The 144,179-nt window shown below is 42.8% G+C and overlaps 1 protein-coding gene across 1 annotated transcript; it reads left to right on the forward strand.

Moving 5' to 3' along the window:
- The first annotated feature begins 50,353 nt into the window (after nt 1-50,353).
- LOC126262407 (F-box/LRR-repeat protein 14) lies at nt 50,354-109,605 on the forward strand. Its single transcript, XM_049959032.1, has 2 exons — nt 50,354-51,410; nt 107,488-109,605. Exons 1-2 carry the CDS (start codon nt 50,454-50,456, stop codon nt 108,040-108,042), a joined length of 1,512 nt encoding a protein of 503 aa, XP_049814989.1. The 5' UTR covers nt 50,354-50,453; the 3' UTR covers nt 108,043-109,605.
- Nucleotides 109,606-144,179: the final 34,574 nt, after the last annotated feature.

Genomic DNA, 144,179 nt, shown 5'->3' on the forward strand with positions numbered 1-144,179 from the left:
GCGCTAGCTGCGCAGCATTTGTGCACCGCTGCCGTCAGTGTCAGCCAGTTTGCCGTGGCATACGGAGCTCCATCGCAGTCTTTAACACTGGTAGCATGCCGCGACAGCGTGGACGTGAACCGTATGTGCAGTTGACGGACTTTGAGCGAGGGCGTATAGTGGGCATGCGGGAGGCCGGGTGGACGTATCGCCGAATTGCTCAACACGTGGGGCGTGAGGTCTCCACAGTACATCGATGTTGTCGCCAGTGGTCGGCGGAAGGTGCACGTGCCCGTCGACCTGGGACCGGACCGCAGCGACGCACGGATGCACGCCAAGACCGTAGGATCCTACGCAGTGCCGTAGGGGACCGCACCGCCACTTCCCAGCAAATTAGGGACACTGTTGCTCCTGGGGTATCGGCGAGGACCATTCGCAACCGTCTCCATGAAGCTGGGCTACGGTCCCGCTCACCGTTAGGCCGTCTTCCGCTCACGCCCCAACATCGTGCAGCCCGCCTCCAGTGGTGTCGCGACAGGCGTGAATGGAGGGACGAATGGAGACGTGTCGTCTTCAGCGATGAGAGTCGCTTCTGCCTTGGTGCCAATGATGGTCGTATGCGTGTTTGGCGCCGTGCAGGTGAGCGCCACAATCAGGACTGCATACGACCGAGGCACACAGGGCCAACACCCGGCATCATGGTGTGGGGAGCGATCTCCTACACTGGCCGTACACCACTGGTGATCGTCGAGGGGACACTGAATAGTGCACGGTACATCCAAACCGTCATCGAACCCATCGTTCTACCATTCCTAGACCGGCAAGGGAACGTGCTGTTCCAACAGGACAATGCACGTCCGCATGTATCCCGTGCCACCCAACGTGCTCTAGAAGGTGTAAGTCAACTACCCTGACCAGCAAGATCTCCGGATCTGTCCCCCATTGAGCATGTTTGGGACTGGATGAAGCGTCGTCTCATGCAGGTCTGCACGTCCAGCACGAACGCTGGTCCAACTGAGGTGCCAGGTGGAAATGGCATGGCAAGCCGTTCCACAGGACTACATCCAGCATCTCTACGATCGTCTCCATGGGAGAATAGCAGCCTGCATTGCTGCGAAAGGTGGATATACACTGTACTAGTGCCGACATTGTGCATGCTCTGTTGCCTGTGTCTATGTGCCTGTGGTTCTGTCAGTGTGATCATGTGATGTATCTGACCCCAGGAATGTGTCAATAAAGTTTCCCCTTCCTGGGACAATGAATTCACGGTGTTCTTATTTCAATTTCCAGGAGTGTAGGATTGCGCTACATGAGTGAACAAGGGGAGATAGCACTTCTCGAGCATAAATTATGGTCATTAAGATTAAGCATAAAATATGATTATTAAGATGACAGTTATCAGATTAGGCTAAAAGCTTTCGAACACCTACGCAAACATGAATTCAAGTGTACTAATCGGTGTCCAACTTAGGTCATAAATTATGGTAGTTAAAGTGACAGTTATGGGCCATTAATTAAATAAATCTTAAATAAATAAAACAAAGAGTCCAAATGAGCAGTGTCTTTATACACTGAAGCGCCAAAGAAACTGGTATAGGCATGAGTATTCAAATACATAGACGTGTATACAGGCGCTTCGGTCGCCAATGGCTGTATAAGACAACAAGTGCCTACCGCAGCTGTTAGATCGGTTTCTGCTGCTACAGTGGCAGGTTATAAAGATTTAAGTGAGTTTGAACGTGATGTTGTAGTCGGCGCACGAGCGATGATACACAGTACCTCCGAGGTAGCGATGAAGTGGGGATTTTGCCGTACGAACGTATCACGAGTGTACCGTGAATATCAGGAATCCGGTAGAACATAAATCTCTGACATCGCTGCGGCTAGAGAAAGATCCTGCAAGTCCGGAACCAACGACGACTGAAGAGAGTGGTTCAACGTAGCAGAAGTGCAACCCATCCGAAAATTGCTGCAGATTTCAATGTTGGGCCATCAACAAGTGTCAGGGTGCGAATCACTCAACGAAACATCATCGATATGAGCTTTCGGAGCCGAAGGTCCACTCGTACGCCCTTGATGACTGCACTACACAAAGCTTCACGCCTGGCCTGGGCCCGTCAACACCAACATTGGACTGTTGATGACTGGAAACATATTTCCTGGTCGGAAGAGTCTCGTTTCAAACTGTTTCGAGCGGATGGACGTGCGTGGGTATGGAGAGATCCTCATAAAGCCATGGACCTTGCATGTCAGAAGCGGACTGTTCAAGCTGGTGGAGGCTCTGTAATGGCGTGGGGCGTGTGCAGTTGAAGTGATAGGGGACCCCTGATATGTCTAGATACGACTCTGACTGATACGCACGTAAGCATCCTGTCTTATCACCTGTATCCCTTCACGTCCATTGTACATTCCGACGGACTTCGGCAATTCCAACAGGACAGTGCGACACCTCACGCGTCCAGAATAGCTACAGAGTGGCTCCAGGAACACTGTTCTGAGTTTAAACATTTCTGCTGGCCACCTAACTACCCGGACATGAACATCATTGAGCATATCTGGGATGCAACATGCTGTTCAGAAGAGATATCCGTCTCCCCCTACTCTTATGGATTTCTGGACAACCCCGCAGGATTCATGGTGTCAGTTCCCACCAGCACAACTTCAGACGTTAGTCGACTCCATGCCACGTCATGTTGCGGCACTTCTGCGTGCTCGCGGTGGCCCTACGCGATATTGGGAAGGTGTATCAGTTTCTTTGGCTCTTCAGTGTATAAAGGGAGCTAGGGCAAAGTCTGGTTTGTTTACATAGGAAGAACAACGGGCTCATTATGGTCGAATCCGCCCAGCCCCTCTACTAACCTTCAAAATACATTATTTTTAGGAGCAGGTATCCATATTCTTCTGATATAGGTACGGGGAATCGTAGATTTCTAAGACAGTCTTGAATTAACCTCAAATATCTCAGCATGTGCACTGCAGTCACTATATGTACTGCTAGGATCCCTTTTTCTGCGTGCATGATGACACGTACTCAGTACTTAATTCTCTATATAGTGAGGCTACTTGTATCACTACTCACTAAATGTGACGAATCCAGCTATTCTCTTTAATCCTACATCTGTCGTTTTTAGTGAATATGTAATGAACTATTCCATCTTATTCATGCCATTTTTAATATTTGCTCTTAAGTTGCTATATAGTCTATATGTTATTTAGCCCACATACGTTGCTCGTGCTAAGGCAATTTTTCCATTTCGTAGTCTCAGCAATCTATCTACATCTACAAATATACTCCGCTAGCCTCCAAGCGGTGTGTGGCGGAGGACACAATTCGCGCCAAAGTCATATTTCCGTCCCTCTGTTCCACTCGCGGATCGCACGAGGGAAAAGCGACTGTCTGAACGCCTCAGTACGAGCTCTAATTTCCCTTATCTTTGAATGGTGATCATTGCGCGATTTGAAAGTTGGTGGTAATAATATATGCTCTATATCTTCGGCGAAGATCGGATTTCGGAATTTAGTAAGCAGCCTCTTGCGTTTAGCGCGTCGTCTATCTGCAAGTGTGTCCCACTTCAAACTTTCTATGAGATTTGTAACCCTCTCGCGATGGCTAAATGTACCAGTCACGAATCTTGCCGCTACTCTTTGGACCTTTTCAATCTCTTGTATGAGACCCAACTGGTAAGGGTCCCATAAGGCTAACAATACTCTAAGACTGGATGAACTAACGTACTGTAAGCAATTTCCTTTCTTGAAGGACTGCATCGCTTCAGAATTCTACCAATAAACCGCAATCTAGAGTTCGACTTGTCCGTTACTTGTGTAATATGACCATTCCATTTGAGATCATTTCGAAAAGTCACACCCAGATACTTGACGGCTGTTACCGCTTCCAAAGACTGGGCATTTATTTTGTACTCGTACATTAATGGGGATTTTCGCCTTTTTATACGCAGTAGGTTACACTTACCAATATTGAGAGATGAGTGCTAGTCATTACACCATGCATTTATTTTCTGCAAATACTCATCGATTTGTTCACAACTTTCGTGTGATAATACTTTCTTGTAGACTGCAGCATCATCGGCAAACAGTCTAATGCCGCTGTCAGTACCATCAACCAGATCGTTTATGTAAATCGTAAAAAGCAGCGGACCTATTACGCTGCCCTGGTTCACACCTGAAGTTACTCTTGTTTCTGTTGAGGTCACCCCATTCTGGACGACATACTGCTCTCTGTCTGTTAGAAAACTTTCTATCCAATCGCATATGTCATGGGATAGACCGTAACGCGCATTTTTTTGAGCAAGCGACAATGTGGAACTGATTCGAACGCCTTTCGAAAGTCCAGAAATATGGCATCAACCTGGGAGATGGTATCTAGAGCCTGTTGTATATCATGCACAAAGAGGGCCAGCTGTGTCTCGCATGACCGCTGTTTCCTAAAACCGTACTGGTTTCTGCAGATGAGCTTCTCAGAGCCTAGAAAGGTCATTATGTGTGAACACAAAATATGTTCAATGATTCTACAACAAATCGATGTCAGAGAAATTGACCGGTAATTATGCGCATCCGATTTTCCACCCATTTATAGATTGCTATGACCTGGGCCTTCTTCCAGTCCCGTGGAACTTTCCGCTATTCCAATGATCTCTGAAAGATGATGGATAAGAATGGTGCTATATTTGTAGCATAGTCAACATATAATCTTACGGGGACACCATCGGGGCCAGATGCCTTCCTGGAATCTAAGGATCTTAACTGTTTTACAATCCCAGATACACTAAACACTATGTCAACCATCCTTGCGTTTGTTCGATAATTGAAAGGGGGGAATGGTATTGTAGTCCTCTACTGTAAACGAGTTTTTGAAAGCAAGGTTTAGAATTTCGGCCTTCTGTTATTCATCATCCGTTACATTACCCGTACTATTAGCAATAGAAGGTATTGAATGATTTGTAGCGTTCATAGATTTTACGTACGACCAAAATTTTTTGGGGTAATTTCTAGAATCTGCAGATAAAAAGTTGCTTTCAAATTTGTTAAAAGAATCTCTCATTGACCTTTTGACAGCTGCTTTCATTTCGCATAATTTCTGTTTGTCAGCGGGACAGCGACTACGTTTAAAACGACTCTGCAAAAGTCTCTGCTTTCTCAGCAACTTCCTAATATGTTTGTTGTACCAAGGTGGATCCTTTCCCTCCCCTATATTTTTGCTAGGCACATGGTGGACAATACCTTTAAATTCCAACCAAAGATGCTCAATATCTTTGTGTCCCGCAGTGAATGCTTGGAGCTGACTATGAAGATATTCATTAATGACATTTTTATTTGATTTCCCAAACAAGAAAACTCTACGCTGTATTATTATTATTATTATTATTATTATTTTGCAACTTCCACTGACATAGAAGCCACAACGACATTATGGTCACTAATACCTTCTTCTAGATTAACTTCCTCAAAAAGATCAGGTCTGTTCCCATCTCGAGTTGGTTTTCTAACCAATTGCTCAAGGTTATATGTTGAGAGCTCTCCTAGAATAACTTCACACGAGTCTTTGCTTCTGCCCTCTGTGATAAACGTGTAATTTCCCCGGTCAATAGATGCCAAATTAGAGTCTCCACCTACAACTAATGGATAATTTGAATATTTATTTCCTATGTACTCAAGACTTTCCCTGAAACGTTCTGCGACGTTTGTTGCGGATGCTGGTGGTCTATAAAAACAACCTAATATAATGGTCAATCCTTGTCTGATTGACAGCTTTATCCAGACTAGTTCACAGTCCGACCCAGTATCGATCTCAACTGCGTTTAAACAGCTTTTAACTGCAATGAACACACCACCTCCATAGCGTCAGTCCGACCCTTTCTAAACATTGTCCAATCGGAGTTCAAAATTTCACTGCTATTTATGTCTGGTTTCAACCAGCTTTTGGTGCCTAATATAATATTGGCAGTGCTACTATTTATTTCGCAGAGTAACTCGGGGATCTTGCCTCAGACACCTCGATTATTTACTAACATGAGATTTAGCATATTTAAATCGTTTGGAATGACCTGTTTAGGCGAACTAACAATTTTTAAGGTTGGCACATCCACATCAGTGTTATGAACTGGTAATTTCTTAGGCCAACGATTTGTTTCCCGTGAGGAGGAACCTAATCTAAAAAACCCCCATGTGCACGCCACAAGAACTGTGCTACCCATGTAGCTGCTTCCTGTGTGTAGTGCACCCTTGATCTATCGAGTGGCGTCCTATAACCTTCAATCCCATAGCGTAGGTCGAGGAATCTACAACCATTTTCGTCACAGAGTCGACGTAGCCTCTGGTTTAGATTCTCCACTCAACTCCAAACCAGAGGACCCCGGTCCATCCTGGGTACGATGCTGCAGATCGTCAGCTTGACTTCCACTCCTAAAGCGACGGAGGCCGCCTTCGTCAATTTAACCAGCCGTCGAAAGGACCCAAGAACTTTCTCGGAAACCCGACGACTGGCATCGTTGGTGCCGACATGTGCAACAATATGCAGTTGGTTGCACCCCGCGCGCTCGATAGCCGCCAGAAGGGCCTCTTCCACATCCCGGACAAGGCCCCCTAGCAAGCACACCGAGTGAACGTTGGACTTCTTCTCCACCCTAGCCGCTATATTCCTGAGGGGCTCCATGACCCGCCTAACATTGGAGCTCCCAATAACTGACAAACTCCTATCCCCACGTGCATGTCCGGACCTTGCTGAAGGAGCAGTCACTATCCTGGCAGAAGGTACATTCTGTTCCGGCTCAGCGTCCCCCTCCCCCCCCCCCCCTACGTCCCCCATGCAGCCTTCGCTTTGAGGCTCGAGACCTCGACACAACCGCCACCCACACTGAGGTGAGAGTGGGCTGGCCAGCTCGGTCGCGCCTGAGATCGGCTCAGTGACAGAGAACTGTTACATCCCCCCCCCCCCCCCTCCCTGCACATCCAGTACAACAGAGGCTGCCACAGGCACCCCATCCCCACCGAACCTCAAGGTGGCACTCTGGAGCTCTAGTGAATATTATTAACGAATTAAACGGTAAACTACGGTAAGCTACACCTACTGATTATCCCTCGTATTTATAATGTAAACAGGCGTTTACGTACACTCGAAAATGACGTAATAAAACTATAAAAACTGCTACCTTAAATGTACCGAGTCTAAATGACACTAATAAACGTAAATACTGAGTATTGTACACTGATAGATGCAGGTACAAAACAAAACCTTTAGCTGACAATAAGAGTTCAGAATGTAAAGCACAAATACGAACTCTACTTTATAGGAACCGATGGGCTTACAGTACACGATCACTAAAGCCCACAACAAGCTAAAGAATTTAAGCAGACGGCGAGGTGAATTTTAACTTTCTGCTAACCAAACCGAATGTAAGAAGGGCTCAGAAGTTGTATTGTAACACTGATTTACTCAGGTATTGTAGTGTAACATTAATTTATCACGCATTTTACGTTTGCTTAACTGTTAACGGTCGTAGGATGCGCTAGTCAAACGTATACAAGTGGGGTTAGAATTCTCTGTCAGTATCACTTTTCCCAATAAAATGTATAAAAACTGCTACCTACAATGTATCGAATCCACATGACACTAATAAACGTGAATAATGAGTATTGTACACTAACTTAAACTGATTAACCCTCGTATTTATAACGTAAACAAACGTTTGCGTACACGCGAAAAAATACCTAATAAAACGTATAAAAACTGCTATCTTCAATGTATCGAGTCTAAATGACTCTAATAAACGTAAATACTGAGTATTGTGCACTGACTTAATTGATAATCCCGCGTATTTAACGTCAGTTACGAATGTAAACAAACGTTTGCGTACACGCTAAACTGTCCTAAACAGAAACTTCGCTTATCTTATTCAGACGCAAATAAAAACTGAAACCTTCAATTTACCACGTCTATCTGAAGCTAATGCACGTAAATACTATAGAATATACAGCAAAAACGATTAATTACTAGCTAAATAACTTATCTCGTAACACAGCAAGCGAAAAGCGCTCGTAGCCGGCGTCAGGGCTGCCAGCTCCGATCGTGCTTCCATTGCGTTAATGTATGCTTTGTAATATGAAGCAACAGCTACGTCGAGAGTTCCGAATAGTATTCTACTGATTTCATCCACGACATTTAAAATTCACCTCCTGGATCTGGAGCTATGTTTTATTAGTTGCTGAACTAAGTGTTTAGTTTATTCTAATCTGGCTATATTACTATCAGACTCATTAGTTAGAAAGTTACATTTTGTTCTACTGAAATTTAATTTGCTTCATGTTCCTCTCCATTGCTGGAAGGCCTACTTTTTTATTCGGACCGCTGTATAGAATTTCTCATCAAGTGTTCCCAGATTCATATACGTCACAATTTTCTTTGTGGTATTCGTGACCTCTACCTTTCCCTGATGATGGCAGTAAGGCATAGATGAATGTTTTATCTTTCGGATCTCCACTGAACTTTCATGGTGTCTGGCAGTCAACCATCCTGCTTACGAGGATCTGTACCAATGAAATCAGTTTCGTTTCGGCCATGACTCCTTAGTTCTGTGTAAAATTTTAGCTCATACTAATGTCTCCTCTAGGCCCTTCTTGCCGTTACTAATAAGGCTTCAACCAGTTTGCAAGTATCTTGATCTACATATTCCTAGACATCGTGATTGTTCCATTGAGTAAGTCTACCGCAGTCACTTCCTGTGGGCCTCATAATTAGGCACACACCTTCTAAGGAGACACCTTCTAGCAGTCTCATTACACGAAAGACTCTTATCTCCTGTACTGCGCATTCTTGGATTCTCCGTCTTTCCATAGTGAGTCGCACTTATTTCTTTTGCTTCCTTTATCCTTTCTCGCTCTTCTCGGTGTTCTTGTTTTATCCTAGTTCGCAACTAATATATACAGAGTGAATCACATAAAGCTTGCATCGCAAATAATGCGGAAATAAACAGTAGTACAAATGTGTGGTTTTCACGGAAAGGATATGTAGACAGGAGCTTGTACTGTTTGCCAACAGTGTAATTATACTTAGAAAGTGTATTTTATACATATTATACTTAGAAAGTATATTTTTGTGCAGACGTACACTTCTGTAAATGTAAAAGCCTATTTGCACTAACAAGCTAACAGTAGGGTAAATTAGAACGTCAGTAACGGTTGTTGCAGGTTTCCAGTGCGAGTCATTTACGAGATATCGTATTTTTAAAAGTTTCCTCACTGACACTTGTTTGTGCCATTCAACCTGTGTAGTTGCTAGGTTCGATGCTGTTAGGTTTGCTTACATGCTTGTGTGTTTGTTGAGTGCACTGCGACTTGCTAGTCGCGTAGTGGGTGACAGTCCGAGCAGTAGATCGTGAGTGGATGATGGGATTTAACGATGCAGAAAATGCTGGCATGCTCATTGTGTATAGTGCGTGTAGGAAGAATGCAGTTCGTGCTTATCGGCTGTATGTGGCAGTATATCCTAATAGCAGTCAACGATCTCGGCAGTTATTTATCAACATCTTCAACTAGTTACACGAAAGTGGTAGTATAACACCTGGACAACGTAACAGAAGGAAACAAGTGCTGATAGAACAGGGAGAAATTGATGTTCTTGCTGCTGTTGCGTTTCATTCGCACTTTAGCCCCGCGCAATTGCACGAGAAGGTGGCATGAGTCATGCAAGTGTGCTACGCATTCTCCATCGACATAGGTTCCATCCCTATCACATCCCTCTCCATCAACAGCTGCACGGCAACGACTATAAGAATAGTGTTAACTTCTGTAAATGGGCATACGACAGGATACTCCAGATGTATCATGTTTCTTGTTTAGTGATGAAGCCACATTTACCAATCATGGCCAGATAAACCGCCGAAACATGCACTATTGGTCTGCTGGCTATCCCCATTGGCTTTGTCAGGTGGAGTGTCAGCGTCCACGGGGTGTAAACTTCTGGTGTGGGATAGTGAACTATCAGCTCATAGGCCCGTTTTTCATAGAACGGAACACTGAACGCGCAGACGTATAGCAGCTTCCTAACAGATCATCTTCCATGGATAGTAGAAGACGTTCCTCTGCAGGCTAGGAGGAAACTGTGGTCCAACAAGATGGCTGTCCAGTCCAAATTGCACGAAGTACTACAGCATGTTTTCACAAAATTGTTTCCAAACCGCTGAACTGGGCACAGAGTACCTATAGCTTGGCCGGCACATTCCCCAGGTCTGACGCCTGTAGACTTTTTCTGGGGACGGAGGGGGGGGGGGGGGAGGGGGGAAGCTGAAAGACGCCGTCTACATAGACTTACCAACAACACCCGATAATATACAACGGCGTGTTACTGCGGTCTGCGCTGACATCTCCTCTGAAACGCCGGCACACGGGAAACAGTCGTTCCATACGAGGCTGGAAGCATATACTACCGCTGCCGATGGTCACTTTGAACACAACCTGTCATGGTCACTAGTCTCGTTGCTGGTCAAAAACCAAATACGTAGTGTATGCATTTGTGTTGTTCTTCAGTCCGTGCTGCCATACGTATTGTATAAGTGTCGGCGTGGGAAATTTTCAAAATACAGTTGCACCGCTGCGCCATCAATAGTTCGCGCTACGTCTCCCGGAACACAATTTTTGGTGTGAAGGGGGCGTGGCACGTTTGCCGCGAGTGCTGTGGATAGCATAGTCCAGTAGCTTCAGTGAATGAAGCAGCACGAACAGCGAGGTCTGCGGGCAACGGGTTGGCTATTTGTTCTACCACCCGTGTGGCTTCCAAGTTGGTCTGGCTGAACATCTTTCTGACACAAGGGACCTACACTGGAAACGGGACTGGACACATTATTACTATGGCCGATCAAGTCCGGAGGCGACCGGTGGGTCGTTGTCACCCACACATCTCTTGGCGGCTCCAAGTTTTTCCACTGTTCGCCATCGCACAGCGCTTTTGTATGTTCGGGGAGCGGCTTCTAGTTTGCTGCTTACGTTTCGAGGCCTCGGTACATTCGTAAAAGACTGATCTTGCTCTTCGCTGTGAGTGTGATAATCGTGACTGGTTCGCGTCCTGCAAGTGCTTCCGCCCTCTGCTTCTGTATCGGATTCGGTTCAGCTTTCTGTTGTTGCTCTCTGTTCCTGTGTCTGGCCAGGCGATTTGAGGAGCGTGTCGCTCGAATCAAAATATAATAGCTTCCATTTGGTAATTGCCAAAGGGTTGTTACACTACTGGCCACTAAAATTGCTACACCAAGGAGAAATGCAGATGATAAACGGGTATTCATTGGACAAATATATTATACTAGAATGACATGTGATTACATTTTCACGCAATTTTGATGCATAGTTCCTGAGAAATCAGTACCCAGAACAATCACAAAAAAATGGTTCAAATGGCTCTGAGCACTATGGGACTCAACTGCTGTGGTCATCAGTCCCCTAGAACTTAGAACTACTTAAACCTAACTAACCTAAGGACATCACACACACCCATGCCCGAGGCAGGATTCGAACCTGCGACCGTAGCAGCAGCGCGGCTCCGGACTGTAGCGCCTAGAACCGCACGGCCACCGCGGCCGTCCCAGAACAATCACATCTCGACGTAATAAAGGCCATCATACGCCTGGGCATTGAGTCAAACAGAGCTTGGATGGTGTGTACAGGTACAGCTGCCCATGCAGCTTCAACACGATACCACAGCTCATCAAGAGTAGTGACTGGCGTATTGTGACGAGCCAGTTGCTCGGCCACCATTGACCAGACGTTTTCAATTCGTGAGAGATCTGGGGAATGAGCTGGCCAGGGCAGCAGTCGAACATTTTCTGTATCAAGAAAGGCCCGTACAGGACCTGCGACATGCGGTCGTGCATTATGCTGCTGAAATGTAGGGTTTCGCAGGGATCGAATGAAGGGCAGAGACACGGCTCGTAACACATCTGAAATGTAACGTCCACTGTTCAAAGTGCCGTCAATGCGAACAAAGAGTTGACCGAGACGTGTAACTAATGGCACCCCATTCCATCACACTGGGTGATACGCCAGTATGGCGATGATGAATACACGCTTCCAATGTGCGTTCGCCGCGATGTCGCCAAACACGGACGCGTCCATCATGATGCTGTAAACAGAACCTGGATTCATTCGAAAAAATGACGATTTGCCATTGAAAGATTGTAACTCTAATTTGCTTTGCTGAATAGCGTAAGATTGTGACTTGAATTTGGTATGCTGAAATCGGGTGCTAATTAGACCATGAAAGCGGTTTAAAACTGTGAGCTGTCTTGTGAGGTTAACCGTGCGTTTACTGAGCCACTGTTTCACGACTGGGTAACTAGTCTAGGTTTACCACATTACCAATCAGACTATCATTGATTATAATCTTTTTACAGTCATACAACAACCGGTAATATATCTATATAAAAGGAGAATTTAAATAAAAAGAAAGAAATCAGTTTATATTTGCAAATTTATTTTAAAGATTGTTCATTGAAATTTCAGCATATTATACGTGAGTTATAACTGAGCTGGTGCCTTATTTACGATTGTGAGACTGTGAGATTGGAATATTACGGAACACATAAAATATGGAGCCAAGATTGGGAGACTGGGTACAACACTGCATTCATAAAACAACACACAAAGAACATTGAAACACATGCAACAGAAAGTTCACCACAACCAATAGATTCAAATTTTCAGTTAAAGAAATTATTTTCGTAGCACAATCCTGTCCGTCTTGTAATTACCCTTCACGTGGTCAACTTGGTTTACAGAAAGCGTATAACTCCACAATAATTTAGATAATAAAAATAAATTAGATCAAAAAGCAAATTACAAAACAAAAACCTCGAACTGGTTACTAACGTCTTACTATTAACCTGATGGGTCAAACAGTTATATAAGCACGTGGTACTGGTCTCACAAAGTACACGCCACGTGGGTTGAACATAAAGAAAAGTTGGGGTATATTCAAAATCTTTTCAAGACGATACGTTATAATCACACAAGCATTTGCCTTTAAGATTGATCTTACTTAGAGTTACTGACCAACACGTGGTTCCACTTTACTCACAAAGTAGTAACAAAGCAACTACCGCCAAATAATCTGAACTGGACACGAGAATCACACTCCGCTGCAATTAAAGATAACCTTAGCTATTTTAAAGCTAACCCGAAATAAAATGATTAAATTCTCAGTTAAGCTGAACTTAACAAATCCATTGTCCTATGGACTTAACAGACACGCGCTTAGCCGGAGATCTTACCACTTCAGACGCTCGCTACCGCCAGACTGCTACTGCTGGACTGCCCTGCGCTACTACTGGACTCCAACTGCCTACTGCTCGGCTGCAACTCTCCAACTGCCAGACTCCCACTGAACTACCCAGCGTGCTCCCGAGAGTCGCTCACAAAGACCAACGGAAGGCGCCAGAGGGGCAGCTTCCTATACCAACATGACAGGGGACGGACCGGACCATACTAAGAATGGAAACCTCTCTGCTTTTAGGAACCGTAGCTACCTGTTTCAACGTTGGTCCTACTGTTCTCTAGCAGACAGCCTTGTCTGCTACCCTCAAGCATGCAGCTACAAACACATTTGATCATTCATCCTCTCACACAGAAGGGAAGGGGGATGACAGTATCTTATCATACACAGTATATAAAAGAAAGCGGATGTAGGTTCCGTATGAGACTGTGTGACATGAATTACATATAAGAATTACATATAAACTGTGCTTTAAAGTGTAGTAGTGTGAGAGATCGTTCTTGTTTACGTGTAAAAGTAACACGTTCCACTACTCAGTCTCCTCCCAGATAGTCAGAAACGCCACAGTAAATTTAGAAGAGGAATTTATTCCTTAAAAGACAACAAATTTGAGAAATTAAACATGAAAGGAATCCAACAGAGACCTTTCATAACCCCAACGCTCCGGGAAAAGACTGTGCAGGGAATTTTCTGGCCATGCTAGGACATTCCCAAGCAGGCTTCTCACACCCTACTTAAACCAAAAGTGTAAAGAAAAAGGCAAAAGGTCACCAGCTACTTGCTAAAACACAATAATTTCAAACATCTTTACAATCTACCAATTTCAAAGAGAGAAAAATAAAAACACACAATCTGTGACACCTATTTAAAAGATGATGTAGACCTAAATCGGTCAGCAAGTAAAAACAATGGTTCCTGTGTCATTAATATGAAAACAATTTCTGGTTGTTACCCTTATGGAGTTCACCAGTATTTGCTCATTGCAAGAGCCAACTGATCACAGGCAAATTTATGACTGTTTATTAACAGGCAAAATTTATGAAAATAGCAAAGGTGCCACAGCAATTAAAAAAAGAACATCAAATAACATCAGTATCATAAAGTAGAACATTACAATGCACAATTCGCAAAAGCAAAAAATCGACAAAAAAAACATGTTTTACTAAGTGGTTATCGCAAAAAAATTCTATATCTTATAAAACTAATAATCTGTAGGATTAACGTAACTATGTGGCACTAATTTAATCACTCTACAATATTTCAGTTGGTTAGCAAACAATGAGCACTGTGTCATTATACTGAAACTACAATAATTGTGTGATTGTTACCCTTAAGGGGTTCCTCACAATAAATATGCCCCATGCAAAGGCTAATCGATCACAGTCCAATGAGAATGAATAGCTATCTGACTCATAAAGGAAGCAGTGCCACAGCAATGAATTTTCGAAACAAAATATCACAGATCCAATACCTAACACAAGAACAAACATTGATCAATAAAACAGTACAATAGTCAACATCTAAAACAAAACACCAATAAATAAAACACCTGCAAAATACAATAGTCAAAGTTTAAAAAAATATAGAACACCTGCAAAATACAAGAGTCAGAGTTTAATAAACACCAATAAATCGAGTCCCTGCAAAACACACGAGTCACAGTTTCTGTGACAGAAACACACGTATATGCATTGAACTAAGAACCGTATAATCAGTGTTCACTTATACACTCACTAGTTCCACTGTTCCGTGGCACAATATAAGGGGAGGGGGAGGGGGTTCGTCGCCGCAGCTGTCAGTAGGGATTTTTGTCCATCTGTTGCGTGCGATCCCGCCGTCTCTGCCCTCTCATGAAGTTTCTCTTGTGTCACGTACATCTCGATTTTGTTCCATGTTTGTATTGTCAAATTCGTGTGGTATCCTCTATTGACATGCCAGGTTGATATTCTTGGGCAAGGATGACACTTAATGGCTCTTCTTTGTGTCACCCTTAGCGACCAGAGAACATCGAACCATGATTCACTGTCGCTTGACAGTAGGCATCCGTCAGGAAATGTCGATAGGCGTCGTTGACGTCTGCAAGTTTCTTTGGACAGTACCTGTCAAAAGGCTCCACGCCCCTTGTTTTGTTTCACCGCGGCCGTCTCGTCACGGTCGCGTGCGTGAGGTGCGTTGCCAGGAGATGGATTTCCGCGCGGTGGACCGCTCGCCCATCTCAGGTCATTCCCTTCAGCTAGGGTCGCGCGGGCGGCCGCCCATTAGCTGCAGGTATTAGGGAAAGTGTTTGCGGCGTAGGGTCTTTTGTTGTCGGCCGCGCTCCCGAAGTGGCCTGGCTGACAGCGTGTCCCGCTGGGAAACCCGCCAGTTTACAACTAGCTGGCTGCTCCCGCTGTCTCTTAAGAGTTTTGCCGGTTCGCTTTCACGTTCTCAACTGCATTCACAGAAATTTTTTTTTTTTTTTATCCTTATGTGATTACACAATGTCATACATAATACCACTTAGTATTGTCTTTCACAATTTTTTAAGAACAAAGTTATATGAATCGACAATATAAAACTAAAAGTTAAATGACTTGACAATATAAAAAAAATAAAAGTGAAATGACTCGACAATGTAAAAAAAATAAAAATTAAATGAACTGACAACATAATATTTAAATCCACATCACTAATGTGGTTCACTTGTGTTTTAATAAATCAAATGCCACTTATTAATTCACTAAAATGAATAGGGTTATGCCTTGCGCAAGTGTAGGTCAGGAGAGCATGGGGTTCACATTTTATTTACACACACACATGCACACCTGTTGTCTATTCTACAAACTAACTACCCATAAACATGCATTACTCAAAATTCTACTTCTATCCACTACTAATTAATCCAACAAGCTACTTCAATGCTACTTCCAACACCGTGTATACACCACTACAGCAATGTTCTAATTTGTCCTCTTCTTTACGCTCGCTGCCTACGTCTTGTCACATGATAAATGGAGAACTTTCCTTAAACATACACAGTAAAAAGAACAATGGTTATTTACACGCAAAAACATTTATACCAGTTCACACACCTGAAAAGAGACTCGCAATTATACATTTATCACACTCATAGATTCACACATAAAACAGTAAGAAAATTTCATCTAAAATTATGTTATTACAAGAATTAATCACACAGATGGCTCTGAGTAGGTAAAATATTTTAATTATACAGGTTATATTACATTTTCTTACCCATTTTGCTTCGATTTCGTTCCTTCTTTACGTTACCTTTCGCCTTCAAATCAGTTATTTCGCCTGTGGTGGTTATTCTGGATTCATTTCTCATGAATGGCAAAATTGTGGTCACCTCTATTCTGTAAAACAGTTTCATCTTTTACATATTTGAACTTACAACAGACACAAAAGATCCGAATCCTCCTGTGGTTTAAATGACAAATGTTTTGCTTCATCCTTATTACCTTAAACCAAGCTTTCCTTCGTTCCCATAATCAAAATTATTTAATCATCCTCTACCTTCAGGAGGGAAACTTCCTCAGTACAAACCATATAAGCTGCAGTGCATCCCGCACCAGCGAAAACAGTAAGCTGTAATGCTCACAGCATCAGCAAAACACATAAACGTCGCTTTTCTAGGACAAGTATTAACGCAGAATAATTTTTTTTCGGGCTTTGGCTCAACATCAATCAAGACTACAAAAAGGATCCATATTTCCGTTCCATTCTCCATTTGCTGAAAAACTGCTCGTATTTGACTACCACAATAATATTTCAGAGCCACGTAAATTACTCAAACCACAATTCTTCTTTCACCTTGAGGGGAATCAATCTACTTACGAAATCCACAGACAGCACTTTACGAACTCAGCTATAAAGAACAAAAAAAAAACATATATCATCAATACTAACATATCATCGCATATTGGGAAGCCAATGGTTAAACAATCGTATTATTGCATCCTGTTTTCAAGATTCCAAACTTCCTCATTCCTTTCTCAGAGTTCTCCTATCTTAAAATATTCATACAGCACGCATACTATAGTAAGAGATCCTCATTTATACTGACAGATATAGAATAGTAATAGATAGATAGTAGCACTGAAAACAGAAAATCGGAAACACGGCTACTAACAGCTGGGGACCTGGGTTTGCCAGACCCATAATATCCACAGATCGGATATTCCCCTGAGTTCTTGCAATTTCAGCAACGATCTTGCTTCTCTCAGGAGCAACTCTTTTCAATTGACACAAAAAAAAGCATTTCACTTGTTCACAAGGAAACCTTTTATCTTTACGTTTGAATCAAACTAAATCCTAATTGCACAAGGAAAGAAAACAAATTAACAACATCACTTCAATCAATCACATAAAAATATCTTTATCACTATATTTACCATCATATTATTCAAAATGCATCCGTCACAAATTTAAACTAATCAATTCATTCTCTTCACCATCCTGTCTACTTCTCATTGTCCTTTCTACTCAATGTATGGTTTTACGTTTGACACATGGTGTAGCCCTTTTGATTTCTTCGATCGAAGAGTTTCCACTTCTATGGCGTTTTCATGGGGAATCCTCCTTATCCGATACGGGCCGCTAAAGAGATTAAAAAATTTCTTGCAGACACCTGACCGTTTGTTAGACAGCTTGTGTGATCTGATAAGAACTTTTTGTCCTACATGAAACACTGTTTTTCTCACGTGTTTCTTATACGCCTTGACTCTGGCTTCTGCTGCACGCTTGATGTTGCGTAAAGCTAAGTCAACAATTGCGTTCCGGCGTAGTCTCGGCTCTAGTGGCCAAGGCACCACCTCTTTGATTTTGCTTGGGGGCTCCTTGTTTTTTAGCACAGTGATTGGCGGAAGCTTTGTTGATGTATTAGGCAACTCATTAATTATATTCTGAAACCCTTTTAGGTGTATGTCCCACGATCGGTGATCACGACTGCAGTATAACCTACATAATTTTCCTAATTCACGCATAATACGCTCACTGGGGTTCGAGCTGGGGTGAAAGAGAGATATATATATAGGTTTAATTCTTCTTCTTCGAAGCATCCGCTGCCAGTATTGCGATCTAAATTGTGGTCCATTATCCGAGATAACCCTTTTCACGCTCCCAACTTCATGCAGAAACTGCTTTGCAAATGCAGTTGCCACTGCCCTTCCTGTGGCTCGCTTCAACGGAGTCAGACACACAAACTTGGAGGTTAGCTCTACCGCTACGAAAACATATGCAAAACCTGCTTTAGATCGTATTAGTGGCCCAAATAGATCCACGGCCGCGAGGTCACAAAGTTTGCTTGGTATTATCGGGTGCAATGATGCAGCATAAGTCACTGTGGCCGCCTTTGCTCGCTGACAAGGTCCGCACACTCTAAGTACACCACGAATACGCCGTAGCATGTTATTAAAATAGCACGTCTCTTTCAGTTTTTCACAACATTTCTGTGCTCCGAAGTGACCATAACTCAAGTGTATGTACCATATAATTTTGTTTACGAGTTCCTCCGGAATCACCAACACCCATCTGGAGTCGTCCGGGGCTCGTTTCTTGAATAATATTCTGTTGCGGACTAAGTAGTACTGGCGTATTCCTACATTCTCCTTGTCCTCCCACTTCTTCTTTATATCTTTCAATACTGCGTCCTTATCCTGTTCGTCGGCTATACTCCCTAAAGAGGTGGTAACAAAATTCTCGAACGCTACATTCTGTAAGTATAGGATGCTAAAATTATTTTCACCGAGTTCCCTTTCTTCTGTGTGAACCAAACCTATAGGAATGCGCGATAAAGCGTCAGCAATTACATTTTTCTGTCCAGGAATGTATTCTACAGTGAAGTTATATTCCTGTAGGTATAGTGCCCAGCGTCCTAGTCTCCCATGCGTGATTTTTGTGCTCATCAGAAATTGGAGTGCACGATGGTCAGTGTATACCTTGGTGGTCCTTCCAAATAAAAAATACCTAAATTTTGAGAATGCCCAAACTATCGCGAGTGCTTCGAGTTCCGTCACGGAATAATTTTTTTCACATCGTGAGAGTACCCTGCTCGCAAACGAGATTGTTTTCCAAGTTGTAATATCATCATTTCCTTCCGTTTGAAACAGTACCGCACCTAATCCTGACAAGGAACTGTCCGTCATTAAGCAGAATTCTTGTGTCAGGTCGGGATGCACGAGGATGGGAGCCTCTACCAATGCCTTTTTTAATTTATAAAATTCATCCTGTGCCTCTTGATCCCAGACCCACAAAGCGTTCTTCCCTGTTAGTCCACATAGACGGGGTGTACCAAGTACACTAAAATTTATAAATCGCTTATAAAAATTACACAGGCCTAAGAATGCTCGCAACTGTTTTTTATTTGTCGGCATTGCACACTCCGCTATCGCCGCAATTTTCTCCGGGTCAGGTTGTATTCCATTTGCTGAGACAATATGGCCTAAGAATTTTATGTTCTCTCGTCCGAACTGTGACTTATCTAAGTTGACTGTTACACCTGCCTTCTCAAAAACATCCAGTAGTCTGTTCAGAACGTCATTATGGTCCTCCCACGACTTTTCCGCAATTAATATGTCATCCACGTAAATTGTCACTCGCTGTTTCAAATCATCAGGTAAAATGCTATTTAATCCCCTTATAAAAGCAGCTGATGAGACGTTTAGTCCGAACGGGAGACGCCGGAATTGGAAACAATTTCCGTAACACAGGAACGCTGTATATAATCTGCAAGATGGGTGTAGCACGATTTGCCAAAAACTCGAACGGAGGTCGACAGATGATAGTACCTTTACCCCGTGGAAACGTTGTAAGAGTTCCTCAAGGCTCTCAGGCCTGTCCGTTTCCGACATGATAATTGTGTTTATCTGTCTCGAGTCTAGCACCAAACGAACTGAGTTGTCGCGTTTTGGCACGACAAGCAAAGGTGAGTTGTACGAGCTTACTGCCCGCTCAATTATTCCTTGTTCTAACATCTTGTTTATTTCCTCCTCCACCTGTGCTTTATACGCCACGGGAATAGGGTATGGTCTAACAGAAAACTTCTGATGGTCACGTACTCTGAATTGGTACATAAAACCCTTAATGGCCCCCGGAGTCTCAGAAAATACCCGTTCATGATTCCTAAGTAGGCAATACAATTTCTCCTTTTCCCTGTCCGTGGTTCTGACACCCGCGATGCTCTTTCTCAGTGCATCAGCAAAAGCAACATCTTTCCCCTGCTCACCAGACATAGAGCACGACTCACTTACATAGTTCACGAGTAGCTCCAGTTTGGGTTGCGACTCGGTTTGAGCTTGAAATTTTAGGCAACTAATTTCTGATTCGGCACGTAATATGCATTCATCAAATACTAAATTAATTTGCTGATCCCCAACTTGAACTGTCATTACTCCTCCACCCATGTCAATTACCGCATGGTGGGTATTCATGAAGTCATTGCCTAAAATCATTGCCACATTCAGCATTGGGAGCACATAGAAATTGTACTCAAACTCTCTTCCCTGGCAGGTAAAATTAAGCCGAGTCTGCCTTCGGATTTCTACGCTCTTACCGTAGATTGCGCCCTTCACCTTTATTCCTCGCACTTGAAAAACGGGCCAAGTCCCAGTCCCTTCGCATTTTTGAAATGCTGCCTCGCTCACTATCGAGAAAGGGCTTCCAGTGTCAATGATACACTTAAAACATATTTCGTTTACTGCAACTGTCACGACTGGATTTATTCCCGAAATTTTAGCACTCGTAGTTTCTTGCAACAGATCCTCTCTAATATCTTCCCTCTCTATATACCGTATGCACTCCTTTGCCATGTCGTTCATTGGTTCCGATTGGGCGCCTTCTGCGCTGATCGTTTGTCATTGCCGGTTTTGTTCATTTCCATTTGCTGGATTATGTCTAGGGTTAGCTGGCCGAATTTCAACATCATGAGGTGCTCCGCCTATAGTCCTATTCCCACCGTGTTCACCGTAGTATCGATTCTGGTTGCCGTAACTGTTCCGTTCACGATTCTGTCCACGTCCTCGATCGTTTCTGTTGTTCCACCTGTGTTCGCGACTGTTACCCCAGTTTCTATACGGCCTGTCTCGATTATTGTTTCGTTCGCGTCGCGACGACCAGTCACGCCGTTGATTAGTAATACGGCCACGACTGCGATCGCGCTGCTGAGCCCCGTAATAACTTTGTGCCTGATTAGGCGGGCATTCTGGTGTATTGTATTCCAACTCTTGGAGAAGCGTTTTAAACGTTTCCACGTCCTCTTTGCATCGTCCCGCAAGAATGACGTGCCGCAAGTGCATCGGCAATTTGGTGATGCATATCCTAATTAGTTCCGCAGGTCCGTATGGGTCGTATAAAAATTGATTTGCCTGCAGCATGTGGTCGAATAGGCGTGCAGGGCTGCCGAAACCAGACTGGTTCAAATTTGGCAGCATAATTATGCCATGTTTGACCCTATCTTGTGCCGCTTCCGACCAATAGGCGGAGAGAAAGGCTTGTCGAAACTCCCGAGTGGAGTTGCAGTGACGCGCTGCCGACCTCATACGACTCGCCGGTTCGCCTTCCAAATAGCCACACATATACTCTATTTTATGTGAACTTGCCCAGTCGGGAGGAAGACAGAACTCAAATTGCTCGAGCCCTGCTCGTGGATGTATGCCTTTTTGAGAATTACGGAATATCTCAAATTTTCTTACCGTAAGGAAATGTTTGAAATCAAATCCCCGCATTTCCTCCTGGCGAGGCCCTTGAATGTTTCTATTTGTCTCATGTCTGCCCCTTAAATTACATTCTTCCCTGTCGTCACAATCTCCCTCGTGGCCGGAGTCCCTCTCTGCACTGTTCACACGGCTATTTTTATTGCTATTGGCGAGTTCGGAATCACACGCCATGCGGTTTTCCAGATGCGCCACGCGTTCTTGTAAATCGCCTGTTACAGCTTTGTGCTGTCTGTTTACTTCAAACTGTCCCTTCTGGAATTTAAGAAGCGAACGCACTTCTTCGGTCTCTGCGGCCGCTACCTGTGTGATATTGTTCTCGCTTTCCGTCAGCTTCATTGTGCCTACAATGTCCGCTAATGCCGCGATCTTCTCATCTATTTGTCTCTTGTCCTCCGCCCCAGTCTGCTTCAATTGTTCGACCTGCAGTTCCAACGCGTGGATCGCTAAACTGTTGTCCGCTATTGTGTTGCTAACGGCCGTGGGACAATGCGTTTCAGCCACTTGGACCCTCGAGAGTACCTGCTGACGATCTCTTTGGCATTGTTCTCTCAGCTCTTGGAAATTCCTAAGTAGCCGTTCTTCGCTTTCTTTAGATTCGGCCTCGCCACTGCGCTTGCTCTGTTCTAACGCTTGCAGACGGTCATCGATCTGTTCAAATGTTCGGCCTAATTCTTTCATAATATCGCTTTTTATTTCACTTGCCAGATTGTTTATTCTTTGTGAGATATCATCGGACACTCTCTGCATCGACTTGTCGACTTTATTTGTCTGCTGGATTAGTTTTTTGTCTATTTGTTCGCCTAGCTCTCGGATCGATTTCTCAGATTTTTCTGATTTCTGTGTCATTTGTTCGCCTAGCTCGCGGATCGACTTTTCGGATGATTCTTTTTGTTCTCGGAACAATTCTTTATTTTGTTGCAATAAGGCTTTCATGAGTTCCGCCAAATCAATTTGGTTAGTTGGAGGCGAATTAATTTCTGGCTCTGATGTGAGCCCGTTCGTGCTGTTTTGCATTCCGTCTGAAGTATTCCTCATTGAATTTTCGGAACCGCCCGACGCGTTAATATTGGAAATCAAATTATCCCCTTGGTCCATGTTGCTTAAGTTGTCGGAGCGCTTACTTTTAGCTTGGTTACGTGTCAGCATTAGTGCAATTTACACCCAGTACGCAACACACTAATCACAATAAATGTGTCCCCCAAAAATTACGACAGTCACACGAAAGATACCCAACCTAGTACGCACTTTTTCATACGCAAAACAAATTTTTATCTTTGTTCGAAACAGTGGAATTTACAAGCAAAAAAAAAAAAAAACACACACATATAGAACAAACAAATATAGAAAACAAAACAAGACAAACAACACAACGCCGCTCAACAACGCCGTGAATCTTTTGAACGTCTGCTCAGAAACAACGCAAAAGTTGTTTGAGCGCTGTAGGGAAAAAAAATTAAGATTATACAACGCTTGCAATCTAACGTCTCAGAGATTCCAGAGTCTAGCGGAATCACAGAACAGGGTCGCCATGTGAAAGATTGTAACTCTAATTTGCTTTGCTGAATAGCGTAAGATTGTGACTTGAATTTGGTATGCTGAAATCGGGTGCTAATTAGACCATGAAAGCGGTTTAAAACTGTGAGCTGTCTTGTGAGGTTAACCGTGCGTTTACTGAGCCACTGTTTCACGACTGGGTAACTAGTCTAGGTTTACCACATTACCAATCAGACTATCATTGATTATAATCTTTTTACAGTCATACAACAACCGGTAATATATCTATATAAAAGGAGAATTTAAATAAAAAGAAAGAAATCAGTTTATATTTGCAAATTTATTTTAAAGATTGTTCATTGAAATTTCAGCATATTATACGTGAGTTATAACTGAGCTGGTGCCTTATTTACGATTGTGAGACTGTGAGATTGGAATATTACGGAACACATAAAATATGGAGCCAAGATTGGGAGACTGGGTACAACACTGCATTCATAAAACAACACACAAAGAACATTGAAACACATGCAACAGAAAGTTCACCACAACCAATAGATTCAAATTTTCAGTTAAAGAAATTATTTTCGTAGCACAATCCTGTCCGTCTTGTAATTACCCTTCACGTGGTCAACTTGGTTTACAGAAAGCGTATAACTCCACAATAATTTAGATAATAAAAATAAATTAGATCAAAAAGCAAATTACAAAACAAAAACCTCGAACTGGTTACTAACGTCTTACTATTAACCTGATGGGTCAAACAGTTATATAAGCACGTGGTACTGGTCTCACAAAGTACACGCCACGTGGGTTGAACATAAAGAAAAGTTGGGGTATATTCAAAATCTTTTCAAGACGATACGTTATAATCACACAAGCATTTGCCTTTAAGATTGATCTTACTTAGAGTTACTGACCAACACGTGGTTCCACTTTACTCACAAAGTAGTAACAAAGCAACTACCGCCAAATAATCTGAACTGGACACGAGAATCACACTCCGCTGCAATTAAAGATAACCTTAGCTATTTTAAAGCTAACCCGAAATAAAATGATTAAATTCTCAGTTAAGCTGAACTTAACAAATCCATTGTCCTATGGACTTAACAGACACGCGCTTAGCCGGAGATCTTACCACTTCAGACGCTCGCTACCGCCAGACTGCTACTGCTGGACTGCCCTGCGCTACTACTGGACTCCAACTGCCTACTGCTCGGCTGCAACTCTCCAACTGCCAGACTCCCACTGAACTACCCAGCGTGCTCCCGAGAGTCGCTCACAAAGACCAACGGAAGGCGCCAGAGGGGCAGCTTCCTATACCAACATGACAGGGGACGGACCGGACCATACTAAGAATGGAAACCTCTCTGCTTTTAGGAACCGTAGCTACCTGTTTCAACGTTGGTCCTACTGTTCTCTAGCAGACAGCCTTGTCTGCTACCCTCAAGCATGCAGCTACAAACACATTTGATCATTCATCCTCTCACACAGAAGGGAAGGGGGATGACAGTATCTTATCATACACAGTATATAAAAGAAAGCGGATGTAGGTTCCGTATGAGACTGTGTGACATGAATTACATATAAGAATTACATATAAACTGTGCTTTAAAGTGTAGTAGTGTGAGAGATCGTTCTTGTTTACGTGTAAAAGTAACACGTTCCACTACTCAGTCTCCTCCCAGATAGTCAGAAACGCCACAGTAAATTTAGAAGAGGAATTTATTCCTTAAAAGACAACAAATTTGAGAAATTAAACATGAAAGGAATCCAACAGAGACCTTTCACCATTCGTGCACACAGGTTCGTCGTTGAGTACACCATCGCAGGAGCGCCTGTCTGTGATGCACCGTCAAGGGTAACCGCAGCCATGGTCTCCGAGCTGATAGCCCATGCTGCTGCAAACGTCGTCGAACTGTTGGTGCAGATGGTTGTTGTCTTGCAAACGTCCCCATCTCTTGACTCATGGATCGAGACGTGGCTGCACGATCCGTTACAGCCATGCGGATAAGATGGCTGTCATCTCGACTGTTAGTGTACGAGGCCGTTGGGATCCAGAACGGCGTTCCGTATTACCCTCCTGAACCCACCGATTCCATATTCTGCTAACAGTCATTGGATCTCGACCAACGTGAGCAGCAATGTCGCGATACGATAAACCGCAATCGCGATAGGCTACAATCCGACCTTTATCAAAGTCGAAAACGTGATGGTTCGCAATTCTCCTCCTCATACGAGGCATCACAACAACGTTCCACCAGGCAACGGCCGTCAACTGCTGTTTGTGTATGAGAAATCGGTTGGAAATTTTCCTCATGTCAGCACGTTGTAGGTGTCGCCACCGGCGTCAACCTTGTGTGAATGCTCAGTAAAGCTAATCGTATGCATATCACAGCATCTTCTTCCTGTCGGTTAAATTTCTCGTCTGTAGCACGTCATCTTCATGATGTAGCAATTTTAATGGCCAGTAGTGTATTTGATAGTGTGCTTTGTGTTATTCAGGTTTTTTGAATTGCTTTAATGTTGAATGTGTCATTATTTACAACGTTCAGAGCATTTTTTGTCTGGTACGTTCTGCACTAAATCGTCAAGTCGCATTCTTTAGTTGTTTGGAGACCGCTAGCTTATCCGCCTTAACGGGGCAAATCTTGTTGCATGTATTTTGGTGGGTTACACTTCCCGGCCAAGCTTGTCTTGATACAGATGAGATTCATCAGCCAGCTATTTTCGTCTTCCTTCAACCTATGTTTTCCGTCCCGCGTGACGGTTAAGTATTTACTGTTCCCGCCTCGTGGTGTAATTTGAAGCTGAATGTCGGTTGGCAGCTGAACGTCTTCACCCAGGTGTAAGTGGGGGTGGTTACCTTGGCCAGTTACCTTACTATCTGCTTTCTTCGCAATGCCACAACGTAATCTGATAACTTATGTTTTTACTTGGTCTACCTAAAAATCGCTTCTCTGCTCATCAGGCTACCATTGTATGTTTGTGCAGGGGGGGGGGGGGTGTTCCTATTGCTATTGGTTGCTCAGGAAAGGAAGAGCATGCTGAGAAGCTTTTCGGACCTGCCCTAAGTAATTTCAGGTCCGTTCGTCCGGACCACATTGCTCGACGTATGGTGGTTTCGTATTGAACAGCTTTAATTGTTCTTTTGTTTCCTTTTAATGATCTCCTTTTTAGGTAAACCTCAATTAATTGTTGTGTTTCAGGCAAACTATTGGATTAAGTATTTGTAAACTGTTTTCTCAGAACCTTTTAAGAGATCGTTATGTACCTCCAGTTGGTTAAATATTATTTTGCTTCTCTTATTAAAATTTGCTGATTCTACAATAGCAACCACTGTCATGCAATATTTGTTTATCTTTGGGAAGAGAATAACATTTGTTTCAAATTTAAATTTTCATACTTCATGTTCCCGCGAATTGCTTTTGGCGAGTTGAGAGCAAGTATTTGAATTAACACAATAACCTTTTGTTATTTGATCTTGTTGTGGCGTAACGATAACCAGAAAGGGCTGTGAAGAGGACGTCAGCCAATTGCACACTGACCAACCCCTCTTCAGGACGACAACGCGACAGCAGCGGCCTCCACGCGAAGAGAACGTAAGCGCCGCCCCCGACTGGTCGCAGCCCAGTTTTACAGTAGCTTCAAGACTAAATTGTATATACTGAACAACATTGATTATTTTTTCTGTCGCCGTTTGCTTGCGACACATCTGTTCAAGACAGAGTTAAGTATTGCATTTTTTCCTTTTGTAATGGAAATGAAGTCCCATGCTTCTTGACAGAACGTAGGGGAACGATGCGGGAGACCCGCACCGCCGTACTAGGCAAGGTCCTAATGGAGGTGGTTTGCCGTTGCCTTCCTCCGACTGTAATTGGGATGAATGACGATGATGAAGACGACACAACAACACCCAGTCATCTCGGGGCAGGTGAAAATCCCTGACCTCGCCGGGAATCGAACACGGGACCCCGTGCTCGGGAAGCGACAACGCTACCGCGAGACCACGTGCGGTGGACCCTTTTGTAATAAAGCTCATTAATATGATTTACGTGAATTGTTGTCTAGCGATCCGAGAAAACAGGTTTCCTAGACACCCCATTTCGACGACTAGGCAGGATTCGAAAGATCTCACCTAAATACTTGATAAATTGTTGATCGATTATCAGTAATTGTTCTGATCTAATTTTATTCAACAGTTTGGTATTAACCCAGATAGTCCTGAATTATTTGTTTTTCAAAATTGATTTATATCTTATCTACATTCATTCACAAGTTTATAAGGAAGAAAGTAAAAACAATTTTGTGTATTTATTTTTATTTAGTATTTCCAAAAATGGGCGTCCTTCCAGAAGGACGTCAGGACAATAAGGGAACATATTTTTAAAGTATATGACATTGCACAATTAACTTGTTTCTGTTCTTATACTTTCAAATAAACATAAATAAATTAGAATTATGGGCTAAAACAGCTAATAAATTCAAAAAAGAAAGAAAATAACCTGTACACATATTTTATGCACTAGTATGATAAGACAGAAAGCAACAAACATTAAGTGGTTCGTCACCATTTTCGCACATAGTAGTAGTTTTTTTGTGGCAACTTCGACATTTCAGCTGCTTCTTCTTTTTTGTTATCTCGTCCGTTGGTAATTCAGCAACATAATGTTCTCTTCCATCAAATCTAGAATCTAGTTTTGCCCTCTTACTAGGACATCCTCTGCTGGTAGTGACTCTTTTGTTACTTTCAAGAATTGCAGTGACAATTCGACGACGAAATGTCAGATGACCTATGGGTTATTCGTTGTGCTTGTAAAGACCCCAGGCATTTTGCTCTGCAATGTCTACAAAATGTGCAATGATCGGGAAATACCCTTTTTCCCTCTTATAGAGCATCTATATAGGGATTCATTTTGGTCAGTTCGATCTATGCCTCCCATATTAGTATTGTAGGAGTGTAATAACTTAGGTTGAAGCACGCTAATTCTTTTCTTTTGTTCCCTGGAAAATCTTGCTACAGAGCGTAGTGGTTGCACTCTGTCAAAGTACAGTAATAACATTGTTGTCATTCCAACGTACAATGGAAATCCCGGATGCTGAGTCAGAACAAATTTCATATGATCCTCCATTTTCTTTTATCATTTTATCTACAAATGATAGAGTACAATTCTTAACGCTGTTTCCTCTTATTGTTCCTGTTACTTCCACACCCCTCTTTTTTAGGTCATGTAGCGCAGGTACATTGAGCTGACTTGCTGGTAATTTATCTACACTTGGATTTTCTTCAGCATCCGAATCTTCATCTGTTACGTCATCAGTTGAATTTAGAGGAGGGTTTAATGTTACATTCACACCAGTATTAGGTATTTCCTCATCTTTTGATTCTAACATGTCCAAAAGTTCCATAAGTGTACATCGTTTTCTGTGAATACAAAATGACAACACAATACCCTGACGTCTTTCTGGAAGGACGGTTGAAAACATTATTGAATTACAGCTGACGAAAATTTTCAATCGTAATATGAGCCCATAAATAATATAGGTTAATTCTTTAAGATATTATATGACAAGATTCAGAATTATTGACGCAATATGAAAGAAAATATACATACCCATCGATGACAAGGTCAGTCAGTTCGTCCATGGTAAAATCGGCCCTATTTTCATGACACAGTTTCTCACTCACTATGAACGACAGCGTCAAACTGACTGTCGCAGTGCGCAACTGACTCTGCCTCTAATTAAAACTCTTTCTTATTATTGTTTTGTGATGTTTTGAATCGTGATGAAAGTCTTTGTGTGTTGAATGCAGCTTGCCACTAACTTGGTGTAGTGTTTGTCTGTACAGAAGTGTAACTGTCGTCTTTATCGCTCCTTCACTCTCACGCCTGAATCAGTACAGTAAAGTCAGGGCTTCGTGGATTATGATTGGCTGATCCGTAAAAGGACAGACAAACAATTATACTACTGGAGGATTGTAAGTAATTTCTAGAATTACATTCACTCTCTCTCTCTCTCTCTCTATAATTTATCTGTGTACAATGAAAATATATTACTTGAGATCAGCCTCGTCGAATCTCTGGTAGAGCCCCTCGTCTTAATATTCAGCGGCAGTTTTGCTAGAAAAGATCTTTACGTTTGTTATTATTATTAAGCGCTGCATTCAGTTGGGAAAATCGATCGTTTGAACAATCCGTTCAATTTACGACAGATCTAATATTTCAGATGTGGACGAAGCCTTTTTGGACGATTTGTAAAACTCATAGATTGCAGGTTCTCTTCGTCACAGCTGAAACTTCCCAATTAATTACAGGCCCAGACAATCATCAATGATTCATACAGAGAACTCATTCTTCATTCACTCTGTAATAAAATGTTCACAAACCTGATTTCAGATGAACGGTTTATATTAAATCCTTTGTTGCACAGATTCCGTTTTCTGGTATTTTAAATCTCAAGAGATTTATTTTCACAGGTTTTTTATTTCTTTATGTCTCCCACTAGCGGCACAAATTTCCCTTGTTCGCTTTAATGCGAAGAAGAGTACCCAAAAACTTCTTTAACAATCCGATTTTGGAAAAAGTTCCGTTCTCTCCCTCTCTCTATCCCAACTATAATAACCATGGAGCATACATATCTCTACCTCTGTTGTTCCAGAGAATAAACGTACTAGAAAATTACCTTGGCGTCGACGAGCTGTCGGCGCATATCTTACTAGAAAATCTGATCCAATACTTTTCAAACGTAAATAAATGTGAATGATTTGATGGATCACTATTAATTAGTGCGTGGTAGAGGGTAATTTTCCGTGGGGATATTACATGCCTACTTCATATAACAATGCGTCACAGTCCGTTGCAACAATGCGTTATTCGCAAAAATTAATAATTTCAACAGTGAGTTACGTCGTCCTTCCAGAAGGACGTCAGGGTTATCTGGGTTAATATGTAAAGCTCCAGTTCATCTAGTTGATAATGTCATTTCTCTGGCAAGTGTTAATAAAAATCCCACGAACCTACTATGCTGTCATAGTAAGAGGAGAGGTGATACTCCTTCGTGGCGCGTCCCAGGTGGCGGATAGGGAAGTCCTCACCGGTTTACCGGCGGACTTGAGTGAAATAAAATAGCTCTCGGTGACCAAACACACCCTCTGCGGTTAACAACCGTAGTTGTGAATCGGAGCTTGCTCCAACTAAGGTTGACAACCTCCGAAAGTCAAAAATGGAAAGGTCTTTTAGGAAAAAAATTCCACCGTCCTGCTCAAAAAGGCAGGAAAAGGCTACATCGGTTTCGGTGGGTAGTCAACTAGAAGACAGCGACGAATCGGAGCGTTTGCGACCATCCAAATGCACACTAAAACACAAAAAGAAGATTAAACATGAGCAAATAAATTATATAGCAACACACAACATAAACTCACTAGTTCAGACCGGAAAACTCAAGGAGCTCACAGATGAACTAAATAAACAAAAAATTTAATAACAGGGATCCAAGAAATGAGAAACACCGCAGAGAACCCATTCGAATCGCAAGGATACAGAATTTATAATGGGAAACCAGGACCGAGGGCCATGAAACAATGTCCCCAGTTTGGAACAGGGTTTATAGTAAACATAAAAATAATAAGTTCAGTAACGGATTTCCAAGAAGTATCACCATGAATTGCGCCTCTGAGCTTTAAAACAATGAATAAAACCTATACAATAATAAATGCTCATCCCTAAACAAATAAAAAAAATTGTCTAGCAAAAACAAAGGAAGAGGTAGATAAATTTTGGGACCTTCTAGAACAAACTGTGAACAGAGTAAATAAAAAGAATGTAAAAATCTTATTGGGAGATTTCAATGCTCAGTTGGGAAAATAAAGGAGATATAAAGATATAATTGGAAAATGGTGTCCACATAAATTTACGAACAAAAACGGTCAAAGACTTGTAGAACTCTGCAGAGAACACAACCTTATATCTAAATCAACATACTTTAAGAGGAAGCCAAGTAAACTTAAAACATGGAAACATCCAGACTGGAGGAAGGGCGAGTGGCAGCTAGACCATGTCTGTATGGACAAAAATTTTCATAAGGAGATTCACAATGTTAAAGTACTGAGAGGAGTAAACACAGGCTCAGACCATTACATAGTTAAAACTAAAATCAAATTCACTCCGTTAAAGAAGAGGACCGTAAAAACTAATAAAATAAAAAGGAGGTTTGACCCACATCATCTAATTAAAAATAATAAATACCAACAAATAACACAAACCATCAAATTAACAGATGATCTAGAACAACTAGTGCCTAATCTTAAAAAAGAAGCAGAGAATCTAGCTCCCTTGAACCCACGAAGGAAACATGCATTGTGGACATCAGAATGTGACAAATTCCATGAAGATAGACACCAAGCATGGTTAATGTTTCAAACACATAAAACTGAAGAAAATGCCATCAACCTAAAAAATGAAAGAAAACATTTCACACAAAATATTAGAAGAATCAAGAGAGAATTCCATAAAGATATTATAAACTCTACAGAAGGTAATTATCATAAAACCAACTCCAGGAACTACTACAAAATCTTTGGGAAACAACTACAACAGTATGAGGCCCCCACTCTAATACTGAAAGATGAAGATGGAGGAATGACACACAGTAACAAGGAAAATGCAGAAGTCATGGCAAAAACATTTAACAAACTTCTGAATTGCGAGGAACCCAAAGAACCCTTACAAATCAACATAAATACCCCAATAATAACCAAACCTAACAAACTAGACCCTTCAACTTTCCAAGAAGTAGGAAAAATTCTTAAAGAACAAAATAATTATAAGGCATGTGGAGAAGATCAGGTTTTTGTTGAAATGTGGAAATATTCAAGTGACACAGTCAACACCTCCTTACACATGGTTCTAAGAAAAATTTGGGTAACAGAACGATTCCCCAAACATTGGACCACAGCTATCATCCACCCACTACCCAAAAAGGGAGATAAGAGCAACCCAGACAACTACAGAGGAATCTCTCTCCTAGATTGCACATACAAAATTCTATCCAAGATCCTATATGAAACAATCAAGGAGCAATTAGAACATGAGCTAGGGGCATATCAGGGAGGTTTCAGACCATTGAGAAACTGTGCAGAGCAGATAAGTAGTATAAAATTTATTATGGCATACAAGAAACGGAACAAACCTCTGGCAATAACATTTGTAGATTTTAAGAATGCATATGGCTGTCTCCACAGACCTTCAGTATTAAAAATTTTAAGAAATCTAGGACTCCATCCAAAACTAATTAACATTATACAACTCACTCTAACCAACACCAAATCAAAAGTGAAGGTTAGAGGAGAAATTTCGGAACCATTCCTCATAAAAACAGGCTTAAGACAAGGTGACTGCCTATCACCATTACTGTTCAACTGTGCACTGGAATACATAAAGAGAGAATGGTACAAGGACAATCCAAAGATGACAAGAATTGGAAGTGCAAAAGAAGATATTACCTTAAACTGCTTGGGATTCGCTGATGATCTTTCTCTCCTAGCCAACACCGTTCAAGAAACCAGGCAACAAGTGAAATCACTAAAAGAAATAGCAGAGAAAGTAGGCCTTAGAATATCATTTGAAAAAACGGAAATTATCCTAACTGATCCACCACTTGCAAACAAAATTACAATAGGAGAACATGAAATCAAAATTGTTGATAAATTTAAATATTTAGGCGAAATAATAACATAAAATCTAAATGAGAAGCAATCATGGCAGAATAGAATAAAAAAAAACTGAACTATGCAAATTAAATTACCAAAACTACATACAACAAAAAAAGCCTATCTATAGATGAAGAATAATAATTATGACATGTATAAATAAACAGTATAACATAAATGGACATTGGAGAATATCATAAAATGAAACAGTATATAAGAAAATAGAACCAACCATGAGCACGATCAGGAAGAAACGCATCTCATTCTTTGGACATCTCATGAGGACTCCAGAAAACAGAATTAGTAAAAAAACAATACAAAAATTGTGGAATAGCAAGAGCGACATTAAATGGATCACAGAAATTAAGGAAGATATAAAAGAACTCCAAATTAAAGTAGATGACCTAAAAAACAAGACAGAGAAAACCAGAATACTGCAAGACCCGCAAACCAGACTACAAATGAAAATCAATAAAAGGAGTACAGGAAGAGTGATCTCAGATGAAGAAAGAAAGAAAATATCTGAAGGAATGAAGAAATATTGGGCAGACAGAAGAGCAAAACACCTTTCATATAAGAATAGACACGCACGGCACAGCGCACACACCAGGAACCGCGGTGTTGGCCGTCGAATGGCGCTAGCTGCGCAGCATTTGTGCACCGCCGCCGTCAGTGTCAGCCAGTTTGCCGTGGCATACGGAGCTCCATCGCAGTCTTTAACACTGGTAGCATGCCGCGACAGCGTGGACGTGAACCGTATGTGCAGTTGACGGACTTTGAGCGAGGGCGTATAGTAGGCATGCGGGAGGCCGGGTGGACGTACCGCCGAATTGCTCAACACGTGGGGCGTGAGGTCTCCACAGTACATCGATGTTGTCGCCAGTGGTCGGCGGAAGGTGCACGTGCCCGTCGACCTGGGACCGGACCGCAGCGACGCACGGATGCACGCCAAGACCGTAGGATCCTACGCAGTGCCGTAGGGGACCGCACCGCCACTTCCCAGCAAATTAGGGACACTGTTGCTCCTGGGGTATCGGCGAGGACCATTCGCAACCGTCTCCATGAAGCTGGGCTACGGTCCCGCACACCGTTAGGCCGTCTTCCGCTCACGCCCCAACATCGTGCAGCCCGCCTCCAGTGGTGTCGCGACAGGCGTGAATGGAGGGACGAATGGAGACGTGTCGTCTTCAGCGATGAGAGTCGCTTCTGCCTTGGTGCCAATGATGGTCGTATGCGTGTTTGGCGCCGTGCAGGTGAGTGCCACAATCAGGACTGCATACGACCGAGGCACACAGGGCCAACACCCGGCATCATGGTGTGGGGAGCGATCTGCTACACTGGCCGTACACTACTGGTGATCGTCGAGGGGACACTGAATAGTGCACGGTACATCCAAACCGTCATCGAACCCATCGTTCTACCATTCCTAGACCGGCAAGGGAACTTGCTGTTCCAACACGACAATGCACGTCCGCATGTATCCCGTGCCACCCAACGTGCTCTAGAAGGTGTAAGTCAACTACCCTGGCCAGCAAGATCTCCGGATCTGTCCCCCATTGAGAATATTTGGGACTGGATGAAGCGTCGTCTCACGCGGTCTGCACGTCCAGCACGAACGCTGGTCCAACTGAGGCGCCAGGTGGAAATGGCATGGCAAGCCGTTCCACAGGACTACATCCAGCATCTCTACGATCGTCTCCATGGGAGAATAGCAGCCTGCATTGCTGCGAAAGGTGGATATACACTGTACTAGTGCCGACATTGTGCATGCTCTGTTGCCTGTGTCTATGTGCCTGTGGTTCTGTCAGTGTGATCATGTGATGTATCTGACCCTAGGAATGTGTCAATAAAGTTTCCCCTTCCTGGGACAATGAATTCACGGTGTTCTTATTTCAATTTCCAGGAGTGTAGTTCCTTTCAAAGCTGACTTGACTTTAGGGAAAAGAAAAAAGTCACAGGGAGCCAAATCAGGTGAGTAGGGTGGATGATCTAAGATGGGAATGTTGTGTTTTGCCAAAAACGTCTTCACTGACAACGCACTGTGAGCTGGGGCATTGTCTTGATGAAGGATCCATGACTTTTTTCTCCACAAATCGTTCCGTTTTCTCCGTACTCGCTCACGTAGGGTAGCCAGGACGCTAATGTAGTAATGCTGATTCACTGTTTGTCCCTCTGGTACCCAATCAATGTGCACAATCCCTTTGATGTCAAAAAAAAAAACAATCATCATTGCCTTGAATTTCGATTTTGACATTCGTGCTTTTTTTTGTCGTAGAGAACCAGGAGTTTTCCAATGCATCGATTGGCGTTTAGTTTCGGGATCGTAAGTGAAAAACCACGATTAATCGCAAGTAACAACATTTTGTAAGAAGGTGGGATCACTTTCAATGTTTTCCAGGATGTCAGAACAAATCATTCTTCGGCGTTCCTTCTGTTCAATTGTGAGACACTTTGGAACCATTTTTGAACACACTTTGTTCATGTTGAAACTTTCATGAAGAATCTGCCTAACACTTTCCTTGTCAACTCCTGTTAACTCAGACACTGCTCTGATTGTTAAACGGCGATCTTGTCGAACAAGTTTACCGATTTTTTCAATGTTTGCATCAGTTTTTGCTGACAATGGTCTGCCAGTGCGAGTGTCATCACTGGTGTCTTCGCGGCCATCTTTAAATCGTTTAAAGCACTCAAACACTTGTGTTCGCGATAAACAATCATCGCCGTACACTTGTTGTAACATTACAAACGTTTCACTTGCAGATTTTCCTAGTTTGAAACAAAATTTGATGTTAACACGCTGTTCTTTCTGTACACTCAACATTTTCCGACGCACAGACAAAACGTCAACTACTTAAAACAGACGCCACGGGCAGACTGAGTGCAGGGGGCAGATGAAACTCGAGCAGTAGGCGGAGCGAGAGTCACGTGACAGGCCACGCGACTTTCAGCCTTATTGCATTCGTTTTATTGTTTCACCAGTACTAGTCCGGTTTTTTTCTAGCCACACCTCGTACGAGCCCTTGACTACCCAATCATTCAGTGAAACTCGCACGTCAGTACGACTTTTCATTTCCGCACTATTTGTGGTGCAGGTTTTATGCGGTTCACCTTGTATAATAATAATAATTATATCGAAGAGCTCTCTTTGCTTTCTCCAGGTCTACTGATATGTTTACTTCTCTCCCAAACGTTAACATAAACATTGTGTAGCCAGCGCTGCTATGAGGTGTTGTATGAAGTACAAAAATATTATATGGTGCACATATGTCCCAATTACTACGGTCCTCTACCATGAAGTGTCGCAAATATTCGACCAGCGTCTTCTGCGTCCTGTCAAGTGCCTCATTTGTCTGTGGGTGAAACGTAGTGGTCTGGATCTTCCAGATTCTTAATAATTTACATACCCTTTAGAAAACTTTGCTTAAAACATTCGACCACTTGTCGGTCAACAGCACTGATGGAATTCTGTACTCCAACACAATTTTTTCGACAAATTTCTGCTCCATTGTCTCGGCCTCCTGTCTCTCAGTTGGCACTGCAGCTGTGAACTCAGTCAGGCCATCTTGGAATGTCAAGATGCATTGATTGCCCCTCCAGTTCTTGTTGTATCTAGAAGACCTACAATGTCCGTGCTACATTTCTCGAATACTGTCGTCACCGTAATTACTAGAGGCAACTTTGTCTTGCTCTTCATGAACTTATTCCTATGGCATTGTCACATCTCTCTATATCTCTTTTCTTGTTTTCCGATTGCTTGTAATATTGTATTCAGTCTACGGTTCTGTACAGACCCTGATGTTTGTGTAACGGATTATCATTAATTTACTTGTGATTTCAGCCTTTTCCTCTGTGCTAAACGCCTCTCTTTCTTCTTCCTGTTCCTCATTTTCCCTAACAATCAGGCTTTCTATGGTCTTGTGAATCTGTGTTTCACTATTCCATTACGTCTCGTTTTTCCTGTACTAGCAATACAAGTGCATTCCATGGAATCTAACTTTCCACGATTATATTCTCATTAACTATTTTCTCAATTTGCTCCTGTAATACCGCCTTCTGTGCTTCAGGTATTCTAGACGGATGTGCATTCACAACCTTTCCTTTGTGATGTAGCAAAACTGGGAGAGCATAGTTTTCCTTGTCTGTGTCTGCCAATAGCTCATCATTTCGATAAAATATATTGCAACACGTACGACAAAGTTTCTACAAATCGTGCTGCTCTTCTTTATTCAAACGATTGTTTCAGACTGCTCCTCTAACCAGCCCGATGCGATTTCTGTGTGTCCCCATACCCATTGAAACATGTACGTTTGAAATACGATTGAAACATGTGCGTTTGAAATATAATTGAAATTACGTAACTGACAGTAGTCTGAAGCACAACTGTTAGAAAAGGAATGGTTTTTAAACAGGCATTTATATCGTCGCTTATGCGCTTTGCCCTGTGCTGACCTTTTCTGACTGCGAGAATGTAAACTGTCAATAACTTTAAACCAAACCAAAGCTGCACCAATTTAGATAACAGGAAAACTGAATCTGATGCAACACTATTGATCTGATTAGGACTTGGTAATAATACAAAGCTTGACCAATTTGAAAATAATGGTTCCTGTGCTTAATGAATGCTATCCCTGAAATAATAAAATTTCTTACCTTTATCTGCACAATGGTAACGCTCTCTGCACTGCTCTCTGTTATTACTGTCAATTGTACAGTTAGCAAACAGTTATTGTGCAAGGCTGTTGCTTAGCATACATTTTGATTAAATCGAATATGACTGAGACAATAACTTCCTGAGAAAAATAGTCAATGAAAATGACATGGATCTGTAACTAGTATTGACTTGGGGTAAGTGACAATATGGTACTAATTTTAAAACTTGTATTTTGACTCTTTGAAAATTAATGATGCTCACAATTAATATGCGCAATAAACAGATTATTCATTAACAATTACCTTTACAAAATTATTGTACGTGAGTGCTATACATTGTCTCAATGATGACTTACGAATACGCGCATTGCATTAGTAACAAAACAACTTTCTTTACCTTAATTGTGTAAACTTCTATTGAGATTCCTTTTACAGTTAGCAAACTTCATAGTATCTTGCAAATAAAAAAATCATTACTGCCTGTAGCGAGTAAGTATATATCCAGCACACACACAATATAGTATTTTCTTAGAAAACTTAAATTGATTTACCCTATGTATATATCTTTCAGTGTACTGTTTGTATTGGTGTCACTTTCTCTGTTGGTTGGCCTAATACTTTCACTGTGGTCAGATCACACTCAGGCTCAGTCATATTCAATACACTGTAAATACATTTCCCTTGCTCTGTTCATACCATAGATCTGGTGATATACAACACACTCCTGGCATCACATCCTGTTTGGCAATATACACTTCTTTTTCTTTATTGGGATTCGACCCGGTTTCTACACTTATCTTTAAGATTTTTTCTTCCCTAATACCTATTCTCGTGTAACTTCCGGGTGTCATGCTACTTCGCCTTGAAGGTAACCCATCACTTTTCATCTCATGACTTGCCTGTGATTTGCATATCTTACTTTGTCCTTCGTTAAGCTGTGATGTATACTGTCTCATCTTTGTTTCATGGGGGGCTTACCCCCTTATTAGAAGATCCTCTTTACATGCACTGTTTCCATTCATTTCCAGTTTCTCAAAACATGCCTTCTTTCATTACGTATCGCTTTTTCGGATCGTCTATAAATTCGTTATTGATTAATCGTTGTTGCTACCCGACCCATATGTTTTCTAAAAGCATGTGGTGTTGCTTCAGTCTCAGGAACTGTCAGGAGCGGAATATTTCGAACCTGTTTTCAGATAACCTTCTCATCATAATTAATCACTACCTTTTACTTCCTCAGGATGTCTCTTCTTCTTCTACATGCCGCTTCCTATTAGACCCTCATAAGGAATATCCGATCCTCTGCCTACGACATTTAACTCGTGCTTTGACTGGAACCTTTCTGTTACTAGTAATTAGATGTGGTTCCCAATGTATCTTAAGTACCTTGAGTCATACCCTTTAATCTATGGACATCTTTCATGCTAATTACTGCTTGTTTCGTGGCCTTCTCTTCCTTTATGAGACTTATATCTGACCCAGTATCTATTAATGGCTCACTAATCCGTAGCAGTTATAATTTCGTTCTTTGCTTCGCAGTCTATGATTCTAACGTTTGGTGAGTTCGTCGTGGTAACACGAGACTGCTTCATGGACCACATTCTTAGTTTCACGTTTTACTTGTGGATACGGTCCCTAATTTCTCATTGCATTGGGGTGTAATGTGTCCATACCGACTGCACCTCTAACATCTAGGTGTTTTACAATCCAGTGCTAGATGCATGTGCCTTTGGAACCTTTAACAAATGATTACTCTTTTACATACGGCATCTGAGTACCTTTCACATTCAAGCTACCCGAAGATAAACACATGTCAAAATTTCATTCAAGCTACCCGAAGATAAACACATGTCAAAATTTCGTTTTGAGATATAGCGTCACCCCAACAGCTTCAGTAACAAAATTCGCCGTAATTCACTATTGAACCTATGACTGTGAAGGAAGGAACATTTGATGGCGTCCTTAAATGTTTCTCACGGCCGTGATAGTTATGGGCACAACTGTCTCAGACGTGAAGCCCGTATTTAAAAACAGGAAGATGCGACCTTCATGCGGCTTCTGTCACTGTTACTTTAATCTTTGAAATTTAAAAAAAGATGCAATGAAGTGTTACCCTAACGGAAAAAGCGTATCTGAACACAACATTGCAGAGCGGCCTTTGACATCCCAAATGATTGTCAACGATAAAATGTTGAAACTGCAATCGCAATAAGTATTTTTAACGGCCTTTTGCGGAATGTCTCCTTTCAATAATTACACTAAGGCTGAGGACACTGTCCTCAACAACAGTAACAGTTGTGACGTTTACTTTCAAAAACTCAGTATTCGACAACACTTTCCTATGACTGGTTTTTTGTGGGAACTACACCAACCGAGAAACTTCAGAATTATCGGTCGAAAAATTTCTACACGAGATTACCTTATTAAATGTAGTGTGTCTTGGGTCTCCCGTCAGGTAGATCGGCCGGCCGCAGTGGTCTAGCGGTTCTGGCGCTGCAGTCCGGAACCGCGGGACCGCTACGGTCGCAGGTTCGAATCCTGCCTCGGGCATGGGTGTGTGTGATGTCCTTAGGTTAGTTAGGTTTAAGTAGTTCTAAATTCTAGGGGACTGATGACCACAGATGTTAAGTCCCATAGTGTTTCGAGCCATTTGAATCATTTGAACCAGATAGATCGGTCGCCCGGTGCAAGTCTTTTGAGTTGACACCACTTCGGCGACTTGCGTGTCGATGGATGACACGATGATGATGAAGACTACACAAGATGCACTCCCTGAGCGGAGAAAATCTCCAGCCCAGCAGGGAATCGAACCCGGGCCTCGTTACATGGCATTCCGTCGCACTGACCACTCAGCTATCAAGGAGAGATTACCTTACGAAATCGTGGTCTTTGCAAAAAGTCACACAGAATTTCTGTTGGACAACTTTTCTGAGCATAGTAACGAAGTAGGACTTTTTGATCGATGAAATTAAGCCCGATACCATGGTCTGTAACCTCATAGAAGACAAATCAGCTAACAATGTTATAAACTACCCCTCTTCAAGGCAGATAATTTCTTTCCAAAATAAATAATTCTTTGCACGCAACCAATATGGAATACTCCATAGCACTCTGGAAAACCATTGTCCCCCTAGAGTTTAGTGATCTCTCAGAAATCGCCTTCGTAAGAAATGTATACGGAAAATGTTGAAAGGAAGAGCTTGCAGAAAGCAATGGCTTCCACGGTTGGCCTGGACATTTTGAATAAGTCGGGCTTGGTAATAAGAATGGACCGTAGAGAATGATTAGGGTTGTGACTGACACGTGAGGCAAGTTATGAATCACACGCGTGCTTGAAAATACGGCGCCACGCCTCTTTCGTAGAGGGGTTACTCAAGACTTTCAAATGCAAAATCTGACTGAAAATAGTCCCACACTTGGAGAATGAGCGTAACGGGTGGTGGCGACGGGGAGGGGGTGTGTGTCCAGATACAGGAGTGCTGCGATGCTGCGTCGCCGTTTTCTACGCAAGGTCCTAGTGGAGGTGATTTGCCATTGCCTTCCTCCGATCTGTTACGAAGTGTCAAGTGTGTATCTGTGCCAAGAGGGTGACTTATGTGTGCTTTTAGAGTGTAACGGTGGTTTTGTATCGTCAGGCCGGGTTTTCCTAACAGCAGGACTTTTCGTCGTGCAAACAGAACGAGGCATTTTGCGTTGGCAGGGACGCAAAACTTAAATAGGTTGCGTCTTTGTGTTTTCCCATAAAATGAAACCACAAGTGCGTTAACTATTCAGTCTACACATTCTGTCTGGGATGAGCGTTCAAAGAAAGTACTGTTACTTCAGCCAAAGTGCTAATTACTGTACAGCACTGATGAACCGCATGGGAGGGAAGAAAAAGACACTCCTAGGTTTGTTGATAGCTGAGCAGATACCCGACGATAAATAAGAGGATTGTTTGTTCCAGACTTAAGCGACGCGCAGAAAAACAGTCTGTAATGTGTTTTTGAGAGTACGTCAATTAACAGTTTATCTTCCACTGCACTGAAACGGACTTGTAGCTTTTAGCACTCTTTGTAGCAGACGGACTATGCCTGAGGTGCAGCAGTTGCTTCGTTAGTACGCAGCGTACAACACATTACACTTGTCTGGAACCAGTTGCTATGACTCACTGGAAATAAAGGGTTTGCGGTCTGTGCACTGCCCTGTGTCGGAAAACACCTTCACTATCTCTGACGCTGGTTCGTTGGTTGATTTGGGGAGGGAACCATGAGGCAAGGTCATCGGTCCCATCGGATTAGGGACGGATGGGGAAGGAAGTCGGCCGTGCCCTTTCAGAGGAACCATCCCGACATTCGTCTGAAGCGATTTAGGGAAATTACGGTAAACCTAAATCAGGAACGCGAGTGCAATGTGCTAACCACTGGGCCACCTTTCCCGGTTTCTGTCACTGACGAGGGGACGACGCACTATGACGGGCGCATTACTTACACCACGTGATCAAAAGTATCCGGACATCCCCAAAAACATACGTTTTTCATATTAGGTGAATTTTGCTGTCACCTACTGCCAGGTACTCCATATCACCGACCTCAGTAGTCATCAGACATCGTGAGAGAACAGAATGTGGCGCTCCGCGGAACTTAAGCACTTCGAACGTGGTAAGATGATTGGGTATCACTTGTGTGATTAGCCTGTACGCAAGATTTCCACACTTTTAAACGTCCCTAGGTCCATTGTTTCCGATGTGATAGTGAAGTGGAAACGTGAAGGGACACGTACAGCACAAAAGCGTACAGCCCGACCTTGTCTGTTGACTGACAGAGACGGCAGACAATTGAAGACGGTGTAATGTGTAATAGGCAGACAATTATCCAGGCAACACACAGGAATTCTAAACTGCAGCAGGATCCACTGCAACTACTACGACAGTTAGGCAGGAGGTGAGAAAAGTTGGATTTCATGGTCGAGCGGCTGCTCATGAGCCACACATCACGCCGGTAAATGCCAAATGACGCCTCACTTGGTGTAAGGACCGTAAACATTGGGCGATTGAACAGTGGAAAAACGTTCTGTGGAGTGACGAATCACGGTACACAATTTGGCGATGCGATGGCAGCGTGTGGGTATGGCGAATGCCCGGTGAATGTCATCTGCCAGCCTGTGTAGTGCCAGCAATAAAATTCGGAGGCGGTGGTTTTATGGTGTGGTCGTGTTTTTCATGAAGAGGGCTTGCACCCCTCGTTGTGTTGCGTGGCACTATCACAGCACAGGCCTACACAGATGTTTTAAGCACCTTCTTGCTTCCCACTGTTGAAGAGCAATTCGGGAATGGCGATTGCATCTTTCAGAACGATCGAGCACCTGTTCATAACGCACGGCCTGTGGCGGAGTGGTTACACGACAATTACATCGCTGTAATGGATTGGCCTGCACAGAGTCCTGACCTGAGTCCTACAGAACACCTTTGGGATGTTTTGGAACGCCGACTTCGTGCCAGGCCTCACCGACCGACATCGATACCTCTCCTCAGTGCAGCACTCCGTGAAGAATGGGCTGCCATTCCCCATGAAACCGTCCAGCACCTGACTGAACGTATTCTTGCGAGAGTGGAAGCTGTTATCAAGGCATATTGAATTCCAGCATTACCGATGGAGGGCGCCACGAAGTTGTAAGTCATTTTCGTCCAGGTGCCCGGATATTTTTGATCACATAGTGTACTATGTAGCACAGAATTCCTGCTGCTAGGAAACGCGGCTTTATGAATGAAGGAAGAGAAAGGATGAAACCCGGTGTCCGAACGTAGCCAACTCCCCTCGAATAGCACCAAAAGAACAGCTGAGCTAAACGTCCCCACAAACCATCATCAATAGTATCATTTGCTCTATCTTCATAAGACGCTGCGGAGAAGTTTGAAATTTAATCGAGGACATTGGTACGAGTCGTGTTTTTTAAGTAAATATCGTTTTGAAATCAAAAGAAGACGTGCTAAGATATCTCAATAATTTTATTTTTACATGAAAGCCTGTACCTTAATGTACGCACTGACGCCATTACAGTCTGATTCTTTCTTGTTTACGTTGTGTACTGAGTGTTTAAGATGCCTCTGATAATCGTGAGTCACGCAGACTGTGAAGTACGGGCTGTTATAAGATTTCTTAGTGCTAAAGGCCTAAAAGCGATCGATATACATCGTGCAGTTTACGGAGAAAACATTATGAGTGATGGAATGGTAAGAAAGTGGGTGAGAGCATTTAAAGATGGCCGCACAAATGTGCATGATGAACAACGGAGTGGGCGTCCTTTGGTCGTTAATGAAAGTTTGGTGCAGCAAGTGGACAATAAGGTGAGAGAAAACAGATGATTTACGATATCCTCCCTGTGGGATGACTTTCCTAATGTTTCTCGAATTTTTTTGTATGTCATTGTGACCGAACACTTGAATTACCGAAAATTGTGCGCACGTTGGATATCGAAAATGTTGACGGATGTGCACAAAACCAAACGTTTAGACAGTGCATTGACTTTTCTTGAGCGGTACCACAACGACGGTAATGATTTCTTAAGCCAAATTGTTACGGGCGATCAAACATGGGTGGCCTACGTCACACCAGAATCAAAGCAACAGTCCATGAAAGTTGAGCAAGGGCATCGTTTTTATGCAAGACAATGCCCGTCCGCATGTGGCGAATCAGACCAAAGATCTCATCACATCTTTTCGATGGGAAACTCTAGATCATCCTCCGTACAGCCCCGATCTTGCGCCCAGTGACTACCATCTGTTCCTGCACTTGAAGAAACACCTGGGCGGTCAGCGTCTTCAAGACGATGACGAAGTCAAAACAGTGATGATGCAGTGAAAGTCAGGCGACAGATTCTATGAGGAGGGTATTCAAAACCTGGTACAACGTTATGACAAGTGCCTCAATATTGACGGAAATTACGTAGAAAAGTAGATTAAGGTAGAGGCTTTAATGTAAAAATAAAATTATTGAGATATCTTAGCACATCTTTTTTTAATTTCAAAACGGTACTTAAATAAAAAAACACGCCTCGTACAATGACATGATCTGGGAGGAAATACATGATCTAGGACTCAACGCCGCCACCTCTCCTCCCCTTGCCAGCCAAATGGTAGCAGTGAAACTTTCATCCACACAGGACTCTAGCCGGCTTACCTCCGATTATTGCTCCACCACCGGAAGTGCGTTAGCGACGTCGGCTACGGAGACGGGTTCAAATATAAAATAATAAATATGAAATAAATTCCAGTGTTTTCAAAAAAAAACAAGTCTATTTTGTCTTCCTGTTTTAATGAAGTTCTCGTGCTGGTCAACCGGGTAGAGCGCTAGTTACCGGCGCTGGAAGTCCCAGTTCAATCCCAGAAAGAGGTGAGGGACTCTAATCCTTCCAGGATGGCTCTATGTCCAATCAACCTGCTGTCAAAATAAGTACAGAGGACCTTTCCCGTGGTTTAGAGGTGGGCAGGGTGAGGGACCTGCCCCTCTTACCCCTCCCAGTGTAGTGGCGAACAGAAAGGCTGTACTCTTGGTGCAGCAAGGCCAATGATCCGGTCCGGTCACGATCTTGCGCAACATGAAACTGCGACACATGGAAAAAAGTAAGTAAACTGCTTATTATTTCAAAAGTAATCGCCATAACTGTTAGTAAACTGATGAGCCAAAATACACTACTGGCCATTAGAATTGCTACACCACGAAGATAATGTGCTTCAGGCGTGAAATTTAACCGACAGGAAGAAGATGCTGTGATATGCATATGAGTAGCTTTTCAGAGCATTCACACAAGGGTGGCGACACCTACAACGTGCTGACATGAGGAAAGTTTCCAACCGATTTCTCATACACAAACAGCAGTTGACCGGCGTTGCCTGGTGAAACGTGATTGTGATGCCTCGTGTAAGGAGGAGAAATGCGAACCATCACGTTTTCGACTTTGATAAAGGTCGGATTGTAGCCTATCGCGATTGCGGTTTATCGTATCACGACATTGCTGCTCGCGTTGGTCGAGATCCAATGACTGTTAGCAGAATATGGAATCGGTAGGTTCAGGTGGGTAATACGGAACGCCGTTCTGGATCCCAACGGCCTCGCATCACTAGCAGTCGAGATGACAGGCATCTTATCCGCATGGCTGTAACGGATCGTGCAGCCACGTCTCGATCCCTGAGTCAACAGATGGGGACGTTTGAAAGACAACAACCATCTGCACGTACAGTTCGACTACTTTTGCAGCAGCCTGGATTATCAACTCGTAGACCATGGCTGCGGTTACTCTTGACGCTGCATCACAGACAGGGGCGCCAGCGATGGTGTACTCAACGGCGAACCTGGGTGCACGAATGGCAAGAATTCATTTTTTCGGATGAATCCAGGTTCTCTTTACGGCATCATGATGGTTGCATCCGCGTTTGGCGACATCGCGGCGAACGCACATTGGAAGCTTGTATTCGTCGTCGCCGTACTGGCGTATCCCCCGGCGTGAAGGTATGGGGTGCCATTGGTTACACGTCTCGGTCACGTCTTGTTCGCCTTGACTGCACTTTGAACAGTGGACATTTCAGATGTGTTACGACCCGTGTCTCTACCCTTCATTCGATCCCTGCGAATCCCTACATTTGAGCAGGATAATGCACGACCGCATGTTGCAGGACCTGTACGTCCCTTTCTGGATACAGAAAATGTTCGACTGCTGTCCTGGCCAGCACATTCTCCAGATCTCTCGCGAATTGAAAACGTCTGGTCAATGGTGGCCGAGCAACTGGCTCGTCACAATACGCCAGTCACTACTCTTTATTAACTGTTGTATCGTGTTGAAACTGCATGGGCAGCTGTACCTGTACACGCCATCCAAGCTCTGTTTGACTCAATGCCCAGGCGTATCAAGGCCGTTATTACGACCAGAGGTGGTTGTTCTGGGTGCTGATTTCTCAGGATCTATGCACCCAAATTGCGTGAAAATGTAATCACATGTCTGTTCTAGTATAATATATTTGTCCAATGAATACCCGTTTATCATCTGCATTTCTTCTTGGTGTAACAATTTTAATGGCCAGTAGTGTATTATGACCACTGCCCACCGCGAGGGTAAATATTTGCCTGCTGGTGGTGTTGTGGGCAGGTGACGCAGTAAGGAAAGCATGTAAGCCGAAGAGAGACGAATGGGCAGTTACAGAGAAGATACGGGCTGCAAATTTCGGAAATCCAGTGATATAAGCGGTTTTCACATAGGGCACGTCGTTGTGGGGCTGTGGGTGGAAACGAGGATCTCTGAAGGAAAAGAGGATCTCTGAAAGAAACGAGGATCTCTGAAACGACAAAGCTGATCATTTGTTGGAATACTACCGTCGTGAGCACCTACGTAAAGTAGTCGAAGGATGGTGAAATAAGGAGTAGGCCTTATGGTATCGAACGACCATGTCTCACCACAAAACGTAGAGGTCGCAGTATCTCCCACTGTGGAACCAGGACAGTCAGTGATTTGTGGCAGATCTGACGATAGAGTACAGTGCTGGTGTTTCGGTGCAAGCCGTTCAAAAGGCATTGTTGAAAATGGAGCTCCACATCACACGACCCTTACGTGTTTCTGTGTCGACCCAAAGACGTCGTCAGTTATGACTGCAATGGGCACACTACCACTTAGTTTTCATCGTGGATCAATAGAAACGCGTCGCCTGTCGATTGAATCGCATTTCTTGTCACACCAGGTCGTCATCCAGGCTGCACGAAATATGCACCCAGAAACAGATGCAGGCTGGTGAAGGCAGAATTATGCTGTGGGGTACATTGAGTACGGCTTCCATGGGACCTGTGGTGGTAATCGGTGGTGTAATGACAACAGTGAACCACATGGACGTTACTGCGGGCCGCCTGCATCGCTCCATGCTTGAAGTCTCCCCCTACGGCGGTGACGTCTTCCAGGATGATAATTTTCCGTGCTGCAAGGCCAGAATCGTGCTACAGTGGTTTGACGGGCATTATAGTGAACTCACGTCGATGTCTTTGTCAGCAAACGTGCCTGATCTGTACCCACTGGAAAACATATACCCACTGAAAAACATATACCCACTGAACAAAAAGCCACTGAAAAACATATACTGCGTGCCCGCAAACCGCCGTCCTGTAACTAACGGAAATTGCTTGACTTGACCGTAGGCAACACGCTGTTAAACAGGTGGTCGTAATGTTTTTCCTCATCGGTGTACATTTATTCCACTGTGAGATAAGATTGGCAATGCCTTCAAGGAAAAATGTTTGCGTTTTCCTGTAGATTCATGATTCTACCCAGGCCTTCACCTCTTCGTGCGAAGCGAATCGACAGCCACTGTCTTTCTTCAGATTTCCAAAAATACGGGATTCGCACGAGGACATACGGGACTACAGGGAGGAAGCGTAAGGGGTTCACAGCGAAGCTTCTGCAGCGTAGTAGAAGTCATGATGACATTTCCTTTGACTGCTCATTTGCCGCGCGGGATTAGCCGAGCGGTCTCGGGCGCTGCAGTCATAGACTGTCCGGCTGGTCTCGGCGGAGATTCGAGTCCTCCCTCGGGCATGGGTGTATGTGTTTGTCCTTAGGATAATTTAGGTTAAGTAGTATGTAAGCTTAGGGACTGATGACCTTAGCAGTTAAGTCCCATAAGATTTCACACACATTTGAACATTTTTGACTGCTCATTTATACTCTGGAAAAAGGTGTTACAATTAATACACAGCGGTATGTGGGCACATTACAAAAATTGAAGAGCGTTGTCAAGTCCAAACCCACAAGAATCTCGAAGGACGGCATCATTCTGTTGCGGGATGATGCCCGCCCACACGTTGCTAAGGTTGTTTCGGCAATGCTGCAGATGTTTCCTTGGGAAACCCTTACACATACTCCATACAGTCCCGATCCCTCCCCATGCGATTTCCATATTTTTGGAGCCCAGAAGAAAGACATGTTTGGCCGCCACTATGCTTCGGAGGAACAGGTGCACTCCCTGGTACAGAATGGATCCGTAGGCAACCGCAAACATTTTTCCATGAAGGCATTAACAGTCTTATCTCACCGAGACACAAATGTGTTAACAATTACGGCGATTACTTCTGAAATAATAAATAGTTTACTTTTTTCCATGTGTCTCGTTTTAATCTGATTTTAATTTGACTGCCCCTTACACTATGTTAAACTTCTTTTATACTCATTCCGTAAGACGAAGTTTAAAATTTAATCAACCAAGAAATCTATGGATCTGGTGCCCTCAGCACTTACACTTTGTCATTCTGTTGCTTACTTTTCGCCATTTTAGTAATTTCTCTAAATGTCAGTAATAAATTCGACACGATGCAGAAGAAAACTTCCGCATATCCATAATCAGGGACTGCAAAATAAATTTGTTTATACTATTTAGTTTTCAGTTGGTGAAAGCAGTGTCCAGTAGATCATTAACTCTACCTGCAACGTTTACTGCTCGCCGAGGTACGCTGATGTATTTATCGGATGCTCCTGCCCTCGGTATCCGCCGAAAGAGTAAGTTATCATCGAAGTCGGCGGTTGGCGCGGGAGATTTAGGGCAGCGTCCCGGCGAATGTAAATTTTATAAGCGCCAGTCGGCCGCTGCTGTTTATTCAGAGCGCGCCGAATAAATTTAAACCGCTGCTAGGGAAAAAGAGTAGTGGACAGCCGGGACGGGGCGGGGAGGAAGCGAAAAAAGAACGCAGACCTGTGTACTGCAATCGGAGCTCTCCTTTAAATTCAAAAGGGATGGATTTATCAGCGTATCTGTCGCTTGTTGCGTCCTTACGTCGCGGGCTGTTCAAAAAAACGGAACTGTTCCGCGGTATTAATTGTTATGCAACCAGTATTCTTGTATTCATGGTAGTAAAAAAAAAAATTCAGTCGTTGTGTAACAGAATGGAATTAAACATAGCGCTGTTGCGGCTGTAACGAGTTGGGCGCTTTTTGGCTAGCAGGTGTTTTGTCGTTTTTTTCTGCGCCGCTGGCGATGATACTGGAGCGTTTTTTGGCGACGGTTAAGGCGATCGACTCTGGCTTGTCACTTTCAGTTTCAACTGCAGCTGACGTTTTCCGGCGTCGCCATAAAATATATAACGTACGCCGAATCCTCGAAAATTTTTGAGAAAAAAGGTGCACTCGATATTATCGCCGGCGGCGTGCGAGATATCGGTTGGTCGATACCCCTGCCAGTCAGCTGATAGTCCCGCCCACCGGCGCTGCCCGTGGTGGGGACGGGGGACGCCCGCCAACGCGATCGTTCGCTTGCCGAGCCTGCGAGGGGAAAACGGCCAAACTTAAAAATGCCGCCCGCAGTGAGCCTCCGAATCGATACAGCGGCGTCACGTCACATGACTGCCTCCAGCCAATGGCGTGCAATGTTTGCCGCTCGGACGCAGTCCCGAGTGGGGAGCGCGAAAAAATGTTTGGCCGGGCGACGTCGTGGTGGGGAGGAGCGGCGACGCGAGCGCCGCGCGGCGGCGGGCCCAGCAACCGCGGCCAGTGTCGCGCGCGACGGCAGAGCGCCGTCAGTGCGAGCTATGCCGTGTGGCAGTGCGGTAGGAGGTCGGTGTAGTAGTGCGGTCCAGTCGACTCGCGCGTCGTAGCTAGTGGGGCCGCCCGGGAGCACGACCGCCGCGCAGCCATGATGACCGACGAGGGCCACCTGTTCCTGACGGAGCTGCCGCCGCAGCTGGTGGTGCACCGAAGCGCGCGGCACCACCTGCAGTTCCACCCGTATTCGGCGGCCGCTTTCCTGCACCAGCCGCACCTCGAGAGCGTGACGTCCGCCGCGCACCACGCGCTGTCGGCCGAGGTGTCGGCGCACCTGGGCAAGCACTCCAAGGCGGCGCCGCCGTCGTCGTCGTCCTCGTCGTCGCACCACGGCCACCACCACCACCATCACCACCACCACCAGCAGTCGCAGCAGCAGCAGCACGCGCAGCAGGAGGTGGCGGGCGCGCCGGACGGCAGTCAGACGCACGTGTCTTGCCTGTACCCCGAGATCCTGGCGCTGATCTTCGGCTACCTGGACGTGCGCGACAAGGGCCGCGCGGCGCAGGTGTGCACGTCGTGGCGCGACGCGGCCTACCACAAGTCGGTGTGGCGCGGCGTCGAGGCGAAGCTGCACCTGCGGCGCGCCAACCCGTCGCTGTTCGCCAGCCTGGTGCGCCGCGGCATCCGGCGCGTGCAGGTGCTGTCGCTGCGGCGCAGCTTGCGCGACGTGGTGCAGGGCGTGCCCAACATCGAGTCGCTCAACCTGTCCGGCTGCTACAACGTCACCGACATCGGCCTGTCGCACGCGTTCGTGGCCGAGGTGCCGTCGCTGACGCACCTCGACCTGTCGCTGTGCAAGCAGGTGACGGACACCAGCCTGGGCCGCATCGCGCAGTACCTCAAGAACCTCGAGTCGCTGGAGCTGGGCGGCTGCTGCAACGTCACCAACACCGGCCTGCTGCTGATCGCGTGGGGCCTCCGCCGCCTGCGCAGGCTGAACCTGCGCTCGTGCTGGCACATCTCCGACCAGGGCATCTCCTACCTCGCCGGCCTCAACCGCGACAACGCCGACGGCAACCTCGCCCTCGAGTACCTCGGACTGCAGGTAATAACCCACCACCGGCGACGCCTCCTCTTCGATTCCCCAACTGCAGTTCTCGATGTGCGCTACCGTTAGTAGTGATGTACCTAACGACCTTCCGTACCGTGGCAGAAGCTATTTTTTATTGCTCTATAGTCCAGTGCTTGATTTGTGATGGCACGTACCGGTACCTCTGACGATAAAACAGCGCTAAAACAACGTTTTAAGACGTTTAAATTCCGAAAAAACGCCCCCCGGAAGTTCACGGTTCGGTAACCTCTTTTTTTATATTTTTAATATTACAAGAAAAAGTTACTGCTCTATCATATTCTCTCCAGTCCTGTTCACGAAGGCTCCGCGCCTGTATGTATGGCGAAGAAACTCAACAAAAGCCACGATTTTATAGAATTTATTTATTGGGCCCACTTACACTGGAATAAATCCTTGTCGAAGTTCTAATAAAAAACTTTTTACGAAACCTGTGACTGCTCAGAGGTACTTTTATTAATAAGGAAAATGATGCGTGGTCGTAAATTCTGTAAAAGGTTCATCGAAGCTTTTGACAATGTAATGCAGGTCATATGCAAGCTGTAACTGGTTTTGGGCAGAAGCACCATATTCAGATGACTATATTTTTTCATATATGGTTTACAGTTTACAACCCGACTATATTCAGTGCAGGAAAAAGTCACCTACGAATGTTAATTCTTTATCGTGTTATTTTATACAACGAATCATACGTAACAGGCCCAAAATACTCACTGAATGCATATATATGGCTTATTGATCCCATTACTTTTGTTTGGAAGTGTTGTCAGGGTCCGACGTGTGCTTGACATTACCTTAAAACGTGTGGATAAAAGCCGTACGTCAAGGTCGCATATTTTCTTTATTGGTTAACGGTTTCGTCTCAGTGGCGAGCCATCTCAGTTATAAACTCCAAAAAATGGAGATTAAAAAGGGAACAATGAAAAATACGTTCAGTATTTGGATTTCCGTTGTGCAATACATACCAATCTAAAATGTAATTCAGCGTGCGAGAATCATTACACTGCGACCTTGTTAAAGAAAACAATCATGTAGACATATCAGGAAAAATATTAAAAAGCAAGACAAAAATAAGCAAAAATATATTCAATTTTTATTTGTAATTTACTGTAATTTAGTTCTGCGGATGGCTTGTCAGTGAGCCGAAACCGTTAATCAATAATGAAAATTTGCGATGTTGAAGGATTTTTGTCCATAAATGTTTTAAAAGCAACAGGTCGCGTTTTCTTACATAGTGTCAAAGAAAAAAAATTTACATTACCTACTGTGAGGCACACAGGCACACGTTCTATGCTGTGAATAACATGTAAGAAATACTGAAGTGTATACTCGCCGGGCGCTGATAACCTCGCTGTTGTGCGCCCTAAAACACTAATCATCATCAATACTGAAGTGTATACTCGCGAGATGCGAAAACAGTATCCGTAGCAAGCTGTACACTTCGTATTAAACTTGATTGAATCCATTTGAAGGTAGGTGCAAGTCGCTTAAATCTGAAATCGCTTGAATAAAATGATGCATTGCTAACGAAGCCACCGAAGTTCAACACGATGAAAGTGATTGACTTGTCACAAGCCCATGTTGCGAGTTTTTAAACTCTTAACGAGAGTGATATTCTCGTATATTTCACCCCGGAAATTATGTCTAGGATTATGTAAAAGCTGTCAGGTATTTCCCTTCGAGTGTGTGTGAGATCAGTTTTTGCAGTATACCTGTTAACACTGAACAGCGCGTCAGATAATCCTGCGGTACCCCGTTATACCTTTCTCTGCAAATGCTCAATTTCCATGAGAAACCGTCCTCATATGGGTATCAACATAAGAGCAGTTATTTAGCGGTGAATCGACGCTTGCCATTTGCATTAATCATCTAGTCCCTGATGGAGTGCTTATCGCATTTCTTCCTTACAGCTTTCGTCATTATTTTCCAAGTGCCTTCTTCCTTACAGCTTTCGTCATTATTTTCCAAGTGCCTCTGAGTGAACAAAAAAGAAGAAAGACCACCACTGTGCTTCATATTACGTCTTCTACTTTCAACGAGAACTCCACATAACATGAGGTGTTTATTCGTGGATAAATTGCGTAAAAGGCCTGTGGAACTGATTCGATGCAGATATTGTTAAGCTTCTAAATACCCTAGACGTTCTAATGCAATACATACAAACATCGTTTAATGACTGACTCTTTTATCTTGGCTGTTAAAAATGTCAAGTACGCATTTAGTGCTGCAGCGCCAAAGACACTTTGGTAGGACTCAAGAGTAGCGGGTATGAAATCTCCGTTGGTCACTCAAAATTCTGTTTGTTTTCTCAAGACAGAAGACGATGATTTCTACAGTAAATCCAGCGACGTGTTCGTACTAATATTGGTCTAGTTGATGTAGTACTTGGTCTCTAATTTTCTTAGTGTCATCGGGTGACAACAGTTCTTATAATCGATCTTTTCATTGTTGTGGCAGCTACTGAAATGCTCAGATATCACACAGAGCAATATTGTATAATGTGGGTGAGAGCCAATCAAAAGTATATTTTCGTCTTTCGGAACGTTTCATGTTTAATAATTCACGTGGTTTATGTAGTGCGCACGGAAGGAAAAGTATTTTTTTTTTTTTAAATTCTTCAGCTGAGGAGTGTACTCGCGCGAATTACTGGGTGGTGCAGAGGACGGCGGTGTAGCTTTAGAGTGACTCATGTAGGGAGACAGTAGTAAGTATTGGAGTTTTTCTCGGTAATTTATTGTATCCCACACATCACACCAAATTGAGCAGCATACAGGCCATGCATTCTACAGAGAGCAACGCCTATATTATTATATGTTATTTTAAATTAAGCTTTCCGCCCACAAAATAATTTTGTCTCTAGATCGTTACGCTACACGTCTTTCGTGTTTCTCCCATTTCACATGTTTCCACAAAACGATTACATTCCATAGTTATTTTTTGTAGTTTGTTCTACACAAAGCTATGTGGCTTCTTTAGATTCAAAAGGATCTCTTGCAATAAGCTGCAAATACGTAAATAATGCTTTTTTGTTGTGCTGCCGGTATGACAAAATTCGAGTTTCTATCCATAGGCGGCTTAATATTTCTTTCGAAATTTCTGTGGTATTAGCAGCGTATTGGTTCACGGCTACCGCATTATTCCCGCGCCAGAAAAACACTTGAAAATGTTCAGTTAAGTGCCAGTTTTCTGCTATGTACCAAGACACTTCCTGCCAGGGAGAATAAGCTAGTGCCCACCTCTTAACTTCCTTTACGTTAAATTCTTTCTTTAGTGAAGATCTACGACAGTTTTGTGAAGTACCGCTAAGCTGTTTTCTATCGACCCAGCGAAAGTCAGAAATCGCCTAGGGAGCAGTGTGGCCTCATGGCAAACATGCGCAGCAATTGTAGAAGAGCATACCGGAAAGCTGATGTGCACAGGGGTAGTTGTGTACGAGGCTGATGCACAAGAATTTATGCTCCTAAACTTAAGGTTTGCAAACCACCTCCAGAGGATCCTGTTTTTCCACGAGAAAGCCATTCTTCTCGGAAAAGTCAGTTTGTCACCGTACCCACTCTATAGTTATTTCTATGTGTTTAGAAACCTTGTTCCTCCGAGGGGTTCCTTTGCTATTACTTCAGGAATAAATGTTGATTGATCATCACTTCTCAGTCCGATTTCCTAATGGAATTACCAATATACCTTCCTGATATCCCACGCCATTATTTCCTGTATGAACCGTGCCGCCAAACGGCAAGAATGACTACATTGTTATGTCTTATTGTTAGTCATTGTTAGTAGCATGGGCATCGTTGAAAATTTCCTTTAAAAATGTTATTGCAGGCATTACGAACAGCTTTATACCACCTGCTCTTCAGCAAATTTCTAGCCTCTGCGTATCCGACGAATACGACTGACCGCAGAGGTCAAAGAAATTCAGAGACGTGCGACAACCAAACCGGACGGTTCAGAGCACGGAAGAATGAGTAATAAAATCGCATATGAATCACTGGAAGAAGGATCTTGAAATAAAGTGAAGAGTGGAAGGATAAGGACAATTAGAGCGCGAGCTAAGCCGTGCTCACTTTTCTTTCGCCCTTATCGATGAATGGGACAATAAAGGGAGCAAGTACGTACATTCCGTAATGAACGTCTCCGCAGATATTTTTGAGTTAGTGCAAAGATACTTTTTCGAATACTGCTGTAATTTAGCAATAAAAATGATTTGGTTTAGTTGAGGTTTACGGCCTGCGTAATGTGAAAGCCCGTATACAAAAAATGCCTCCGAGATGTTAATTGCTCGTACCGGGCCCGAACAATAATTCATATTGTCGAACATGTAATGGTTACTTCCGAAACAGCGTGTATGCAACAGAATCCTTGCAGCGCCTAGAGCCTCAGGAACAAAAATGCAGTAGCAGCAGTACTTACCAAATGCGACAGAAAATCACATGAGACATTGCGTGCAATTGCAAGTCACATAATTGCGTAAAGAAATGGAGGTGAGAAACTGGGAGTAACGTCCTTGTAACCACCTGGATATTTCTCAGGAGAGGACCGCGAATGCAAGATCTTGCTGGTATCGCCACGTGGGCAGACATTCGGCTGTCGTGCCTGTACGCCACATTCTAGGGAAAGCAATTTAAAAACAAAATATTCAGCATTCTGCGAAACTGATGTTGATAATAAGTATAACACAGTGAAGTAAAAGAGCATCATAAGATTTAGAGAGAGAATATGTTTCTCTAAATGGGAATGAGCGTACGGGGAAGTTCGGCCGCTAAGTGCAAGTCTTACGCGCCCGTGGTGAGGATGTCATTTCTTCACACGTGCAATGCCTTGGCCAATTATCTACTTTAAAATGTGATTCAGCACAGTGACCCAGCTATCAAATTAGCACGGTAACAGTACTTTCCTTAGGTACTGAAGAGAACTTACTTTTTAAGAAAAACATAGGCTAACCAGACAATCGAAGTCGGCCGCATTTCTGTTTTCTTCATATAAATAAACTAAATAACTGTATATGTGAATGTAAACGATGCCAGCGTATACTCCAGATAAAAAGCCCTTGGCTGGAACCCCGACAGCATTTCTCAAATAACAGCAGCTTGGTCCGGCTTGATTTTTGCAGTCACAGTCTTAACTTAGCGATGTTTCTTTTGCTCACTTACCCACATACTAAGTAATAGGTTCTTGTGGTATCACTCTGTTACTCAAACAAATGCCTTTTTCACAATGTAGCGCAATTGAATGTTATAGGTGTGATACTGTGCATAAACGAATGCAATCTATAACAAAACTCTGCGCCAGCCTATAAGGTAAAAAATATCGATTGATTTCCTGTTCCTGTCACATGTCCTTGTATCGTAACCTCACGTGAAAGAAACATCGAAACTGTTTACAATGCACTGAATTAATATTTCGAGAGCCACACGTAGGAAAAATAAGATGATCATGCGAGTGTTGAAGTATCAGGATGGATATTCGTTTCATGTGACATAACTAAATGTGCATCTTTCCACGTGAGATTGGAAACAAGTGAAACTGATGCAAGTTAATGAAATAAACTTGGTAACCTAAATAGTGACTGTTTACTGTAGGTCCTTTCTTAGTTTAGCCTGAATTTATTCGAACAGCGAAAGAGTATTTCTCAGTCAATAGATCGATATTTAGGTCTGAAGAAATAAAAGGAATTGCGTATAACGAAACTCCATCCATGTTTCAAATGTATAACAACTTACCTGCAACCAGCTGCTTTAGCGCTGACATATTTAATACTCCCAGTTTTGGTTGCCATAAAATTATAATTTTCTGTGGATTTTCAAAATGGTTCAAATGGCTCTAAGCTCTATGGGACTTAACATCTGAGGTCATCAGTGCCCTAGACTTAGAACTACTTTAACCTAAGGACATCACACACATCCATGACCGAGGCAGGATTCGAACCTGCGACCGTAGCAGCAGCGCGGTTCCGGACTGAAGCGCCTAGAACCTCTCGTTCACCGCCCGGTTGTCTGGATGTGGTTCTTTTTTTGTCGTATTAGTGGCCAGAGTTGGGGTACCAACACTCAACAGTACGGTGCTGAGGATGTAATTAAGTCGTCGCTTTTATCCCTTATGAAAAACTTCGAGCCCTTCGATCGTAAAGCATCCACTAGTCCACCATCATCATTTACAATACTTTAGAATTGCCAGTTCTATTTTGTTTCATTTTTTTGAAGGAAGGTGATCGAATCATTTGTTTCCAATGATATTTTCTCTGACAGAATCTACAAGGAACTGGATAAAGAGAGAGAAACTGACTAGTAAATTATCACAATGAAGAATCAGTTGAAAAGTTGTAACCTTCTCTGTAGAAATACGGGGTGTTCTCAAACTATTCGTTTAGATTAATACAGGAGATTGAGAACATGAAAACAAATACATTTCGATAACAACATACGGTCTCTGAAGTCAGTTTTTAATGTTAGGGAACATTTTGTTCGTGGTGCTAACATAAACTGCTCCGGTGGCACTGACTACAAATGTGTGCTGGCATTCAAAACTGCTCTGTGTACACATGTACAGATGGATGGCTCTGAGATCCGCTTGGAGACACACAGACTCATTCGCAAGCATCGCCATCTTGTGACAACAAGGGCGCCAGCCCACTTCAGCACTGCTGTGAGGAATCGTGTGAGAGTCGCCTTCGGGAATCGATGGATCGGCATAGGTGGCCCTGTGGCCTTACCACCCAGTTCAGCTGACCTCATGTGTCTGGGTTTCTTTCTCTGGAATCACATGAAGCAGCTGGTGTACGAAACCGTTGTGGGATCAGAAAACGACGCTAAACTGCCGTCACTGCTGGTACCGTTGCGGACATGTCAGGAATCTAGGATAGGACATGAAAATCAGTGGTGCGACGATGTCCTGCGTCCACACAGGGCAGTGGTCGCGCATTGGAGTAGTCCATGTGAACGTCACTACGGTAATTAGCATGCTAAACTACCTTCTGTATCAATCGTCCATAGTATCAGATGTTGCCTTCACGTACCGTATTTACCATAACTAAATATATTTGTTTGATGGACTAGCAACTCCATGGAGTGCTGTGTGCGCAACGACCATGTATGTTAAATTAAAAGGAAGGTCAGCGTTGGTCGTAATATTGATGTTTTATTAATAGCAGAATCGATTTTCGATCACATAGTGATCATCTTCGGTGCTGTACACATTAAACTCGGACACTGGTATCAAGTTATTGATAACTTGAGTTTAATGTGCACAGCACCGAAGATGATCTCTATGTGATCGAAAATCGATTCTGCTATTAATAAAACATCAATATTACGACAAACGCTGACCTTCCTTTTAATTTAATATTTGTTTGATGTTCTCTGCCTCCAGTATTAATTATGAACGAATAATTTCGGGACATTCTATGCACGTCATAAGCACGGACAATGGCAGCAAGTACAGGGTGTTTCAAAAATGACCGGTATATTTGAAACGGCAATAAAAACTAAACGAGCAGCGATAGAAATACACCGTTTGTTGCAATATGCTTGGGAAAACAGTACATTTTCAGGCGGACGAACTTTCGAAATTACAGTAGTTACAATTTTCAACAACAGATGGCGCTGCAAGTGATGTGAAAGATATAGAAGACAACGCAGTCTGTGGGTGCGCCATTCTGTACGTCGTCTTTCTGCTGTAAGCGTGTGCTGTTCACAACGTGCAAGTGTGCTGTAGACAACATGGTGTATTCCTTAGAACAGAGGATTTTTCTGGTGTACGAATTCCACCGCCTAGAACACAGTGTTGTTGCAACAAGACGAAGTTTTCAACGGAGGTTTAATGTAACCAAAGGACCGAAAAGCGATACAATAAAGGATCTGTTTGAAAAATTTCAACGGACTGGGAACGTGACGGATGAACGTGCTGGAAAGTTAGGGCGACCGCGTACGGCAACCACAGAGGGCAACGCGCAGCTAGTGGAGCAGGTGATCCAACAGCGGCCTCGGGTTTCCGTTCGCCGTGTTGCAGCTGCGGTCCAAATGACGCCAACGTCCACGTATCGTCTCATGCGCCAGAGTTTACACCTCTATCCATACAAAATTCAAACGCGGCAACCCTCAGCGCCGCTACCATTGCTGCACGAGAGACATTCGCTAACGATATACTGCATAGGATTGATGACGGCGGTATGCATGTGGGCAGCATTTGGTTTACTGACGAAGCTTATTTTTACCTGGACGGCTTCGTCAATAAACAGAACTGGCGCATATGGGGAACCGAAAAGCCCCATGTTGCAGTCCCATCGTCCCTGCATCCTAAAAAAGTACTGGTCTGGGCCGCCATTTCTTCCAAAGGAATCATTGGCCCATTTTTCAGATCCGAAACGATTACTGCATCACGCTATCTGGACATTCTTCGTGAATTTGTGGCGGTACAAACTGCCTTAGACGACACTGCGAATACCTCGTGGTTTATGCAAGATGGTGCCCGGCCACATCGCACGGCCGACGTCTTTAATTTCCTGAATGAATATTTCGATGATCGTGTGATTGCTTTGGGCTATCCGAAACATACAGGAGGCGGCGTGGATTGACCTCCCTATTCGCCAGACATGAACCCCTGTGACTTCTTTCTGTGGGGACACTTGAAAGACCAGGTGTACCGCCAGAATCCAGAAACAATTGAACAGCTGAAGCAGTACATCTCATCTGCATGTGAAGCCATTCCGCCAGACACGTTGTCAAAGGTTTCGGGTAATTTCATTCAGAGACTACGCCATATTATTGCTACGCATGGTGGATATGTGGAAAATATCGTACTATAGAGTTTCCCAGACCGCAGCGCCATCTGTTGTTGAAAATTGTAACTACTGTAATTTCTAAAGTTCGTCTGCCTGAAAATGTACTGTTGTCCCAAGCATATTGCAACAAACGGTGTATTTCTATCGCTGCTCGTTTAGTTTTTATTGCCGTTTCAAATATACCGGTCATTTTTGAAACACCCTGTATTAACAAGTGATAACACACTTTTATAATCGCTAGAAAGCATTTAGAGTATCTCCTCACGGAGCAATGAACTAAAGAGTGCGTACTATTTCTATGACATCATTTGGTTTTTGAGAAGTCTTTCATTTCAGGAATCCGTCAGTGTATAACTTACACCTCCCCCCCCCCCCCCATCTCGCCTCCCCCTTCGCCCCCTCGCCGGAGATACTGGTGTGGGACTGAATCGAGGACATTTCTGAATGCAAGAAATTGATAATCAAATAGATTACGTTGCCCTCTACAGGCCCACGCGGTCACCGTTTGCTACTTTTTCGTTTGTCAAAGGGATCAGCTATTGGAGATGAGTGCAGTTAGCAATGTATCTCACGAGCAGCACAGTTAACGGACAGTAGGATTTCTTATCAGAAGGCAGATGGTAGCGGCAGCCGCCCGGCTAACCGTGTGACTTAACGAGAAAGCTCTTGCGACACTGCTTCATGGATCACGTAACGCGTCTTCTCTCGGATCTAAATCGTCAGTCAGCGAAGATTGATGTTTACAGTCTCCACGAAATACGACGGAGCACAAATCAGTCGGCACGTATGATACGGTACGATTTTTGCACGTTGCAGGATATTCTGTTAGATGGAATTTGCAAAAACAGATTGTTGATGGGTATGAACTTAACAGCAATTGCTGACACACAGTTTGAGAATTTGCAGGAAGCTGTTATTATTATTATTATTATTATTGTTATTATTATTTTTTTTTCGTTCGAGTGAAACTTGACTGACATTTGTTAGACTTTTTCTGCAACCGTCTTGCCCGTTATCTTTTTTTTTAGACCGCCAAAGACTTATATGCACCGTACACTACATAGTCCGACCAAAGATGTTCGTATTTTAAGTAGTTAAGCCCTTTCACAGCTGATATGTCCACAGTTCGTGGACTACTGGTTTTCGCCTCGGGTTCGATCCACGACCGGGTCTCAGATTTTCTTCGCCAGGGGATTGGATCTTCATTCGAACGATGTGCCAGCAATTGCTGCTAAATTCGTACCCATCGATAATCTGTTTTCGCACTTTCTATTCAACAGAAAATCCTGCAATGTGTAAAAATTGTACCCTATCATGCGTGTCGACTAATTTTTGTGTTCCGCAGAGAACTATAAAAATCAACCTTTAATTAATGACGGAGGCTTCGGGGATTTAGGTTGCAGAGAAAACACCTTTCATCACAGACGTTCCAGTCGCCGAACTGGCTCAAATGGAAGACTTGAGCAGGCCGAAGCACAGCCCAGGTGTGGTCTTCCCGCATAATGCGATACGATAATTTCATTTCACAACGTGTACGGAAGAAGTAGTGAAACCTGTAGTGACCTCATTTTTTAATGATTTATTGAACACTAGCCATTTTACTTCCCTCGCTGGCAAATTCATTTTTACAATTGTCTACTATACTGATCATTGAATTTCACCCGCGACAAGGAAAGAATAGTCTTCAGAAATTTCTGTACAAAGAAAACGTAGATCTCACTGAAGTAACAGATGAGCTTAGAAGCGTTCTTCGACGTCAAGTGTGCGGCACTAAAGCTAGGCAGTGAGCAGCGCTTGGAACTAGTACAGAAACTTCAATGAGTCGCATTTTGTGTTTATGCAGAAAAATCCATTCTTATCCCGGAGTATGAGAAATTCAGAGATGATTATGCTGGAACTAAAATCAAAACGTTAGCAAAAAATGTGCCATGGTCTCCGAAACGTAAATGTACCCGAATGAACTTTTATGCAGGAGGGATCGTGTTTGGTTTAAAGTTCGCTAATTTCTGGTGAAATTCACTAAGAGGACTGTAGGATAACACCGAGCCTCAAGCACCAAAGTGAACTGCGTATATATTTGTACATCTTGGTGAAAGGTATGTAAATACTGGAAAATTTCATGAGGATATCCATACACAAGGGAAAAAATGAAATTGCGTTAAAATGTCTCTGGGACACATCATGTAGATGAGTTTTTTCGTTTAAAAACTGCTGGTCTAGCCCACTGCGTTTACTGCCGGTCAGGTTTCAGAATATAACACAGTGTTCATCAGCAGTTTCAGACTATATTAAAATAAACACTGAATGCCACTACTACATACTGAAGCAAAAGCGTTTTCAGCTGTCCCTTAAGACGCATATTTGATAAAATGAGACAAGTGGCAGTAGCCCAGAATCATTTAGGTGTGAATAATATTTGTGGCGAAAATCAATTTTTCACATCGGTTTATAGTTGATCCATATAATGAAATTCGCCGGTTATCCTGTTACCCAGCTCAAAATTTGTGGGTACGATAGAATCCGGTAAGTAATGCGTATTCTTCAGTTTGTATTTCACGTTAAAATGAAATTAGTTGGAATTAACTGAAAATGGTCAGCCTCCCAGATTCACGTACTAAGTGGGATGTCGTCGCAACGTACGCTTTGATGGAACGAAAGAACACACTTTTTCATTATTTGCTTAATATGGTTTTCGTGTGATCTCTTTCAACTACATTCATATACCATATAATAGATCTTTTACATAGCTTTAATTAGCATTGTACAAATATCTCTAATACGATGACATTCCATCATTAAAGAGAATGTTTTCTTGTAATGTCTCGTGATGCTCATACTGCAAATAGTGCCATCAGTGACTGATCATTCTCCAGTCCGACGAAGGCTATTGTCCTTCTCCTTTCGCTACACACTACGAGAGAAAATGTGGCTTATGTCTTCCTTGTCAAGAAACCGTTCTCATCCTCTATGTGGGAGCCATGGTGGTGGTGTGCGTGTTACCTGTGTTACAGGCGCTAACCATACGAAGCCCACGCGCACACAGTTTCGATTTCATGTGAGGATTTATGTATCTACAGGGTGGTCAGGAACAGTCGGAAGAGCTTGTAAGGGTGTTTCAGAGAGACTGTGCTGAGAAATAATTGTTTAGAGAAAAATTCGATAACGTTGCGCCGTTTCATTGTTCTGAGGATTTCATTGTTACTGAGGATTGAAGTCAGCCAAGAATGCTGTAGCGCACAAACATCTATGGGTCCGTGAATTACCACTTGATTAAATGCTCATTACTAGTTAAAATAAGCGTTTTTCGGAAGTGATAAATTTAAGGTACATGAGTAAAAACTGCGTTTGTTCTGATTGAGAAAACCAGCCGAAGAACACGTTAGGCGACACTGTCTCCGGCAGGCTGCTTGAATTTGCGCGAGCGCGACGACTGGCTAACTAAAACGGTAAATTACTCGGAAACGGCGGAACGTATCGAATTTTTGTAACAATAATTCCTCAGCACCACCTCCCCTGCAACACCCTAATACGCTTTTCAGACTTGTTTCTGACCCTGAATAAGCAGAAACGTAAGGGCTGCCTGTGTGGATAAACCTTCAATTTCTTAAACGATAATAAACAGGAAAAGTAACGTCAAAGCGCTCCTTTACATTGACCGTCACCCCGCAACGGATTCCTCACCCTAGCATCCGCATTTCACAAGCTGACGTACGCTGCGTGGCACCTTGTATGTAGGTATTTCCCTCTTTTCTACAGCACCCACGGATGCTGATTAGGCGGCATTGGATAGATGCCCCTCTGCGTCTCTCCCTTGTGTTATCATTCCAATCTGAGCGCGATATCTGCAAACATGACTCTGAGACGGTACGTTCACGTTTTCTGGTAACTAGTCTTCACGACTACATATCTTGCTACCATCCACCAGACTAGAAAAGATACTGTTGCAAATATCGAAACACTTCTATGAACCTTCTAAACTTTTTTCAGGTCTGTCGACTCGGCCATAAAAGTGGTAAAGAGAAGGCGTGTTATGTTTCTGTCTTCGACAGTGTACACTGCATCAGGATCATCTCAGAGAATCATTGCCTAGTTTTCACGTTCCGGACTACGAGTCTGACGCAGTTGTTTCACTTAATTGTAAATAAGGGCGACAAATTTTCCTCTTGTGCTATAATGAAACTGTGCAGGAGCGATTTGTATACTTATGATCTTTTGGTTATATTTGTATATTTAAGATAAAGTGAAAGATACATTTCACGTTCGAAAAGAGCAGGGTTTGAACCCCAGTCGAGCGAACTAGACTCAGGTTTTAGTTCGGATTAAGGCGCAATGTGAGATGATTTCTTTGAAGAGGACGCGATTCAAAATGGTTCAAATGGCTCTGAGCACTATGGGACTCAACATCTTAGGTCATAAGTCCCCTAGAACTTAGAACTACTTAAACCTAACTAACCTAAGGACATCACACACACCCATGCCCGAGGCAGGATTCGAACCTGCGACCGTAGCAGTCCCGCGGTTCCGGACTGCAGCGCCAGAACCGCTAGACCACCGCGGCCGGCGAGGACGCGATTAATTTCCATCCGATGTCTTGTCCATTCTGAGGTTGTGTTGCGCCTCTTATGACCTCGTTGTCGACAAGACGCCATATTCTAATCGTACGTTTCGTTCAAACATCAATGTTCAACATATCTATCGTATGTTCGTTTCTAGTTATGACTCGTCATCCGTCTAGCCTAGACATACAGGGGCGCTACCGCACAAGAACACTCCCATCTAGTATACAGTAGTTAAAAAAAAAAGTGGAACTAAATACCAAAATGGAGATCAAAAGCGACAAAGAACTGGCTCCAGAATAATTCCAGATATGCTATTGGCAGTCTTAAATTTTCTGAAAGAACGTCGCCTTGAGAAAAAGTTGGTTTAATTACGTGCAAATACTACAAACCGCGTGCCTAACCAAGTAGAAAGTGATTACGTGCGTCAGGCAATAAAAGTTACTTGTTGGAAACAATAGCTTCTCTATGGTTTACGGTACGATTCTGGCACTGCGGACTAGTTGCCCTTTTTTTTGTACGTCTTGTCGATTGCGGGATTAGATATTGTGCCAAGCACAGAGCTCTGTAGAATTTCTGTCCTGTAGAACGTAACACTGAGCATCGTTACTCGGAATATGTAAGAACAATGTTCTGAACATCGCTGTCATAACGGTCAGTTGAAAGACTGGTATTACGTACTTTGATATGTGTTAATTAAGTACACATGATAATTTTTTTTATTTTTCTTTTTGTTTTTGCCGTTTCACACTCAATTTAAAATAAAGTGTTTCAAATATAGAGCAGACTGTATGTAGTTAACCTTATTCGTTCATTCAGAAATGAAAAATGAAATGGCAGTACATTTTCCACTGCAGAAAAGTTGCGTTATATATTTAGTCACTGCTTTATTGTAATGTAATCCTAAGGACAAAAAATTGTTTTAGATGTAGTAATAATAGATCTCCAGAATCCTTTTAAGTATTTACGCCGTAGCATCGCCTATGAGCGCGATTTTGATTAATAATCTGTGATATGATGATCGTAATGAAGAAGATTGTTTTCAGTGTTGTATTTCTTGTTCGGTGTTAGAGTAGGGTTTTCGCGTTCATCGATTGTCAGAAATTTATCATTTTATTGCTATGAGTTCCATCCCAAGTTATATTAAATAATGCCGAATCTAGCGTTTCAAACTACATGCTCTGGTCATTTGTCGCATCGGATTCCGAGTTATTAGAAGCAAGAAACCGAAGAAACATTAGATCAGAAAGCTTTTCGGGCATTGACATTGTTGTAGTCGGAGAAGGATTGTCGTTAACTGATCAGACCAAAAAAAAAAAAATGAGAGAAAAAATAGATTTCATTCGCGTTATGTCGGTAATTAGTTTTGAAAATATTGAACTTGAGAAGCGTCTTTGCGTCGTCACTGAAGAATATAGTTCAGTGAAGCACAACAAGGCACTGTTTAGCTGTTGACGATACTTCGTAAACTGTCCGTGTAACGGTGCAAGTATAAACGAACATTCACTTACTGTATCAACCAGATGTTACAGATGAAAATATACTGTACGCGGAGCTGGGGAAAACGCCATTCTGATGAATGCTTGAGTCTTTTCTTGTGATGATTCCGGGTGCCTCTCCCTCCCCATCTATAGTGTACCCAAACGAAAGCTCATCAGAGAATTAAATAAAAAGGACTCTCTTTAGCGACTCAGTATCGGACACTTGACGCTTAATACAAAATGTACGATAGTAGCGGAATCTCTGAATGGTGTGCAAACAGTTTTGTCTTATATGATCATATTTCAGTTATGTTGTTTTATTTTTATTAGTATCTTAAACGAAAAAAATACAGCAGAGACTTGGAGTCTTGTTTTTACCAAAGAAAGTAGGACTAACAAGAAATGTACAGAAAGCCGGTGTATTGCACAGTGCGGTTCAGTGGCGTACCAGTGTTCCTAAATGGAACTACAATTTCTACATATCAGACTACAACCTCTTTTCCGTCGGAATATGGGGCAGAAAACTGCTCGTGAGCATGTGATAGGCTATAACGTTCGTTGGTGTAAGACAAATCAATAGTTTCCATAAAATTGTTTTACCACTCATTCCGACTGTCTGTAGGCGACACAATGGCGCTTCAGCATATTTGTTCATATTTTGGCTGTACACGCTTTTACTGTACGTAGTCTTTCTTGAGTTGATAATTTTGAGAGTACTTGTGTAACTTAGTGTGATCCAAGTACATTGCTCCTCGGCAAATGAATAGGCATGGCATTTCTTTGTTTTAGAACTACCGTTTGTTACAGAAACAGCAGAATGCTCACCCATCTGTATTAAAAAAAGGCACATAACTATTTTGAAAGTATGTCACCATTTTAAATTCCCGTCAGTGTTAATGACTTAACGCTGCTGAAACTGAATAATCTTAGAAAAGCTAACCGTTGCAAGTCACTTGTAGCAGGAAGCGACTCAAATTAGCAAGCATTCTTTCTAATGTTACACGACCTACTGTATGTCACTGGCCATTAAAGATCACTTGTGGAACGAGCAGTCAAATTATTTGTGACATAATGTACGCTCTGACAGACGTTTTATAGAAAGTAATGAAATGTTTAACGGAATTATGGGTCAGGAAATGGGGCTGCTGAGCAAATGCAGGTTTTCTGATATTTGTAAATATTTCTGGAGATGATTTTCTACGAAATCATAAAGCAGGAGAAAATGAAATGGAGTATGTCCACAATCCGGTATCAACATTAGCCAGAAACCAAAAATGAAAGGTCCCCATTATATTCCACGTAAGACAGTTCGGAAGCTGCCGGAAGTATAACAAATTCGCATTTGCTTCCAAGTCTAATCTTGCCATTGTTTGAGAACTGAGTCTGAAACATTGCAAAAAAAGGCTTTGAGCGCTATGGGACTTAACATATGAGGTCATCAGTCCCCTAGAACTACTTAAACCTAACCAACCTAAGGACATCACACACATCCATGCCCGAGGCGTGATTCGAACCTGCGTCCGTAGCGGTCGAGCTGTTCCAGACTGAAGCGCCTAGAACTGAAACATTGCACAAATTACAGAAAATACAAAAGTGGCGATTACTCAATCAGTTTTGATGAAATATTAGTAATAATTTCTCAGATTGCATGTACTCAAATATGCCATTCTCGCCTGGGAAATAAGTTTAGCAGGTGAACTCTGGAACTATTGCTTCATGTAACTGTGAATACTAGAAGAATATTTGCAGGTATTTATGAAGGCTAGTAGCATCGGAACGCCTGCTGCATTGTACATTCGGGATGCGGATCATTTTTGTTAGTTGAAATACGGGAACTAACATTGGCGTCCCAAGGGATGAAGCCTATTTATTTGTGGCAACATCATCTTCTGTGTCGGGAATAAATTTTCATAGTGTTTGACGTTGCCTCTTTAGTTTTCAGCCCCAGTCGACAAATTCTTTCTTCCTTACTCGACTACCAAGGAAATTCCACGTGTCGTACTTATTTCTTGATGTTAGAACACGCATTTACAATACACTCGAAGCACACTGTAGCATCATATCAGTTGCAGAGCTGCTTAGCTTGCGAGGCCCCTTCGCTTCTGCGACCTCCATTCGTTGGAACAGAGCCGCCGGTTACTAACGCAAAATGAGCAAATGCAGGTTTTGTCACTGGTTTAGTGTCGTTTTGAATGAAATCCACTAATGACATAGGAAGCGTCTCATTCCCTTTTCTTTCTATGTACGTATAGTGCCGTTGCAGACCAGGCCAAACATATATTCATTATCAGGTTACCCTCCATTCAGAGGCTGTTGCACGCAGCTACCATTAGTTTGATTTGTAAATAATAGATTTCAGCAATCAGTCGTCGTTTGGAATTTTTATTGACAGATCTAGATTTCAGCTAGCAACTAGCCATTTTCAATGCATTATCCTTCTTTGGTCACTGCATGTAATGCCTGTTGGTCTGGCTTTGTACACAGTTCAATGAATAGTTGCTAGCTGAAATCTAGATCTGCCAATAAAAATTCCAAAGGATGCCTGATAGCTGAAATATATTATTTACAAATATATTCATTAATTATGTGAAACCTTCTTTACCTTCCACAACATCGGCTTTCTTTTTCTGGGTGACTGGTTTTTTCCTTTGTCCGGGCGCTCTTTTGCATTTCTTCTTCGTAAAAGCCTTTGGAGGTTACGATAAGGTATCTACACTGTGTTGGTTTGAAACGCCCCCTCGTTATAACACGGCTTTGCCGAAGTCTTTTCTAGTCCGTAACTACTGTGTAGAATTTAATTAAAAATAGTGTTTTTAGTGTCTTATCGCCATGTAAATTTCAGTTGATATTTTATAACATTGCATGAACGTCTCTGAATCTTTTAGGTTCCCCTTAGCCCTGCCTTTCCCGTCATCCAGAAGATCCAACTTGAATAGAAACACTGTTTTAACTACTGTATTGCAATATCAGAATTTTGCTCGTCTTACGATGCACCATGTAGTCACGTATTGTGCTCTTAGTTTCTGTAACACTGTCCCGGATTACTTGTAATGTACAGTTTAGACGTGTTTACATTCTATCGCCCGGACTGGCTCCTGTTGTGACTTAAATTCTTCCGATACTTACTGCACAAATTTTTCCTTGGGGCGAGAACACCCCAAGATTTGCTTAATTATTTCTTTTTATGTGTGTTCCAAATTCTGTGAAAGTTGAGAAACTAAACCGTATACTTCTTTTTTTAAAAAAAGTTCGGCAATATAACTGGAAACTACTTTGAGCTATGTTTCTCAAATACACATCCCTGGCGTCTGTGCAAGTCTTTCCTATCCTGAACCCCGTTAGATATTCAACAGATTGTTGATCTCTCTCACTAATCACGTCCGAATGGGGATAGAAAATGATACTTCGTACGTATGTTTCTTACCAGTTGTGTGTGTCTGTAGTACAGCGTAGCAACCAGGATATCTCTGCGGTGCAGCACGAAGAGCGCCTAAATGCGTAGTTTGCTGAGCAGAGCACGGTCAAACCTTTTATTTGCAGATTACACGAAAACTCAACCCAGTGTCGTTCAGTTGCTACGATCGCCGGCCAGCGATGGTTTTAAATTATTTTCCAGGAAGAAGTTTTCCACTTTCGTCCGGAGAATTCCTTCGACGACATTATGGATTCACTCGGGCTAGGCGGAGAGGTTGGCTGTAGTAAGAGCAAGAACAATGAAGAAGAGGAGGGGGCAAATTAATTTTGGCGTAACGTGCGTAGTACAGGTCGGTGTGAGCCTATACGAGGCTGGTGGACGGGATGCCTGGACAGCGGCCGCCCCCCCCCCCCCCCGCCCCCACCCCTCCAGCTTGAGTGGAGCGCCGCAGGAAATATTTAAATGAAAGGGCTGCGCCGCTTCGCCTACCCTAGGGGGCCTGTCATTCGATCGCGGCGTTGCCACGACTCCGCTGCCGGTGCAAGGGAGCACAGCTGGACAAAAGGACGGCGCACTGCACCAACTACCCGTAGCTGTCTCTCGTCCCTTGTCGTGATAGCTCCCATCACACGTAGAAGGCATATGCGCAACTCAGTGTGTAATGGATAAAATGGCAACACGCTAATCGGAGAAACGATATCGCAAAAGACTTCCCTAAAGAGCCCACTTGCGAAGGAGAATTCCTTGGAAATGCCTTCAACATCCCAGCTACAGATTCCATTCTTGGTTTCAGAGTCGCAGCACGGAAGGAATGTCAGAGGTAAACAGAAGTAGGAACCGCCGATCTTCGACGATTTTGAAGACTACTGCCGCTTATGTAGTTCATTAGAGAAACATCTGCACTGGATCGTTCACAAATCATTTTAGCTGTGTTCGTTTAGTAAAGAACAAAGCACGGTCATATTTTCTTCGGCAGTATGAATGGAAGTGTGGTACAAATAATCTGTAGTGCCGTCTACTGAGCCTGAACTTTTCGTCTACAGGCAGACCTTTTTGATTCTTTTACAATAGGAGAAATACCACAAATGGCACAGTGCCACGGACTGGAACCGGGCCTCACTACGTGGATGTTGGCTTTAAGTGTGTGGTCTCTGTGTTGTACATTTGACGAAGCCGAAAATATGTGTGACGGTTGCAGTTCAAATCACGAGTGAGGCGCATTGAAATACACTCCTGGAAATTGAAATAAGAACACCGTGAATTCATTGTCCCAGGAAGGGGAAACTTTATTGACACATTCCTGGGGTCAGATACATCACATTATCACACTGATAGAACCACAGGCACATAGACACAGGCAACAGAGCATGCTGGCCAGGGTAGTTGACTTACACCTTCTAGAGCACGTTGGGTGGCACGGGATACATGCGGACGTGCATTGTCCTATTGGAACAGCAAGTTCCCTTGCCGGTCTAGGAATGGTAGAACGATGGGTTCGATGACGGTTTGGATGTACCGTGCACTATTCAGTGTCCCCTCGACGATCACCAGTGGTGTACGGCCAGTGTAGGAGATCGCTCCCCGGACCATGATGCCGGGTGTTGGCCCTGTGTGCCTCGGTCGTATGCAGTCCTGATTGTGGCGCTCACCTGCACGGCGCCAAACACGCATATGACCATCATTGGCACCAAGGCAGAAGCGACTCTCATCGCTGAAGACGACACGTCTCCATTCGTCCCTCCATTCACGCCTGTCGCGACACCACTGGAGGCGGGCTGCACGATGTTGGGGCGTGAGCGGAAGACGGCCTAACGGTGTGCGGGACCGTAGCCCAGCTTCATGGAGACGGTTGCGAATGGTCCTCGCCGATACCCCAGGAGCAACAGTGTCCCTAATTTGCTGGGAAGTGGCGGTGCGGCCCCCTACGGCACTGCGTAGGATCCTACGGTCTTGGCGTGCATCCGTGCGTCGCTGCTGTCCGGTCCCAGGTCGACGGGCACGTGCACCTTCCGCCGACCACTGGCGACAACATCGATGTACTGTGGAGACCTCACGCCCCACGTGTTGAGCAATTCGGCGGTACGTCCACCCGGCCTCCCGCATGCCCACTATACGCCCTCGCTCAAAGTCCGTCAACTGCACATACGGTTCACGTCAACGCTGTCGCGGCATGCTACCAGTGTTAAAGACTGCGATGGAGCTCCGTATGCCACGGCAAACTGGCTGACACTGACGGCGGCGGTGCACAAATGCTGCGCAGCTAGCGCCATTCGACGGCCAACACCGCGGTTCCTGGTGTGTCCGCTGTGCCGTGCGTGTGATCATTGCTTGTACAGCCCTCTCGCAGTGTCCGGAGCAAGTATGGTGGGTCTGACACACCGGTGTCAATGTGTTCTTTTTTCCATTTCCAGGAGTGTAGTTACAAGTATAAGCCCGTGGAGTGTGACCATGTAGCAAATTGCAATTTTTAAACAGTTAAATAAAATAAAACATATTCAACGGCATCATCTTTTTTTTCTTCTTTTATTTGAGATTTGGCATTTAATGCATCATGCAACCAACCTTGCTACATAACACACCATAAATCAAAATGAAAGGGTAGACGGTCTATGGCCAGAATCGGGTAAATGCGGTTTTTTGTGTGTGTGTGTGTGTGTGCGTGTGCGCGCGCGGCAGAGCATAACTGTTAATGTAACACGTTTATATTATTATTATTATTATTATTATTATTATTATTATTATGTATTCACATGATATGCAGCTGACGGATGATTTTTCACGGGTTCTAATAAGACCTAACCAAAAAAAATTACTCGATGGAAGAAACAATCCGGCCTACTAGTGACAAGATTCGTCAATGACACAGGCTTTCTGGCAAGTAGTGGACTTTCTGGAACTGTAGTAAGGCCTAAAGGAGTGCACCTCCCTACTTAAAGTACTGTAGTTTAACCACAAACAAAACAAATATCGTGAAGAGGAATAAAAGCGGGACCAAGAACTCGAACTCGCTAAAAATCATTAAGGGAACACAAAACATAGGACAAGTTCACCAGCTCCGTAGAGGGTGTCCTGAACTAGTTCGTTCATACCTCGGGCATGGATGTGTGTAATGTCCTTAAGTTAGTTAGGTTTAAGTAGTTCTAAGTTCTAGGGGACTGATGACCACAGATGTTAAGTCCCATAGTGGTCAGAGCCATTTGAACCATTTTTTGTTGCTGACTAGAAGTTTGTGTGTACCGATATTCAAAACTGCTCAGAGTAGGCTACAAGTGGCTGGCTGTACTGGTTGAATGTATCTCTTATTGTTAGACGACGGGGCGCTAGTCCATTTTAGCACCGATGTGAGGAATCATCGGAGAATCACCTTCGGGAATCGATGGATCGGTCAAGGTGGCCCTATGGTCTGGCCACCTGAGTCAGCTGACCTCACGTGCCTGGATTTCTTCCTCTGGTGTCAATGTGAAGCAGCTTTTGTATGAAACCCGTAGGGGAACAGAAGAATACCTCATCGACAGAATTGACGTCACTGCTGGTACAATTTCGGCCATGTCAGGATTCTTCGAAAGGACACAACAGTCAATACTCCAACGGTGTACTGCGTGCATACAGGCCAGTAGTCGCACATCTGAGCAATTACTGTGAATGCCACTGCTACCGTCTGTGTAAATCGTGCTTAGCATCAGAAATTGCCGTCAGGGACCTCAACTAAATATATTTGTTTGATGTTCTTTACCTCCTGTATTAATTAGAAACGAATAATTTCGGAACAACCTGTATATCTGAAACAGAGTGGTGCAGAAGAAAAGAACTGCTGTCAAAAACTGTTCTGCTGATGGTGAATGTTAACATGAAATCGGCGGATGGAAAAAAAAAAAAAAATGGAAAGATATAAGGAGGAACAAGAGAGGAAAGACGGTCTGTGGAATAGTCTTATTGGAATAAAGGACAAGTCAAAGGGGCCTTTTTTTCGAAGGCATTACAATTTTACTAAGGCATCAAATGTCAAAATAACGTATCGAGTGTGTTGCGCCTAAGTGATGATCAGAGATGGAAATTAGTAGTGCGTCGGAAGGGATGGAAAAGACAATTGCGTGAAAACCTGTCGACTAAGTAAATGAATAGCCGTAAACGGCTGGGTAACTATACCATGTGTCAAGGGATTTTCTCACTCCATTGACAGACAGGGCATGGTATTAATGACTGCTTAATACATACATGTCTACAGGCTTGCTGTAACTAATCTAGTCTTAAATTCGCTGTCCTTACTGTAGTAGCATGAAGCCTGCAGGGTCATCATGAATGTATCAATGAATGCCATTTGACGAAAAATTATATAACAGTTTTCAAGGTATAATCTTTCTTGAAAAGTCCAGCTCCAGTTTGGCTCTCGAATTACTCAAACTGCTTGTTACTTTCTTTAGCTTTGAATTCGCTCAGTAGTCACAGTTAGTTTCGTTTGGCTTAGTGTGGACTCCAAGTGCTCGAATGTTAAGTGGTTCGGTGGCTCAGAAAGTAAATGCCTGAATATAATTCCTAACGTCCATGGTTTGATCCCCAGCCAGTATGGGGCATTATTGTTTCTTTAACCTCGGGCAATGATTCTTCAGTGCACAATATACAAAGTCACACTCTCGTTTGGAATCCACATAAAACTTATGTACACTTGTAAGTGGCTGGGTAATGACTGAAATATTTGAACTGAAAAATGAGTATGAGGCAGACACAGCACTCCGATAGGAACAGGCGTGATCAAGTACTGCTAACCACCAGTCGAACTGAGGTCAGCTTTAGTCTGCGTTATATGACCAACATATTTGTAGACGAACTGTATTTTCCCAGTTTCTTTACTACTGACCACATACCATATGACGGCGAGAGAAATTATTTTGTCGCTCTGTTGTCGGCCCTGTTTTTCTGTGATATGGCTCGGTCTAAATGTGTCTCACAAATCATGTAAACCCAAAGCACTCAAAGTGTGTAGGGCACTCCCCAGCGCGGGAAGGGCGAGGTATTCATATATTCTGAATCCCAATTATTGTTTATGAGTTCACAAAATGTACTTTGAGATACTGGAACACTCAAAACTGTTGTATGTATCAAACGCAAATCATCCTAAAAATGTGATGGCACGCGTTTGTTTTCTAAAAATAGCTGCTGTATAAGAAATGGTTACTTTACCCTTTTTCACTGCGTATAATCTTTGGCTGTAATTTAAATGTTACTGATTTCATAAATTAACCTAAACTTATTTGATATGGTGCTGTTATATACACGCGAAGAATTTTCGCCTATGAGCCAAAACACTTTGAAATATGTGTGAGCTGAAAATGTTAGAATATCGATTTAAAGTAAAATCGTATAGGGATGTGTCCTCTCAACTCTGTGTGGAATGGAATGGTGCAATTCCATCTCTTTAAAAACATTTATACAAAATTTCAACTTAATAGTAACAAAAACGACTTGAAGCTATCGAGAGTTAATAAAAACTTGTAAAAAGACGCCAGAAAAGAAAAACCTTGTAAAAAGACGCCAGAAAATGCGAGTCGAGCCTTTATTGATTCAATAGCTATAGGCAATTTTATACTTATTAAATTCCATAGTTTAACGCTTTTGGGTTTAGATCATCGCTATCGTAACTGAATCTCGTCAAAAGGGGAAAAGTGAAGCCCTTTTCTTGTGGGGGATAGTTCTAATTTCTTACCGAAGATCATGAGTTACGATTTCCGTTGTTTCTTCAAGACGAGTGCTGAGATGGTTTGAAGTCCAACGAAACTTTTACTCCATCTGTAGCGATACAGGTATCGACGAAGCGTTAAACTCTACTTCTCTCTGTCAGTAACTGGCTAGATTCTTGCTGTTTTCTTTGGACAGCTCGTACCATTTCGTGCCATGTTTGTACTCTTCGCATTACAGTCCTGCGGTATCTCAGTGTGTTTTTGTGATACCCATGTCTGATGAAGCGTTAAATTTCTCCCAAAGATGTTGGACACCTTGTCGTTAGGTAGAAAAACGACATTCTGAATTTCTCTAGTTATAGAACAGCAGTTTCCCTAAATTAGAGCTACGGCAGTCTGCAAAAGAAGACACCTGGTTACCTTTTATGAAACAACGTTCTCAGCTCTCTACACAAGGTCTCAGAAGCTGAGGACGACTCTTACAGGTCAAGGGCAAAAGTACGTCAGATACATCTCTCCACTATCTATCTGTATTTAAGATTCAGGTTTGAACGTCGGAATGAAAGCTCCATTGTCATTGTCGAGCAATCGCACGTGAGGAATGGAGTTTCATAAATGTAAAAGCAAATGTACGTATATCCTCAACAATCTAGAATATTAAAATAACCTATGTGACCAAAGATATTAGCCTGAAATAGTTCCACTCTATAAAGATACATTACATTGCAGTAGTAAGGAAACTGTAGTGTTTGACAACGATCTTGCTTCGCCACATTATTAAAGAAAGCCTTGGAAACAACGACGAAGGATCTTTCGCCTCGAAATACATACAGAAAATAAATACGTAGTAAAGTGAATAAGACAATCATCAACCCAACGTTGGTTTCAACGCCAAATTGCTTTACTAGACGGCTCCTAACCGTTGCCTTCCCCGACGTCCTAACTGAGCTACTCAGCCAGTTGCAGGAGGACGTATAGTTAAGCGTGGACTCCAACGATAGTGCATCTCGGCATGTTTCACATTAACAACCACTGCCGGATGTGACAGATAAAAATTCTAAGATTGACCTGGGTCGAACCCGAGACTTCTGCATCCATAGTCTGGCACTGCAGCATCGAGCCCGTACTTAACCGTCTGTGTTGTGTACCGTAACAAATCAAAGGAGACTGGAATTAACGTCACGTGGGCAACCGAGGTCATATGAGAGGGACAACGCCTCGAAATGGACAGGACTGGGTGCAGAAATCGACCGTGTGTTTCTCAAATGGGTCAGCCCGACATTTGCGATTAGGGAACGAAGGGAAATGTAGGTACGTATGGCAAGGAGGAGGTTGAACTCTGTCTTAAAAACAAAAAAAAGGTAGTGAAGTAAAAATGTTTTATTCCTTCACTTATACGTAACAAGAGAATAAATTCGAAAGCACCTGTCGTTGGTGTTAATACAGGAAGCCGATGTCTGGAGTGAATGGAGTCCATTTATCGCAGCATGTTCTATAAGTGCCAGCTGCAAGCTCATTAAAAAAATGGGTTGCTGGAATTCAAGGAATTGGACAGAAAAAGAAGTAAAGAGGAAGTAGCATTCTCCCATAATAGGAAGGAGTAAAGAACGCGAAAACCCTATTAAATCTAAAGTATGCCATCAGACAAAGTAAACCTTACATATCTTTCAGTTAACCGGCACAAACTAAGAATCCAGGCTGTTGAGTGTGTCGAAGCTAACATTGTAGATTTCGTGAGAAAAACATAAAAACTTAAATGCTAAAATAAAAATACAAAAATTTTATAAGCGGAAGTCTTTTAAAGCTAAAGACACGGTTTAGTCATGCATCTATGTAAATAGTATTGCGAAGCACTTTTAGAAAAAAGGTCGAAAGTTGACAAATTTAAGCTTATTTCTAACGGACGGGCGTTCGTCGCTCTTATGTTGATGGTACAGTGATTGCAAGTCTCACTTCGGCTTCTTACGAGAGCAGACTTTAAGAATTATGCAGAAAATGCGTTCATAGTGTAGTCCAGTTACATAGGTTTTGCATCTTCAAAATTCTTGAGGATTTCTTAGTCGACCGTCATTTGATATCCCTGATACGTAATAGAGGTTTCAGTAGTGAAAACAGACACTACAATATTTTGAGTTGAAGGGCAAATACACTATCTTCGTGCTGAAAGAAGCCATATTCGTTACTCCAGAAGGGGTATCAGTGAGAGTACTATTTTGTCCTACGTCACGAGTAACAATTGATACTCCTAAGTTTAAAAACGCACAACATACTCAAACAGCAGTTGCTTCACAAAGTTGTCGTAACAGTAGATTCTGAAAATAATATTTAGTCCAATTTGTCATTAAACGTACAAAACACGCACTGCGAAGCGAACAAAACAACGCAATGTTGCAGTACAAGATCAAAAATAGTTATTTTTCTACAGCATAGTTAAGGAGCCCCATTACTCAGCTACAATGACATATTTCACTGACATTTTTCCACGTAAGTTGAAGTTTAACAGTTTCGGGAAAACAGAAAAGTAGATGCACAGGTGATAAACGTAGTAATTTATGTTACGCATTCTGTACGTCAATTTATTGGCTTGGCTAGATTGACATCCTCAGGGAATTACGGTTTACCTGCAAAAATCAGGTGAATCTATAAAATCTCAGGGAATATTGTATTTTTGACCAAGCATTGCAATTTAATTTAATTGGTCTTTATAGACCACAACTTTTAAAGTGTTTAATGTTTCAAAATATGTTACTTACATGAATATTATTCTGCTTATTGACTAGTATGTATGGGTGTGTAGAGATTGAGAATGGGAATGTATTGCCCCATGTGATTATCTATTCCCCAAGGTCAAATCTGCATTAAAAGGAACAAGGTTTCAGTCCTTGGCAGCAGTGAAAGAAAAAATGGTACGCGCCATTAAGGAACTCGCAGAATAAGATTTCCAGTGCTGTTTCAATCAACGGAAAACGCGCATGGAGCGTGTAGAGATTGAGAATGGGAATGTATTGCCGGTCGCAATAATTAAATTTGTAAGTTTCTGAAATAATGTCTTTTACAGCAATAGCTCCGTTATTGGGCAAGAATATTGAATTCCGGGTTTGTTCGTATGACGACTAGTAAATTCGCGAATGAAATTTATCTTATTCACGAGTGATATTTGACAGTTAGGAAATTTCTCACTTCAGATTTCTCTCAAGATGTTCGCACGGAAATAGCGTATAATTCCCATCAGCAACTTTGTATCTCTAGTTATATGTTTATTTCAGTGATTGCACGAGAAGTGTTCCGGAAAGCACTGAAATATAGAACAGCTAGCGCAACAAGAAAATGGCAGATCGGGCATAACTTTACAAGCTGCAATACTCGTAGAAGCTTTGCGACAGATGCTTGTCTTCAAAATGCGAGAGGAAAAAGATGTTGCTAAGTTCTTTTCCGCATATGTTCATCATACAAGAAATGTTCACAGAATAGCAGATCATTCCACAAATAATTGTATTAGATTAGCTTAGTGCATAATTGAAAACCATTTTGCCCTTTGTTTTTGTCGGTACTTTACTTTCGTATTTTCGTGTAGGTATTTTATTTGTATCACAATGATTTGCGCAGATATTGGACACGTATTTTAAGTTGATGTCTGTTTGCGTCAACGATACCGCCCGTGTTCCTGATAAATGTTTTCGTAAGAACTCAGTTTTAATGGTTTGCCGTAGCGCTATCGCCGTCACTTTGTTTGAAATTAACTGCAGAAATGTAACGATGTCAAGTATTACACCCGATGTTCCATTCTTTTAGTTTGCTACGTAATTTTTCATTTCTATATGGTCGTTTAGAAAATGTCCGTAGGCTAGCAGCACTGCAGTGTTTGTTATTGTTTCGAAAGAATTTCCTCGTCATTCAGCTAATTTCCTCCACTTTCCATTTTATTAATTCACCTCGGTATGGCAACACTGTCCCGTAAATTCATTGCATTCCGTATTTCACAAGAATACACGGTCGAATACGGAACGGTTGCGTTAGCGCAAGCTGCGACAGAGCTGCAGCGCAACGCGAATCGCTGCTTGCTTTTCATTCTTCTTTTTCTCTCTTTTTTTTCCCGTGGCTGCGCGTTTACGCAACGTGGGCAGCTGAGACGAGACGGCAGCCGTGATGCAACTGCTCTGTCTCCGCCCGTGACGAGTCCCCGTAATTCTGTGTAATCGCGCGCGAGGGAGACGGCCCGCGCTTTCGCTAGTAGCTCGCTCCGCTCCGGCGACCGTCTTTTTTTTTTATGCGAAATTAAATTTCGATCGATGCCGGCGCTGGTGCCGGCGCCACTCCCCCCCCTTACTCCGCCCCCTCCCCATCTGTGCTGACGCGACGGCGCCGAGGCGATGGGAGGGGTAGGCGCCGACGGTGCGTCTGGGCGCCGTGTTCATGTTTCATAAGCATAGCCGCCTGCAAGGGTCTTAGCGCCGAGTCCCAAAGACATTCCGCCGCATACAGCAACAATACGCGCGCGGCCCACCTACGAGAAATGTGCCATAGGTTTCGACTAAATTACTGTACTCTTTCTCCAATACAATCGATCGTTTCAAATTTGAGAGGTGACTGCATTTTCCTCTTGACATACAAGGCGATTCAGAAAGAACAGATTTGAGTTGCTTGTTACGAACTATGAAAGATAGTAGCTGTGCACAGGTCACATCAATCTTCAAGAAAGTCCATTGGTGTAACCCGCTAAATTACAAGCCCATATCATTAACGTCGGAAAGCAGCAGGATTCTGGAACATATACTGTGTTCGAACATTATGAATTATCTCGAAGAGAACGATCTATTGACAAATAGTCAACGGCAGATATAGAAAACATCGCTGTTGTGAAACACAACTAACTCTTCACTCGCACGAAGTGTTGAGTGCTATCGACAAAGGACTTCAAATCGATTCCGTATTTCTAGATTTCTGGAAGGCGTTTAACACAGTACCTCACAAGCGGTTTGTAACCAAATTGTGTGCTTATGGAATATCGTCACGTTTTACGACTGGATTCGTGATTTCCTGTCAGAGAGGTCACAGTTCGTAGTAGTAGTAGTAGTAATAGTAGTAGTAGTAGTTGTTGTTGTTGTTGTTTTTGTTGTTGTTGTGGCCTTCAGTCCTGAGACTGGTTTGATGCAGCTCTACATGCTACTCTATCCCGTGCAAGCTTCTTCATCTCCCAATACCTACCGCAACCTACATCCTTCTGAATCTGCCTAGTGTATTCATCTCTTGTTCTCCCTCTCTGATTTTTACCCTCCACGCTGCCTGCCCTCCAATACTAAATTGGTGATCCCTTGATGCCTCAGAACATGTCCTACCAACCGATCCCTTCTTCTAGTCAAGTTGTGCCACAAACTTCTCTTCTCCCCAATCCTATTCAATACTTCCTCATTAGTTATGTGATCTACCCATCTAATCTTCAGCATTCTTCTGTAGCACCACATTTCAAGAGCTTCTATTCTCTTCTTGTCCGAACTATTTATCGTCCATGTTTCACTTCCATACATGGCTATACTCCATACAAATACTTTCAAAAATGACTTCCTGACACTTAAATCTATACTCGATGTTAACAGTCTACATTTTATATCCTCTCTACTTCGGCCATCATCAGTTATTTTGCTCCCCAAATAGCAAAACTCCTTTACTACTTCAAGTGTCTCATTTCCTAATGTAATTCTCTCAGCATCACCCGACTTAATTCGACTACATTCCATTATCCTCGTGATTTCCTGTCAGAGAGGTCACATTTCGTAGTAATTGACGGAAAGTCATTATGTAAAACTGATTTCTGGTGTTCCCCAAGGAAGTGTGATAGGTGCTCTGTTGTTCCTTACCTATATAAACGATTTAGAAGATAATCTGAGCAGCCGTCTTAGGTTGTTTGCAGATGATGCTGTCGTTTATCGTCTAGTAAAGTCATTAGGAGATCAAAACAAATTGCAAAACGATTTAGATAAGATATCTGTATGGTTCGAAAATTGACAATAGTCTCTAAATAATGAGAGATCATCCACATGGGTGCTAAAAGGAATCCGTTAAAACTCCAATACACGATATATCAATCTAAAAGCAGTAAATTCAACTAAATCCTTAGGAATTACAATGACGAACAACTTAATTTGGAAAGATGACGTGGAAAATTTTGTGGGGAAGCCGGACCAAGAACTTCGTTTTGTTGGCGGAACACTTAGAAGATACAACAGATGTACTAAAGGAACTGCTTACAGTGCGCTTGTCTGTCCTCTTTTGGGGTACTGCTTCGCGGTGTGGGATTAATGGATTACGAAAGTTCAGAGAAGGGCAGCATGTTGTGCACTATCGAGAAATAGGGGAAGAATGTCACGGACATGATACAGGATTTGGGTTGACATCATTAAAAAAAAAAGAAAGAAAAGAAAAGAAAAAAGGTGTTTCTCATTGCGGTGGGATCTTCTCACCAAATTTCACTCATAAACTTTCTTCTCAGAATGCGGAAATATTTTGTTGACGCCGACCTACATAGCGAGAAACTATCATCATAATAAAATAAGGGAAATCAGAGCTCGTACAGTTTTCCGCGCACTGTTCGAGAGTGGAACAATGGAGAATTATTGTGAAGGTGGTTCGATGCGCCCTCTGTTACGAGGAAATTAAATGTGATTTTCAGGATAGCCACGTGGATGCAGATGTTAAGTAGAAACGCATTGCGCATGTCACTGGATAAAGGAATGTTCGAAGTTTTATGTTCGCACGTAATCTATGCCACACACTCAACACCAGCACAATGCGCTGCTTGAGGAACGTCGAAACCGAAGCCCACTTCATTCCACACACGTTTCAACAGGTCCCTGGTTACTGGATCGACAGCTACAACAGTTCGATTTGTCAGCAGTTGAATGGCTCCTTAGGGGGGAGAGATACTCCGTCTTTTATCAACCACCACAGAAAAAAATAGCAAGATGTTAGGGCTGGTGACGTGAGAGGCCAAAAGCTATGAACAAGACCTTGTTGTCCACTTATTCCAATCCAACGTTGTGGGATAGTCTGTTAAGATAACGCCGCACCTTAAGGTGTAAGTGAGGCTCCGTCATTGGAATCTTGGTGAGGTTGAGGAAACAACCAGTTTTTCAGCATTTACAGGTATGAAATTTCTGCCACAGTTTCCTCCCCAAAAAAGAAAGGTCCGTAAACTTAGTGGACAGAAACAGCACAAAATACTCGTACATTCAGTTTCGGTGAGTTTCTTTCATGCCCGACGACGACGCCAGGATTTTGTGACCCCGCAGATTCTTGCACTATGGCGGTTTACTTTACCCGATACGTGAAACGTCGATTCGTCCGAGAAGAAGAATCGTTCGGAAGAAAGTGTCCTCTGACATATCCTGGAGGATTGAAACTCAAAATTCGTACCTTCTGTTATGGTCGCCGCGACGCAATTGCTGCAGTAACTGCAATTTGTAAGGCACCATATGCAGTCTTCGTTTCAGAACTCGCCACACAATTGTTTGAGGAAGTGGAAAGTTTTTGGCCTGGCCATCTCGTGGACTCCAGAGGGCTCCGAGTGAACTCATGTCGGATACGTTCGACATTTTCGTCAGATGTTCGTGGACGATCGGTGCTCTTCCCTTTTGCACACTCAACCATCTTACATGAATTTTTTATGGCAGTCATACATCTGCTTCAGAAGAGGCTGCTTCTTTCCTGAATTGACGGGGGACTGCACGTTGCACTTTAAGGATGGACTGACTTCGCACAATTTCCAACACGAAAAATAATTTCTTTTGTGGTATAGTCGCCTTGTTGCTACGAAGAACAGAGCAGCTATGTCAGAACTTTGAATCTTCCTCTATCCAGTGCCGTGCGCAACGTGTTATTGTTGTTTATAGTTTGTGTGTAACAAACAATGAAAATCCGTTGTTTCTTTTTGAATCATTCGGTACTATTCCAGGAACTATCACTATCCCTCCAGCTACGTCACGTTTACTGACGTACGTAAAGCTTTATGTGCCAGTTTTGATACGATATTTCTATAACCTCTAATTTTTACAGCTAGCTACGATACGAGTAAAACCAGAGCTGTTCTCAGCCTGGAGTTTGCTTTAAACATTGCAGCGCTTCATTGCGCACATTGCTACGATGGTACGCTGTTGTTTTCCGCCGGCTAGTGTGGCCGAGCGGTTCTAGGTGCTTCAGTCTGGAACTGCGCGACCCCTACGGTCGCAGGTTCGAATCCTGCCTCGGGCATGGATGTGTGTGATGTCCTTAGGTTAGTTAGGTTTAAGTAGTTCTAAGTTCTAGGGGACTGATGACCTCAGATGTTAACTCCCATAGTGCTCAGAGCCATTTGACCCATTTTTGTTGTTGTTTTCCTCTGTCGTTTGAGCTGACTTACGTAGCCACTTACGGGAACCTGCAGGTTAACGTGGATTCCTACCCATGAATTTATTGCATATTCCAAACATTTCCGGAAGTGAAAGAAGCGTCAGAAGCATGTCCTAGGGGCAACAGTGACGCTACAAGAGGCTTCTCTCCTGTAAAGATAGTAGCTGACGAGAAAACGATGTCGTAAGTGAAAAACAGAAATTTACATCTGGATCTACAGTTATAGATAAAACAATGATTCTGACTGATGTGACAGATTAGTCCAGTTCAGTGACAGCTACTGTACACCCACATGTCTTTGTAGCCTAGATCCTGTCAATAGCAGGAGGAAAAGTTAATTGTAGCGCGGAACAAAATACTCAGCTTTAACTAAAAGAGTGAAAGCATGCGATACTATACTTGAATCCTACAAAAGATTGTATAGTTGCGCTAGCAGTCATTTTTTATCGTCGCCGTAGCAATATTGAACTTAATTTTAGTTTCAGCCTCAGCTCAATCAGCAAAAATTATATATCCCGTCAGGCTAAAAAAAAATGTCGAGGCTTGGTTAATAATAAAAACAGAGAAACGTTAAGATGATGGTTTTAATGGTTCAGTTGTTTTGCACAGTCGTTGACACCCCCCCCCCCTCTTACCCCCACCCCGGCCTCTTGAGTACGATGCACGGAACGTTCATACAACCTTGTTAACTGTCACAAAGTCCTCGCGCGTCACATTGGCTTGAATATCAGATATGTGTCCAAAACGTTGGCCCTTCATGTGAATTTCTGCGCTCTGTCGTTTTGTGTTAGATTCAGATTGGTAACAGCGAGTCTCTGCTTCGGCAGGCGTCCACACATCGTTGTTTTTGTTGGGGAGTCAAGGTGTGCCGGACAGCTTTGCAATCACTTTTCTCATTTTCACAACATTCTGCAGGATGTCTTGAACACTTGGTGTGTTGTTTCTCGACTGCGTTTTGTGAGACAGTGACGCTGACACGCTACGGTCGCATTTCCACTGCTTAAAACTGCCTGCCCACTACCGACAGGTCGAGTGCACGTCTGTTGTTTACAGTCGTTAGTTAAGTCCGCCACAGCGCTGACGTCTCTTTTACGCACAGGAGTAAAATCAGTCTGGACGGACGGTGTGCCTTGCAACTGACTCGATTTCTTAGTTTTTACTTCGTTTCTTCTCATATAGACATAGCTCTGTATGGACGACCTCTCATCCTTGCCTGGTATCGGGACAGAGCACTTGCCTGTCAAGTATTCAGGACAATAGAAAACCATAGGTTAAATGGGGATTAACCAGGAGTCGCAAGCGTTGCCGACATGATCCGCGTTTGTTAGTGAACATATGAAGCTCTGCGCTTCTAGTCTGTTCTTTGGTATCACTTTTATTGAGCCTTTATCCTGACATACTTTACAGTCCGCTAAACAATACATGGCAGAGTTTACAGCTTGAGAATTTAAAACAATCTGGAGTTACAGCACTTCTAAAATAACAGCTTGCATGGAATGTAAAAAATGGCTCTGAGCACTATGGGACTCAACATCTGTGGTCATCAGTTAGAACTACTTAAACCTAATCAACCTAAAGACATCACACACATCCATGCCCGAGGGAGGATTCGAACCTGCGACCGTAGCGGTCACGCGGTTCCAGACTGAAGCGCCTAGAACCGCACGGCCAAATCGGCCGGCTGCAGGAATGTATTTATTAACGAATGACGCATTTCGCCTGATTCAGGCATTTTCACACTGATAGAACATTAGATGGGGATGGGTATACAGGATACCGAACACACAGAGCGTCCCAGCAGATAACTGCCCGGGTCAGATACCTGGAAACATTGCGCGGTGCCCTTGTTGAGACATGAGATGTGGTCAAGCGACTGCAAAACAGGATCAGGCCTACATAGATCTGTCATCATGCAAACTTGTCGGAGCAACTACTCCCCCGACATGTCGGCATAGTGACAGATCTATGTAGGCCTCATCCGGTTTTGCATTCACTGGGCCACGTTGCATGCCTCAAAAAGGACATCGTGCATTGTTTTCAAATATTTGACGATGGCAGCTATTTGCTGGAACGTTCTGTATGCTCGGTATCCCATGTACCTAATATTCAATCAATGTAAAATGCTTGAATCAGGTGGAACGCGTAATTGGTAAATAAATAATAAATACATCTCTAGAACCAAGAGTGACTATTTATCATATATCAATGGTTGCACGTTTTAAGAGCGTGCGTGTTGGGTTCTGCAATGAACCTATTGAAATGAAACTAAAATGCCATTCGTGATATTTTTACAGCAGGAGGAACAAAACTCATGGATCTCCACTCTTTTTGGCGTACGTGAAAGCTTCCTGCTTTTCTTGAAACTGGAGATACAAAAAGCAAGGAAGCAAAGCTCCGCGTTCTGGTCCTAATGGAACAATTGGGACGTGCAAACCGCTGTGTCATTCTCTACCAATGGCGTCATGGCATGGTGTCTGGATGGACACGGAATCGGCACGTCATTCTCCCGGCCGTTGACGGCTTTCTCGACGCTGGCGCCGCTAAATCCTGACTCAGGTAGTTCCTCAACTCGTCTCACGAGGCTGAGTGCAACCTTCTCCAGTCCTCCCACGAAGGAAAAAATGCTTGGCAGTACCGATAATCGAGCCCTGGTTCCCCCCGGCGGAGCCGCCATACACGCTGACTACTGACGGAGGCGGGCGAAATGGAGGTACAGCCTGTCTTTGCTGCCGACGACAGTAATCCTATTGTTATTCCATATATAGACTTACCACTAGAGGAAGTTTAGATGCTGTTTAGTCTTCAATTATTTCGCTAATGGGGTGTCCTAAAACGACGCGCAAAATATCGTTGGACCAGTCGGTATCCATTCAGCACACCAAACTCTTCAAACTAAGTTTCTCGCGTCATGAAACAGTTCCAAGCAGCAGAGATGCTTACCATTCATACGACTTTTCCAGGAAACAATAAAATAGTCATTCCACAGATATTCTAATATGTAGTGAGATGATCTGAGACGGGCATTTTTCAGAGGCCGGTAGCGAAACGCACATCAATGTGTGGATGGGAAAAACCGACCAGTTAAAACCGATACCGGTATTTTAGTTATGAATAACCGGTATTTTTCGTTATATGTTTGGTCTCATGTATAACAAGCTTTTTCATTCTCTATTAATAACCAGGTAAAACGTCCGATGTATCAATTTGCCGTAACTGCGGAGCTCACATGAACTGTACACCATCGTCACAGTGGCCCTCAATTACTTCTGGAGGAATTGCCTGAATATAGAAAATTTTATAATGAAATTGGACTCTCATAAACTGTAGTTTATATTGAAATTGGACTCTCATAAACTAAACGCAATTTATTTCACCTCCGTTATGTACTTTTTCAATCATTATTGACATTAATGAATCCAAAATCGGAGACGAATTAAAAACTGCCTTGTAAGCTTTTCAGTGACGAAACTTGGAAGTGACCCGGATCTAAAGACTTAATTTGCAGTTGAATTAGATGACGATGCCACTCATTGAATGAAATGCACATATTACACACATATTTTGAGGTGTTCTTAATTATTCGTAAACCATTCCGTCATTATTTCCACACTCTTGGGATATAGTCTAAAAGTTATCGGTAGCTGCCAGGCCTCTTCTATTAGAGACAAATGTGTTCCAAGAATGACCATTGCCTACTGTAGGCGACTGTATTTTCTTCATCGCTGAGATTCGGCAGACTGATAAATTTCACCGTTGTCCGTAACTGCTGCAGGGGCATCAGCTTTAAAATCGCGTTCACCACGAAAGCCATTACATCACGTTCACGACTGAGTTCTGCTAAAAATGCATTCCGTATAACATCTTCCATTGGTAATAATATCATTCCTACGTGCTGTTTTCACTCAAATGTACTTCACATTCGGCGACAGTATAGTTACATGATGCGTACTCCAGCGTCACAGTGACCCTTCAAAAAAGGTTTTTGTCAAATTAATTAAACAACGTCTCACAACTTCGAACGTCCATCCCCTACTGGGTCTCACTCAATTCTGAATTTATATTGGTGGCAGTGGGCTGTATATGTGCAGTGGCGCGTAAGCTCCATCGTCAAGAGCGACCCTGGTGTACATTTGTAGTGTTAAATAAAACTTTTTTAACAAGTAATTTTTAATTGCAAAATTTACATTGCTTTGAAATATTGGATTATTATAGAAATTGGCAAAGCGATCAGCACAATTTTTAATAACAACGCCTACAGTAGCGAACATATGACATAAGAATCGGTACAGCAGTGTAGAGACAATAATATACCTGTTGCCGTGTGGGGTGATCTATAAAACGGTACGACTGCACGTGCATTGCCTAAGACTTGCCCCCACCTGGTCAGTACAATAGTTTCTGGCTGTCTTCCTTGTATATCGTTCGGACTACAGAATGGCACCATCCATAGTTTGGAAATATTTTACGAAGTGCAGTAGCACTGAAGTAAAATGCTACATTTGCTTTAAAATATTGAAAACGGAAGGAGGCACAAACTTGCGACTTCATATAAGCTCGTTATATCAAAATCACGTCTACAATTTTCCTTGAAACAGCAGATAAATTTGATTGACAGAGTTTTATTGACGTGCCATAAACCTGGGACAATAACTGAACCCTTAGTTTTGTGGGTGCTTCAGCGTGGAAAACTGATGCCATGCCAAAGCGACGTTGCAGGGAAGTCATCAGTTCGTCAACTTCGTAATCTTTGCATGAGATGGTGCGACCGATCTCTGTCGTATCCTCAATCCCATATCGGTCGTGATGATCGACTCCTTCACTTTCAGTAGAATTCTTGAATCTTTGTTCTAAGTCTACTATTAATACCAATAAAAACGAAAATATTTATTTCGGCAACCAGTTATTTTGAGCAGTTTTAACTGTCAGGTTAAACTGGAGACGACAAGAACCGGTATTTCAGCTCTAACCGCCATCCCTACAATGATGATACCAATACTTCTTACGCTACAATCGGGAGAATTTGCAGTCACGAATGTAAAACCGAAATATTCTTAGATTTCGTACGTACTTCAGCGTTTTCATATTATAAATCCACTAAAGATGGGCCCTACCTACCAGATACGGCCAAATAGTATTGACGTAATTAAAAAGACAAAAATTTTAGTTCCAAAAGATAAATGTCTATTACATGTATCCAGAGATACGGAAATAAAGATTTTTATGTTACAAGTGAGGAAAGATACTTGCATATCAGGAAATTTCCCCCCCCCCCTCCCCCCTGTTTGTTGGTACCGTCATGTTCGATGAAGCCAATGATGGGCAGCCTATTTGTAACTACTAATAATTGTTGTTGTTGTGGTCTTCAGTCCTGAGACTGGTTTGATGCAGCTCTCCATGCTACTCTATCCTGTGCAAGCTTCTTCATCTCCCAGTACCTACTGCAACCTACATCATTCTGAATCTGCTTAGTGTATTCATCTCTTGGTCTCCCTCTACGATTTTTACCCTCCACGCTGCCCTCCAATACTAAATTGGTGATCCCTTGATGCCTCAGAACATCCCTTCTTCTGGTAAAGTTGTGCCACAAACTTCTCTTCTCCCCAATCCTATTCAATACCTCCTCATTAGTTACGTGATCTACCCACCAAATCTTCAACATTCTTCTGTAGCACCACATTTCGAAAGCTTCTATTCTCTTCTTGTCCAAACTATTTACCGTCCATGTTTCACTTCCATACATGGCTACACTCCATACAAATACTTTCAGAAATGACTTCCTGACACTTAAATCTATACTTGATGTTAACAAATTTCTCTTCTTCAGAAACGCTTTCCTTGCCATTGCCAGTCTACATTTTATATCCTCTCTACTTCGACCATCATCAGTTATTTTGCTCCCCAAATAGCAAAACTCCTTTACTACTTTAAGTGTCTCATTTCCTAATCTAATACCCTCAACATCACCCGACTTAATTCGACTACATTCCATTATCCTCGTTTTGCTTTTGTTGATGTTCATCTTATATCCTCGCTTCAAGACACCATCCATTCCGTTCAACTGCTCTTCCAAGTCCTTTGCTGTCTCTGACAGAATTACAATGTCATCGGCAAACCTCAAAGTTTTTACTTCTTCTCCATGGATTTTAATACCTACTCCGAATTTTTCTTTTGTTTCCTTTACTGCTTGCTTAATATACAGATTGAATAACATCGGGGAGAGGCTACAATCCTGTGCTACTCCCTTCCCAACCACTGCTTCCCTTTCATGTCCCTCGACTCTTATAACTGCCATCTGGTTTCTGTACAAATTGTAAATAGCCTTTCGCTCCCTGTATTTTACCCCTGCCACCTTTAGAATTTGAAAGAGAGTATTCCAGTTAACATTGTCAAAAGCTTTCTCTAAGTCTACAAATGCTAGAAATGTAGGTTTGCCTTACCTTAATCTTTCTTCTAAGATAAGTCGTAAGGTCAGTATTGCCTCACGTGTTCCAGTATTTCTACGGAATCCAAACTGACCTTCCCCGAGGTCGGCTTCTACTAGTTTTTCCATTCGTCTGTAAAGAATTCGCGTTAGTATTTTGCAGCCGTGGCTTATTAAACTGATAGTTCGGTAATTTTCACATCTGTCAACACCTGCTTTCTTTGGGATTGGAATTATTATATTCTTCTTGAAGTCTGCGGGTATTTCGCCTGTTTCATACATCTTGCTCACCAGATGGTAGAGTTTTGTCATGACTGGCTCTCCCAAGGCCGCCAGTAGTTCCAATGGAATGTTGTCTACTCCGGGGGCCTTGTTTCGACTCAGGTCTTTCAGTGCTCTGTCAAACTCTTCACTTACGGGGTGAAATACCCGCCATGTCAACCAAGTGCGTTGCTAGCAGTGCCATCTTTCTGTCGGTGTGCTAGTTGCCAGCATGAAACGACATTATGAGTATTATGGTGTACATTCGGCCGTTTTCGGACTTTTATCCGGACATATACGAAACGAGACATTTTTACGATTCGTCTGCACCTACATTAGTTTCACTGCAAACAAGATATTTATTGAATTTTATGCTCTGGTAAACGTCAATTCGAACCAGAGCAGTCACCTGGGTTAGGCCATCTGAACCTGCATGCAGGATCAAATCATATTTTGTCACTAATATTTACTTCCCTCTAGTTACTTCCCCACATTGCAACCAAATATGTAAATAGAAGAGGAACATGAGTAATGTTGGAAATTAGAGTCAGCCCTAAATAGCCAAAGTTATTGCTCGCGGTTAGCAGTTCAGGGTTCGAATCCCAGTGTAGCACTTATTTTCATCTATCATGACGTATTCATTACACTGCAGATTAGATATTTCTGAGCGAATAGCACAGATATCACTTCATTCATTGCATTCATAATGATGCTGTGGATATAATTCTGAATGTGTGAAGAGATTTCAGGACTGTAGCCGGTTGTATCTTCAGGTGGACCATCGAAGACTGAAGATGACTGACAGGTGTCCAGCTGAAATATCGGGGAGTGACGTTTCCGACTGCCGGCTGCAGTCCCGAAATCTCTTCCAAAATTTAATTCGCCGGGGAAATTTTAAATTTCATGTAACTCTGAATATTTAGTACTGCTATCCAGTTTTGAAGGTCTGCTGGGTGTACGCCAACACTGCCTAGCGGCCGTTCTCAGTTAAAAGTGATATAGCCGTAACAATGAAAAGTATAGCATTGTCAGCCCGAAGATCGAAGGTTACTTGACTCTTAAAATATCCCTGGAATTACGGTAGATACGATAGTACAGAAACTGCTGAACATGAAGACTAACTTCATTACCACAGTACTTTATCAGACATAATACTATTAGGGGTTGCATGTCAGTATTACAGTCTAACATGGAAGGTACATGCCTTACCGATTTTACTGTAGCGCAGGGATAGAACTTGCGTAAACTGACAGTAAAATCTTGCACCAGACGCGAAATGACACTCAAGTCCTTTGGAATACTGCCCTGACATGCGAACCACTAGCTTAAAGTCAGATGTTAAAGCGATAAAAGACTTATTTATTGATCCCGCATGATAAGCGGTTTCTTTATCCATTGCGACCTGTAGTTAGAGTAACATATGTTTGCTGACTGCTAGAATATTGCTTTACTTACAGAGTATTAAATGTCCTTGCGATGAGGGTGTTTTCATATGCGCACCATCCTTAACAACAGATGAATACCGCAGAAACAAATGCACATGTAAGGACCGTGACGAACGCTATGACCAGAGATTAATTTTACATGGTTTTTGCCACCATCTATGCTTAAATACAACTGAGGTGTACAAATCTTATATCGAAGCTGAATTCTATAAAAAAAAAACAATAGAAAATGTAGCAATACAATAAAAGTAATAGTTCATCAACGAGGAATAGTATAAAATTTTTATTAAACTAAAGTGGGGAATTCTGCGACCAGAACTACTGAAGATCACGTAGTAATTTATTGTATGTGTATTCTGTTCAGCATACAGTTGTAAATGAATTTTACCATATCAGTGAATTATATTCTCTGAAGAAGAAAAAAGTTGGTAGACCATGGTATTGCTTAATCTCAGGATAATGGGTTTGAGCACCAGGGTACCTTTTTTCCTCAACATCAACGTCGAATACTCTTTTCTAGACGTTAACCACCAAAAAATAGGTACCTTATTTTTATTGGGAAAGAGCTGTGAAAAACGAAACACAAATCAAATATTTTGTTAAAAAAATAGAAAATCATATCCGTACAATGTACAGGAAAGACGAAAGACGATGCTAAAGTATTAAGCAAATAAGAAAGACATAAGTGAAAATTGTATTTTGAGGAGATTTCTGAATTTGTTTCGTCACCACGGGGGAACTTATGAAAAACCATAGAATGATTAATTAGGACCTGGATAGTCATGAAGAGGACCCGCAGGATGCGCAAGAACCAAATGGAGATACAGAAATTTCATCACTTCAGTTTGTCAGTGAAGTTACTTCCCAAGCCCCATTTTATGAACGCTGCAATTGCCAACTGTAATTCGAAATTTACTTACAGAGGCTTTCTCACTACAAGCAACGCCTTGTATGTTACTGTATTATGTGAAGAACGTATTGTTATTCTTAATTTTTATATTGTTTAAACCGGTACACGTATAAATGCTAATGTGTTAAAAATGAGATTCTTGTACCAGAACAACTGATAAAAAGTAAGGTAGAAAAAAATTGTGTCAGACCACCAATCTAAAGGTCCATGGATTTTTTACTTCCTTTATCGCTTCGTTCACCTCTGGCAGTGGTATGTGTACGTGAAAAATGGCGAGTTATACAGAGAATCGGAGTCCGCGTTTAACTGGAGTTTCCTCCATAACTGTGTAATTCAGTTCGAAGGTTGGAGGAAGGCAGGTGGAACATTGCTAATAAAGTAGTGTGGTGTTCAAGCCAATCTTCCCGTTAAGGACAGCTTTAGTTTTATCCATAGAGCAATCTCGCTTCCATAGGTCTAACAATTGCATTATTTGATGAAATGCATCCAGACGTTGCTATGTAATGCCTAATTGGGCACTAGATGTTACGAGACGCAGACCCGCCAGCATAAAAGGTGACGGGGAGTATTAGAGTAGGGATGCAGTAACAGGAGAATAGGTCGGCCAGGACAGATGAGTGGCTTCGAAGGTGGGCTAGTCTCAACGGATCAAATGAAACTGTGCTAGGGTGGCTTAGCGGTTAGCGCATCTGCCTACTGAGCAAGAGATACGGTTTCGAATCCCAGCCTTGGTCCTAATTTTGATTTGTCGCTTTAGTCTGCATATGTACGTCATACATGTTTGAGACTGGGAAACGTTTCTGGAACCGTATAGTTTCATTTCATTAAACCACCAATTCCTGGGTTTCAGGCACGATCCCCGGTTTCGTTCGCTGCTGGATGCTATTCCAATACGGTTAGAGAGCCTTTGTAATGCTGTTCGTGTGTAGTGGGAATGCTGAATGGACTGACGTGCGGATGAGAATTTGAACTGAGGAGGGAGGTGTACTAGGATAGTCGGTGCAGTTATGCAAAGCCACAGTGCCAGGATGGCGTAACGGTTAGTGCAACTGCGTAGTGGACAGGAGACGCGAGTTCGAATCCTAGTAGCCTTGGTACAGATTTTCATTCGTCGCTTCAGTCTGCAAATATACATAATAGTAGATGTCTCCTGAGCAGCAGATCCATTGGGGACATTTCGACCCTTCTAAAGGTGCGCAAGTCGGTTGACGATGTGATAGTCAAAATGGTTCAAATGGCTCTGAGCACTGTGGGACTTAACATCTGAGGTCATCAGTCCCCTAAAACTTAGAACTACTTAAACCTAACTAACCTAAGGACATCACACATATCCATGCCCACGGCAGGATTCCGTAGCAGTCGCGTGGTTCCTGGCTGAAGCGCCGTTCCGAGTTCTAGGCGATGGTAGTCTGTACCAGCATGACTATGCATCCTGTCATAAATCAGCATTGTGGACAGTAACATTCCTGAAATGGACTGTCCTGTGCAGGGTCCTGACTTGAACCCAGATGTGTCAGAACGCCGACTTCGTTCCAGACTCCACAGAGTCCAGCAACACTACCTTCTCTGGTTTCCAGTCACCTCAATGAAAGTGTCCCCGTCAAATTTCAAGTCGTCTTTAAAGTGAAGGATAGACACACCCCACATTAATGTTCACTAACAGGTGTCCTTATACTTCTGATCAGGAAGTGTTCGAAGACCATTGGAATTCAATCGTCGCATCTGTTGCGAAATTCATGTGACTTAAATATGTTTTTAAATCTCGTAGAAGAGAACTACTGTCAAAACTCTTCGTGTCCAGTATAAAAAGTATAATAAATGTGATTAGTAATAATAAATACGAAGCAAGTAATTGAAGGAAGTTAACGCTAATAAATATAATATGAAATAAGCGTCGTTGTGACGTGTTTGTCTTTCTCAATTGCACACTTTGAATTTCAGAATAAGCGTTTCCTTATTCACATTGATTTCGTTCCAATTCTGCAACAGTAAGGAATACCACTGTTCCACTTACAGTCAGATGGAGGGAACTCAATGAAGACTGTAGAATCCGGAATGCATGCAGAGCGGCTTCTGATCTTACAGCGTGAAAATTGTTTTTCCGCAACAATCCACAGAAACTATCCCCCCCCCCCTCTCCCTCCCTCCAGCATTATGTTTACCAAGAAAACGTATTTTCGTCTGCTTGTTGTTGCTCTTTGACATTCTCGGCGTTTGCTCTGTACAGTAGCTGCATAGGTAGGTTCTGACGTCGAAGATACGTTTCTCGTAAGGTGCATACATTCTGCAGGTGACCATTTGGATTCAGAAAAACTCGTTTAAAATTCCTTTATGAATATGAGCTAGTTAGAAATCGATTTGTCAGACTATCAGTCTATTGCTGCTTTGTCTAACACAGTAATGTCACAACTTACAAAATACTTTCCAATTTTGCATGCTCTTGAGTCTGTTACATCTGATATTCCAGAATTCTGAGAAAGAACAAATTAAATTGTTTACGGCTATTGACATGCTGATCAGAAAATTCATCCCAATTTGTTTAACATACACTGTACTCATATATTTCGTTAGATTTCAAAATAACTCCATGTGATGTTATATAAATGCGTAAATTAGATCGTTATTAGCTACACTGTCAAGACTGTAGTTGTAAAACTAAGTGCCGTAAACAACGCAGTCAGTGAACAAAGTCGACAAATTGCTTGTTCAGACATGCCAATACTGATTATAATTTACGTATTACATAAGCAAAAACTCATTAAGTATAAACTGATAAAAATGTGCAAAGGACACTACGTCTCGGCCTACATCGAAGTAACTAACATTTTTACAAAAATGGAACCGAAGTGGAGCATTGCGCTCCAGCATTTATTAAGTGTGCTGTGAACGCAACAGTGTATTTCTCACGAGACATTAAGTATCGAGTTTTCAGGAAGATTTTCTGCAGCCCTGCGTATTTCGGCTGGTCTGTTGACAGCAGAGAGACATATACAAGATGACATAGAAGAGATTTGGGGAATAATTTTGCAAATTCTTTGCTACCTTTGCAAGAACAGAAGCACAAGAAATATTGTAAAATCCGCAGCGAATGTGAAGGGTGGAATTATTCTGAATATGCGCTCGTCTTCTTATGATGTATTGCAAACTTATGCTATTTCAGACATTACTGCAGTCTTTTTCCCTTTTTTTGTGCCTAGTCCCGCATCTATGGCGTGTGGCCATGGTTTACTGTTAGATTTGGAATGGTTAATTTAAGAGGTGGTAGCATGCCCCCTTCCCCCTCACCCCGGTGATGCAGTATGTGTATCCCAACTGCCTGCTTCTACTGTTATCCATTTAAAAGAACTTGAACAATTTTCTAACTGCTTGCGAATCGCGTAACTGAGGCGGGACGTGGGTGCCGGCCCAGTATTCACCCAGTCGAGTGTGGGAAACCCTCTAAAAACAACATACAGGCTGGCCGGCACTCTGGCCTCTTCCTTAATACGCCGGATGAATTTGATCCGGGGCCGGCGCAGGTCCATTGTGTAAAGTCTATAACCAGTAATTAGTAAGCAATCTATAATCAAGTAAATACAGATGGAAAGTTTTTGTCTAACTGTAACCTGCTAGACGATGTAGATGCGCGGATTCTATGCTCCCGTATCAAAGTTCTTCGACCGGGTAATACAGAGATTCCTGGGACAGACGTTATCAGTTATACGTACTGCGTTATGAAAAGTTTCGTCCATTACATTACTGCCTGCCCATAATTACTTATTGAGCTAAAGTCATTTTTTGGTGTTACTTTCTTTCTGAATCGGAGTGTCTCTGGTGGGCTTTGAAGATATAGTCAATTAGAACTACGCAGGACATTAGAAGAAAAACGAATTGTTTTCACGGAGCGAAGTCAATATTGGAACTAACCGAACGCAGTCTTATGAAAATGATGAAACTAAAGAAGACTGTTTGCTTCTAGGACTCATTTACGTTAACGGTACGTTGGCCATGCAGTAGGTATATGGAGTGAACAGGATTTTTGTCGTTAGTATACATTGTTTCACAGGTCGTGTGGCCGTTTTTAAAATTTATTTTTAGGGTTTTAGGTCTCTACCGATGCAGCTATCTACATACAATTTTTAATCTTTAGCACTTACTTCTTACAATTTCTAGGCATGTTTTTTAGCTGTTGTAAATAGGTCGGATGGAACACTTTTGTTTAACGCATCGGGATCTAGCTAGTTACAACGAATAATTAGGAATAGACTGTACGTGATCTTGTTTTAGGTCAACTAAAAAAAAAAAGCAGGTAGGGTAAAATAATCACATGACCTCAGAAAGGAATAAGGCTTGGCTGCAAGTGTTACTCCTACGGCGTATTTCAGTTTACATCTTTAGTTGCAACCATTATACCTCAGCGAAGTTAATAAAAAAATTTGTAAAAAACAGGGCAAATACGCGTGATATAGTTTAGAGCAAAATGTCAGCAACAGTATTTTACCAGCAATACGTTGTGATCATTCCATCTATATTTCTGTATGCTATGGTCAGTCCATAGATATTAATTCTCAATTGTTAAGTTTGTTTGCCTTTTGGTACTTGTCTCGGAATGTAACCCAGCAGGTCCGCTTGTTACAACGTGCGAAATTTGTGTCTAAGCTGTTCCGATGTGCAAAAGTTCCTGATCGACGTATGTAACTAACAGATGTACAGTATTGGTACAGCATCTTTGGATCCTAGACTTCGTCTGAATGTTGACAGTAGGACGCTGTCTGTGTACTCCCAACTCGGGAATTTCATGGCCGGACGAAGATACGAGTCCTGGGAGTCGAGTGTCTGAGACATTCCGGCACCTCACACTGTTTCATGACGGTGATGGTGTTATTTATTTGGTGAAACATTTTCCTGTTGATAGATGACTCGAGTTTCGTGTTAGACAGGAATTTCCGATAACTGGGTGACAGATGGAAAGAGATCGATTCCGTACTAACCCCAGTGAGACAAATACTAGGATGTTCAAAACCACACTGGGGTTCAGTTAATCGAAAATGTGTCATTTTTAAAATATAGCTGAGATTGTTTCTTTAGAATTCTACGTATGCTTTCTTCGGAATTCTACATATGCACAGAACAATATTTGCTTAAAAATGATCAAAATTAAGTTTTTTGCTGACATTCTGCAATGCAGACAGCGTCGCGCGTAAACTTATTAGAGGCTGTAGTCATCACTTTCAGGACTTAACATTGCATCGACGGGAACACCGCTTACGTAACGTCTCTGAAACATTAAAAAATATTTATCGTCACAATTACGTAACAAATTCGTCATCTGTCACGACATAAAGGCGCTCAGTGCAGTGATCCCCAGAACACTTTGATTACATAACAGAGCCTACTACTGTTTCCAATATTCCGAATTACGACACTTTTCTTTTGTGTGGATAAAGAAATGGAAAGTGATAATTTATGAGTAGTGTCAAATTTGTACAGGCCAATATTGTACTCATTTTTTCTGCGAGAGAAAGTGTGGAGTGTGCGCGCCGCACGTCCTGTGTGTGTGTGTGTGTGTGTGTGTGTGGTGTGTGTGTGTGTGTGTGTGTGTCTTCAATGGAATATTCTTTGTCGCCTGAGTTGCCGCAGCTTTTTCTCCTTAGTCGAAGCAAGAAAATTAACTGATTTATATAGAACTAGCTTCCCAACACTATCTTCCATGCGAACAATAGATCTGTACGTCGAACATTACTTCAAATCCAATGGCGCCAGACCCTTAAAGGTTAAATCTTACAGTATGTATTTAATTAATAATTTAAGCTCTTGTGATGCCGTTAAAGAGAAAAATTATGAAATTCATCTGCAGTCGAACTCGCCCAGAAAATGCACACGCAGTGGTTCTTTTTACAGGTTCCTGGCGGTATCCACTAGGCATGGCGGTTATAGCTGAAACAACGGTTTTTTTTCCCGGGTGTTAAAACCGCTCACAATAACCGGTTTCTGAAGTAACAATTTTCGTTTTTTATTTCTATTATTTCCTGTAATAAACGTAGAAATCGAAAAAAAATATTGAATAATTTTGACTCCCTCAATTTCAAGACACACAGAATCAAAATATTAAATTAAATAGGCAGATTAAAAAAACTTACTCCATCAACCGTTCGCTGCTTTTCTCGAAATGGATAAGTGGTTGAATACTACAAAAAATCGCCAGTAGTCTATTGAGTATCATTTTTCGAAACTGCTCGAAAATCACGTTGTAATACCACTATTTGGGCATTACGAATAGTGGTAAAGGGCGAAAACTGAGGCAGAAGAACTCCATTGTTCATGTTAGTCTTATCTTCAAAAGCTACAAGCAGATGAAGGTAAATTATGAAGACACAGGCACCAGATCAGCTATTTTTATTGTAAACTATGAATGAATTGTTAAGTTTTCTCCTTGCATGATGTCACCAGTTTATCGTGGGTCCTCCCATTGTAATTCTTTTAAAGCAAATCAGGCATTATACTTCCTTAATACTGCGCTACGGAAAATTCGAGTACTTCCAAACTAGGGACTGTGCCACACTGTAGTAGAACTGAAGTCCGACAACAAATGCGAGAAAGTACCAGATAGTGCAAGTAACGCACACTGCTTATACACACGTACCATCCAATGGGCCACGCCACATAGGTACAGGTACATTATTATCTCAACCATGCGGTGCCTATTCTTATGCCATGTGCTTGTTGCTCGTTTCTGTCGGCATTGTTATTAAAACAGCACTGATCGCTTTCCCCATTTTTTATTTATAATAACGCAATGTTTGAAAGCAATTGAAATTTTACAGATAAACTTGTTTTCTATAAAAGATTTAGTTAAAAATAAAAAATTTTGAGACTGCTGCTATGGCTAATTGGCATTTAGGTTTTTTTCCCCGGTTATTAATAAAAAAACTATTATAACCGAGGCCAAACTAATATCGAAAAATTCCGGTTATCCAGAATTAAAATACGGGTATCGATTGTAACTTGTCGGTTTTTCCATCATTAGCATCCACCTATTCTCGTCCAGTTCATAGCAAGCTCCTGTCTTTTGCATATTGTCACGAACAGAATGATGCATGTCGTATTACAAATTACCGATCATTAATAAGGTTTGTCGGTCTACAGTTCATCTCGTTTGTTACCATTTACTTACTTCTGCTGTTAATTACACCTTCGTTGAGTAATATTTCACTTGATACGTGATTCACACATTTTGCAACTTCCAGTCAAGAAGACGGGTGTATGCTAAGTACTTTTAGGATTATTGTTGCGTATTTGTTTTCAAGATTTGTCGTGCCGCCATTCAGTTTGTACAGTGAAACAATACAAATGTCTAGAAGGCAAACCACGCTGAAATTGAGCTTTTGTGCCATAGTCCGGCTAGAAGGTCTCACTGCTTTACAAAATGTGGTCATGTGATGTATTGCATTTCCTTTGCGTTATTTCAGTTTGAGAATCAGTTTACGAATGAGTTTTCAAGGAAGAGACAGTTTAAAGTAGTTTTAGTTGATCTGCATTGACAGTATTAACAGAGATTATAATGCCACTGAATACTAGATAAAATAATTGTACACATCAAACTTTTAAGCTTTGGTTTATTATCCTGACACATTACCTGTTGATTTATGTAATCTTAACAAATATGAATGACATGCATGTAGAATACATTTAGGGACGTTTTTAGCATTGTAAATTTCAGTTTTGATTCTATTGCCAGCCGTGATTAGCGGGTTTCGTCATGAACTGTTATTGGTGCGTGCTTATGAATTAAATGTGCTCAACTGCGTGGCATGGTTGCTTGCAGCCTTGCTGAAATAATCTCGGGAAAATATGGTTAAAAATAAAAGCAAACCAGCAAAAATTGCGGTAGTATATTCTACGGCCTCTCATCTCAATATTACTAACATTCACCCACCACATAGTCCACAACATGGGCAGAAAATAAAACTGTTAAAATTGTGCTAAAATTTGAAGTTAACATTCTTCACTGATTTATACACGGTAGGTTAAACTAAGGCGGTCTTGTAAACTGACATACGTCCGGCAGAGCGGCGTGCTGACCACATGCCCCTCCATACCCGCATACAGTGTCGCCTGTGAACTGAGGACGACACGGCGGCCGGTCGGTACCATTGGATCTTCATGGCGTGTTCGGGCGGAGTTTAGTGTAGTTTAGTTTCGGGTTAAACGAAGGGCTCGAATAAGGGAGGATGTCTTATGCCTAACAAAAATAGTGGATAAGGTGACCAACCTCATAAAACTTAAAAACAATCTGCTCTCTAACAATTTAGGAGCAAACGAAACACTAAATTTTAGAATTGCTAACACTCTTTTCTCTTTATATGCTAAAATAGAGGGGAAATCAGATGGAAAAATTAACCTTTGTCTTTTTCTGTAAATATAAGATATTAATTTTAAATGCAGTGTGGTGTAATCTATGTGGCAGGCACTGTACGTTCGAGGGCCCTCTAATAGAAGCAAGAACGTTGGGTGACTGATCAGACGTGGCTCATTGCGCGTCACTTTCAGCCACTTTTTCTTTCAAAATGGCTCTGAGCACTATGGGACTCAACTGCTGTGGTCATAAGTCCCCTAGAACTTAGAACTACTTAAACCTAACTAACCTAAGGACAGCACACAACACCCAGCCATCACGAGGCAGAGAAAATCCCTGACCCCGCCGGGAATCGAACCCGGGAACCCGGGCGTGGGAAGCGAGAACGCTACCGCACGACCACGAGATGCGGGCCTTTTTCTTTCCAACCTACGGTCGCAGATTCGAATCCTACCTCGGGTGTGGATGTTTGTGAAGTCTTAGGTTAGTTAGGTTTAAGTAGTTCCAAGTTCTAGGGGACTGATGACCTCAGAAGTTAAGTTCCATGGTGCTCAGAGCCATTTGAACCTTTTTTCCTGTCGCAGTAGGGGACATATCCGATAATTGCGGAAGTTCTGCTGTCGCAATAGGGAACATATCCGATAACTGCAGATATTAAAAATTTCCTTTGATTGCATGTTGTGAGTGGAACATGTAATCTTGTGATTGTGTTACTTGCCAAATAGTTGGACTGTTGAGGGCTATACATAAAATGATAGTAATGTCATAATTAGTTTCGTAGAATTTCCATGTGCCCTGTAAAAGTCGACAGTTGAACACTGCTCAAAGTGTTGAGAAGCATACTATATGTATGTTATGGACTTTTCAAAATTTATCTTCTGCGCCAGAGCGGGGACGAAATTGACACTCATCAATGTCCTTGGCGAATTACCTTTAATGAGCATCAGCGGCGTTCTGAGGTATTTTTTAGTATGTATCGTTTCGTCTCCTAATGATGAAACATAATGCGAGGCTGTGAAGGCGTTGTTACTTACGCTTGAACAAGCACGGAAAGTCGAATTGTTGTACGAAACTCCTCAGATGGTGTTACGAAACCACAAGAGTTGTACTGTTTGCGTTAGGTTGCACCAAGGCCCACAACATGTGCAGTTTAAGTCGTTATTATGAGAGCGATCATGACCGTGGCCATAGGCAACGATCGCATGACGTCATTCCTAGGCAACGATCGCATGATGTCACTACCCGACATTTGCGCGGTTGAATATGCACTTTCAGCTTTGCCGAGCTTGCGTAATCAGGAAAAATCGACTACGATCACTGTGCCGTGAGAAGTCCGCTTGTCTGAGGGGCTAGGGCTGCGCAAAGAGGAGAGCGCCCTGTGCGTTGCGCAACACGAGTAGCCAAGTCCTAGCGGCAAACATCGGCAGCGTCATTGTTTGTGTCGGAAGTGAACCAGTGATGACAGTTTAGATCGTGTCATCCGACATTCCTAGCATCGGCCGCGACGTCTGGTGGCCTGGGGATAGTACCCCTGTGTAGCTTCTGTGGATGTTTCTAGCATTAGCAGAGATAACGTGACGCAGTGAAAAATGCATTGGATCACGGCCTCATCACCTTGTCATCCTTCCAGCAGGCTGGGTTGGATGTTTATGGACAATTCGCCTCTATCTTGGTGTACTCCTTCTCTTGGTATTGTTCCGAGGTATCGCCTCTAACCTGATCCAACCACCTATTTGGGTCGTCCTATTGCTCTTTCTCCCCGCACATTTTTATTGAAGAATTATTTCGACAAGCGGTTATTTCATCGTCTTCACATGCCCAAAACTTTTCAACTGCTCAGTCCACAGTCTCTCGGTCATTGACAGATCTACTTGCGTCTCGCCTCTAATGTCTTCAGTCCTTATTTGAACTCTTCTAGTCTTCTAAAAGGCTAACAGCAGTAAATGCATTTCTTATGCTTGTAACTTGCTCAAATACGCCTTCTTAAACACAGCACTCCGAGCTGTAGGTCGAAATCGGCACTGGATACCTTTTAAACATGGCAACGTGGCCTGTTAGGCTCTCACAGGAACTCCCTTCCAGAATGAGATTTTCACTCTGCAGCGGAGTGTGCGCTGATATGAAACTTCCTGGCAGATTAGAACTGTGTGCCGGACCGAGACTCGAACTCGGGACCTTTGCCTTTCGCGGGCAATGCTCTGCCATCTGAGCTACCCAAGCACGACACACGCCCCGTCCTCACAGCTTTACTTCTGCCAGTACATCGTCTCCTACCTTCCAAACTTTGCAGAAGGTTCACAGGAGAGCTTCTGTAAAGTTTTTGCCGGTCGCGGTGGTCTAGCTGTTCTAGGCGCTGAGTCCGGAACCGCGCGACTGCTACGGTCGCAGGTTCGAATCCTGCCTCGGGCATGGATGTTTGTGATGTCCTTATGTTGGTTAGGTGTAAGTAGTTCTAAGTTCTAGGGGACTGATGACCACAGATGTTAAGTCCCATAGTGCTCAGAGCCATTTGAACCATTTGACTGTATTGTATGATCGTATTATTCAGTGGTAGTACTGCCGACAAGTGTATTGAAATGACTCGGCCTTGATCACTGCACAGTCTAGGATTTTTATGTCCTTTATCATTTCATTGAAGGCTACCGCAGTGGATACACCGGTTCCCGCCAGATCACCGATGTTAAGCGCTGTCGGGCGTGGTCCGCACTTGGATGGGTGACCATCCGGGCCGCCATGCGCTGTTGCCATTTTTCGGGGTGCACTCAGTCTCGTGATGTCAATTGAGGAGCTACTCGACCGAATAGTAGCGGCTTCGGTCAAGAATACCATCATAACGACCGGGAGAGCGGTGTGCTGACCCCACGCCCCTCCTATCCTCATCCTCCACTGAGGATGACACGGCGGTCGGATGGTTCCGGTAGGCCGCTCATAGCCTGATGACGGAGTGCTTTTTATCATTTCAGTGGCAGCAGCCTTGCCACAGTGGGCAGTGGTGACACCTGTGCCCATCAGATCACCGGCGTTAAACACGGTCTGGCTTGGATGGGTCTGCCGAGCGCTCTTTCAAGTCGGGTGCACTGAGCGCTTATGAGGCCACTTGAGGAACTACTTGACCGAAAAGTAGCGACTCCAGTCACTAAAACAGACCGGTCAGGGCAGCGGTGTGCTGACCATATGCCCCCTCCTTATCTGCATCCAGCGGCGCCCATCAGCAGTGGATGACACACTGTTGGGTTAGTACTGTTGGGCCTTCCGAAGCGTCTTTGGATGGAGAGAGTATCACTTCTTAAATCTCCGACAGTTTGCTTATCTGAAAAATGGCCGTGGTTCTGTGTTCCCATTAGGCCGTGTTCTACGTGAGTGACAGAAGCGAGCGACTTCTGGATACGCGACACTCCAGCGACAGTCAGCAGCATCGGGCGAAAAGCTTGGGTGTCCTGTGTGTGAGCGACCATGTAGCGCTACAAGATGGCTGCCTTGAACCAACCAGCTATTCCTATAAAACGGCGTCCCTAACCTGTAGAATACCGTAGCTGGAGAGTAAGGCTACAGAATTAAGTTTACTTAAGAAAATAACGCGAAAACGAATGCATGAAATTTACAAAGGGAGGAATGTCGATGCAGAATTTCATAAATATCATCAACTACGAAGGTCACCAGACCAGTTCTTCGAATAAACATAAATGAGCAGAGGAGCATTCGACTACCTCATCAATAAATTAAATACAATAGTTTTTTTACATGATCAAGAACTTTTAACAGCCAATAAATGCAGAGGAATGAGTACTACATGACTGACAACGCTAAATACAAATATAAGCACACAGATTGACACTATTGAGCAGAGGCTAGGTGTGGCGTAGGGGTAAGGTATACAGTTCCTGATGACGTGTATGCATCTGGTCCTGGGTTCGTTTCCAAGTTATTCTTCAGTTTTTACTGACTCAGTTACAATTCTGTATACTAAATTTCATGTATACTGTTTACACTGCATCGCTAAGTATATTTTTAAGGTCTTGCCAAAGAACTTGGTCTTCGCACCTATCCCAGTATATCACACACATTTAATTCCTAATAAATTACAATGAACCATGACATTTTACAGATATTTGATGTTGCAATCGTAATTCATCAGCAGTCAGTGTTAAGGCCAAGCGTTTCAATTACTCTAAATAGTCTTTAAAGGAAAGCTTAGTAAATTTTTGAAAAGATAGTCAAACGTTTTGTGTAATGATTTGTCTAAAAGTAGGACATAAAAAATATTATGGAAACGTTTGGTGCACCTCATTTTCTGTTCATCATCTCGAGCATCATTCAAAGTCGTGTAGAAATATTTCAATTTTACCTCAGCTTATTAATTAGGGTTTCGTTAATTACCCTGATTACTTACAGTTAAAGATTTTCATTCCAAACTAGACCTCATGCTGGTAACTTTGATACACCGTTTACCTGTTTCTCTCCCTTTCTTTGGCTATGAAAATTTGGACTAAACGTAATGGTGTAAGTTATAGGGAGTCTTGTTTTCGCTGTGCTCACGCGTTTACAAAAGCGTATCGAGTGTTAATCATATGATAAAATAGTTCTTTCTGCGTGCTGTCATTTCCAAAATTCGTTGTTTCGGTATCTTGAACCTTTTATGAGATACGATTTATACGTCCACTTGATTCCCGAAGCGCAGGGAAGATTCGGATGCGCTGCGAGCGACCCGTCTGCGGATATAACAAATGAAAAATATATCATTCAAGTCTAAACTTTAAATACAATTTAGATATATTGGTTACATTTCATACGCTATAATGTATGGCCTTAAATGAACTATACGGAAAGTCTACACAATGTGATTTTACCTCTGCAAATTCTTAAAAATTTCGTGTAGCCATGTACTCGATTTCGTGCAGCACAGTACCTATGATGAATAACGAAAATAAATTCAGACCTTTATCGTTTAAAGATATCAACCTATAGGTTGCGGAAGAATCAAATTTTTTCACTGAATAGTTTTCTTAAAATCGGATGTCAAGTAATTCTTAGCTGTTGTCGCGTGCGCTCCACTGCTTTGCTGAGAGGACACGTGGCTGTCGCTCTCTGTCGCGTGTGCTGCAGCGACGAGATTCAAACACGTTTGAATTCAAACGTCGCCAGGTGCGGCGGGAGACAGGCAGCGACACAGATGTCGCTCACTTAGGACACTTCCGTAACTTCACCTGCAGTTGTGGTTGGTCGCCTGAAGCTGTCGCGCACTGTCGCTCGCTTCTGTCGCTCACGTAGGACACGGCCTTAGACTGCAAGTCCCAAATAATGAGTGGTTAAGTTGGAAGAGCAGTTGAACGGAATGGATAGTGTCTTGAAAGGAGTATATAAGATAAACATCAACAAAAGCAAAACAAGAATAATGAAATATAGTCGAATTAAGTCGGGTGATGCTGAGGTAATTAGATTAGGAAATGAGACACTTAAAGTAGTAAAAGAGATTTGCTATTTGGGGAGCAAAATAACTGATGATTGTCGAAGTAGAGAGGATATAAAATGTAGACTGGCAATGGCAAGGAAAGCATTTCCGAAGAAGAGAAATTTGTTAACATCGAGTATAGGTTTAAGTGTCAGGAAGTCGTTTCTGAAAGTATTTGTATGGAGTGTAGCCATGTACGGAAGTGAAACATGGACGATAAATAGTTTGGACAAGAAGAGAATAGAAGCTTTCGAAATGTGGTGGTATAGAAGAATGCTGAAGATTAGATGGGTAGATCACATAACTAATGAGGAAGTATTGAATAGGATTGGGGAGAAGAGAAGTTTGTGGCACAACTTGACTAGAAGAAGGGATCGGCTGGTAGAACATATTCTGAGGCATCACGGGATCACCAATTTAGTATTGGAGGGCAGCGTGGAGGGTAAAAATCATAGAGGGAGACCAAGAGATGAATACACTAAGCAGATTCAGAAGGATGTAGGTTGTAGTAGGTACTGGGAGATGAAGAATGTTGCACAGGATAGAGTAGCATGAGCCGGCCGATGTGGCCGAGCGGTTCTAGGCGCTTCAGTCTGGAACCGCGCGACCGCTGCGGTCGCAGGTTCGAATCCTGCCTCAGGCATGGATGTGTGTGATGTCCTTAGGTTAGTTAGGTGTAAGTAGTTCTATGTTCTAGGGGACTGATGACCTGAGATGTTAGGTCCCATAGTGCTCAGAACCATTTGAACCATTTTTAGAGTAGCATGGAGAGCTGCATCAAACCAGTCTCAGGACTGACGACCACAACAACAAGAACAAGAAGTTGGTTCCAAGGTCAATAGGGCCGCACTAGTAAAGCAGTAGCAGTGCTGTAACCGACTTTCATGTCAATGAGGGCTTTGCCTTCAGCTTACTGACGGATGTGTTTTTTTTTGTTCTTTGTGCAGGACTGCCAGCGGCTGTCGGACGAGGCGCTCAAGCACGTGTCGACGGGCCTGACGACGCTCAAGAGCATCAACCTGAGCTTCTGCATCTCCATCACGGACAGCGGGCTCAAGCACCTGGCCAAGATGGCGTCGCTGCGCGAGCTCAACCTGCGCGCGTGCGACAACATCTCGGACGTGGGCATGGCCTACCTGGCGGAGGGCGGGTCGCGCGTCTCGCACCTCGACGTCAGCTTCTGCGACAAGATCGGCGACCAGGCGCTGGCGCACGTGTCGCAGGGGCTGTTCCACCTGCGCTCGCTGTCGCTGTCCGCGTGCCAGATCTCGGACGAGGGCGTGTGCCGCGTCGCCGAGACGCTGCACGACCTCGAGACGCTCAACATCGGCCAGTGCAACCGCATCACCGACAAGGGGCTCACCACCATCGCCGAGTCGCTGCGCCACCTGCGCTGCATCGACCTGTACGGCTGCACGCGCATCACCACGCAGGGCCTGGAGCGCATCATGCGGCTGCCGCAGCTGAGCACGCTCAACCTGGGCCTGTGGCACGTCAGGTGAGCCGCCGGCCCCGGTCACTGAGTCGACGCTCGACCAGACGACGCCCGCCCTCCTCCTACTCGTCGCCGTGCTGTTCGCTCGCTAGTCCTGTGCCGTGACGCCCACTGGACACCGACGACAGCCCCGTGCCGAGCGTCAACGTCCTGCCGCGTCGGTTGTCGAGGCTGCTGCTGCTCTGGTCAGTTACGAGTTGAAGCAGCAGGGCCGAGGACCATAAGGACATTGCCTCGGCTGACAATAGCACTTTTCTCCACGCTTGCTCGTATCTCGTCAAGTTATCAGCTCCCCACATTGTTGCAGGTGCAATAGACTGAGATTAGGATATATATATCTATAAATACATGGTGCTGTTCAAGGACTCAGTGCGGTTCTCTGTCGAATCACCAGCTCTAAATGTCATCAGTGTCGCACACTGTCGATATACAATAGTATATTAATACACTGCGACGCACCGTTTACTCTCTACTAGCAAGCTTTCAGGTGACAGTCATCTACAGATTAGGCCACCCTGCTGGGGCAGCTATTCCACAAGTATCAGACAGATATATTGTGTTTTGTGCACCAGCAGTTAAGGTGGTCGTACTGTGTCAGTTCTCCACCTTGCAACCCGAGTCTCCTCCACTGTAATTCCTCAACAAGTGGACGTCGACAGACTAGTGTACGGGTCTGACATCTACACCTACACAATGAATGGGCTACTGCGCCCCGTGCTGGTTCCGCGTAACTGACTTGCCATTACACGGAGCTCCACTTGTTGGTGGTCAGCCACGCAGATGATTAATCGGCGCCTTACTGGATGCAGCATTTCCATGTTTGAACACCGACAATAAATTATTTCATCTTCGGTAGTTGCCGTCCTAGGGTTCAGCAATGGACGTTGCAGTCGTCCTCGAGCTGAGAGGCAGAATGAAAGCGCTAGTGAAGTTGTGAGAGGCATTTGCTGCCGGCCAGCATGCCGTAGTGTCGCAGAACTGGAGAGTTGCAGTGCACAGCGGGACTACTACAAAAACTGGAGAGGCTGACAGCGTACTGTCAACTCTTGTGTATTGATTTTCAGCTTTCGTAAAGTTGAGTGGTTACTGTTATACACCGCCTTCTGGACACATCTCTGCCCAACAGCTCTTGCTCAAGTATTTTACTACTGCTGCAATTATCTGCTACGCGTGTATTTCGTTCTTGGGCACTTGTACTTTACATCTCACAAGGTTCATGCTGCAGTATGGTAAATAGTATGGACGACTGCTAGTTTCATTCAAATGAGGGCAGAATACGTAAATCATTTGGTGATACTAAGCTGATAATCTTCTTCAATGCCACCTGTGGATCACCAGAGATGTCGACTGTTGGAGATCCGTTCATCAGCAACACTGCAACGAAAGTAGTTCGCGGTAGTTGTTCGCTGTACTTTGTTCCGTGGTGGGAGACGACACTCATAACTTAGGCTGCTGACGGCACAAGCAGGGCCCGTCGCGCCGGCTCAGAAATTACACGTGTGGAGCTTCCCACTTTGAAATGTAACCATATTGCCTTTTAATCAAAATTAAAATTATTGTATAAATTTTACCTCGTGAGTACGTTTGCATTTATTTGACTCCTAGTGTGTCATTTCTGTTCTCAACCACATGTTCTACCTTCCAATTTCGTCAGTTCCTTTCTCTGCGTACAGTACAGCCACGCTTAAAGAAAGAGTCTTCTCAGTTGCATATGAATCAGGTGTTACGTACATATAAAATTCATCCTTCCACTTATTTATGAAAAACATGGGTTCTTCTCAAATTTTGTCGACTTTTCCACGACACCTGACGATACCCACGGTGTTCGTAGTCTATCCTTTTCAGTGAAAGCAGTGTGTTTGTTAGCATTGTTTAACTTGCCCATCTCTCCATATTCAACGAATTGGTTTCGACTTTCAATCCAGACTTCAGGAACGTTCCGATAGCCGTTGAAATTTTACCGCCACCAGTATTATTTGTCGCCAGCGACTGGCTCCTTTGGCATACGGAAGGCGGTTACCTGCGCAGCTACTGAAATTCGTGTTCTATCTGATAGCTGGAGCAACCTCTTACTCCTTCCTCGGAGTAGTACCTTAATCTAGATGTTAGTACAACCACTGGTTCTGTCCCAACGAACGGGCATTGTGCAACTGATCCACTTGCAAGCTCATGCAGTGAAGCACTGAGTTCGTCCTTGGATTCAGTTGTCCTCACACGAGCTGCAGTTGCCTCAAACAGTCCGTCATTCAGTGCAAACCCTGGAAAGTGAACATAACTCGTGCAGTATGCCTACAGTCTGGTGGGTCTGTCATTGTTTGGTACATAGTCACAGTTGGTGCCCAGCCTAGTAGATTCAACAGTTGGGTTTGATGCCGTTGGCTACTGCATGTTGATCGGGTTGGTAGTCCACTTCTCCTTCGTCAGGATGACCATCAACATTGTCATGTGGTGGTTCTCGCGAAAAGTTCCACTGGTCTCAGTTGCTGTGGCAGATTCCACATGTTGCCCACATCTGGTCTGATTGTATAATGAAGACTGCAACTGGTAATCCGTCATAGAATTTGTGATACCATTCCGAAGAAACCTGTCGCTCCTTCAAACTCATCAGAAGACAGGTGACGCATCGGACGGAACTTGTGATGTGTCCCGTCTGGGTCTTGGGAAGTTTCTGATGCCTCTCAGACAGCTGAGTGATGTGGGTATTCTCTGCTACTGATGTAACACACCAGGTTCCTCTCTTATTCTTGCGCACGCCCATCGTGCTCGCGCATCGCGGCAATCCGACACCCCAGAGGTGTATCATGTTGTAGTAGAAGTACATTCCTTTAGAGACAGGCCGGCTGAACTCCTTATCTGTGGCACAGAAACCGTCGCACATCACGGTGAACTCCTTCTCCCCAGCGTCTTCCATAAATCCCTCATCTCCTTCGATAACGAAAGGCTCTTGCCATAACGGGTTGTTAGGTAATGGTGAAGCTGTCTTGGAGAGATGTTGGCGTTTTGGTACGACGGGCGGCACCTGAGCAGTCGCCCCTCCAATCCTTGGTGTAGGTCTTGGTGGCCTCGGCTGCTGGAGGTTCTTCTCGTGGGGACTTCCCCTTGTCTGCCTCCTCCTTGCACGCGTCCGCGCCCTCTACGTTCGCCTCGTCCTCCCTGACTTTGGCTGCTCCATCCTCCTCCATTCTCCATGGCTCTCCAGTCTTGCTCCCTGCACTTATTGCCGCTTCCGCGTAGCGGTATGTCCTCTGTGAGCGCAAACACTGTCAAGGGCTCTCTGAGAAATGTTCTGATCACTTGCTCTTTGTTAAAAAGTTTAGAAAACTTGTAACAGAATTAAAGTATTGTCAGTATTTGTTATTCTGACAAACACTAAAGGATTTTGTATTGGTGCAGAACAGTATTCAGAACATATTAAATAAATTGTGCAATGTTTCTAAGCATGTAATTACGCCCTCTCGTTCTTGCTTTCACATGGAGTTACTTAGAGAAGTTGTGCGAATCTAAAGTGGAAAGTATCGGTCAGGAAAAGGGTTCCGGGACATGCAAAAAATTGATTGTTAAAGAGCTATCACATCGGAACAAGCATCTTACCTTAGATAGCGTCACTGGACTTAAGAATATAGATGAAACGATTGAAATTATACTGCTGGGAAATCATTAAGCTCTTTTTTTGCTGTCCTTTTCATGATTTCATTTAAACAGTTCTTTTATCCCTATTGTACAATAATATTTTGTAGCTCATACAACCGATAGCTAACTTCCTCATTTGTGACCTCAGAAATGCAATCACACAATTCTCATTGCTTTAGTTTTTGTCCTTTGTGGAGTAAATATGTTCGAGTAAAAATAAATGTTATAATTCCCTCGCTTTCTTTGGCAACTCAAAATTAACTGCCATAGTTCTGACTGATCTCTTTTTTGCAGTCTCAGAAAAGAACCTTTTTGCATGAACGCTCCTCTTCCCTTCCAGAGTGCTTCAGTCACTTTTGCACCATTTCTGATTCACATTTTTCTGAAGGTATTCATCATTCACTACAGTCATATACTTTGTAATATATTCAGCAACGCATATCACTGAATCGGTACTGAAGATACTGAATATTGGGATTGTCTGCAGCTCGTTTTAGGGAACAGTCCCATAATTCATTTGACGTTCTATAGTAGCTGCTGTTTTTTCTACTTTTAGATAAGTTGTCCAGAATGAAGTGATACTGGAGTTCGTATTTTCAGCATATAAAAATATTTAAACTTTAAGTGACTGCAACGAATACCATTTTCATTCTAAGACAACAGCTTTATTTAATTCGACCTAATGTAAGTCCATCTATGACGTTCACATTGGTTTGCAGTAAAACTGTTGGAGTTTTGATGAAGCCAAATGAGGGGGAAAAAAAGAACCAGCAAAGAATTGGGCACAGCCTTGATTAGGCAACTGCCCAATAGCAGTGGCACCCCTTATGAAAGAAAAAATTGATTCTCAGCTATCTTTAATGATCCTAACCTCGACACCTGGTTTCGTATTCGACAGCAGTGGGTTCCTAGCCCTATTTGGCCATTCGGAATTAAGTTGTCTGTGGCTTCCTTAAAATTGAGTGACTGTTCGGATGGTTTCTTCATCAAAGCTGTGCCAAATTCCAAATGAAATAATATCCCTGACTAATGATCGAAACATGTACAGCATGTCAGGCCTGGAATTTCCTACCTTCAAAGACTTGGGGCACTGAAGTCCGTAACTTTTTTTCACTTCAGAGGCGGAATGGATTCAGTCGGTCTACATGGTCATGCCACTGCGTCCTGGAATGTGGCACAACGCTATTTGATTAACGGCTACAAGTCGTTTGGGTTGTTGTTGTTAATTTATTCATTTAACTATCGATGTGTTTCGAAAATCATAACTTCAATTTTCAGCTGTTTTGTCATGTAAGATATTTTAGACGTTTCGCATTTGACTTATTTCCTTCTTATAACTACAAATTGAAGCTCTTAGTGCTGCAACGGAAGTAGTATCAAATGGTATTTAATACCATTAATTTTGTGTAGTTTTCATGTGTAAAAGAGCCTGCAGTGTATCTAAATCCTGAAACGCATCGCGAAATAGAATAGTAAAAAAACTACTTGCTATTAACAAAAAGCGTGTAACAGAGTTACTTTATGCATTAACAGAGTTACTTTATGTATTGGTAGGTCCGTAGGTGGTGTAACTGGACAATGAGGAGACGTAGGCCTGTGCGAGAAAATACAGGGGAAAATGAATTCCGTTATGCTTCGCGCCATTTAGCCTCGCAGTTACGTAGGTGGAATTGTGCGCCCAAGTTTTCTCCTTAATAGTCACGGACGAACCGTGCGTGGCGTCCGAGTACTCGGTTAAACATCGTTATCTCCGGTAGGGGAGCTGCGGCCACACCGCCGCGCACCGGCTTTCCAAAGCCGTGAGCCTGGCTGGCTGGCTGTTGGGTCGGCCGTGGATGGCGCCGGCGCGTCACGCCGCTACTGCGCATGCGCAGGCCGCGCCACAGGGTTGCCGCTCCCGAGTTCTTTCGGGGCCGCGTCGGCCGATTTCGATCGCAGCTATATAGCGCCACGAAACCTCTTGCAGGCTCGCTCGCACGATCCTTTCCCGTACAAACACAACGCACAGGGTCCCATTTGGTCGGGAGTCCAAAAATACCCAAAAAAGAAAAGTTTTTGTATCTTAATTTCACTGTAGAATTTACGCTTTGCTATCGTCATTTGTTTGTCACAGATTCTTGAGCAGCAACATTGAAGTAAAAAAAAAGCAAAAGAAAAAAAGCAAGCTCGTAGTATCCATCTGGTATGTAATGCTTCCTTTATGTAAAAATATTCGAGTAACTATCCGTTTTTAAAATGAAACTATGTCGCCAGTCATTAAAATCATATTGTTATGACATGTTTCGCAGACGTAGTTGAGTCTTCTAATAACAACGTTGGATTTTAGTTCGTCAATACTTTACGCTTTTCAGTTTTGCATTTATCATTGAAAGCTGCGTTGCGTTCCCGAGAGCTCTGCTGATGGGCTAAATTACAAGATTGACACTCAAAAAAAGGGAGTCACGCGTGCGAATTACGATGTTAACGATAATATATTTTTAGTGACTGGCCACTGACTCGTTAAACGCACAGTCATGGACAATATCATCAATCATCAGAATCTGTAATGATATCGGTTTTTAAATACACCACATTGAATAGAGTAATAAAAGAGCGCTACTGAAAATTTGTGTTAAATTTGACAATGAGGCGCTTCGCAAAAGCAACTGTGAAATCTGTTTTTACAGTTGAGCACGAAATCTGCCGCCTCAGAACAGTGATTTTTACCCTGCATTGGGGATAAAACGGGCCGAGAGACTGCGGCATACTTCGTGGTTAATTTGTGAAACATTTCACAGCGGACATTTCGACTTGCTGCCCGTTGCACTAAAAACGACAGCTCCTTGTATTTGTCAGTGATTAGAAAACCTACGCCAGTTTGTTGGGACAGAAAACAGCGGAAAAGTTTTCGATGGACAGGTATTGGTATTTAAAGGGCATTAAAGATTGCAATAAGTTTTGAGGTTCAAGTTAATGAACGTAGAACTATTTGCATGGATCTTATCCAAACAGTTGCACCTCAGGCAAAAGTTAGGAGAACCTGTTGTTTAAAGCAAAGTGGTATACAACATTTGAGTCAATTTAAACAATTCAGCGGGTCTTGGTGTTCTGTATTTCTTCATGTAAATATAGTAACTGATGCATTGTCATTCAGTTCTGGAATGAAGTGCGGTATGTCAGTTTTAATAAGGAATGGAGAAGAAAATCGTACGGTAATTTTTTGTCTGTGAAGAGTAGGGGTGGCGAAGAGATTTTTAAACTGCTTAAACTCAGGCCTGTCATGAATCCCCCAGCCCAGTTTGGAACACGTCACTGGCCTTTGACCATTTCGACCTGTTGCATTTGCCCATGCGTCGTGCCCTCATTTCTACCTTAACCTCTCAAATTCCATAATCTTTTCTGCCGTTCGCAACATCTTTGACCGGAGCAATTGCGACGTTGTTTCTACAGACAATGCTGCACCGTGCTTTGCAGGTGGCATTACAGTGCCTCCTTGCACAATTGGCGATATTTTACTAAAATTATTAACTTTCTCAATCGCTCAATTTCTTTCGCATTTTGTTATAATTGCTTATACAGGGAACAGAAAAATCTGACCACAGTTCGTCATCCTGAAGTACAAAAGCCTATTCTCACAGCCATGCTTCCAGCCAATAGAAAGCCGTAATAAGTTCAAAGTTTGTTAAAGATAGACATTAAATACTTCCATACTTACTTCAGTACAAAAAACTACAATCTGTTCGTTTAGAACTGTCGGAAATAGGCCTTAGGAGGTAGAACGATGGACAAAGGAGGCAAAAAGATTCGGGATCGATGCTCACTCAACAACTCACTACGCAGATTCGATCACTGAAACTATTTACTATGTACGTTTAGTCATCATTTGTTTCCCTGCCCGCCCATTAAAGGAACATCATGTGTAGCAAGGGCGTCCACGGTAATTTGTCGTGGGGGGGGGGGGGGAAGGTGGAATATTTTTAATATTTTGGGAGAGAAATTAAGACTTTTAAGTAGCAAGGAAAAAGTTCCAATTCCGACCCTGTTAAAAGCATATGTAATACTGAAACTTCCTGGCAGATTAAAACTGTGTGCCGGACCGAGTCTCGAACTCGGGACTTCTGCCTTTCGCGGGCAACTGCTCTACGTCTGAGCTACCCAAGCACGACTCGCAAGAGAGCTTCTGTAAAGTTTGGAAGGTAGGAGGCGAGGTACTGGCAGAAGTAAAGCTGTGAGGACGGGGCGTGAGTCGTGCTTGGGTAGCTCAGATGTAGAGCACTTGCCCTCGAAAGGCAAAGGTCCCGAGTTCGAGTCTCGGTCCGGCACACAGTTTTAATCTGCCAGGAAGTTCCATATCAGCGAACACTCCGCTGCAGAGTGAAAATCTCATTCTGGAAATATGTAATACTGACTCTTAAATCATTTTCTTGAAACAAAAACACCTGACTACATTATTTTTTCCTTTCCCTGAGAGGCTGGCAGGAGGCTGTCCCCCCTTGCACCAGTTATGGATGCCCTTGATGTACAGTGCTGGCGAGGTGACCAACCAAAGGTTTAGATGATCAAAATCGTAGTGCAGTGGTATCATTCATGTATAAGCGAACTTGTGCTCCAGATAAGAGTATGCACCAGGCCGAGAACTACACTTAAAAAGTCTTTATTATTGGTAGGAAGTGCCTGAGAAAGTGCACTGAAGCCTCCAGCGCTCAGCTTTTGTCTGGCACTTTCATGAGTTGCAGGGACGTAGTGCCAGATTGAAGCCGAATTCGTCAGTCCTGGGGGCCCTGTAGTTTGTTTGTAGATCACCATTTCACTCCATACGCTGTGTGGCGGAGTTTGCCATCTGCACAGACTATAGCGGGAAATTCGCCCGAGCTATCACGATGAGCGGGTAACGGCTATGAGCTTTCCGCAAGCTTATCAATTTGTATGTGGAATCGAACATCTGTCTCTGCGCCACCATTGTTATAATCTGTAGCAAAACTTCAAGCAATATGTACATAATTAAATTTAAAGAAAGACACTTTTTGCACACGGAGCAGACATATATGCGTATAACTTACAGATGCTAACAGCTAAGATCTGCGATTTGGTCATGATTTACGTCGTCAACATGAGTACTGTACTGCTGATCAGCGGGAATAACGAGGAGCGTAATTTGTTAGTGGAAATATTGACCAGGAGTCAAACCTGAAGCTTTGATGTAGAAGGAATGTGTGATAGACTGTGAAATCCGCCTGTTAGCAGTTTTTTAAATTACGTAGGTAGAGATTGTTGTAATAGAGGTGGTGATGAATGAATGGGACAAGTTGATTGTTCCCTTTTGGGCATGAAAGATTAACGCTTTTAAAATAGGTCTTACTGTACAAAAGGGCGCTGTAATGGAAGTGATATGGCATAAAGGTAAGAATGGCGCCAGTCGAGAAAGAAATGGAAGTATTGTTAGTGATTTATAGGAGTTCACAATGGCATCAGAAGCTGCGAAATAAAAACACAGTTGATGATGTCGAGGGACGGATGATCGTTGTGGTTATACTTGATTAGAATTTATCGTGGTGTTGACCATCACACGAAAAGGAACGGTGTGTAGTAGAAAAGGCTGCGAAGAAGGCATGTTTGAGTTTGTAGAGCAAATGCTACGATTTAAGGGCGTATATAACTTTGCTGAAATCAATAGGCTATAACGAATGTTGGGTGACAGGAAGTGGAAATTTCTATTAAGATTTATTTCAAAATTCATTCTGATGTGGAATGGACTTCTTTTGTAGCGAGATATGATGATCAGTCCCGGTAGTTAAACTGCGCCTCATGGCTAACTTAGTTTGAAGATTTGTTTTTTAGCTATAGTGACAAATATTTTTCCGGTGTTCGCTGGTGAGAGTGATTCCGCACTCTGGTTTGTTCTCGTCAACTATAGATAGTCCCCCACGATGCGGTACTTCGTGCGGCCAGGGCATCTGCGACGCAAATGCTGGCCTCAGATTCCCGAGAACATACCGACGCAACCTAGGACAATGCGGTGTCTTACATAAACGTGGAATTGCTAATGCTGTACTAGGCGGTTCTCAATCGGTAGCAAGTGGTTCTGCAATATCGCGGCCTCCTGAAACGACGGATTGTTGTCGGGGCCCGGTGTGTGTACGCCGTCCGGGCTGCTTGGTTTGCGGCGGACTGGGGCACAGGACGCGAACGACAGCCTCGACTGATGGCCGCGTGTTCTCCCCGCGTTTATGTATGCGCGTGCGCGGCAGCGCCTGGGTAATTTCAAATGCTGATGCAGTCGGCTGTACAAGCAACTCACGCATGAGAAACCGCCTTGTCCGTCGCAGACTTGTTAGCTAGTGCGCGCACGCGGGATGCTCCTCCAGACATCGGCCAAACTTCCTGCGCAGGGCGCGCGCCCGGTTCCTGGTGAGGAATGGCTTCCAGCGGAGACACACGCCAGTTGCCGTCTATTTCCTGTCAGCTGCGTAGCCGAGGCTGCCCCGATAGATGCTATCAGCGGCCTTCCGATAAGACGTCCAATTACTCCTCTGTTTAATCGGGTCGTGCTTGCAGGAGCGGTAGAATCTAGTGATAACGCAGAGACGCGAGACTGCTGCTTATCCAACTCACAGAACGATATAGCAAAGTAGTTGAACGCCGGAGTGAACTTTCAGAGAAGCTGAGACCAAATAATGGTCAAGCTCGTGACAGAAGCCATTGCTCTGCTGAGCTGAAGACCTCTTTCCGCGATCTCGGACAATGACTTTTATTTGCCGAGCGCATCGCTGGATTTGTAATTAACTCGGACCCGTGGTACCGTTTCTGCGAGATGGAACCGACACGAGCGTCCTGGGTGTTTTGGTGACGTCACCATCGTCATGTGCGAGGACATCTCAGTAGCACCTGGCGAGCGCTAAGGAGTTACATCATCGAAATGTTTTGCCAGCAAGACACTCGCGCTCGATTGCATGCCCAGCAACTTGTCTCGCAGCTACAATGCCACAACAACTTGATTTAAAAGTAAGATCTGAACGATTTTTCGGTTTTCATAGTCAGTGCTACTTTATTCGCCGTTACCCAGTCACTTCCCTACTAATACTTGAAACCTACCCTACTAATACTGGAAACCTACCGTAAAGAGGAGGCGGCAGGAGAAATAAAAACTTTGTATTTTCTACTAAACATTTATTTACTGTCTATCTGAAATTTGAGTTCTGCTCCCTTCTGCTGGCTGCGTACAAGATACGAATGTTTTCAGACTTTTTTTTTTAAAAAAAGAAAGAATTCGCAAATATCCGTCACAAGAGAGACATTTGCAAAGAACTGCAACACGGATTGGCATACATACCTTTCGAAGTCAGAGGTCACCCAACGAGAAATTCGAACACAGTTTATGGACAGACGCAGAGTTGTAGTCTAATTCTCAGTGTTACGTTTTTGCCGTCGCTTGTCGTCGCATTACAACTGTCTATTATTTATTTGTGTACATCTGAAATGACTGATGTGTCCGAATGAAAATAAGCAGGAACAAAGTGGATACCAGTTCAAAAGCAAATAAATATATCCTATAAAATCGATAATTCGGAAGCGATTAATACAGAGACGGTATTGAAACGAAAAGGAGTGTTAGAATTTATAGGATTCGGTTATAGTGTTTGTCGTTTTGCTGCCTATTGGATCAATGATTCAAGAAACTATTATCCTTGTACAGCAATCTGCTTTGTACATTCTATTGGAGATTTACCATTCCGGACTGTATAGGCTAAAAAATAGAGCTCAGTGCTTGCGAAAGTGCGGCGAATTCATAGAGGCATTGTATACAAAGTGAAGAACATTACAACCAGTTGTTAAGGTGAAATTATTTGCATCCAGCTAACGCGGCTGTCACGATACGTCTAAATGTAGGTCTTGAAAATTGCTGGTGTAATTGTGTATTTGACCAATGGCATGACTCGATGGACGTAGGTACAAAGTTTTTGAGTTAATGCTAATTTAGTCACATTGGTATCACGCTGTACAAATACGTTGAAAAGCTATGTGATTTTATTTCGGTGATTAGGAAACGAAATTGACAGTGCGAGCACATTGATGTTCCTTTGTATGTAGGATGTTTCGTCCCATAACCTGAAAAATATTTCAGACATTTTGCAACCGTCTGTCTTTTAATTTCGTGGTGACTTGGCGAATCCTCGATTTACGTCCTTTGTTGGCTGTATTTCGTACACGAGGTCTTCCCCTACTTCGTTTCGGCTGGTAGTTGAAGTACTCGCTGATGCAAGAATTTTGATGATGTCGCGGCAGGAAGACAACGTCGACCTTCAGCAGAGTGCCCGTGCCGGCATCCGGCCGCCCTCGTAACAGGAAACGTAGGGAGGGGTACCAGGAATAGAATAGCCGCGGCCGTCTCTTATCGCGAGTCGAGGCGGCTGGCGATGCAAGGGTGTGGACTTTCTCTGCTGGCACGCAGCGGACGCTTCAAAATAAGCGTGACGTCACAGCCGGCTGGCAGCTACTGCTGGTAGAGCGGGGGGGGGGGGGGGGGTTGTCGCTATGAGCAGCGGAGCGTGGGCGGCGGGTCGGTCGTGCTACTACCGCTGTTGCTGCCACCTGCGGTGCCCCCAATATACTTCGTCCCCTTCTCGTTTCTGTGTTCCCCTGACACTGTCGCGCTCTGTACGCTCTTCATCGCAGTTGCCTTCCAAGTCACATACTTTCCCCGAAACATCTGAAGACATGCGCGGAAAAACGGTCTAACCCTTAAACGTAAAAACTTAGAAATAAGCGTCGCAATCTACGAGGGTCGGAGCTTTAAAAGTGGCAACTATTTACTTACAGCTGCTACAAAATACACGTGTTTCAAAGTTTTGTGGCCGAGCGGTTCCAGGCGCTTCAGTCCTGAACCGCGCTGCTGCTACGGTCGCAGGTTCGAATCCTGCCTCGGGCATGGATGTGTGTGATGTCCTTAGATTGTTCTAAGTCTAGGGGACTGATGAGCTCAGATGTTAAGTGCCATAGTGCTCAGAGACATTTGAACCATTTTCTTCAAAATTTTACTGACCTTCAAAGTAGTCACCAGTAAGTAGTATATAGCCCATTGCCAGCGATGTTGGAAGTCGTAGGATACTCTTAGCAGTGCCACTTGTGTTGGTAGATCGAGCGGCGCGGTCTATTGCCCGACGAATTTGTAGCAGTTCTGAAGCGAATGCCGTGAAGTGTTTCCTTCAGTTTAGAAATCGACTTGAACTCACGAGGGCTTACGTCAGGGGAGTGCAGTAGGTGGTATAGCACTTAGCAGACCCATCAGTCAAACACATCAGTAATAGCTTGCACTGTACGTGATTGAGCATTGTCATGCAAAATGAAGGTCAGGTCCTGCAGCAAATGTCATTTTTGGAACACAACGTACGACCAGCTTAGAGATGACACTTTCTGCAGGACCTGACCATCATTTTACAGGACTGTGCTCAAGCACGTACAGTCTAAGCTGACCGATGGGGCTGCTAAGTGTTATACCACCTACTGCACTCCCCTGACTTAAGCCCTCGTGAGATCAACTCGATTTCTAAACTGAAGGGAGCACTTCACGGCATTTATTTCGGAACTGCCACAAATTCGTCGGGGCAATAGACCGCGCCGCTCGAACTGTCAACACAACTGGCACTGCCAAGAGTATCCTAAGACATCCACATTTTGTGATGGCTAAAAAGTTTGTATGCTAGAAGCCAATAAAAAGGAGAAAAACACTTCCACATCGATGGCGACGGGTTATACACAATGCTGGTGGTATATTTTTTTTTCTTTATTGTAATTTGACTCCCCAGAATGGGGTGGGCTCGCAGCGGCACAATACGCCACTCTACAGCCATGCTGATGGTACTTTGAAGGTCACTAAAACTTTGAAACACGCATCTATTTTGTACGAGGTGTAAATAAATAGTTGCCACTACTAAAATTCCAACCCTCGATATCTGGGTACGGGAACTATCAAAATAGAAGAGATTAGCATTGCCATCTGCTGCTGGGTATGTGAACTACCACAACTGACATTGGTCTCACCCCTAAATACCACGTACGGGTGAGACCAATCTCAGTTTTGATAGTTCCCGTACCCACCAACAGATGGCCACACATATCTGCAATTGAGGGTTAGCCCGCATTCCCGCGTATGTCTTCATTTGCTCACTACTCCCCTATTGTTGATGCGTACGTATTTCTCGATTTTCTGAGGAGAAATAAACCACTGTTGTACAGCATTTATTCCCGAACTGACAGCACATTACCATCAGTTGTAACCTTTAATTGTAATGATCAGCATTGTGTGAATGTAGAGATACGCCATATGTTGGTTTGGGGGATTAAAGTGACCAGACTGCTACGGTCATCGGTCCCACGCCATATGTGATAGCCGATAAAAGCGTTGCGTCAGAACGCATGATTTCGGTTTAATTTGGACTAGAAATGTGAGTTGGATTCTGTTCATTAATAAACAAGTCGAGAAAGTTAAAAATTCCTATCCCTTGTAAGATAAGACAAATATCTCCCCTACAGTCAATTTCCAGTACTATATTACTGTTCTTGTGACAGTCAGCTGACACGCTTGATGTCATTTTACATTCTTGTTACTTTCATTCCTTTTTGCCGAATGATTATATCAGTACTACTAAATTTTCCGGACTATGTTTTACAACGACTATTCAGATTTCTTTTCTCAGCGAAGTCCGTGGAAGCATGAACAAACTGAAAGAATCTCTTTGTTACAGTCCGATTTCGTCCGGTGCCGACGCACTGGCCTTGTATTTCGTTAAGAATGAGTTTTGTTCCCCATCAGTTCGCATTCCCTAGCTTCTTCAAATAGAACTGGCCACAACGGAATGGCGTATTCGCTCCATGGCACGTGCTAGTTGCACTCGGTCAACCCTAACCCACCTCGCCGTCCTGATAGCAGTCTGTGAGGCTGACACGAGAACCCCTGTGAAGAAGCAGGCAACCAGTGACAGAGAAGCCGTGGAAGCCCTGTAGTAGGATTGCACGTGAGGCAGGCTAAGGAAGCTCCACGTTCACTGCGGAAGGCTGAGGCCCAGTTCCGTGTAGCTATGTGGGCTATGTGGGGTGAGTCACGTGTTCGTTTCTCTGCGATTCACACTCTCTCACTCCAGGTTTCTGCTCATTATGCTTCAGAAATTAGGTAGTTATTTCTTTATTAAGTTTGTTGCTGAGGGAAGCAGTGTACATATGCGTTCTTGTTGATCTCTGAATAGTGCAAATATTTTACATAAAATCGGAACAGTGTCACAAGCATTACCTAAAAAGACTCCAGCTGTTTCATCAGTGTTAAGTTTTTTCTTTTTATTTTCTTCTGATAGTTGTTCAGTACTCACTTTCCTTTTATTTCCTTTAGATTCTTGCCCTTGTTCTTGTACTGCTTCTTGTTCCTCTTGTTGCTACTCACCTGAATTTAAACAGTCGGATAGAGTGTTCAACAGCAGTTGAAAATAATCTGCAGAGAGTCATTCATGAGTCTGAACATTTGTATCTCTGAAGAATTTGTTTTTGTGAGCTCCTTGCAGTCTCTCACCAAAACAACCTTTCAGGCATAAACGACAAAATAGTAATGAAGCCATATTCGTAACAGTACTTAAATAATTCTGGAGATTAAAAGATTTAATTTCACTTGCTTTAAATGCGTAGTGTTCTTGAATTGGTTGACTGCAAACAAATGTCCATCTTCTATTCGGTTTATCATGAAAGTAGTTACTTTCCTTTCTAGATCAGATTATACTACTGGCGTCATCTATTCACATTCTGTATACCAATAACAGTTGTCACAAATAACACAAAAAATAAAGGTTGACGTATTTCATCAATTTGTTCGAGACAAAATGTATGTTTAAGATTAGTTCTAATTAAATTATGTCAACATGTTATGATAACAATTTCCCAATTACGCTTATAAAGTTTACGCATGTATCTTGGCCAGAAGAAACTTTCTGATTTACTACCGCATATCATTAAACGCATGAAGTAATCAAAGTCTACATTTAGTATTTGATCAGTTAAACTACGTAACACAATCAGTAAATCTTGGAGCATAGTATCAGGTGGAATTAAAGAAGCTTTACAATACAGATAGCCATTATTACAAGCAGATAGATGTAAAAATGTGTTAAGCTCTTGTAAATATTGTAAGTTGTAATAATTACTGGTTCTTTAAAACGTGATAAGATCTCATCAAACTGATCTGGTGGAATAAGTCCTTCTTCACACGGATTATCTTCATTGGAAGTGTTGTGAGTTTCCCTTGCTGGTTTTTCACCCTTGTTTGTGCATTCTGTAATTGGCCAATAATATTGTTTCTTCCTTGTGCTTAGCGTAGCTGTAAGTTTGTGGTATATCTTTTGAGAAAAAGTTTAGTAAACAAAAGTTTTTCATTTTTTCGAGACAAATCATTTGATTTTTCGGTGTGGCAAGATTAGTGATCATCACATCCCGTGTCTTTTTTTTTTTTAAAGTAAACTGCTTGCTTGTCGTTGGCCACAGCTGTACTACTCTGGCTCTACTGCGCTGACTCTACATCTGAACTTGTGCGTACCCACGCGTTTCTCTTTCGCTGTCACATCAGTGCTACGTTTTCATACGCCAATTCCATCTGCAGCACTTCACAATGTTCATTTTGTGAACCACGGAAAGCAAAGAAATTTCATCAATAATTCATGTTCTACACAGCTACTTTTTGCCTTTATAGACTTTCATTTGAGCGCATGGAACTGTTGCCAATATTTGTGTCTACACTGTTTTCTTCACCAGTTTGCCATCTATCTCGTGTCGGTACACACTTCATTCTCGCTATTATTTCTGACACGTTTTCTTTCCCAGTTTCAATGTACACTGTTATACATTTCTCAGATGGTGATGACCACACTCAACATTGCTTAAACTCGACCGTTATATCTATACAAGTTAATATTCACATACTTGCACTAACACATAACAAAAGTATATTCAGTTGTAGATGACAGACTGGTGATGAAAACAGGGCTATCCCAACCATTAATTGTTTGGTCACTCATTCATTCGTAAAGCACAGTGATGGTAAGACCAATTTTATTTCTCGTACGGATAGTGTGTGCTAAAAGCAAACGTTTTGTAGAATATCTACAGGAACATTGTAGAGATTGTATCCGTCGATACTTCTTTTCATGTTGCAATCGTGTCGTAAAAGCAAAGATAAGCGAAGTAGTGGTTTTGCTTCGAATGCTCTTGCGAAGGACCATACCAACACAATATTTTCCGACAATTTAATAGCAAATAATACCTGTGGAGAACAGGCATGACATTTTAGAACCGCCCAGAGCACGCTACTAAGTGCTTATGTTCATATCTATAAAATTGTTTTTGGTAACATTTTGACATGACAGTCAACTGATTTCCATTTTCAATCAATGAGTAGTGGGTTCATGCAGTCTAACTAACTCCATGTGAACGGCATTTGCTCCTACCTCAGTATATCTCTTTCCTGATAAATCTGCCACAACATCCCGCTTTCTAAAAAGGAAATTAATAACTCGTTTGTCCCAGGTACTGAATGCTATGTTGCACTCCACAGCTGCCTGCATATCTTTAAGAAATAGTTCAGTTGGTCATGTTGTATCTGTCTGTTGTCGCTCTCAAGTTTTAATCGCGCTTTTATTCGTCTAATACTGCGCTTTTTACTTTCCCCTCGTTTTTCCTCGTTTCATCTTTAATCCATGCAGTCCTCCGAGAAACTGTGTCACAGCTACATAAAACTCTTTGGGGAAAATAAGTACATCTAGTAATCTATGAAGCTATTCATTGCAAGACTTCCGAGCTTTGTCTCTGATACAGAATTATTTCCAGAAGCGAGTTTTCTTGAGAGACGCAGTGAGCATTGACATTCAGCCTCGTAGAGGACATTTCTCTCTCTCTAGCTATCCAACTCTTTGCAGAAAGCGACGTTCCGAAGCAGACCGCCTGCGGTGGGAATCAAGAGCCCACCAGCGTAAATATTCACGCCAGTTGCCAAATAATATCGGTATACGAAATTTATCGCTTCGCGCTCGCCGCGCAGGCAACTGACAATATGTCAAGAGCGAAATCCGGGCCTGTAATTCTTCATATGCAACAAGTGGTCATAATCGACGCCGAACAATACGTCCCCCTTTAAAAAGAAAGAAAAAAAGGTCCACGCGCTTGTGTAGATAGACGATAACTGCAGAGAGATAAAACAAAAAAAAAAATAGCTGCCGAAAGAACTGGCTGTGTACTGTACTGCGTGTGCGCTTTTTGTGTGTATGTGTGTGGAAAGTCCCCACCGGTTGAGTCTTTCTTTTCGTTTGACCGACAGCTCCACGGTGCCTATCTGAGCCGGCGCCACACCTGTTTGTTCAGTTGAGTTTTCTCGTTTTTTCTGTTGTGTTTTGTTCTTTACTCTGAAGTGTTTGTTTCCGTTACTATATTCGGGCGTGCCTCAACGTGTTTTTTTATGTACACGCCAATGTTTTTACAGTTTATTCGCTCGTTGTGTTACGTGTTGTTTGGAAAGGAAAGTGGTTGTATTGTCCATTCCTTTGCTGCCACGGACCCGAAGTGTGAGGTCAGTGTTTTTCTCCTGTTTGTTGAGAAAGGAAAGCCCAAGTCTTACATCGAATTGTGAAGTCTCTTGTGTACAGAGAATAATAGTATATTGTTGACTTGTTGGAAGTTACGTTTTCTTTTTCTTCACAACTGCGTCTCACTAACTCACCAAAGACCGAGACGCCCCGTGTGTGAATAAAAACGTATTTTGTTTCGCGAAGCCTAATGCGGACGAGTCTGAAAGAACTGAGACTGACTCGAGGCGACAAGTGGGTGCTGTTTGTGTACTGATAGTAAGTAGATCACTACTGTATAAAGCATCGCTCGTGTGTTGTCAGTTTTTTATTTTCCTAATTTCTAGAAGAAATAAGAGATCAACAAGCTACCAAAAGATGTGCTTTTTGGTTGCAGGTTAGTTTGTTTTTCTCGTCTGTGATTTCTCCATCGAAAATGAAACGCGACCAAAACATAGATTAATTTTATATCAGTTACCTTATTTAAGGAGCCTTGTACAGTTTTAGCATAATAAAGTTACTTGTAAAAATTGAAAATATTACGTACAATATTCATCACTGCAAAAGTATACAGCTCCATCGTTTGTATGTACTCATTAGAATACTGATAAGAACTAAAGTGTATATTGAAATGCAACCATTAAATCAAACTGATCTATAATTTCCTTGATATTTACATGTTCATATTATATTTTTGTCGCATAGCATTCCGATAAAGCCAAAAGACGTGTACCTATACTTAAGTTCGTTACAATACATGATTTATAAAATCAAATATTTTCTTTATTTTAAAAGCACCCTAGTATTCAATAGAGGTAAGTTCCGCTTTCTACAATAAATTGCGAGAAGTTTTCTTTGTGTTCGTAGTAAAACTTAACTGATCCAACATATAAAACCACCTTGAGTATTGATCCTTCACTAACTTACTGATTGTGATCCTCCTTATTCCTGAAAACTGTTTTCAGCACAGAAAACTCAGTTATCAGTACTATACAGTGAAAATAATTCTACTTGATGATTGCTTGGTTTTGGATGATGTTAAACTCTATTTTTACTAATGCAGCGGAAGCAAGTTCCAGTCAGTCACAAAGGAAGAAGAATCGAGAAAAATGTTCTTACATTCTATTAACTGGTCCGTGACACATACTTTGCTATGAGACAGCTGATATTATGAAACGATATTTTGCTGAGCTAGACCCGTATGAAAGTAGTTTAGCCACTTTAGCTCTGAAGTTTGTTAAGTCACCTATACACTCGAATTTTCGATACCTAGGCGATTCTTTGAGTTCACGAAGACATATTACTCGTTGTCCACAACTATAATGTGGATGACTATATGTATTGCAGTTTTATTGTGGTGGATAACAGTTCATGACACCCGTTTTCCCAGTCGTCTCTACTGAACTATGCGTGGCAGTCTCCAAGAATCACTGTTAAAAATTAGCACAACCGTAGTACTTAAAAGCACCAACAAAATCATTCGAAGCACATTCTTTGGTCCTGGAATATATCTGCCTTCATTTTCTTCCATATTTAGTTTACTTCGGAAGGACTCAAATGACTGTCCTATTAGTGTTATTTGATCTAAAAACTGATATACAAAGATGACATAAAAACCCACCTGTCTTAAGAGAGAACCAGAAAGAGCACTACGGGGGTCGAACTCATATTTCCGTGTCACTTGTCAAAATTTTTGACTGCCCGTCATTCACACATCTTTCAGTAGTCCTGCGTGTCGCAGTTTTAAATAGTCATGCTGAAATCTGCTTTGGCAATGACTTCACATCAGTGCTTCCCTTCATCCAACCATGGTAGGTCTCTATGATTGACAAAATCCAAGCGTGATTTCAACAGCATTAAACCTAGAGGTCGTTTAGTTCCGCACACACCATAACAGGCAATTACAGAACAGTAAACCACAATGGAGGAGGCTGTCATAGAAAAGTAAACAACTGTGGACGAACCAACTGCAACAACTTCAGAATCAACACTACAGATCGTTCTTTACACCAAATGGGCCTTTCTTTGGAAATTTACCTCAACTGTCCCATTCCCTGAGCGTGACAACCATTGTGATTTTGTTAACTATATCACGAAGTGAGGTAAGTGAGACGTAATTTTGATGCGGTATGATGCCGTAGAGTAAAGATGTGGAGAAGGGAACACGAACACACGTTGGACACAACTAAACGGCATGAAGTTCGATGATTTCAACTCAGAATGTTAGCTTGACGAATGAATGCTCTACAAAACCTTTTATTGCGACTCAGTCATAAGCTGCAAAATCAGACTTGTCAAGTCCTGGTATTGAGCTATTCCTGTTATTTAAAATAAGACATGTCAAGTTATTTTACAGCTTATGCCTGAGTTCCTTTACAAAAATTTTTGCCCTTTTGCAACTCATGGTTAATCATATCTGAAGATCATGATTATGTTATCGAAACCACTAATCGTTTGTGACATTTTGCTGTGAGGTGCACGCTGGAGATTACAAGGACAGACAGAAAAAAATGGGCGACACAACAGAACAGTGTACGAGACGGAGTTATTTATTCCACTGAAAATGAAGTGGCGCTGGCGAGCACATGTAACCAGGCGGAGGAATGTTAGGTGAAGCGAAAGTTGTTCGCCTGATTCCAAGAGGCAAGGTGAGTCCGAGATGAAGACCTAATGGAAGGTGGGTACATTATCTTATCAAACAGGCAGGAGCAAGATGGCCTGCCCCCGCTGCATGGTGAAGTCTAGAGAGCGCCATTTTAATGCTGTATGCTGTGTGTAGCAGTTATTGTATACTACATTATCCAACACTAAAACAAGAAAACCAACCAAAGTAGCAAGAAATTGTGACTGGTAGAGACTACTGTAAAATATACTTACTGCTTAAAACAGTCACGATCGAAAAAGAGTCAATATGGCTGATAATTTACGTAAATTTCAAAAAATGGTTCAAATGGCTCTGAGCACTATGGGACTTAACATCTGCGGTCATCAGTCCCCTAGAACTTAGAACTACTTCAACCTAACTAATCTAAGGACATCACACACATACATGCGCGAGGCGGAATCCGAACCTGCGACGTAGCGATCGCGCGGTTCCAGACTAAAGCGCCTAGAACCGCTCGGCCACACCGGCCGGCCTTACGTAAATTTTCCTAATTGTGTAATAAAAAGAGGAGATGCGCCATTAATTTCAACTCTTCTGCCTAAAATGAAAGTTTCATGCGTCATAAACCTGCTGATGACTGGAATCCAGTCCAAACACGTTAGTGTTACCAGTAGTGTGCAGTAGCACAATATATAATTCTTTAACTAGTATAACACAGTCACAGAGCTTATCTGTGGGTACGTTTTGAGCAGCGATGGAAATCGGGATTAAAAAGATATATTATTCCGCGTCAGTCACAAAGTTTTATTTCATTCATTCATTCATGCTTCGCATGTTGGGCGATCGAAATCGCCAATGCCTACCACTAACAACAAACGTAAAAGGTGCCTTCCACCTTTAACCATCGAAACACGCAGTGAACGAAATAAAACTTTGTGACTGACGCATAATTTCAAATTACTTCATTCTAATTAAGTCGCAGTCCTCAGCAAATTCTACAATGGATTTAACAGAAATCAAGAAACTACAGAGTACAGCTGCCATAATTTATACAATTACGCCGCCCATCTCATAAAATTCTGAGAGTGATTTTACTCGTGGCGATTGAGTGACGTTAGCACGGCAACTACTGTAGGCGCTTTAGCTAACATGTGTAAACAATAGATGTGCATTCGACCAGTCAATTGTGAGCTCGCAGTGGTAAGTAGTGGACGGGCGGCACTAGTGTGTGAACGTTGTGTCAAAAATTGTCTCAAATTTTTTCAATCCAGTCTTGAAGCTTTTTCTACCTACCAATCACTATAGATTAAAAATGGTTCAGATGGCTCTGAGCACTATGGGACTTAACATCTGAGGTCATCAGAACTACTGAAACCTAACTGACCTAAGGACATCCAAGCCCAAGGCAGGATTCGAACCTGCGACCGCAGCGGTCGCGCGGTTCCGAACTGAAGCGCCTAGAACCGCTCGGTCATATCGGCCGGCATAGATGAAAATTCTCAGCGTCTCCAATGGGTTCCATCCATTATCAGGCGTATAAAAGAATTAATAGAGTCTCTTCTACAGCCTGACTTACAAAATCTCCCTCTGTAACACACCGCACAAAAGTGTCGGACCTCCTTTTGCCCGGAGTAGCGCAGCAACTCGTCGTGACATGGGCTCGGCAAGTCACTGGAAACCCCCTGCAGAAATATTGAGCCATGCTGCCTCTATAGGAGTCCACAGTTGCAAAAGTGTTGCCCATGCAGGATTTTGTGCGCAGACTGACCTCTCGATTGTGCCCCGTGAATGTTCGACGAGATTTATGTCGTGCTATCAGGATGGCCAAATCATTGGCTCGAATTGTCCAGAATGTTCTTCCAACTAGTCGCGAGCGATTGTGAAAATTCATTTGTTGTTTGGGAACATGAAGTCGGTGAATGGCTGGTCTCCAAGTCATTTCCAGTCAATGACAGGTGCAGTTGGAGCAGAGGACCCAGTTCATTCCATGTAAACACAGACCGACCACTATGGAGCCACACCACCTTGCACAGTGCCTTGTTGGCAACTCGGGTCCCTAGGTTCGTGGGGTATGCGCAACACTCGAAACCTACCATCAGCTCTTACCAACTGCAATCTGGACTCAGGTCTTCCGAGTCGTCTAGCGCCCAACAGACATGGTCTCGAGCCCAGGAGATGCAATGTCGTGCTGTTAGCAGAGGCACTCGCACCAGTCGTCTTCTGCCATAGGCCATTAAGGTCACACTGTCCTAACGGATACGTTCGTCGTACATCTCACACTGATTTCTCTGCCTTTATTTCGGGCAGTGTTACATGTCTGTTAGCACTGACAAACCTACGCAAACATCGCTGCTCTCGGTCGTTAAGTGAAGGCCGTCGGCCACTGCGTTGTTCGTGGTCAGAGGTAATGCCTGAAATTTGGTATTCTCGGCACACTCTTGGTACTGTGAATCTCGGAAACTGAAATCCCTAACGGTCTCCGAAATGGAGCTTCGAACTCCAACTACCATTCTGCGTTCAGAGTCTGTTAATTCTCGTTTAGCGGCTGTACTGACGTCGGCCACCTTTTCACATGAATCACCAGAGTGGGAATGACCGCTCCGCCACGCACTGCTTTTTTATAACTTGTCTGCGCCATACTACCGTCATTTGTATGTATGCATATCGCTATCCCATAATTTTACCACCTCACTGACTTTGCTGATATTGCCATCAGATCTCCAGCACATTAGCAAAAGTGAAACTGCTCGCAAAGCAATGGGCCATTACGTAGACTGGACTCTGCTTTAGGAGGCTATCTCTGCTGTGTACGTCATACAGCGGATGATGAATCGGACTCCCCCGAAACGCGTCACATTTTAATGTTGCTGTTACTAGTAACATAATCAATGAGTAATTGCTGAATTGGTACAAAATAGTCACAGAAGTCATATTCACTAAACATCACCAGATGCAATAAACCAATATTTGGTTCAAATGGCTCTGAGCACTGTGGGACTCAACTTCTGAGGTCATTAGTCCCCTAGAACGTAGAACCACTTAAACCTAGCTAACCTAAGGACATCACATACAACCATGCCCGAGGCAGGATTCGAACCTGCAACCGTAGTGGTCACGCGGTTCCAGAACCGCTCGGTTGCACCGGCCGGCGAGCCAATATTTGAATCTGCTCTATTATAACTACTGGCAGTGTATTGTAAAACGTAACATACGTTATCTTTCTGAAACCTAAGAGAAGTATTTGAGTTTTCCCCTCTTAAGTCTAAAATCTATTGATACCGAATTTCCAGTTCAGTAACACAAGTTAATTTACATATAACGTACTTATGATGGGATAAAAATTATATTCTACAGACTAGTCGGAAAAGTGGCAAAAACAATGCGTGTGAGAGTCGAGTTTCTTGTGTAACAGTGTCTACTGCAATGTCGCGGCATCTGAAAATGGAGACATGCTGTGGAAATGAATCATGTCAAATTACTTTTTATAAAAAAGAAGCGACTGAAGCAGGAAATGATGGTAGGATATTAAACACATCATCTGCCATCTTTTGTGGTACAGCAAGTACATGTTCGGTGTACTGACACACGAAAATTTTACAAGACACTGTGTAAAACTGTGCTCATGGGTGTTAATGTATTGTAACACTATCCGACCATTAAACAGCGCACATAAATCCAGGAGAGAGAGCGCATAACGTGCTAGCGAAAAAATTAAAGACAGAATGTTTATTGAGTACCGTAATAGCGTAAGGTTTGTAACTTATTTGTGGTATTCAGTGAAAGATGTGTGAGCTCTTTTTTATACAAAGTGTCGAACTTGACAACTGTACACTGGATATTTTTTTTAAACAGAATCTTCAATAATCGAGCATTCAGTGTAGAGTTACGAGAGAGAGTCATGTGTGCGATGCGTTGCTAAGCCGTCGGGAAATAACTAGAGATTTAAAAGCAGAGGACGTTGCTTTTTGGAAATATGATTTTATTGGGACTGAATTCAGGAGTGTGAAGATATTCAGGTAATCTTGCTGCTGCATTGTTCGCACACGTGTAATTTACAATGAGTTTTGAAGAGCAAATTTTTAGCACGATTTTTCATTATTGGTTGACTGTCGAGACAACATTTAGCAAAATTGTCAGCTCATATGATTTGCACTCATAGATTCACCTCCACTTTACCTTTTCAGTGACGAATTTCATGAGAGAATTGTGTTTTTTGATAAGAAATCATTGTTATGAAGATAGTTGTAACGGTTAAGGAAAAATGAGTGGTAAGTCCTATGGGACCAAACTGCTGAGGTCATCGGTCCCTAAGCTTACACAGTACTTAATATAACTTAAACTAACGTACGCTAAAGACAACACACACACACACACACACACACACACACACACACACACACACACGTCCGACGGAGGACTCGAACCTCCGACGGGAGCAGCCACGCGAATCGTGACAAGGCGCCCTACACCGCGCGGTTACCCTGCGTGGCCAACTGTTAAGGAATCAGAGTTCCATAGTACAGTTTGTAAATGCTAGTCTGTTCTACATCATTCAGTATGTTCAGTTACTTCTACTGTCTTCTCTCGAAAAATTTGTTTCGTAGTGCTGTGTCGTCGCTTTGGACTTAGTGGAACACAGTCAGTCAAAGTAAAATATGTTGTAATTACTATAATTGCATTTCTTTGCATTGCACTTGGGCTTGGTTTAATTTCTTTAGATGGTTTTCTGTCGTGCTGCATGTTAACATTTATCACTTTTGAGCAGTATAGAGTCTTTGTTGTTGCCAGGTAAGTCATAAAAGCCAGTATAACGTCACAGTCAGCACACAGTAAAATCATTCACAGCTATGCATTGCATTACAATATTATTATCAGGTTCAGTTTCGGTAAAGTCCAGTTCAGATTTCATTACTTTGACTCACGTTGTTATTGTTACAAATGTGTGTCAATTCTTATGGGACTTAACTGCTAAGGTCATTAGTCCCTAAGCTTACACACTACTTAACCTAAATTATCCTAAGGACAAACACACACACCCATGCCCGAGGGAGGACTCGAACCTCCGCCGGGACCAGCCGCACAGTCCATGACTAGCCGCCCCAAACCGCTCGGCTAATCCCGCGCGGCTGTTATTGTTACAATGTAGTGTTACGTGTTCACCTGTGTGTAGGGTTGCCAACCGTCCCGATGTATCGGGACCGTCACTGTTATGGACCTTCTTGCCCCGACATCCCGAAAAGTCCCAATTTTGTCCCGATTTTGTACTATACTGTCACGAGCTTGGCTCAAGTACTGAAGCAACGCCATCTTTTAACGCAACACGTAAGTGTAGCCTCAATTTTATTAATGCTAACAAGTTTATGTTGACAAAGTCGTCTCACAGACAGCGCTGCATGTTGGGTAACCAGCATTGACTGACTTCGCAAGCACCTTCTTTGTCTAGCGCCATCATTCGAGAAAATAGCACACTTCTCCAGTAAAACGGGGCTGAAACTATTTAAGCAGCTCCACATGGATGAGTCGGACAGTTCCCATTTGAATAGCGATCTGATAAAACGATTCTTTCAGTGTGGTCTTTCGCCAAGAAAGGACGTACGGATCAGGAAGCGATGTGTGAGATTTGTAGTTGTTTCATCTCAGTAACGTACGGAGGTAAGGCAGATGTGAGACGTCACATTTCTATGAAGAACCGTACAAATGGATTCGCGGTAGCATCGACAACAAAGTCTGTTTCCACATTCGTGATTAAAGAAGATGCTAAGGAAGAACTGCTCGTTGCTGCTGCAGAACTAACAACAGCTTATAAAGTTGACAAGCATCATCAGTGCTTCAGCTCTCTAGAGTATACAGTAAAGCTGAGTGCCACGACGTATTCTGATTCCAAAGTAGCTGCAAAGCAGTCTACAACAAGGACAACACCTAAAGCGATTGTTAAAAATATTTTCGCACCACACTTCATGTCCGAATGCATAAAACAATTGCAAGAAGTTTCATTTTACAGCATAAGTACTGACGCATCGAACCACAAGGGTGAAAAGATCATTCCTTTAGTTGTTCAATACTTCACTGAAACTGACGGAATTCAACGGAAGCTGTTAAAACGTGATTCGCTGAATAACGAAACATCGGAGAAAACTACAAAGTTTCGTGCAGACGCTTTAAGGGGATACGGAATCGGATTTTGGGTCAAAAAATCGAATTTTTTTTATTGGCGTATTATATTCTGCCATGTTTCCTCTTTAAAATGACGTATGATACATAGCTCTACTACAATTATAACTATTTTATTTTTATATATTTGTGAGATCGGGTATTGCGCTTTAGTTATACACGTCTCTCGTGGCTGACCATGAACTTTTTGGCAGTACCTTTAAAGTGACATGAATTCAAATATCCCGGTTTCCAGCGACTATTTATACACTAGTTGCCCGAAAATGTTTCTCTCTGGTTTCCTCAAGTTACTCTTTGACTTTGTGGCGGGACTGTTTTGTAAACAGTGTGATATAAGAAAGTAGTTGTTGTTGAGTTATTTCGTATTTAGTGCTTCATTTTTCGCAGTGAAAATGCCTAGAGCTAAAGCAAAAGTATTTAAAAAGCGTGTGAACTGGCAAAAGAAAAGAAATAATGATTCATTAGCAAAGCAAAGCAGTTCATCATCATCACTGTTGGAAAATGTGAATCCACTTATTACTGATTTGCCGAACGAACTTACACCAAATGAAAACAGTGCTTCTCATAAAAAACTAAGAGATTTGGAAGAGAAATATAATTTACTTGATAGAGGGAATGAAGTTTTTGAACTCATTGATACGAATATATTGTGTGAAGCTCTTGAAAACAGTTTGTGCTGCAAAAAATGTCATGGAAACGTTTCTCTGAAAGTAGAATCCCATGTTGGCCTGGCTGCCCAGTTTAATTTAATATGCAGTGTTTGTAAATACAGCTGTAAGTTTCCAAGTTCGGTTTCAGTAACTGTAAATAATGGATACAAGAAAACTGAACTTTATAGTGTAAATATTAGGTTAGTTTATGGATTGCGAGCAATTGGTAAGGGCAAAGCAGCTGGTGATATGCTATGTGGTGTTCTAAATCTTCCAAGTGCACCTTCAAAGTTTGAAGCTTACAATTATGTACTAGGATCTGCAGTTGAAGATGTAGCACAGAAGTCAATGCAGGTTGCTGTGGAAGAAGCAGTGGAAGAAAATGACGGCAGTCGTGACCTCACAGTGGCGTTTGATGGCACGTGGCAGAAAAGGGGCCACACCTCCAACAATGGTGTTGTAACAGCAACTAGTGTTGATACTGGCAAGGTTATTGATGTTGCAATAATGTCTAAATACTGTAGGTGCACAGGCAGGCTGAAAAATGAACACAGTGATGACTGTATTGCTAATTATTATGGTAGTAGTGGTGGCATGGAGGTTGCTGGGGTGAAGAAAATTTTTCATCGCTCTTCACAGTGGTATAATGTTCGCTATGTCAAATATCTGGGAGATGGTGACTCTAAAGCATTCAAAGAAGTTTTGGAAAGCAAACCATATGGGAACAGTGTAAATATAAGCAAACTTGAATGTATAGGACATGTGCAGAAGAGAATGGGTGCCAGGCTGAGAAGGTTAAAATCAGTTATGAAAGGGAAAAAACTAGATGATGGGAAAACCTTGGATGGCAGAGGAAGATTGACTGATTCCATAATAGACCACATTCAGAACTGCTATGGCCTTGCAATCAGGCAAAATACAGGCAATCTTGAAGAAATGAGGAGAGCTATATGGGCTTTATATTTCCACACCGCATCCACGGATGAGCATCCACAACATGGTTTGTGCCCCAAAGGTGAAAACAGCTGGTGTAAATACAATAGGGGACTAACAACAGGAGAGAAATACATTCACCACCACAGTCTACCATCAGCCATCATGGCAGAAATAAAGCCCATTTTCAGAGATCTGGCTGACAGAAGTCTTCTGATGAAATGTCTTCACGGAAAAACGCAGAACCCCAACGAGTGCTTGAATAGTGTGATATGGCATCGTCTCCCAAAAACAGTGTTTGTCGGAATTAATACACTACATTTTGGTGTGTATGATGCTGTGGCAACCTTCAATCTTGGAAATATAACTAAATGCCAGGTCCTTCAAAAGTTGGGTATGTGTGTTGGTTCCCGTACGGTACGTGCTATGTTCTTTTTAGATCAGCACAGACTAAGGCATGCTGATAATATAATCAAGACATTAGTGAAAAAAGCAAGACAGGTGCAGAGGGGTGCCAAAAGAAGACTTGAAGATGATTATGAAGACTGTGAAGGGGGTATTAGCTACGGATCAGGAATGTTTTAATCTTCTTTCTCCGTTTCCCGTAAGTTTACTTTTTACTTCATCTAGGAACATTATCTCAGGTACTGGTCAACCTAGAAGTCTGAAATTTTTATGACGTAGTGACATAGGTCCCTATTACATACTGAAACAACGATTTTTTAATTACTTGATTTACAAAAGACTTAGGGGTGATAGTCTAGTAAAAAGCGATGGAAAAAATTTACTTAAAAATAAATGTACAATATCTCTGTAAGAAAATACTTTGACAATAAACTGTTGTTTCAGTATTGTTGTAACATATGAATGCACATACAGTAAAATTTTTACCTCTCTGTCTCCAGTAGTTTGTGAGAAAATGTTCCCTATAGTAGGCATATATTAACATTGCGGGGATAGGTGATTCCGTATCCCCTTAAGACAACTGCAGATTCCATTAGATAAATTAATCGCTTTTTGTTGAGACAAATCCCATACCAGTTTCGGAGGGCTTGACGCAGCCAGCAGAATCAATTTCACCAAATTGAAGAAGAACTACGAAAAAATCTAGAAGGAATTGATTGGCTTGCCCATATTCTACACAATACTGTACGAAGTGCTGCTGGAGTCTTAACTGCCGAAATTGAAATAATCCTCATGAAAATATTTAATTATCTTTCAATATACACGGTAAAGACAGAGAAACTGAAAGAGTTCTGCTTTTACGTTGATGTATGTCATCAGACTCTTCGATCTTACTTAAAAACAAGATGTTGTTAATGCCCTCTGTTCAAAAAATGGTTCAAATGGCTCTGAGCACTATGGGACTTAACTTCTGAGGTCATCACTCCCCTAAAACTTAGAGCTACATAAACCTGACTAACCTAAGGACATTACACACATCCATGCTCGAGACAGGATTCGAACCTGCGACCGTAGCCGTCGCGCGGTTCCAGACTGTAGCGCCTAGAACCGCTCGGCCACACCGGCCGGCAGCCCACTGTTTAGAGAATTCTTAAGCTTCGGATTCCATTAAAACAATTTTTTGGCGCCGAAGACAGGCCACCTAAAATAATTCCAGATTTTCTCAGTAATCCTATGAATGAAATTTCTTTCATGTTTCTGTAGTCACGCTTCGTTCTGTTTGAAAAAACAAAAAGTCATGGAGGAGAATAAAGTCTCGATACTTGAAATAAGAAATATTTTAATTGACACTCGAAGAAATCCGAATGAAAGGAAGAGTGCAAGTTTTATTGCCATGCAAACCAAGATGAATCTGAAGAAATTAAAGAGTGAGAACCATAAGCAAGAAATAGTTAATTTGATTTCGAAATCTGAGAAAGAGACAATGCCTTTGTATACCATGGCATTTGATTGCTTATAGAAATGGGCTATTTTTTTAAATAAATAACAAGTATTTGATTGGATGACACTGTCTGAAACTCCAGATTGTCTGATATAGAAAGCACTATTATATACCTGACTAAAAATAGTGTGAAGATTTCAGGCGACTATTGTTTTCCGGAATATATGTATCTGAAGAGCTTTTCAGAAACTAAACGCGACTCAGAAGAATGAAATCCAAAGCACTCTGTAGAAGAAAGGCGGATTTGCTTTCTTCAGGAAACCGAAAATTCTGAACGCAAATGCTATCTGATAAAATTATGCAAGTCTTTGTTTTCTATTCCCGCTCATAACGCCACTGTGGAAAGAGTATTTCGGTCATGTGGGACAAGTGGACTGATGAAAGACATCGACTGCTGTCAGGAACTGTGGCATCAATCATACAGTGCCAGTTTAACTACGTACAAGCAGACTGGCATGGAGTTTTATGAATACGTGAAAGAGAAGAAAGATTTGCTGAAAAAGGTGAAATCTTCCGAAAAATATGGTGTATCAACTACTTCTGCCGTAACGGGTACCATGTAGTTGTGTTGTAAATAAAAAGTAAGTGTATTACGTAATTTTTTTACTTCATTTCTACACTACCATTTCTGAGTGTTGCGACGAGGTCCCAGCTGGGTATGGAAGCCTTACCTGTGTGCCATTTCGAGTTGGGAATTTTTTTAGTCAGTTTTGGTACGTAAGTTTGCAGGGCAATTTTTACAGAAGCATTTTCGACAGTTATTCTAGAAAATTTCGGTTTGTAATTTTATGTATAATTTTTAGGCTGTTAGTTTTTGCGTATTGGAATTGTAAGACACGTACTGTGACGTCGCGGTTTGTAGCACTGTCCACTGCAGTGCACAATACAGAATTTCACAGGACAGCTATTTTTAGAATAAGTTTCACGTTTGCTAAAGTTTTTGGATAAAATTAATTGCGGTACCTTTACACAGTTGTAGATGGGTTTTGTGACTATTTTCATCACATAGCATTTACATAAGCACATCACTTGCATTGTTCGGTTCACATTGCAACACAGACATACACGAAAGTTTAAGAATGTGAAAGCAGTTGCTTTCATACTCAACAACAAACAACATAATATACCGACCGAGGTGGCGCAGTGGTTAGCACACTGGACTCGCATTTGGGAGGACGACGGTTCAATCCCGCGTCCGGCCATCCTGATTTATGTTTTCCGTGATTTCCCTAAATCGCTCCAGGCAAATGCCGGGATGGTTCCTTTCAAAGGGCACGGCCGACTTCATTCCCCATCCTTCCCTAATCCGATGAGACCGATGACCTCGCTGTCTGATCTCCTTCCCAAAAACAGACCAACAACAACATAATAAACGAAACAGCTACAATAGACATCTTTGAAACTAATGCCACGTTCTAGGTAACTGTACGCTGATCAGCCAGAACATTATGCCCATCTACCTAATAGCCGGTACGTCCATCTTTGGCACGGATAACATTGCGTGGCATGCATGCTATGAGGCTCTGGTAGGTCGCTAGATGGAGCACCGCATGTGCACACACAACTCACCTAATTCTGGGAAGGGGGCGATGAGCTCCGACGCCATGTCCAATCACGTGCCAGATGTGCTCGATCGGGTTCAGATCTGGCGAGTTGGAAGGCAATCGCATCAATTTGAACTTGCTACTGTGTTCCTCGAATCACTCCATCATACAGAGACCGATGACCTCGCTGTCCGGTCTCCTTCCCCAACCCAACCAACCATCCATCATACTCTGACCTTTTAACATGGCGCATTATCTCGCTGTCGTCGGGGAACATGATCGTCACGAAGGGGTATACGCGGTCTACTCCTTGGACGTAATAGGACCTCGCAAGAGCTCTACTAGATCCATGGATGCCCACCCCGCAGTACACATGTCAAGCAGCCGTTCCCCTTGAAGACGACGGGTTCGCGCCTCCCAACGGCATGATGGAAAAGGTATCGGGATTTATCAGACCATGTCTGACATCTGTAATGAGGAGTGGTCGCCGAGCCCTACGACGTCCGGACCAAGTTGACCTCGGTTTCGCCACGTGTTGAAGACACTCACCACAGCACTGCTCGAACGTCCGAAAAGTCGTGCTGTTTTCGAAATGGTCGTGCCGAGCCTCGGGGCAATCACAATCTGCCCATGGCCAGTCAAGTAGATGGCGCGCCTCCCCGTTCTACACACGGACCGCACGCTCGCTGATTCCACATGCACCGTGCGTGTGTCTGGCTAGCACTCATTCCACGCCCGGTGACGCTGCTATTGCATCGACGGGTTTTTATCGATAGTAGGTTGGTGATCATAATCTTCTGGTTGATCAATGTATATGCTCGCATCGCTGTTAAACTCTAACGATCATTTCTGTCTGCATGGAAACCGATACGACAAAGATACAGCAATGTAAATGAATGTGTCTATAGGTCCACAGATGTGTTTTGGACATAACGTAGTCTGCTATACGTTAATATTGTATAAGCATACAAGGTTGAAATTGTAAAAACCAGAATAAACAGTGTGCCAAAGCATCCAATATGTGTGGAGAGTGGGGTGAAATCCAGGAGAAAATGAAAGCAAGTCTTTATTGCGTTTTCGAAGAAAAATACTGAATAATATAGGTTTGCGAGACGGAACAATGTTAGAAACATAAACCAGTGACTAGATAACTACGTATACATGACTTAAGGTTTATATTAGCTAGAAAGCGACACCACGAGTGATGATGGCTTGCATTCAGAATCTGAATAGTTATTGTGATACGTGATTGTAGCTAGTGGAACACAAACATAGAAGGTTATGTAACAAATGACAAACATAACGATATAATACAAATAGGGAGTAGAGTTGTTTGCTATAGCAAAGAAATGACTGCAAAAAACACATTGTACCATGAAGGTATAATCAGTTTATCATCTAGCTTCGTGGACCTAGCATCATCTTACGTAAAAAAACTGGTAGAGTATTTCTCAGCTGGGAATGAATGGAGAATCAACGACAGACGTAGAAGTAACTTTTGGTGCGCTCAAAGAGCTGTCGCATCTCGTGGTCGTGCGGTAGCGTTCTCGCTTCCCACGCCCGGGTTCCCGGGTTCGATTCCCGGCGGGGTCAGGGATTTTCTCTGCCTCGTGATGGCTGGGTGTTGTGTGCCGTCCTTAGGTTAGTTAGGTTTAAGTAGTTCTAAGTTCTAGGGGACTTATGACCACAGCAGTTGAGTCCCATAGTGCTCAGAGCCATTTGAACCATTTTTTTCAAAGAGCTGTCTTAGCGCCCTTGCTGTTCGTGTTGTGCATTAATGATCTTGTAGTCAATACTGATAGTAACCTCAGACTCTTCACAGGTGGTAGAGTTATCTATAATGAAATATTGTCTGAAAAGAGTTGCACAAATATTGAGTTACTCCTTTGTAAGATTTCTAAATGATGTGAAGATAGGTAACTCGCTTTAAATGTTCAAAAACAAAAAAAATTTCACTTCAAAAAACCAAAATACATAGTATCGTATGGCTGCAATGGGACTGAGTCACAGCGGGAATCACTCAACTCATGCAAACATCTGGATGTAACGATTTGCCGGGAAATTGAACGGAATGGTTACATAGACCCAGCTTCAGTTTACAAAGGAGAATGCTTACAAAAGACTGGGACGATACATCTTAGAATATTGCTCAACTGTTGGGATCTGTACAAAATGGTTCAAATGGCTCTGAGCGCAAAGGGACTTAACTTCTGAGGTCATCAGTCCGCTAGAACTTAGAACTACTCAAACCCAACCAACCTAAGGATATCACACACATCCATGCCCGAGGCAGTACTCGAACCTGCGACCGTAGCGGGATCTGTACAAATTAGTAGTAACAGGGATTAGTGAACGTATGTAAAGGAGGGCAGTACGAATGGCTATAGATTTGTTTGACCCGTGGGAGAACTTGACGGCGACACTGAAAGAAGTGAAGTGGCAAATGGCAGAAGTAAGACACCAACTATCCTGTGAAGGTAATAACTAGAAGGTTTAGCGAACAATTATTATTTGAGGAATCTAGGGATACGCTATAAGCCCTTACTATCACTCAGGAAGGGATCACGAAGGCAAAATTACAATAATTACAGCGGCCACAGAGGTGTTTAAGGAATCATTCACTCCATACGAGAGTGGAATGAGAAGAAGACCCAATAATAACTGGCACAGTGGGAAGTACTCTTTACCATGCACTTTGCACTGGTTTGCAGAGTAGAGACGTAGATGTAGTGCTTCATTACAGATAACTGCATCGCCTGTAAAAAGTCTCAGGTTAGTATTTATATTACTGGTCAGATAGTTGATATACAACGTTAACACTAAATATTTCCCTGTGCCAAGCCTGAGAGTACTTCAGCCTTTCTCGATTACTCTCTGTCCAACGTAAGAATTATGTGTACATTTTTTTGTAACAGAGGTTCCAGCGTCCGCTCTACGACCAAACCGACAACCGACGTGGAGTGTGCAAAATCTTCAGAGTCCCACGGAGACGTAAGGCGTTACCAATGCGGTCCGGACCCCGACAGCAGGTGAGCAGAGAGGGGCGGCCGTTGCGTGCCTTTTAACGCGTCTATTCTGCAAGTCCGCAGCCGCTTCCGCTCACAGCCGGCTCGTAGTCCGAGCAACACAAGAGGCCCCCGCCGGCCGGCCTTGTCGGCGAGTTGCCGCTGGGTGCGCGCTCGCCTTGCTAATGGCGAACGGCCTACGTGAGCGGCTTCCGTGGAGCGGAGCCGCCGCCTCTGCCTCCCTCTCCCCCACCCCCTCTCTGCCCTCCCCCTCTGCCTTCCCCAGCGTCCTGTCTCTTCACTACCCAATTCCCTTTCTTCGTAAAAATCGACTAGACAGCGAGACCGTCAGAGGTGGACTCACCTGTTTCTTCTCGTATTTGGTAACCAGCGCGAAGCCAACTCTGATCTCTGTTTTTCTTTAACTAGCGAGTGCTGTGAGCCCATTGACATGATTCGAAGAACTTAAAAGAGTAAAAAATTAAGGGGGGGGGGTGCAAACTGACAGTGTTCTATGACATAACACCTCTCCACTTTTACACATTAAAGTTCGATTGTATTAGATGGAACGTAACATCTGCATCTACATGGCAACTAGTGAAAGGATTTTAAGGGGAGTTGGAACGCCCTATCCCGACAATGTTAAATTTAGTGACTTGGCTTCCCTGTATTTCAGGAACCACTCTAGCCATTGACATGAAACTTTTACAGGACATTAAACTGTATGTTGTGAGTCTACTAAACTATAATAATTGCATTTCAGCCACAGCTTTCGGAAATACAATTTTTTAAGTAGACGGTTAAAATTTTGTGTACTTTTTTGTACATTATCCTAAATAAATTGTACATAACATGATGTTCTTATTTTAGTTCAGTACCGACTGTGTACTGTGTTGTTAACCGGATTGGTCTTTTTCGCAACAGAATCATGAAGAAGAAGAAGTTCTATGTACGTTCAGAAGAATTCAATGTGTGTGTGAAATGTTATGGGACTTAACTGCTAAGGTCATCAGTCCCTAAGCTTACACACTACTTAACCTAAATTATTCTAAGGACAAACACAAACAGCCATGCCCGAGGGAGGACTCGAACCTCCGCCGGGACCAGCCGCACAGTCCATGACTGCAGCGCCT

Source organism: Schistocerca nitens, chromosome 6 (genome assembly GCF_023898315.1).
Source record: "Schistocerca nitens isolate TAMUIC-IGC-003100 chromosome 6, iqSchNite1.1, whole genome shotgun sequence".
NCBI lineage: Eukaryota > Metazoa > Arthropoda > Insecta > Orthoptera > Acrididae > Schistocerca > Schistocerca nitens.

Excerpts from the sequence above, each read along its gene's own strand:
- LOC126262407 (XM_049959032.1), top strand. The coding sequence starts at position 50,454 with ATGATGACCGACGAGGGCCACCTGTTCCTGACGGAGCTGCCGCCGCAG. Across the intron at positions 51,411-107,487 it reads TCGAGTACCTCGGACTGCAG|GACTGCCAGCGGCTGTCGGA; the intron begins GTAATAACCCAC and ends TTCTTTGTGCAG.